Source organism: Lutjanus erythropterus, chromosome 17 (genome assembly GCF_056507025.1).
Source record: "Lutjanus erythropterus isolate fLutEry1 chromosome 17, fLutEry1.hap2, whole genome shotgun sequence".
NCBI lineage: Eukaryota > Metazoa > Chordata > Actinopteri > Lutjaniformes > Lutjanidae > Lutjanus > Lutjanus erythropterus.
This window is the reverse complement of record NC_139333.1, coordinates 28,515,533-28,620,724: the sequence shown is the minus strand read 5'-3', so window position 1 is coordinate 28,620,724 and position 105,192 is coordinate 28,515,533. Positions and strand designations below refer to the sequence as shown.

Genomic DNA, 105,192 nt, shown 5'->3' with positions numbered 1-105,192 from the left:
AGGATTTAGTGGCATCTAACCTGCAGACAGCAATCAAGTGAATACCTCATGCTTCTCCTTCCATTATACAGAGAACCTGCGGTGGCTGTGAAAAACTCAGAAGTCCACATCCAGATGCAGTGTTTGGTTTTTCTGTTCTTAAACATGGTGACCTCCATGGAAGAGGACGCTCGCCCTCTGTAGATATTAATGTCTCATTCTAAGGTAATGAAAACTCAATTCTTATTTTCAGGTGATTATACACTGAAGAAAACATACGTATGAAGATTATATTGTTTCTGATGATAAATCTTAAAAACTGAACCTTAAACTTTGAACCAAGGCCAGAAATATTAAAGTAAAAACTGTTGGAAAAAAGTACTCAGACCCTTTAGCTTAAGATGCATTCAAGAAAATCCGTTTAATATGAAATTATTTATTCAAAATATAAAACAAGTATGAAAAGGGCATATAAAACTAACAAACCCCATTATATTTTTCTTTTAAAATGTTGGAAAAATGTAAACTTAAGACTGACAATATTTGTGTCTATGCTGATATTTTAGCAGTTGGTCTTCATGATAAAATGCAAACAGTATAGTGCAAATATTCAAAGTAAAACATGTTTACACAATCACTGATGACAAAAAGGACAGAGACGCTTTATTTTACAGGCGTGTCATTAAGAAGTTACCCGGAAATAATGATGCAATTTGGTGTTAATTATAAGAAAAATAGTAAAGTAAATTTTTATTCTTTATTCATTTATAAGTGGAGACTTTTCTGCATCTATATCTGTAGCTTACATTAGGTCGAAATCACCAGGAAACTTCCTTATTAGGATGTTTTTTCCCCAAAAAGTACATACCTGTAAAATAAAGCGTTACCATAAAGTCTAAACTGGAGGTCAAGACACTCATTTTTTTTCCAGAGCTTTAACCACATCTTATGGTCTTCCTCTGCAGTTCAGTTCCTCTCAGTGAGCATCTGCATAAAAACATTTTTCATGTACCCTCATAAAATGTATTTATGTTAAGATATTTGGTTGTTTAAACATCAATGCAGTTCCCCTTCACCAATATTGTGCAAATATAGCAATGAAGAGCTGCTGTGGTTATAGTTTGTTCTGTATGTTAACATGTGATCATTTTTAAAGACACAAATAAGAAAATCATGAACAAAACATCAAACAGTCAGAGGAGTGAGAACTTAAATGCTACATGACTGCAACCTGGGCTATTTTCATGACTACAATTATGTTCAGAATGAATATCAAAATGTTCATTTCTTGCATCACAGACCTGCAGAAACCCTGTGAAGTCCTGTGCTGAGCTTTGACTCAGAGCGCCCTCTGGTGGCCACAATCGATCAGTTCTTCAGTGAAATCTGGTGAAGCCACAGTCAAACATCTCCTCCTGCTGCACGCCCTCCACCTCGCTGCGGCCGCATGGATCTGAATCAAAGTGCACGTTTTCCCAAAAGCGCTAAAAGTCTGTCCGACACGGCTAATTAAGCCGTCTCCACGGGGCCGGCAGCTCATTAATTAAAAATAAAAAAAGCGACCACTGTCTGGAGCTGCACATGCAGTCGAAATAATTAAAAATACTAAAGAGAGGAGGGGCGGACAATATGCTTCACGTCTGGCTCTCACTTCCCAGGAGCCCATGACTTTACAGGCCTGATAACTTTATCACACAGGCTGCACACCTTTGCTCTGCTCTGACACACAATCCAGGTGAGTAATTGGTCTTTATCAGGTGGGCCGAATAGATATCAATACAGTCAGGGTCACACTTTAGATCTGAGCTAAAGACTTGGGTCCTGGGCCAAGAGGACAGGTTCCATTAAAGGGATAGTTCAGATTATTTGACCTGTGTTACTTTCAGTAGGTGGCGGTTGACACGCCCTCAGAGAAGCAGACAGAGGCACCAGCTCAGCAGCTCAGCAGCTAACTGCTGTGTACAGGGTCAGCAACAAAAGGTTTTTACCTCACAGGACCAGGATCAGTTAGTTTGTTCGTGTTATTGTGTGACTTTGGGTGTTTTTTTAAAAGTTAGTTCAGATTCACCAAAGTGACACAGTTACACAAACAAACAGATCACGGCAGTGGTAGACCAGCAACTCCTGTGTTCTGCGAGGTAAAATGACTGATTTTATCTATGGAGTTTGGTTGGTTTGGAGAGAGCGACATTTGTCTTATATAGCCATGGTTAGAGTCCCGCACAATCAAAATTCACGGGTGCTGACATGGGTAGAAATAAACTAATTAGAGGCAGGCAGCAGATGAGAATAATATATCTCATGCAACACAATTATATGCTTTTGTCTCCTTGAGAAATAAGAAATGAAAATGACTGTGCAGTATTTTCAACATTTAAATCTGCCACTAAGATCTGACGAGGATTTGAGCTGCCAGCTAAAACTGATGACATAAAGGCAAAAACGGTTAGTGTTCAGTACTAAACTGTGGACAGTATATCAGTGAAGGCCAAGTCAGATGTTTGGGAGGATTTTGGTGCGTTCACAGACTGTGGGAATATTGTCAGTGACTCTGCTGCTTGTAAAAAGTTTCAAAAAGTATTAGCTTTTGATAGCTGCAAGCGAGGCACATCATCACTATGGAAACACATCGACAGCTGCAGGAGCACAACTGAGAAGTGAGTGGCTGTGTGTGTGTGTTTAATCACAGGTGCAGGGCTGATATTCATGGTGCAGATTTGACGTAGAGATAATTGCAGGTAGGTGCTGCAGGTAATACACTGACTGATAAACATCTCTTAGAACTACACTTCAGATAGTCTGAACTATCCCTTTAAAAGAAAACGGACTAACAGCGCAGAGGTCTGACAGGCTGAGAGTGACGGACTCATAGTGCTACACAGACGCAGGGGTGTTTGAGGCAGACGGGGAGGATGCCCTTGTTGATTTGGTGGAACTCCACCAGCTGCAGGAGGTCGATGAAGAGCGTCAGGCCGTCGTCCATGGTGAAGTACTTCCTGCCTCCCTCCTCGCACTGCAGAGATGAGGACAATCACAGTCAGGGCGGACAGCAAAGACACGTTTTTACCTGAGAGACTGAGGTTGTTATAGAGGATGAAGGGAACTCACGGGGATCACCAGGTAGTGTTTGGTCTTCAGTTTGTAGCACAGCGAGAGGACGAAGCACTGAGCGTGCTGCTGGCTCTCACGGATGAGGAACATCCTACAAACACACAGAAACAACTGGACATCATTAACTTGACAGACATTTTCTCAAGAAACACACTAATGATGCTCTGATTGATTGTTATCATCTGATATCAGTTCTAAAGTTTGAGAAAGGCCAATCAGAGGAGCTTTCCAGATTGAGCTGAATTTAAGAATCTGTATCTTAAACTAAGATTATTAGTTAATTTCTTAAAGACAGCTGGGGAGGAAAAACTGCTTAAATGAAAAAAATATTGACAATATTGAGTCCATCATTCAGGGATTGAACTCATAGTGAAACTCGGTGCTGTAAAGTTGCTGGATTTGTTGTTTTCTGGAAGCAATAACAGTATTTCATACCTGGTGATAATGATGATGCTGCAGGATGTATCTGCATCACTGAGCCAAATAAATCTCTGCACTGTGACTCATTAGTTTGTATTTAGATCTGAAAATCACTCTGAGTTCTGCTGTCTGTCACGTTAAACTATAACTTCTTCCTTAGACATGCAGTTTGTGTTCTGTGTTTTGTTGTGCAGACTGAACATGGTTCTCCTGATGATGTGAAATGAGAAGCAGCAGGTTCTGTTCTCCACAGTCTGATGCACTCACATTTCATGACAGTGAATTAAAATAGATTGATTCAAACTTTACTTTCATGAGATTCTTAAGTTGAGAAGATGTGGAAATGGTCTGACTCTTAAGAAAAATAATCTAATTCCTCTGCTGGGATATTTTTCAAACCAGTGTTGTAGCTTATTAGTGGTTAAATCCAGCTCAATATTAGCTGTTATATATTATTAAGACAAAGTTAAATATATTTTCTTAAAAATTAGATTACTTTCCTCGTACAAAACTTGCTTAAGATTATTTTTCTTTTTAGATAAAAAATAAAACTCATTTCCAAGAAACAACTTTTTTTTACTCTCTTGAAATTATTTTTTTTGCAATGTAGACTTACACTCAATATACAGTTATGTTACGAATAATTTCACAAATAAATAATGTTACATGATAAATAGATCAGCCTGAAAATCCTGATCAGAGCACTGGTCAGTATTGAAATTGTTAAATAATGAACTCAACCTGGGTTTTTGGACTCACTAAGGAACAAAGGAAAATGATCCACAGTTCTGTCCTTCAGACAGACACACAAACTGTGTCATAACAGCAATTTGACCAGTTCCCAGCGCGTCACACGGTGTCAGACGAGGTCTGTCACAACCTCACAGTCACAACCTGTGTCAGACTGTTCAGTATCAGTTCTTCAGTGTCACACTGAGTGATGAATTTCTGGTGAATCACACCACAAAACGTTGGCAGAGACACATCATCATCTGCTGCCCGGTCATGTTTTCTTTTTCTTTTTCCTTTTTTTTTTTGAAATGAACTCAAAAACTGTGCGAACAACATTGTGTCAGCCTGTTTATTCTGTGTCAGTTTAGAAGAGGAACAAGACCTGCTAAAAAAAGCAAACACACCAACAATTTCAAGGGTCTTTTCCTTGTCAAACCTGGAGCTGGTAGAGGTTAATGTAGAACGGTGGCACTGGACATAAATCATAAGGTTCAGTATCTTCCAATAAGGATGCAACTCCTCTGATTACTGGGCTGCAGGGACAGTTAAAACCACACTCTATGTACTGTAGTTCGTCCGCTCACCCGTCCACCATGCCCTGCTTCTCTATCAGTCTCTGTGCTTCCTTTCTGGACACACCACCATGAAACCACAGCTGCGACTTGTGGATGGCTACAAACAAACAGACAAAGACAGGAAGGTGAGGAAGAGGCCGAGCTGAGCGCACAGTGTGATGTGTTCAGATCTGATGAAAAAAGTCCCGGATCAGGACCCCGTCCTCTCTCGTGTGGACTTACAGGAAGGTCTCGCACCAGAGCTCAGGTTGGGCAGACTGCACCTCAGGGCTTCTCTCCTCTGCATCAGAGAAAAAAAAAGGTCACAGTCTGCGACATCTGTGGAGGCGTGTTGGACCAGTTTTACTCTTTAAAGAAAGTGCTAACATGCAGATATAAATATCAATATCTAAGCATAAAAAAACTCTAATGGCAGAATTTATTTAGCTGCAGCAGCTCTATAGGTCACTCAGTCGGTCCATTATTCTATTCTATCATTTACTTAATATGTTAAATATGTGTGTAACATGAAGAAATCAAAACTTCCATTTTGTCTGTGTTTTATAATGGCAAATAAATGATCTGATAAAACTGAAGCTCATAAGTTGTTCAAAAATATCTGAAGTGATACATAAAATAAATCAAGTAGTGTTTGTGCTGAGGGACAGCCAGCCTTTTTTTTTTTTTTTTTTTAATGAAAATGTAATATTTTCTTCTTCTTCCTGTGTATCCTTCATTTATCTGAACTCTTCAGGCATTTCTTGGTTCTATATTCATCAAACTGTGCTGAAATATTTTACATGACTTTTCTAAAACTTTTCACATTTTTTCCCAAAACTTTGAAGCAACTTTTATTTTTCCATTATTATTTTTCCAGGTTCTTCATGACTGTACGAACTCTAAAATAAACAGAAATGGTCCTTTAAGTGACTCCTCTGAGCTCAGTTAGACAGAGGTCTGGCCTCTATCGGTCTTCTTTATCACTCTTTTTTTTATCGCTCTCCCTCTTTTCTCCCTCTCAGCTCTGCAGCCTGGCCTTCCTCCCTCCCTCCCTCCTCTTCCTCCTCCTCACCCTCCAGGCTTGCCCCTCCTCCCTCTCTGCGCTCTGAGCCTCCGTCGGGTTCTGGATGACCCGACCACCAGCCTTCCCTGAGAAGTCCATGGCCACCAGGCTCGCCTCCGACTTTGACTGCACACACACACACACACACACACACACAGTTAAAGAAACAGCATTAATGTGCAATGACATCACAAAATAATTTCCCAGGCTCCTCTCTGTTGCATCATGTCTGATGATCTCACTTTGCCATCTGTGAATCTGGATCCCTCCAGACTTCGTGGGGTCGACTTGGATAATTGGTAGTTACACTGGAGCTGCTTCCCATACTAAACACACACACACACACACACACAAAGCAATTATTGATTTTACTTGACAATTTTTGTTTATAAAATTTTAAATAATGTAACCAGCTCTTTTTGCCAAATACTGATCAGTAAATATTAGCATGGAAAAATCTTTTAATTACAGATGATGATTATTTTATTCACCTTGAATAATCTAAAAGCAGAAGTCCAACAGGTTCGTGTCTGTTCGTTCTCAGCACATAAGATCTTCAGGTTCTGAGTACGAACGGGGTTCCTGGAAGGCTACAAACACAAACACACAAAATACAAAGTGACCACGTCACCACAGGTCGTCTCTGAGTTGTTGTTTTAAAATCAGTATTATAATTAAGCTGGTGATTTTCTATGTTCTTTTTATTGTCAACAGATTTCATGTAAAGATGAAACTAACAGTATTTTAATTCATCTCTAGATAGTTTTTATTTTGTTTTTATTATTTTTTAGAAAGAGCAAAAATAAGCACAGACATAAAACAAAAGTGGTCTAAAAGGTGCAGTTCAACATCACATACATTTATTATTTCTGGTTTTCTAAACCATTTTTGAGGAGAACTGGTGCACAGAGACAGCATACATCAATCTGTATCTTCTCATAGCTCCTTGTAAGAAAACCTGTCCATGTGTTAATAATGACAGTCAAAAAAAAAACAAAAAAACATCTCTGCTTGATGCTTCCTGACTGAACTTCCCTGTCTGTGGCTTAGTTCCTCACAAAGTTGTTGATCTTTATAAATAGCAGTGAGCTGCAGCAGCTGTGTGTCAGTTCTCTTCTATGTTTGAGTGTAACGTTGGCACTAGTGTCTCAGTAACTACAACTTAGTCAGATACCAGAATTGTTTACACGATGATTACGTGGGATTTAACCATAGAGAGCGTCATAAATGGTGGACGGAGTGTCTGTACCGTCACTGAGTTAAGTGTGGTGACTCCGCCTGTCGCCATCTTGGCACTGACTCGGCTAATAAGGTGGGTGTAGCTGACGCTGCTGAATTAAGTGGCTACCTGGTGGCTAGCTGCACCCACTAGCCGTGCCGCTGTGACCGCACCCACCTGTCAGTCAAGTCAAAGACAAATATTCACCTCCATACTGTTGTCATGAATTAAGATGAAGCTGTGTGGCAGAAAAACTGCTGTTTTACCATTAGTGAGTAGAATTCTGTGACATTTTATGATTTACATCGACACAGTAGGGACATATGTGACTATTCAGTTGCTACTTCTCCCTGTGGCGTCACCGCTTTCATGTTAGTAATCCATATATGTGACGTATAAATCAGAACGGCATGTTTTCCAGACTGCATAACAATATGTGATATAATTTTCTATTATGGGGACTACTGTAACATAAATCTACTCTGCAGCTTAATACTGTGTGTGATATGACTGTATGTTCCCCCGAGATACAGAAAGTCTGAGCTCCTCAATCATCGTCAATAATCCACAAGAATGACACGAATGCGAAACAGAGGGTGACGGGGACTGCACGCACAAACCCTCAGGTGGAACAGTTCTCTATCTGTTCTCTACACAATGTTCTGTCTGGTTTGAGGACATTTTTCTGTTACCTTGATGCAGAAGGTGAAGTCTGCAGGTGCTCCGTACAGTTTACGGCTGTTCACCACTGTGTACACGTTCAAATCGCCCAGATCGGCCACGTACTGCAGGTGACGAGGCTCCTGAAGTCCCCAAAACACACACGCATACATGTGCACAGATTTATCATTTAAAGAAAGCAGCATGAAAAAGTGTCATTTATCCATCTAAAAGGAAATTCTTCTGTGTTTGACTCGACTTGACTTGCTGACCTTGGAGGAGCCTTTTGTGGAGCAGTAGAGTCCGGAGCGGCGGAGGAAAAAGTAGACCTTCTTCCAGGCTTTTCGACTGGGGTCTTTTACATGCAGGAAGCCCTGAATCTCTGGACACGTCCCAGACCTCAGCAGGTTCTGCAAAGTACAAACAACTCATTATTCTTATCTTGCATTCTTCCCAAAATAATTGCAAAAATATTAAAGCAAATGTATGCTTTTGTCTGACAATTACAGCAACATGTAAGAACTGCAGGATTTCAGCCACCTGTTGAATTCATACTCTCACAAAAGGCGGCAGCGTATCACCAGAAGAAATGCTTACAGCTGCTAACTGTAGCCGCTGTTAGCTAGTTAGCTCAGACAGACGTGCAGCTAACCTTCCTATTAGTAGAGTCTGCTTAGACTGGAGCTGCCATAGGAGCTCTGGACTGCAGGGAGGAGGACGATGAAGACAGTTTGGGGTCAAGAAAGGTGTCACGCAGGAGAGGAGTGAGATGGAGGTCGAGCATCAGAGAAGCAGCGTCAGCGAGAATATTTTCACATCTAACTTGGTGATTTAAGAGTTTATTTTAACCAAACCAGAGCTGGTGATTGTTGGAACACTGGAAAGACAATCTAAGATGTTTGTTTGTGAGTCTTATTTTGTTTCTGTCAAGTATGACTGAAGAGTGTTTTATGATGAGCTAACCGTGCATTTAAACTCGTCTTAGTTTTGTAAAAGAGAAACGCGAATTCAGCAGGTATACAGTTGTGTTTCTGTTTAATAAAGAAAAAAGATTTAAGAATATTTCCTTTCTTGACACTCTGTGAGTTTATTTTATTTATTTATTAGACAATTAAACCTAAAAGAGCTCTTGAGGTTTTAAGTGTTGTTACGAGACAGGACGGGCCAAAGCTACCTGGTTAGCATGCTAACTTCAGTAGATATCTCTGCAACACAATATACAGACATCAAATATGTTATTTCTTCACAGTCTGTAGATAATTTTAGTTAATTTTTGAATGTTTTAGACTATAATTCTTCTAGAAGAAATGCTGCTTTTCTCCATTTTTTTTTATCTTTGTAAACTGAATATATTTTGGGTTTTGTCAGACAAAAACAAATCACAGACATCACTTTTGGCTCTGGTGAATGCTGCCTATAAAAATGGTAATAATAATAATAATAATAATAATAATAATAATAATAATAATAATAATAATAATTCCAGGTAGGTTTCAGTGAAAGTCTGATAAACCTGAATGCAGTTTGATAAGTAAGTGAAAATATAAATGGGAAATTCCACTTTCAAGTTAAGTCTGGTGATTCCCAGTGTTGCTCATATGTTCATGAATCATGTGACTGAGGCTCCTGATCTCAGCTGGTTTACCTGAATGAGCTCTGATGATGTCATCCCCCTGCTGACATCAGCGCTGTCGGAGATCATGCACTCCGGGAAGAAGAGCTGAAACAGGAAGAAGGAAGGCTATCATCAAAATCCTCTGAACAGGATTTCATTTACAAGACAAAGAAGCTGCTCCCGCTGGTCTTCATCCTCCAGCTGATCGGGAGTCTTTGGTCACGCACTCGTCCCCACGAAACGCTGGAATCGTGCTGCTTTGTTTGAGATGCATCGGAGGCAACATAATAACTTAATTGTTCAGACAAAAGCAAACGATCAGTCGCGTGAAGTCATGCAAAGCCACGCGTGCACAAAACCAACAGGTGTCCAATTTTCAGACGCAGGCAGAGATCCTGCTTAAGTTGTGGTATAATAACAACAGGTCAGTTTTTATATATATAAATATGCAGCTCTAGTATGTAAAAATGCTACTTTCTATTCTATTTTCCATATTCCATCACATTTTAAAATGTCCTGGTGACTGAATTTTGTGTTCTCCTTTACATAAATAAATACATTTCCATCATAAATTGGTGCAGAAAAGCTCCAAATTGGCGCATAAAAATTCACTGGAATGCAGGAAATGAAGTGTTTGACTCTCCGAGGACCACTGGACCCCCTGATTAACATGTGAACCTCTCCAATGTGGAAATGAAACCTGTGCCTTCGCAAAAATACACCGCCGACTCGGGAACAAGTGGCCTTCAGAGACACACTTGTAAAACAGGTGGTGGTGAAATGCAGCCGACTGGTGAAAAACTACTCAGCCTAAAAAAAACAGAAGAAAACAACATGGGAACAGGATTTGACAGGAGTTATTCTGCCTGGATTGGATGTTACTGTAGTATTTTTGTGGAAGTTGAATGAGAAACAATCGTCAGATTAATCATTAATGAAAACAATCATTAGATGCAGCCCTAAACTACTTTCCTGTTTCCATGAGGCATTGCTCCACAGTTATCACAATACCAGAATTTTAAACTTTGATACAGTACTAGTATTAAAACCATCACCCAGTAACTCTTTTAATACCATGTTAAGAAGAAAAAAAGTCAGAAACACACAAAATAGGACTTTTTTCCATTTCTTGTTTCATTAACACTATGCTGGTACAGAAAACCTCCACGAGTACTTTCTGGTTTTGCTGCAAACCAAATTTCAGGCAGGACAATAAAGACTGACCTGAACTGAGGTCTTACATAATACTTACTTAAAACAGCTCTGGTGCTTTTGATTTACACGTGGTGGAAGTGTAAACCTGTGGGTATTTATGTGGTAACTCAAAGTCACCGTTGAGCCTTCAGGAGGCAGTGTGGGCAAACTTTCCAGAGACACCAGTGGGAGTTTCATCAAAAACCAGTTTTCAATGTGAACTGTCACCTTTGTTTAACAGCACAGGTGACAGAGCAGATCTGATGTAATGAAATACCTGAGGCTGTAAGTAAGCGCGTCTGCACCGGCACGAAACCTGCCAATCATTCAGAATCACTAACCACCGTGACGTCAGGCCAACGTCTGCCGTGTCAACATGTTTAATGGAGAGCAGAAAACCCTAATTTTTCCTGCTTCAGGCGTTCTGTCGTCTAAAAACAGGGGATGGATATTAGGTTTGTTAAAAAGTTGATGAGCTTTAACAGCGGAGGCTGCGTACCATCGGTTTCCTGAAGAACTCGTACTTGGCGTAGTTTTTGCAGAAAACGAACCTCGTGTCACCTTTGAGAGACCAGGTCGCCTGAACCTCCAGCACGACCTCGTGGTCCTCCAGACACCTCTCTGAGGAGACAGGGGAACACGTGTGAAATTTAAACATTTTCTAAACCATTTTATACGTGTTTATGTTCATTTCAAACCACAGTCTCACCCAGGGCCAGAGTGGGATGGACTTCAAGCAGAGCCCAGTTCTCCTGATCGCTGCAGTGAGCTGTCTGGACCAACATGTGACAAACCTCTCTGGCTGTAGCTCCTGGAGAAACCCACACCGACCTGCTGTGGCTGTCCTCTCCGTACACCTTTATCAGCTGCAAGAACAGTGGAAGAAATATTCAGATCTTTAACCTGAGCAAAATGAACAACACCACAATGTAGAATCCTGTGTTTAATTAAGTGCAACAGATCACAATGTCCAGCCCACAGCATTATCTGATTGGTTACACGTCAAAAGTAAGAGCCAGTCAATGCTGAGGGCTGTGTGACAGACGGGCAGACACAGAGCTGCTCCGGCGAGCTGAGAAGACCTGTAGAAGTGGAGGCAGCACATATCGCTGAATTACAATAAACATCATAATCTTATGATCTATTTCTCTAACTGTCCAGATTCCCCATCACGCCTCTGATAATGCTCAAAGTCACGGTTGTGATTTCACTCAACGGAGGTAAAAGTTTGACCGCTTTCAAAACAGTTGTTCTTCCTGTTTTCTGTTTTGTATTTTTTTTGAACACTCCAGTGCCACCCAGAGCGCCTCAGAGGGAAACACAGCCAGCATCTGTCTTGTCTTTTCATCACAACTCTGCATTGAGATTTTGGGAATTATCACTTCATTAAAAAACTGCAGCAGTAAAACTGTGTTTCACACTATGATGGTTAAATTTAGTCCACAGATCACAAGTGGGCCAAACCTTGAGAGGTGATCCATGCAGACCGCAAGCTGATGACAATCTGTTACACCACTACTGTAACCCTGTGAGATTTTAATGAAATCAAACCCATTTTAATACAATTTATGGTGTGATTTTTTGTGCAATAACCCTTTAATGTATTTACATTCTCTGTATAGTAGCTTTTATCATTGGTGGCGGAGTCCGCCATTCCCACACTGGATTCAAGTTCATTGACATAAGGTACTGACAGATGATGATCTCATTCATAACAGTCACTGTTCACTGTTCACAACATACAAAGTTACTGCTGATGCACAACCTGCAAAACCAACTTTTCCTACTGCTGCTGCTTCACATAAAAAGCCTTCAACTGGCAAAACACCAAGTGGTCCTTCATCAAAAATGTGTGAAAACAAGACAGCTGTCTTTTTCAGCATTTTCTGACAGTGGGTCATTTTTAAATATTGCAGGATGTGATGCGTTAAGACAGAACAGCAGCAGTGAGCTGGTAGATGAGGAGCTGCAGGCGACAGGCTGCACACCTCCAACTCACCTCCTCAACAAGGAAAACAACTGCTTTGTTCAGATGGCGTCTTGAAAACTCGCCACATGGCGTGCAGCTTGAAATCAAACATGATTTGATGAATTATCCCTATAAAAATACAGGTGGCATCACATGTTTCTGTAGTACAAGTGTGACAATAAGCCTGTCAATATTTAAATAGGTGTTAAAATCAAAAAGTCTAACAATATATTTTACGTTATTTACATTTCTTTCACAAAACAAACATAAATTAAGAAAAAAATCAAATGCAAATATAATTAGTTTCTTTACACTGTCTACATGTACACAATTCTATATATTAATGTATTGTTATATATATTGTTTACATATATTTATAGTTTTACACATTTCTTATTTTGTATTTTTTTACACATTGTTGTATAATGCACTTATTTTTATATACTTATTACTTCTATTTCTATTTTCTAAGTAAAATCAGACACTAACTCTGATAATTGGTTAGTTAATATATGTAAATATAATGTGTTAATATTGTGAAGATCAGTTAGTCTTGCTGTTTATTTAGATAACTGAGATATTTTTATAATAAATCCCTCCATGGTGGCGGCTGCTTTCTCTGTCATTTGGTTTAAAACCAATGACATCAACAAGCTGTTATTTATGACAGCCAAATCACTACAATAGTCGAGTGAACACATCAATAACACATTTATATATTTTACATAAATTAAACAGCACATCTTTAATAACTAAAGGCAGAAAATATGACCTACATAAGAAGTTTGATACGACATACAGACAGATCTCATTTTAGCTTGTTCATACTATCTATTATTGCAGATTAACAGTTAATTTTTGGAACAAAAAGGACAGGATTCAGGACAACTGCTCAAAATTCGGGATTGTCCTGGTTTTTCCAGGACGTCCGGTCACTCTAATGCAGACCAGTTAAGCCTTGCTGGGCTGATACTGAACTGGTAATACTGGTCGACTGTCTGTCTAGCTTTATTAAAAAGAGCAGTGCAATAACATATCTCAGTAGTAAATTAAATATTCCACCACTCTGGAAATATTAATAGACAGCTCACTTGTGTGACACTATTCTCATGTAATCTGTGAATTTACAAGTTTCTGAATAAATTGGCCTAAAAAGTTTGAAAAAAAAAAAAACATTAAATCTGAGACTGAGTAACTAAACACACAACATGTTTTTCAGAACTTGTTTTGGCACAACGACAACATGGGTTCGCTCAAGAGAAGAAGCCAAAATGTGAAGCCAAGAACCTGTCGACTGAGCTGCGAAGGCAGACAGTGGTTGTATTTAATAGGTCGTGACAGTTCGAGACAGCCCTTTAAAATTCTTCCTAATTTTAGACCGACTCTGGGGAAACGTATGTTTTAACTTCCTCTCTTAACGAGGAGCTTACAACACGGGTTTCATATCTCATATTCATGTCATGAGCTGTTTAGTAAAGAAGGAAATCTGTGAAATATCTCTCCTGGTGTTTTCTGTGTCTGTTGAGGGAAAGATCAGATTGCAGAGGCAGCCAGGCGTGCAGACTCTCCGTGTCCCTGATGCTGCCGATGTGAACCGGGAGCAGGTTATCCAGGGGTCAGGACGTTTCTCAGAGCGCGCTGCTGTCTGACACGGCGTCTGGATCCGGCAGCACGCCGCGAACCAAAAAGACAACAAACCTGCCCGACCAGAAACCCGCGGCTGTCAATCAACAAGTCCCGACTGGTTGGACGAGTGCCGACGTCAGTCAGGGCAAATAATGGCTGGGTATCAACCGGGGAGGATTATGGGGGAGGAACATTCTTTCAGTGGAAACCTCACAGTTCAATATCACGTCCAGGGGAGGTGGAGGAAAATATGTTTCTCTTTACTCGGGACAGTTTCTGTTCAGTTGGGACATAAAGCTAACAGAGTGTGACAACAGCTGAGATTAGATCAGATATTCAAAAACATTTGAAACTCAAACACACTGAAGAAACATTTTGAGAAACCTGAAATGAAGAGAAGATATCTGACTGCAAATATTTTTACCGATACTGCATTTGTGACATGATTTTTGCAGCGATCTGCACAAAAAAAAGTGTAAAACTGCAATGACTTAAATTATTTGGCAACTGTTTTGATAATCAATTAATCACTTTGGGTCTTTTTCTCCAGATTCAGCTGCTCAAATGTGAATATTTTCTGGTTTCTTTGCTTCTCTCTGACAGTAAACTGAATATCTTTGAGTTGCAGACAAAACAAGACATTTGAGGACGTCATCTTGGACTCTGAGAAACACTGATCAACATTTTCTGACATTTTATGGACCAAACAACTAATCGATTAATCATAAAAGTAACTGAGAGATTAACTGATAATAAAAATAATCATTGGTTGCAGCTCTGCAGCACCAAAATCATTTTACAAACAAAGTTGGGCTTTTCAAATATTGCCCCTACTGCGGTTGAGATGGAGATGCAATGGAGAAGAGATGCTGATTTTCTGGTGTAAACTGAATTTTAATCTGTTAATCCATCCATGAAAACTGATTTAGCTGATATAGCTCTATCTGCTCTTAAACAGGATATCCTGGGGAAGAATTCATCTCTAATTCAAGAGATATGGTCCTTATTGCCCCCGTATGTGATAACTGAACCTGCCATTCTGACACCACGGGTATTAATCTGCTGCTATAACTGCTTCTGCTCTTTTGGAGTCAGACTTTCCATCACCTGCTGCAGGGATTTGCTGCGATTCAGCCACGAGAGCATCAGTGAGGTTCAACACTGATGCTGTGTGATGAGGTCTGGTTCATAGCTGATGTTCCAGTTCATCATGAAGGGATCAGTTTCCCAGCTTTCTTCTTTAAAGAGAGTCCCCTAAATAAGTGACTCTGAGTGAGTATTTTACAGACACTGCAGATTATATTCAATGCAATAATAGTAACAGTGTAGAACAACTGATGATCTGTACAATTAACCCACATATTGAACACAATAACTAAATAAAGTTTGTGTAAAACGATTGATTTGGATGAATTTTGAGCAGATTTCTTACTGTGAATATTGCATCAGAGATGAGTTTTCTTGATAGCTTAGGAACTTCTCCGTCTGTATTATTATCCTGCATTTTACATTTGTAACAATCATTCATGCTTAATCATCTTCTTCTTTGACAAATTCAGCGTTTTCTTCTCCCTGACCCTCGACACTGACACACATTGCTCTATTAACTCTTTAGTTGTTTTAGCTGTGTACTTTACAAATGCAGGACGAGGATGTTCAGCTGAGTGAATGATCCGTGTTCATGTCTTTTTCCTGTGAGATTTTTTAAAAGTAGTTGTCTTCACAGAAATGAGTGAAATCCTGAGATATAACATATTTTGTATTAATATTTTTTTCTTGCAGCCTCCCGTGAAACTTTATTGACCATTAGTGGGGGTCAAGACCCGCTGGTTGGGAACCAGTGGTCTCAAATGATATTTCATATTGTTACATTAAAAGCCCTGAAAAACAGATTTTCTCCATCAGCCTCTCACTATGACGGCTGGTCCCTACATGAAATTTTAAATTCCTTCCAGACCTGGTTCTCCTCCTGCTTCTCCAAACTGCGAGCTGACCACCATCGACTGCAGACCCCATAAAACCTCATTTCAAAAAATCTGAACTCTCCCTTTAAGCAGCTCCTAGTGGTACAAAGACACCACGTGCACATAATTTTTTCCGCTCCAACAGAATAACTGCGAGTCACACCTACTGAAACCTCCAACACAAAGACGGCCCCACAGCTGTGCAGATGTGGTTAAAATTAAATCAAACGAACAAAAAAAAACAAAAAACAATCAGCTGTTGGTTTCCACAAATGGCTCGCTCTCTTCCATCCCCGTACATGAATCACCCTGCGGTGAGCGCAGCACGGCGACACGCCGCTGTGATTACAGACGTGTTTGTTGTGCCGGTGTTTGAGAGTCAAAATAAGGCAGCGTTGCCGTGGCGACGCAGCTTTCCTGTCACTCACAATCATGACCAACCTTCACCTGCCCTGTTAGCAAACAAGTTAAGACACATCTAAAGGATCCACTGACTGATTCCACCTGTCAGACCCCACAGATCAGGCAGGTGTGAGGAGATTAACACAGAAGATGTGACATGTCCAAACAAATTCTTCACAGAGGACGAAGCTGCTGTTATTCTGGTTTTATTGCTGCGGCTAATTTCCACTCAGTATTTTCCCAAAGCAGGCGGACGCTGTAGTTACTCAAACAGGGGGACTGGGGACTATTTTCAGTAGCGGATAAATATGTATTTAGCTACACAGATCATAACTGTTAATATAAATTCATGGTTGGTTTTGGTTTTTTCATGGGATTTGTTGATAGTTAGCAAAATGCAGAACATTACGACGTTTAGACCTTCATTTGACGGGACTGATATTACCAGGGGACCTCATGTGATTTAGACATTACTCCCCCATATCTGTGTTTCATGTGGTGCATTCATGCAGGATAACTAAGTCTAAGCGCTGGCCCCCAAGTCCCTAATTCTTGGTGGCCCAAATGTAAATTTCTGAAATAAAAATTACAGAAAAGGTAATTTAACACATCCTTCCTCAACTGGGACACTTCTATTGTCCACTTTTCCCATGAGTTGTGATGCAGTGGTTCCTGAAGGCATCATTTATGATTAAAAAACGAGCTAGGTGAGAGAACTGGCAGCACACGTCACAGTACATTCCATCATCCTCCGGCCACGTAAACTCCTGCCTACGTTCACTCCTTCATTGTCGTTTTTTCATGGTTCATTGTGTTTCTGGTTCCACTGGCAGTTTCGGCTCAGTAAACCCAGACTTCAGACTGTTCACTGTTTTCATACAGTGTTGAAGTAAAAGCAGCAAAAGAATTGGGATGTTCTTGGAATTATAATACTGTATGTGAAGGCTCTCATGGGGATAAAACCACAGGTTTCTACCTATGCAGAACATTTGGTGGCCACAGACTAATTTTTGTGGCCACAGGACCAGGAGTTAATGTCGAACCCCTGCACCGCAAGCCTCTGCATAACATCTGCTTTTTGTACAACAAGTGCAAAGATGAGGCTCCTGAATTTACTCATTCATAACTGCCAATGCAACACAACGGGAAAGATGCAGAAAAAAGGCATGAAGGAAACAAAAAGTCTAAAAAAAAAATCTCAAGACGTGATTCACACGAGCTCTGTATTTGGTGAAATATGGGGGGAAATCTGGGGTACAGATATGGCAGATTTGCATGGGATTAAGATCGCAGACAGCATTCACAATTATTACAAATGAATAGAGGTCCCCAGGTAACAGCACTCTCATGCAAACATTGTTTTATCCTTTAAATGTCGATCCAAATTTTTATCTAAAATAAGGCTTGAATTCTGAGCTCTGACTGTTTCACAGGTTTCTGACACGAGCAAATCAAGTGGATAACGTCACACTGACACCTGTTCAGTGCCTCCAATTCATAATTTGATGAACGGTTTGTGATGTAAAAATGAAACTAAGGTGATGAAGTGAAAGTAAATGACACATGATGATTCAGACACAACAGACGTCTAAAGCTGCTGATTATTAACAAAGGTTTGAACTTACAAGTTTGTCACTTGACTGTGGTGGAAGAGAACTAATGAGCACTGGAGACTTCGAGGGGCTGCACAGCTCAGGAAACGGGTTGGGTATGGACGGGACAGAAGACGAGAAGGACTCGATGCTTTTCGACCTAGAAACAAAAGAATAAATTCAAAAAATAATCAGAACAAACTGTCAAATTAACTTATCACACAAACAATTTGCAATTAAATGCCATTAAAGGTTTTTGTTTTGTTTCTGCTGTCAGCATCAACTCATGACAGAATAACTAGCCGAAGTGAAAGAAATTCTTATTATTCTTATTCTTTTATCCTTTTTTTTTGTTTTTTCTTCTTTGGGGCAGTTTTATTGGCGGATGACAAACAGCTGGTTTTGTTCCTGGTTCTCGACCTCTGCTTCTTCTTCTCTGTTCATTACAGTCATTGTGTAACATCATCTATACCGCCAACTTCTGATGAAACTTTGTATTCTGTAGTTTCTTCGCTCCAGGTGATGAAAAAACACCTCATTCACACTCTTTTTTTTTCTTTTCTGCAAGTTTTCAAAAGTTTGCTCCAAATTCGCTTGACAATTAGATGGAAACATGGAAACTGCTGAAATTGTCTTTCCATGGGATTTGTTTAGGGAATTCTTTTAAGAGAAACACCAAATTATTTCAGCTTTATCCTTTAAGCTGTATCTGTTTTTCACAGTTGACATGTTTGCCAAGTCCAACCGAACAAAGTCCAAAATTTGATTAAAGCTCTTTTGGATATTTGGACTTTAAATAGACAGTTGCAAAATCCAACAAATTCTTGACACAATCTTTCTTACCTTCCTTTGTTTTTGCTAAAAACAAGTCAGGATTAATTACGAGGGAAGCGATGCTCATATTTTCTAGATTGTAACGTGTATTTAACAAGTTTGATTCTTTTTACAGGATTAATACTGAAAGAATGAAATTGCCGCATGAAGAAAAAAAACATTGCTTCTTTTGTCTTCAGGGTAAAAGAAACAAATAAAGTGTGTCTTTGAAACAGAACCACGCTGTGTCTCTAACAGCAGAACACACACTCCCAGCCCTCTGTACAATCAGTTTTATGATTTGTGTCTTTAAGGCGGGGAGCATCTGGAATAATAGCTGTCTTAACAGAGACTAGTCCCTTCTTTACACATCAGATGACTGATGACCCGACGTTGACTCACTGACTTGAATCAATACCCAGCACCTCCTTCAGAAGTCTGTTGACTCACGTCCACCGTGAGTGAGTAACGCCGTCTGCGCTGACGTTCCTGTTGGTCGTACCTGTTTGAGGTGATGAAGATGGGCTGGGAGCGGCGAATGGACGGAGAGTCTGTGACCAGAGGAGCCAGAGTCAGAGAGGAGCCGCCCAGCAGCGTCTCCGCTCTGTTAGATTTCTCCGTCATCTCCGAGGAGCCCTCGAACACTTCTGTCCAGGGACCTGCCACCTCCATCATGTTACCTGAGGAAGAGGAGGAGGAGGGAGGTCAGATTATTGTCCTCTAACCAGCAGGTTTCTCTGTGTCCTCATTTATCCCATCAGCTCTCTAGTGAAATGAAAATCCACATGCAAACTATGATCGGCCTTTATTTATCCAGAGGACAGCTGAGTGCTCAGTCTGCAGAAGGAGTGTCCTGATTACAGTAGAGGTAGTAGTTACATGATGCACATCATAAATCATTTCAACCAAGAGTCTAAATAAGTCATAATAAAGAAGAAAGATTTATCACTTCAAAACAGTCCTGTTCATGATTCAGGCAAGCTTTGAGAAACTTAACTTGGGTGTGAAAAGTCCAAGAGTTATTCTATTTTTAGGGTGAAAAGTAAATGAAAGCTGATTTCCCTCGGGCGGTCTTAATCCTGGGGATTTCTAAAAGATGATTGTAATTCACGAGGAGCAGATTCATCATTAAATCGTGTGCAAACCGGCTCCAAACAAAACCAATTTCACATCCTGGACTTTCAGGGCTGTGTGGTCTCTCGATCGAGGATTAAACCTGGACGAGTTCTGGTGTGAGGTGTGTGGAGGAGACGCCTGCTCAGTTCATTTTCCATAGAAACTGGTTGCAGTGTTTTTTTAATGTCAGCGTTAACTGTAGCGGCCACACGGCACCGTCCAGAGCAAAGAGAAAACACTCTGACAGGGAAAGACATCACATCCTGGCATCACTGTGGTCAACATTAGTTTGTTATTGGATGAACACAGAGCGACTCTCATGGCTGATTCAAAATCACACAGAGACCACAACCAAATATCATAAAATCAATCACATTAATGACGTTTTTCAGATTTAAGTATATACTAGATTAAATGTAGGTTCGTAATCACACTGATGTTCAATGCAAAGAGCATCATTAAAAAAGTTAATTTTTTCATCACATCAGACAAAACCTTAGTGTTCATTAAAGCTGCACAATTAATTGAAATATTACCAAAATGACATCAAAATCAAAGGAGCTGCGACTGTTTTGATACAAGAAAATGTTTGTTCAGTACAAACCTCAACAACTTAGAAACTTTTTTTCAGTGAGAATGAAAGTTGTGATGCAAAAATGATCATTCTCACTAATCATGAATCTTATCACAGGTGCAACATGTGTCAAAACAATCGCATGGATCATATCATGTAAATATTTATGACTTTAAATTATTAATTTACTGATTAATTTTTAAAAACGAAACTGTATGAAACTAAACTCTTTGAATATTCTTCCATCCTAAAACATTTCTCCCCATCAGAATTATTTCTGCTTATGCATAAATCTGTTGTATATATTGTTGTTTACATATTTTTAACACGTCTCTCATTTCTACTCTCTGTATTGTTGTATATAGTAGTATAATGTGCATTTTTACATATGCATATATAGATTTTTTTAATACTTTTTATTCTGTAATGAAAAAACGATTTCTCCCCGAGGATCAATAAGGTTTTTCTGATTCTGATTCATGATCTAAAACATGTCTGCTGGATATTCTGAATGAGATTTCAACCGTCATCCGCTGAACACAATTTTAAATGATTATTAAATGATTATATATTTTCATTTCCCTGCTGATGAACTCTAAATGTACAGCACACTGTCCTGGTGAAGCCTGTTGTCACTTGAAAGCAGGACGTTGCGTGCAGCACCGAGACGCACACAGTCTATTATTCTGTCATCATTCAGTGTATCTGAAACTGCCTGCAGCAGACGACACACACACACACACACACACACACACACACACACACACACACACACACAGACAGACACACACAGAGCAGCAGGTGTTGTCATGTGGTGTGTGTGGAAATTCAGGTTGTGTTATTATATTATATTTCTCTCTGGCTCTGCGCCACCAGAGTCTATTTTGAGTGAGGAAAGTATGACTAAACCGCGTTGTTCGTCTCGGAGCATTGTATGTTAATGAGCTGTAACCGTTCATTGAATCATGAAAATAACTGCAGTTATCACAAACAACCTGCTCTTTGTGTGCGTTTTGTTTTGCTGCTGAATAATAAAAGACTTTGAGCTGTTTTCTGTGCATGAAAGCTTCTATATGAAAACAAAGGTCATTACGTCGACTGAGGCGACAGCAACACAAATTAAACTGCTTCAGATCTAAAAGTGTCACTGTGATTAAAGTTTGACACCAAAAGTGATGAAAACTTTTTTTTTTAAAGTTAAAATACAACAAACATCCAGGACTTGTTTTCCAGAAAAATACTAATCTTAGTCTTAGTGGATGGTTTTACATGATCATCTTCATTAACACTCTGATTAACTGCTTAGAAATTAAATTTAGGGCTGTGACTAACAATTATTGTCAACCTATTTCATCATGTAATTGATTAATAGGTGTTTGTTTCAAAAATTAAGAGAAAGGTGAAAAATGTCAATCAAGACGTCGTCCTCAAATGTCTTGTTTTGTCCACAACTCACAGATATTCAGTTTACTATCAGAGAGGAGGAAAGAAACCAGAGAATATTCACATTTAAGAAGCTGAAATCAGAGAATTTAGATTTTTTTTCTTTAAAAAAATTACTCAACCGATTAATCAATTATCAAAATAGTTGGTGATTAATTAAATAATCGATTCATTGTTGTAGCTTTAATTAAATTGTCAAAAAACAAGATTAAAAAGTGGAGTTTTTCGGATTAGAATCAGACAGACGTATCTTGGTCCATCACATCGATCTGTATCTGTAAATGTTTTCCAAAATGTACCAATATGATTTTTTTTTTTGACAGAACATGTTGCAGATTTTTTTAAATCAGTTTTATAGTGAACATTTCATGTATATTTCAGAGTATTCTTCATTCAGGTTTACTATATATAAGTATACATTTCTCTTTGTGAGTTTTTTTTAATTTTTAGTCATTAAAATTATTAAGAAATGTTAAGAAATAAAACTTTAATTCAGTGTTGATGTGACTTTGGACAGTAAACTTTACTGTTAAACATTAAAGTATCCTGCTTACATGACATGTCTCTGTCATCTGTGGCATCAGTCCCAAAATCCCACGCTGGTCGTCTTCTAATACAAACACCAGTATTTGGAAACAGGGCTGCAACTAACGTTTCTTTTCATACTCGATAAATCGGTCGATTATTTCCTCAATTAGTCGATCAATAGTTTGTTTCAAAAGGTCAGAAAAAGATGAAAAATGTCGACCAGTGTTTCCCAAAGCTAAGATGACGTCCTCGAATGTCTCATTTTACTCACAACCCAAAGATATTCAATCGATTAAATTGAAGCTTCCTGATTGGAAATAGTTCAGACGCAGCTTAAAATGCTGGATTTTTAACACGAAGCAACAATGACAGCAATCAGATCAAACTCATACAGGCTTGGTAACATACAACTATTAAAAAATACTTACATTTTTCACAACACACGGGTTTTGTATCATTTCTCAGTAACAGTTGAATTGTTAAGTTCATGCATCAGAATCACATCGGAGAGGAAAAAACGGTACAGTAAATATTAAATCCTGTGGTCTAAATGAAGAAAATTACTTATTTAAGGTTTGGAAGAATTTTGTCTGATGTAAAGCAAGTTGAACAAATGTTCTTACTCATAATGTGATATTTAATTCAAGCATAATGACCCGGGCCTGTGCTGATGCTTGTTCCTAACAGAGTTTCCAGGAGACGGCGTTTGTTGTCTCACATTATTACCATGCAGATCATGCAGGGTGTGAGGAGAAGTGGTGGCAGCCTGCAGGTTTACAAACACACACAGAGCTTTGATCAGGCGAGGAGGCGGCGAGGGCTGTCTGGAATCCAAATATTTCCATTATTCTCCGCACACAGCAGCACACAGCGGTGCACGGACTGGATAACGTTACGTCTTTCAAACACAAAAACCCTGCATGCAGCAGTTAGTGGTTTAGACTCCCTCCACAGCAGGTGTGGATCCAATTTAAAAGTTTGTGTGAACAGGTGTAGATCTACGTGTGTGAAAGGACACGCAAACATCAGCGCACATCAGCACAAAAAGCAGCCAAACTACAGACAGTTCACTCACATGAGACCAGATGGGAATAAAAAGGTGAACGTCACATATGTGGGGCTGCAAAGAATAATATTTATCATCCATTATGTTTTTCTTTAATAATCTATCTATATATAAATGGTTGCAAATTAATTCTCTGTAGATTTACTAATTAATTGTTTTCAGCACTACTATTTAAACATCCTGAAATGCTTTTTTCCCTCTATAATATCCATATTTTCTGCCAACTAGAACTGCAACTACTGATTTAGTTTATAATGATTTTTTAAATTAATAAATTAATAATTTAGACTATAAATAAATAAAATTGCAAAAAACTGACATCTAAAAACACAAAATGTTGAGAAAATGAAATGTGGAAGTTTTGCTTGATTAAAGGAGGTAAACAATTAATAAACTAGTAGAACTATTTCCAATAATATCTCAGTTGATTGACTAATCAATTAATTATTTTACTACTTGTATAAATACTCCTTAAAGTGCTTTCTTCCCTATACTGCCACCATATTTTCCTCTAGTTTTGTACAGTCATCAGCAGCACTGATTTCTGTTACGAACAGTAAAAAGTGTTATAATCTCTTTATGGAGTCTTCAAATGTCTTCATCGGTCCAAAACACAAGGATATTCAAGTTAAGATGGTGTCAGTGAATATTTTGCTTGATTAAATGATTAAAAGTTGTTCATAATAATGTCCTGTTGACTGGTCCATTAATCAGACATTAGTTTCAGCATCAGAACAGCCTGATTACTCCTCAAACAAAGAACTGCAGTAATCTGAGTTTTTATTATTCTATACTACAGTATGAAGTAGGCCAGTGATAAGACTCCTGAGGGTTATATGGAGCAGCTGAGACATAATATTACACAGACTGGGGAAACAAAACACCTGTTATCAGAGCACCTGAGTTATTAACCCAGACCCTGTGTGCTGTTTGACCTGTGAAATCACAGAGGGCTGCTGGGAGGGAATACAGTTTCACAAGTCCACCTTAAATCCTTTAAGCTTTTGTTAAGAAATGTTAGATATTGTTTTGTATATTATCTATAAATATTGTCTGTGTAGAACTATGAACAAAAGGTTGTGATGTCCAGCTGTACAAACTAAACCCTGGTACTTGTGAGCGCCTAAAATCTCTAAGCTAACACAGGTGTACAGCACAGCGCCGAAACCTCCTACTGAAACGGAAGAAAAACACTCTCCTGTTCTCAATAAAGCTCAATTTACGAACACAAACTCAAATCAAGTGGATACTAAGATTATAAAACATTCGGCTAAGTTCGGCTAATTAAATCTTTTACATGAAGGTTATAATCGCAGTTAAAAGCAACCTGCACCTGTTTGAACTAGCTTGTTAGCATCTCAGAGTAGAAACAAACGTACCTGTAAACTCTGTGTGGTTCAGTCGGCAGGTTTCAGCTGTCAGCCATCGTGTTTATCCCACATGTGATGCTAATCTTTGGTTTTTTCTTGAGTGTGTCAAACAAAACAGGATGCCGTGACACCACTAAACTCCAACAACATTATCTGAACAGAGCAGGGAGCTGGGGGGTGAGGAGTCTGTCCGTCAGGTGTGCTCCGTAACCCCGCCCACCTCCCCGTTTGAACCCGCTGGAGCCGTTGGGAGGTTTAAAAATAGGTTCAAATATGTGTCAATACTTTCTGTTTTGTTTTTTGTTTTTTGTTTTTTTACACAAAGAAAATGCTGTGGTAGAAGAAATACTCAGACAATTTACTCCAATAAAAGAAATGTAGAAATACTCTGTTACAAGTAAACATCCTGCATACAGAACTTTACTTAAGTAAAAGTACAAAAGTATGAGGATAAAAATATACTTAAAGTACAATCCAGAGGCAAATATTGTACTTTTTGGTCCACTACAATTATTTAATCACTTTCTTACTTTGCAGATTCACAAACTACATTTTTTTTTAATATACCCAAACTTTTACTCTAGTCAAATGCAGTAATTTTACTTGTAATATTCTCATATACTGCCATTCTTCTTTGCAAATAAAAAAATACAGTAGTGGAAGAAGTACTCAGGTCAAATATTCATGTAAAAGTAATGTAGAAACACGTAGAAGTAAAACTCCTGCATTCAAAACTTTACTCAAGTGAAAGTACAAAAGTATGAGCATCAGAATGTACTTAAAGTACCAAAAGTAAAAGTACTCATTATGCAGAAAGGCTCATTTCTAAATAATATATATTATGGGCTTATAAACTAATGCATGTATGATTTTAATGTTATGATGGAGCTAAACTGTCGTGTAGCTTCATATATAATAGTAATAGTAATATTAATGATACTGCTACTACTACTACTACTACTACTACTACCAACTGCTGAGAAAATGTGATCAATTACTGAAATGTGTGGCAAAATATTGGCATGATAAAAACATGTCAATATATCTGTTATAATTCTGACGCACTTGTAGGTTTCTTTGAGTATTTCGCTACTTTATACCTAAATTTTAGATGATTAGTACATAATATTATGTCATAATATCAGAGGTTAAGTTACACAGCAGTGTTACACAAAATAATTAGAATTAGACCCACATTTACCAGCTGCAAAATTAATGATTTTTACACATGAATGCACCAGTTATCATACTAAAATATAATGTAGCAGTAAGTAGCAGTATATTAATCTGAAAGTGACGATTGTGCATAATGAGTATTTGAATTATATTATTATTTTATTTATTACAAGTCTTACATTCAGTGAACTTCAGTAAAACTAAAAGTAGATCTGAAACATGACAAGGGGCCACGAGGAAAAACAGCTGCTTTAAGTGTTTTTTTTTAGAGTATTTTATAAACTTTTCATGTTTTTTTAATGTAAAATCTTAATTTAAAAGGAACTGATAACCATTTCTATTAAATAAATATAATGTGCTGAAAAATAAAACATTTCCCTCCAAAATTTTGTATATTTTTAAGCAAATTTTTTGAAGCAAAAATATAAAACATTACATTCTCTGTTCTGTGAGGTCTGATGTCTTTAAATGCTTAAATTTAACATGTTTCTTTTCTTTTTTTTTTCACATTTTGTACCCAGTATTAACAATGACCATATCCTCAGTTGCACTTGTACTTTCTCTGCATGTTTATGATGTTGTGTACATGAATTTGATAAGACATGTGGGTTTATTCTATTTATAGGGAGCTATGTTTAACATCTGGGCATGGATGAAAATGAGTATCTGGCTCACCCTGTCTTATTTACAGCCTGTTCTCTGTTGCTCAGTTCTGTCCCTGTCAGATATAAAATATTAATAACATCAGTCTTCCTCTCACAGAGTACTATTTTCACCTTAATAATACTTGATACACAGCAGTATTCCTGTTTTTGAAAAGGCTAAATCTAATTAAATTTAAACCTTATAAATAGCTGTAATTATGGCTGTTTGTCTCCACCTGGTGGCTGAATCTGATTTTCTGTGACCAACTTGTTTTTTAAAGTTTAACCATCAGGGTTAAATATTTACTGAGCTGTGAACCTCGTGGCTGCAAGAAAAGTCACACATTTGCTGATGAAGTTAGTTAATATTTCTCACCTGGATGGCAGCGATGTTTCGGTTTCCCACAACTGCAGGTTTTTCAGGAACACAAACTTTCACAGACGATCTGCCAGATCTCAAAATAGAAACCTGATCAGCACTAATATCTGAGAAGCCCTTCAGCAAATCCTCAGAACACTGCTGTTGATTTTTTCTTTACTTCCTCAAAATTACTGCAGGACTTACTGTGGGATGCATAGTTGTTTATAATTGTTAAATTAATAAAAATGTTAATGGAGTTTGGCAGGCAGACACTGAACTCATCGTCCAGAGTGTTCTCAGAGCAGTGGCCTTTTGTTTTCAGGACAACAGGCTGAACATCATATTAACAGAAAAATGACACTTGAACAGCTGAGAAACTTACAGTAGAGGATTTATTTTTGCTTGTTATGGTCAGTTTATGAGGTTAATCAGATCCTGTGCTCCTGCAGCCTGCAGCCTGCTTGTCACTCCTGTGTTGTATATTTAACAGGATTTCAACCTTTTTAATATTCTGTCTGTGGCTCCAATGCGCTGTTTGGACTGCAGTACTCATTTTTGGACATGCGAGTGGCTACATATTTCTCCTTTAAAGTAAAGTTTAAATGAATTCACTAAAGTACCGGACAAATTAGAATTGTGACCTTCATGTGCAGCTTTAAAAACATTCATGCTGAATATGTGAAGCTGAAGAAAAGTCGAGCACCGGAGCACAAACTGTTGGATCAAATCATGTTTATTAATGTGTTCAGGAAATCCCCACGGAAACAGTTTACAGGGGAACTTACAGATTTACAATCATTCTTGACAGAAGTGCCAGCTTAACCCCCCATGGTTCGACACTGAGAACGCTTGCCGACTCTCCAGAACAGTTAACTGCACACCCATTCCCCCTTCAACAGGTCTACCACCAAGTCCTTCAGCTCACTGATGCCGTATTGACAGCGAGTGCTTTCTTGTGTTGGTCGTTTCACTTGTGAAAAATGCAGCGCTATAATGAGAAGTAGTATCTTGTCAACACACCCAGACATGTTGTACTAGGCTTCTTCATGTCTGGACCGTTCACAGTTTAACAGCCTTCATATTCGTATTTGGTGCCAATCCTTCATCCCAACCAGGAAAATTAGACAGCTTGATGCTTTCAGATTTTCAAAATAAAACTGCCAACCGTTGGTGAGAAAAAAAAACAAAACTCAAATCATATGCAGTTCAGGCCCTCGAGGATACTTTCATATACAGGATTTGTCATACTGCTCAAATGCATTTGGTTCAGCAGTCATAGTACAAATAGAAATGCTAAAACTAGTTACAGAAAAAAAAAAACACATGTAACATCTCTTAAAGGAATAACATGTGAAGCTTGTGAATGTATCAGGACACCTGTCTCAGTTAACCGGTTGAAGTTTGTGAATGCCCAACACCTTGTTTTTGGACCTACGTGACGTAGGAACACTGTCAGAATGATTAATTGTACTGAGGTCATCTCGAAAAATCCAATTTAATCCAGGGAATTAAACGCCAGCTACCAAAATATTCGAAAAAGACAAGAATTGCATAATAATCGCAGATTCTCCTTTTAAAGTAGATTTAATTTTTTTTTTAAAGATTGTTGGCTTGCCTTGTGCTTCACGGTCTCGCTTAGTGGGGGAGAAAGGTAGTGTTCATTGGAGAACCATTGCTAAGAATAATATGTTATATTCCAATATAATAATAATAAAACAAACAGCATGATTTTCAAATGACACCAGAATGATCGAGGATGGGCATTTTTTTTTTCCTTTTCTATTTTTGATTTGCTTCGACCTGATACAGGTTAAGATGCAATTTACTGAATCTCTTACTGGTGGGTTTGAGGTTTCAAAATCAAAAAGAGGTTAAAATGAACATTTAGCATTCAGTCTACATCAGGTTTCTAGTCAACATAGATATATACTACAGGGAGGGGGGGAGGAGAGCTTGCACCCTTGCTCTTTCTTTGCCGTATGAAAACCATGCTTCCTCTGGAGAGTAAGGGTGGGGGAGAAGGGGGCCGTGCAAGACTTGGAGTGGGGGTAGGCTGAGTGGGGCAGAGGCTGAGTTTGGTGGATGGAGAAAGGGGCTTGAAAACCAGACTGCTGATTCCACAGGAGGTGTGTAAAAGGCACGCCAGGGTTACTCCCAATCCCAGCCAACATACACAGAGACGCCTTCACACCCACGCACACTCGCTGAACACACAAGGTACACGCGCACACACGCACACACACGCACGCCCAGACACGCACACACAAGCAGCACAGGCTAGAGCCCCAAGAGTACTGACAAGGGACGAGGGGAGAAAGCAGGAGGGGGGGAATGAAGGAAGTTCTTGAAAGAAAGAGCTGGGGTTGAAAACTGGGTTAGATGGGAGCGAAGGGGCCTGGGTCCGGTGCTGCCGCTGTGTTGAAACAGAAAAAATAAACAACAAACAAAAATCAAAACTGGTGGAATGGATCATTTCTGGTTCTTCAGCTGGTTGGACAGCCAGTCCAGGCCCTCGTACAAGCCGTCCCCGCTGGTGGCGCAGGTGGCCTGGATGTACCAGCTGCGCTGGCGCAGGGCATGCAAGCCCAGCTTGTCTGTGATCTCTGCAGCATTCATAGCGTTGGGGAGATCCTGGAGGAGGAGAAGAAGAAACCGTCATGATGCAGGTTTCATGTTTGGCAGGTTGCAAGACAGTTACCTCGACATTTATCCATAATCAAAAGTAAAGGAGCACTGCAGCAATTTAAGACATGACACATTCTCAATCTTAGTTTTACAGGGTGTCTACACGCCAAAAGTCTGACAGATATAGCAGCCCAACATCAGTCTATCAAAGCTATATCAGTCTGTATCGCTATCAACATGTATTGTTCGATATGTGCAGATATAAACATGTTTTCTAACGGAACATAATCCAGGTTTTCTATTTTTTAGCTTTTTGGGCAGCATTTTACATAAATTTGATTCAATACTTTTTCTTCATTCAAGTTTAATAAATATATATATATATATATACACACACCTTTTCAAACTCACTCTAAGGCCATTCAATAATGAAGAAACTGAAATGTGAGCTCACCTGTTTATTTGCAAAAACGAGCAGCACAGCGTCTCTGAGTTCGTCCTCAGCGAGCATTCTGGACAACTCCTCTCTTGCCTCGTTCACTCTCTCCCTGTCATTGCTGTCCACCACGAAGATAAGCCCTGCAGACGAGAATACGGTTCACTGTTAGGACCAATAAACCGCCATAACTGCTCTATTCCACACGTTTTGTGCTGGAGCTGTATTATTATTAACACACAGGCGTTATCTTGTGGTTCCAAAGCATTTCCTTCCGACAGATCAAAAGCTACGGCTCTGTTCAATTAATAATTAATTTGGTGCACATTGTTCCTGCTGCTCCATGAATCTCTCTGACCCCACAAATACCACATATTTAAACTGTGTAGTAGAAGAGTGCAGCCCAGAATGCTGTGGATCTAACGTGGCTGTTATCTAAATAAATAACCTCCAAACATGTGAGGATTATACTGATAAACTGGAACATGAACTGCAAGGAGTCAAGTGCACAGCTCAGCTACTGAGCTGCCCACGTTACTGTCAAGTGTAGAAAAAAATTCCAAAAATAAACTCAAAATGTGTCACTTGGTAACTGCAGGTCTGAAGAGTGTGAACACTTGAATCATCATGTCTAACAACTTTAGATGCAGTTGAATCTATTAGTGCTGTCAGATCATTTGAGACTTGCTCCTATAAATGATTCAAATGGAACATTTTGAGAAAGCAGACACTTTATCAGGGAGACTCAAAGTAAAAGATCAAATCAAACTACAAAGAAACCTTCATGTTTTAAAACTTGCATGTTGCTCCGGCCTCACAGTGAGAGTTTAGTCTCTGAAAGCTGATGGAAGAAACTTGCACTGACAGCAGTGACTGGCAGTGTAACTATACAGAATCTTGTGTTGATTTTTGATAGAGCAGATATGAATTCTTCATGGCTGAAGACTAGAACTACGAGGCTGTTCAGACTCTTCTGTCAATCCAGTCAGTGTTCGTACACTTCCTGATTTATGAGCCAGTGCGCTTGATAAATGTTTTATCATCCTAGCAGCTTACTTAACATGGAAACGTATAGACAACACTGGCCTGTCAAGAGCTGACACTTGCTTGGGTTACTGCTCCAGCATCTGTACGCAGCACCACTGACTTGTTGTCTATTAAATTACAGACTCGCTGTGAACAAAACATCCCAAAAACAAAAGGCATCTGCATCCACTGCAAAGATGATGTCTAATACCACAGTGTTTGTTTCCTTTAACCAAACAGTGTGATTCTTATTTTCAAGATTTTAACTCTCTAAACTGTGAACTTCTGCCAGTGAATACAAAAGCATCCAACTTATTCTGCACTCTATCTTTAAAGGGAGTTGGAAGACTGGCAGAATTGTGCCATTTGGAAAGGTCATCCCTTAAAATGAAAGCCAAATACTGTTTGAGGAATCCAACATTTGAATTGAATAGAAAAAAGGGCAATACCCTGTTATCCGACGGCAGGTTTGCATGCTTTCAATGATTTTCGATGGAGATGTTTAGGCATAATTTTTCTCATAGTAGATTTGAGCAGCAGGTCTCAAGCTTTTTGGCTTGTGGCCCTTATTACAAAAGAGCATTTGCTTCTGAACAGGTCATTAAGTGTTTAGTATGGACATGAATTAGCAGTTCAACTTAAGTTATTTTCTCAAATAAACTGGACAATGTCTGTAGTTGCTATTTACACATGTGGCACACAACAAGAGGCTGTCTGTGCCAGACACGTTCTCACCTACTGCAAACACTGTTTGGTTTAGGCGGGGTTTGACACCTGGGTAAAGCGTGCAAGATGACATTGCAGTGTTTTAATTTTGTTGTTTGCACCCTTGCGGTCTAGTTGTACGAAAGAAACATGGGCTCAATTTGACATTACACATACTTTGTTCTGGAGAGAAGGCAGGGTTAAGTCTGTTAAATGTCCAGTCCAACTGATTCAGACATTTGCATTCTGACATACAGCTCCTCTGAGTGATATCTAGATAAGTGTTTTTTTTTTTTTTGTTTTTTTTTGCATTTGTAAAAGGGACATTCGAGTGATTTTCCCTGCTCAGATTATTGTATTTGAACATTCTGTAGCTAGAAGTTGTTAAAGTATTAAGTATTTCTCAAGAAAACTTACAGAGGTTCCCTTTAATCAACTTGGGATGACTCAGTTTTACTTGGGGGCCTCTTAAATGGTCCCAAAATCCCCAGGTTGGGCAACCTGGTGGCAGAGGTTGTGATATTTTCCAGACAGCAAGTCAGTCTGTGTATGTATGCTGGGCCAAACATCAGCGTCTTTACATTCTGGAGTAAACACCAATATATTAGTACGACATGCTGTTTCTGGAGCACTGCTCTTTTAATTAATGATGCTGTAACTAATTGTCTCTAAAGGATTCACACGTTCAATTTCACACTTGGGTGGTCAGTGTGTGGATGATGATGTTTGCTGAGGCTAGATGTTTGTCTGGTACATGAAAGGGAAACAAAAAGGAGCTAAAGCAGGAGCAAAGCGGTCTCTGTGGGGCTGCTCAATCAGCTGAAATCACAATAGATTTCTGTAGGCAACAACTATAACAAGAAACACAAGTTTAATTGAGAATTTACCTGCAGGTTGCATCATTAGTAGGAAACCCTAAGCAGTATTAGCCCACCATGGCTTCACATATTCTAATGAATTTCAGGAAACAGTGACACAATAAGCCCTTTGAGATGTGAACAATAGTGTATGAGTCACTGGTTGACTAGTTTTAAGATCATCTTTTATGCACCAATGAGGCCACCTATAGGCAGTTAACGTTCACTGTCACTACTGACAGCTCAGATACAGTCCCCCTCACCTTGAGTGTTCTGGAAGTAGTGGCGCCACAGCGGCCTGATTTTGTCCTGACCGCCCACATCCCACACTGTGAAGCTGATGTTCTTGTATTCTACAGTTTCAACATTAAAACCTGGACAGAAAAGGAGAGAAATGGATGAAACACAAAAAATAAATAATTTCAGTTTTGAATGCTGACAGTCAACCTGCCAGACAAAACAAGGCTCAATATCCAACAACACATCCAGTTTAACATTTCCATAAATCAAAAAGAAATAAATTAATTTAACCTCCAGCTCAGTGTATAAGATAAAGGGCACTCATCAGGGCTGTTCATCTTTTTATGTGTCCATGACACAAAAACTATAAAACACTGAAAGCTAGTATCAAATCTCTGTGCAGATACCTAATCTTGTGTATTTATGTTTTTTATCAGATAGTTCCTGTCTTATGTCACAAGCTCTAGCACAGACAATTGTGTTTAGACAGTATCTAAAATGTAAGAACTGTGTCTTTTTTTAAAAGAATAACAGGTTTTACAAAAATCATTTACATATTTAATATTAGTCCAAACTCCAGAGTTCATACAGATTTTCAAGAATGAAATTCAGGCACTGTCAAGGTACCTAAAACCAAGAACTTCCAGAGTCTGGAAGCCTTCATCATCACATCTAAACTGTTACTATAAATACATTTGCAAATTCCTTTATACCCACAGCAATCAATGTATTTTACCACTTTATTTTACCAGCTATTAAATTTAACTCTGATTGTACATCTTGATCAAGATTATTTAGCCTAATGCTTTCTAATTTCCAGTGTTAGGGAGCAATAGAAAACCTCACTAGCTGTGAATGACAAACATTGCAAATTGATCATTTCATTTCAAATATTAAAGTGTCTTGGTTTGCATGAGTGGTTGTGTAGATGAAACACTGGATTAAGTTAAAAATCAAGTATTTTTCCAAGGAGCATATAATCAAATTCAAGCATATTCCCCAATCTTGAAAACACAATGGTTGAATTCAGGAATTTTCCAAACTTTGACTTTATTTTTTAGTTCATTTTTATTTTATGTAACAATTTTACCCATTTTGGACTGTATTTGCTTTAGGCATAATTCTAGTATAGCTCATAAGTTAAGACAACATTTAATATTTTAAAAAGGTATCTTCTTTTGTTAAATGAATAACAGGTTATAGAGAAAAACATTTACATATTTGGTACCAGTCCAAAACCTAGATATTGTATTGACACTACTATCAAAAACATTCAGATGATACCTTTCATAACAAAAACTGGTAAACATAAAAAAAGTGAACAAAATGGATTAATACATAGATCTCCATACATACCAATGGTAGGAATGGTGGTGACTATCTCTCCAAGTTTCAGTTTATATAGGATGGTTGTTTTTCCAGCAGCATCGAGCCCGACCATAAGAATCCTCATCTCTTTTTTGCCAAACAGGCCCTTGAATAAGCTCGCAAATACATTCCCCATGGTGACAAAGCTGTCAAAAGCAGAGACAGAAACACAGTTAGGATGAAAGTAACATCTGTTGTGTTTCAGTTTCAGGCAGAAAAGTCTACCAACAAGATAACTGCCAGTTAGTGAGGCTGATGTACAGGTGTAAGGCTGGAACTAATAATTCATTTCATTATCGATTCATGTCAATCATTTTCATGATTAACAGATTAGTTGTTTGATGCATAAAAAGTCAGAAAATGGTGCAAAATTATGGTTTCCTAAAGTCAAGGTCCTCAAATGTGTTGTTTTGTCCACAACAGGAAGTTCAGTTTATTGTCAGAACAATTCTCTCATTTTATTACAGAATCACTTCTAGCCATTTATTTTTGAGTTTTAAGATTAAGTCTCCAGATCGACAATCAAACTAGGATCACTCTAAACTGACATTAAGAAAAGCAGACAAACCGATTTCTTCCCTCATAGTTCAAACTTCCCCAAAATTTGTTTTAAGTTCAAATATAATACTTTTTCTTTTGCTGGGAACCTCCTGCACCCACTCAAGGACTACTGTTGGTCCCCAGACCCTAGTTTGAAAACCACTGTAATAGAGGACCAAAGACAGCAAATAATATTTCTATTTCTGACGCTAAAAATCAGAGAATCTTGACATTTTTACTTACAAGTGACTCAAAATAATTATTTTACTTTCCATTTTTTTTAAGTTATTTTTATACTGATACCGCTTTTCTACTTGTTTGTTGTTGCTTTTATGTTGATGTTGCCTTTGCTGTTTTTATTTTGTCTTTTGTTTCTGCAATGTTAAGTTTCCTTTTATAGTGCTGTACTAATAAAATGTATTACTAATTGATTATCAAAATAGTTGATTATTTACTCATTAACAATAGAGCTGCAACAATTAAATGACTGCTTGTCAACTATTAAATTAATTGCCGGCTATTTTGATAGTCATTTAAATCAGTGTGAGTATTAAAAATAAAAATCAAATTTCAAATTGGAGTCAAAGACACATGCTTCTTAAATGTGAATATGTTCTTGCGTCTGTATTTTGTAACTTCTAATCGAGAAAATAATCGACAAATTAATCGAAATAATCCTAAATTGCAGCTCCACACAGGTGGTAAATAAGTTTTATCATTACTGGGAAGTTCAGTTCACAAAACATGTTGATGGCAGCTGTGTACTTGAGCCAGAGGAGGCACAATGAAGGTAACATGGAAGGAAAACAAGTTAGATGTTTACTTAAGCTAATGGTTAAACGTTTAGGTTACATTTTATGGCTATACGTTACCAGCCAGCTCGAGCCGTCAACAGCCATTCCCTAACGTTTCCTTTCATTAACTTCACAACACAGCTGTTAATTTATCATTGATTAGCAGATAAAATTCAAAAAAATCCAGGGGCAGCTACGTTGTTACCCCGGATAAACTGGGAAGCTAACTGATCAGCAGATAAGAAAGGCCTGTTCCAGCTGGCAGACTCTGTCCCTGTGCAATAGCAGCAGGGATAATGTTACTGTATGTGTGAGCCGTCACAAGACGCTAACAGCTAGCTAACAACACCTCGACCTTAGCGAGAGGCCGACAATCCAGCAAACGGTGAATTTAGTATCCATGCGGGTAAAATGTTAAATAAAAGCCGCGATTGTATGGAGAATCATTAATTGACTTAAATGAGGGAGGAGACGATGTTATGAGCTGTTAGCTGGTTGGTACCATTCGAAGCAGATTACCGTTAGCCTTACTAAGGGCGGATGCTTCACTTAGTTAGCCTGCTAGCTTATGTTAGCTTGCTGCTAGCGGGCGACAGAATTTCGCAAACGGTCGGAAGAAGACCGCTGTTTGTCACACACGACGACAAACCAGTAACAAATCCAACACAGACACGTAATGTGAACCGTGGGTGAAAATTAACTTCGATATTTAGCTAAACCCACAGTGACAGCTCCTTCATCGGTTCATTGCCGGAGCTAGCTAACGGGGCTAGCCGCCGTTAGCTAAATGCCGCGTCACAGTAAAGACAGAACACCGTGACGTCATGTTAAACGGCAAATAAATCGCGTCGTTCGCACAGAGCAACACTTAGTTCACAATACATGACATTTTAGGACGAAAAACAGCCCGTTTGTGCGGATTATTACCTTTAGAAAGACAGCTTCTCGATCTTTCCGTTATCTTTCACTGTCACTCCAAAATGGCGTCTTGCGCAACCAGGGAGACACCGGCGTACGGCCACTTCCCACTATCACAGCTGCTCCAATCACAGTAGAAATGGTGTAACTAATGACCCGCCTCCGATATCCTGCTGTCCAATCACAGCGTCAGCAGATCCCTGTGTGCACAGTGCACAAAATGTCGAGGAAGTGAACCGCACACAAGTTTATTCAAGTTTCAGCCACAGTGGACGACAGGACAGGCTGGACTTCGTGTGTTTTCTCTTGTTATGATAGCATGTGAAGTCCAGCTTAACTAAATGCTGCAGCTAACATTTGAAAATATGTTACTGATACCGGATCGGGCCAAAGTATGGGGACAGACGTGTTCTGTGGCTGTAGTTTCAGGATTTGGGTTAGGGCCCTTAATTCAATAATACAATAGAACAAGGGTGTCAAAGATAAAGGTTGACTTCTTAATTTTATTTCAGGTCAAATGTCTGGAATGATTGATGATAACAAAATAACATTTAATCAAGTCATAGAACTTTTAAGCAACAAACATTAAAGTTCAAATCTTTAGGGTGACCAGATGAGAATGGGTGAAATTCAGGACAGGAAGTTGGAGGTGGGTGTGTCCAGTCAAAAGGACTAAAATTAAATAATTCAGAGCAACATCATTCGTTATCAAGAACAGATTCTGATGATAATATGAAGCACAGGTACACTCATTTTAAATGTCTGCTGTAGCAGCTGTGATTGACATGAAGCTGCAGACGTTAACATACACATTCATTCATTTTCAAAGGTATTTTTTAATCGTCAGTCACTCCTGCAGTGACAGCTGCACCCTCAGTCATCTGGTTTAACTGGCTGAATGACAGTCTTGTTCCTGAAAGTACAATCAGTGTAACAGACAATATTGCAATGGTGAAAATACATCAATAATACTCTTACATATTTTACAAAAACATTTTTAATAACTAAAAGCAGGAATGGTAGCCAACATAACTGATTTAATCAGAATATTTTCACAAATCCATAAGTTGTTCATAATACCTATTACTATAAAGGCTCATTTTCAGGACAAAAGGACAGAAATCGGGACCATTGATTCTTATTTGGGACTGATCTCAGGACGTCTGGTCACCCTTTCTACAACTTTTTAAACCTTTTACTATTACTTCTTCTACCATAAATCCTTGAATATTAAAATAACTGATAAATGTAAATGTTATAGTGTTTTTTATCCAGAAAAAAACACAGCTCCCCTGTTTACATGTATTAGTTCACAGGACATTCTTGTCCTCTCCAATATGGCAGTGACACTGACACACAATCCAAAGACCAATGTGGCGTCTAACATATATTTCTATGGTCAAGATACTCAAAATATAGTACGGTGATTTAGATGCTGATGCATGAACTCAGCAACAACACACATAAATATATAACCTTTCACTGCTTCTATATTTATTGTTTCTTTATTTTGTCTCAGTACTGAGTATTTTATTTATTATTGTATATTTTATGTTGTAAATGCACATTCTATCTTATATATATATATATATATATATATATATATATTCTATCTTATATATATATATATATATATATATATATATATATATATATATATATATCTTATTATTATTGTTATTTTACTAGCCTACTTTATTATTTTTACATTTTTCACACAATTGTACTTGTATAACCAGTGTGACATTAACCATCTGAGCCTTGAATCTTGACAACAGTCCTCCAGCAGTTAATGTTTCCATGACAGTGATTTCAGCAACAGGGAAATAAGCCAATTTATTGAACAACAGAACATTTATTACAAAATAGAAAACGTTACACTTCATAAAATGTTTTATTAATAACACAAGTCATTGTGAGCTTCCAACTTTGTGGTGGCAGTTTATCCTTTTCTTGTTTCCACATGACAGCACCCCCGTGCACAAAGCCAGCTCCATGAAGAAGAACTTGACTGGCCTGCAGAGAACCCTGACCTCAACCACATCCAGCTCTTCTGGGATCAACTAGATCAACCACCCAGCATCAGTGTTGGGCTTCACTAATGCTCTTGTGGCTGAATGGGAGCGAACAAGTTCAGGATGTGAAACCAGAAGTGTAGAAAGTGATTTGTGGCTTTAAAGCAGCAGATGGTTTTTGACCAGAGGTGGCAGAACTTCACAAATTCTTTATTCAAGTGGAGGTACACATACTTGTGTAAAAAAAAAAGACTCTAAAACTTCTTTACTGCAGTAAAAGTGAAAAAGTTTAGGCTCTGAAATCTTCTCAAAGTATAAAAGTAAAAAGTCGTCCTCTGAAGGACATTTCTACTGACTGATTCTGAGTAAAATGAACCGAACCTCACCTTTTCTTTATGGTCGAATCTCCCTCTCTGTTTCCTCTTGTTACGTAATTTTCATCTAATTATGTCTTTTACGTTATTTTCATCTTCTTACATTGTTTTTATCTTGTTACGTCTTTTATGTTGTTTACACCATTTTATTTAGTCTTGTTACATCTTTTACATTGTTTGTTTTTCCTTGTTATGTCGTTTATGTATTTTTTTTCTTTTAGTCCTGTTACATAGTTAGTTATGTCTTTTTTTGGTTACATCTTTTACATGGATTCTGTCTTGTCACCTTTTATTAAAACTAAAGTAATGAGTCTGTTTTTAAAATGTAATGAGTAGAAAGTTCAGATGGTTGTGTTAAAATGTAAGGAGTAAAAGTAAAAAGTTGTCAGAAAAATAAAAAAAAAAACAAGTAAAGAACAGATACCATAAAAAATCTACTTAAATACTGTAATTATTTGTACTTAGTTACTTCCAATCTCTGTTTTTCACATATTATTTTGGTCATATAATGAAGTGGATTCTTAACAGTTTTAATATAAAACTAAATTTCTCTTCTTTTGCTGATTGGATTTTTATTCAATCAGTTGTTTCAAGGCAACAAACAGTCCTTTAGCTTCTTCTGTGTTGACATTTTGCAGCTTATGAGCTCCTGAACACCTGCTGAAAGTCAACAAAGATCTCTTTATAGACTCTGCAGGAGGCCTCAGTTCACTGAGGGCTGTTAGATTATGATCCTTTGTGAATTTTCTTTGAGGCCAGACGGATCCTCACACAAAGAATCACATTATTAGAGTTAGAGGAGTGTCTGTTGTGATGCTGTGTCCAAAAAAAAAGGAAATTAGAGTAAAACATTTGCTGCTGGGCTGTGAGAAGGTGGTTGGCTGTGTTTAAATATTGACTTTAGGAGGAGCTGCTTGAGTGACCCTACATTCCTCAAACACATCACGCCTCATTTAAATAAAAAAATAAAACTTACCTGACCAGAAAACCAGAAATAAAGTCTTGTTTTTTTGACATTTTAACCATTTTATTAACTGTTTAACTCAATTTTCTGTAAATATTACATCAACATGAATGTTTGTTTCAAGTTTTCTGGTGAGGAGATTCTGAATTATTATAAAGGGTCAAAGAATTTAAATATGTAGATGGAATCAGCCTCATCAAATATCCACCCAATGTTTTCAACTGTTGAAATATCCTCCAGTTTTTCTAAATATAAAACAATAAATTCCCAGACACGACCTCAGTGACCTCACTGTCCACACTGGCCCACTTTCATATCTATATTTGTTTTAATTCACAGTCACATCTAAATGAAAACATCTCACAGTGGACTATGTGTAATGTGAGTTTATATGAAATGTCTGGGAAACCATGTGTTTAAATCATGTGGTTTGATCACATGTCACAGTCACATGAACTTTTCTCTGAAAGGGCAAAGGCTTGTTTCTTTATTAGTGCTGTAAATGTTTCCTAAAGGCTTTCAGTGCATGGAATATGTATGGAAGACCATTTCTGCCACTGTAATGGGTAAAATGATCCTATAAGTCACTATAATGAAAATCCATCTTGAAATAATATCTTAATAATGACTTCATACAGCAAAATAATGAGTACTTTTAGTTATTTTGTCAAAGTTACTCATTGTTTTGCCATATTAAGTCATTATTATGTGATATAAAGTCATTATTTTGCTCCCATTTTCATTGTCCTCTCCCTATTTTCTCCCTGGATAACAATTCTCCTCTATTTCTTCTGATTTCTGACAGTTTTTACACCTTTTTTCTTAATGTCCCTGAACTGCTCGTGGAGTTAACCACTGTCCTCCTGTGTGGACTGAAGCTGGAGGACACAATGAAAGGAGGCATTCACCTGGTAGGTAATTTTTTTTTTATTTATTAAGATATAAAAGGTCTGTAACGTTCAAGTATTAAAGTCTTAGGGCTCATATTGTATTATGACACTTATTTGTTGTTTTAAAGGTGCAACATGTAAGAACTGACCACCTGTTGACTTCCTTTTCCAAATAAATAGCAGGCAGCATATCACCTGAGTAACTGCAAACTGCTGCTAACTGTAGCTGCCTTTAGCTCAGTTAGCTCAGTTAGCCATGCAGCTAGCTGTCTGGAGCATCACTAGCACAGGAGCTTTGTTGGCTAGGAGGAGGAGATTTGCAGGTATGGGGGGATTCTGGCGAGGGCCAGCACTAGAATGGGCACCAGAACCAGAGCCAGGAGAGCAGGCAACAGATCTGGGCTCAGCAGCCTCCCAGTGAACCTGGCCGGACCGGGACTGAACACAGCCTCCGAGACAGACGGAGGCCAGTTTGATGAGTGGGGATACAGTACAGAGGTGATTTATAGCAGCTCTGACCAGGACACGACAAAGACACTCAGGAGAAGTAGGAAGAGAGGGAGGTGAGGCGTCAGTCCTCTCCACAACGCTCAGCACTGGAGGAGGGCCTGGCTTCACACATGCACATTCTGCTACAAGGAGAAAAACGTCCTGCCTTGTTTGCATTTCTTTAAAACAATCACAAACATCTTGGGTGGCGCAAAGCCCAGGGTGCAGCAACGGTGCACATGTCCGGAGGCGAGCTCTGGCAGTAACATGGCTAAGTCACCCTAAAAACAGCTGCTAGCTTGTTATGTTTTTTACTGTTAGCGTCCCAGACACTAATTTTGCAGCATGTAAGTTGCAGCTTGGAGGTTGTTTTTGTTTCCTGGTGACTTTGAAGAGGCAGACAGCGGATGTCACGATGCCGACTGAGACCAGGCAACCAGTGGCAGTCTTCTACCTGCAGTGTGCGTCCGGTGAGTCAGATGAGAGCGAGGTCAGCCCTGAGGTGCCCGGAGATTTACCCGGTGAGAAAACCACCTCAGTGATATTGGCAAACTGGATGCTACTGCAGCTCACTATCACCTCTTGAGGTACAAAGTGGTATGACAAGACAGGATGGGCTGAAGCTAGCTGGTTAGCATGCTAACTTCAGTAGATATATCTGTGACACAATACATAGACATCTTTGACACAATGTTAAAACTGTTCTTTCTTCACATTCAGTTGAGAATTTAGTTAATTTTTGAATATTTCAAACTAAAATTCTTACATATTGCACCTTCAAGCAGCTTCGTTCACTCTAAAGCTTAAAAGGCAACAAGGAACATGACAAACTAGTTTTCACATCACAGAAAAAACTAAGAAATATACTGAAACTGTCCATATAGGGCAACGTTAAAAAAAACAACAGTCAATAATACACTGAAGAACTGATAAAAGCAAAATAAATCACAGGTTATCTGACTTTCACCCACGAAAATCAGTTATACCGAGAACACAACATGTACAGGTACATATATCTTTAAGTTAGTGCAAACAACAACAAAATTACATGTGTGTCATTCTCGTAGTTCGAGTTTGCCGTCTCTGACTCTCCACCTCCAGCGCTGACATCTGTCAGGAGCGGGAACGCAGCGGAGCCACAGACATGACTCTTTGATCTCTTGGTCAAAGGACACCGTCTTCCTGTCCAGCGTCTCCAAGGTGAAGGCCTTCCCTGAGATCTGGATGACAGAGGAGATAAATCATGAGGATTTTCATCAAACCTCAAACACTGACTGAACTGTGTCACCAGCATCAGGTGATGAAAAGTGGGTTGAACGTCCGGTCAGATTCATAATCTTGTTTACTGACGATCGTTACAGATTTGAATCCAAATTTTGCCAGTTTTTTGACGATTTTATCTGACATTCTCATTCTCGTCGACATTTAGCATTTGAGAACTTTGACATCATCAGTGTTCCTGACCAGCCTTCACCGCCAGGTCATTAACAGGCCATCTCATTGTCTTTTTTTTAATTTCCTCTCAGAAAAACAATAGAGGACATGTTAGCTCCCTCACAAATGAGAAAGAATAAGTGGATTTTGGCAGAATTAACAGGCTCTCTTTTTGTTCCCTCCTCTGTAAAACAATACACACATTTTAAGTGCTTTATAAAAGGTGTACTGCAGATAAACTTGCAAAATTTCTTCAACAGTCTTTTTTCTATTTGGCAACGGAAATAAAACATCCTGTGACCCGCCTGTGGGTCACAACCCAATCTGCACTGAAATCAGGTTTCATTTCTCTTAATTCTAGTGCAGCGACATGCCTCATACTTCTTGTTCCAACGTGTAATTTGTTTTTAGACATTTTCCAAGTAAAACTATTCTTAGATTGTTTCACTTGCTTTAAGAAAATAAAGTTTTCAGAAGCCATTTACAGGCAGAATTGTCTTCCTAACGTTGGGCTTCTGCACTGCTAGAGACTGAACTTCCCAACAGAATATAAAATAACATTAGCCTCATATTGACCAGCTACAACTGTAAAAAAAAAAATCTGCTTACACACTGATGCATCAGTAACATTAATCCAATAATATAATCTACATGCAGTTAAAAAAATTAAACAATATGGTACATTTGTCATCAAGTCCAACACATATTGTTGTTGTGTTTTTGGAGCCTTAACTCCTGAATTCAGCCCTGAATGAAAAATACACAAATAAAAGTCACAATCCCAAACATTTAAAGAAGAAACTTCAACAAATCGACCGTTTCTTACCTGGTCACTGATTCCTATCGCAACATGACCCACTTTGACCTGCCGGCGTTCACGAATCCTCAGACACTCGCCCTGCACGTTCTCAATCCAGATGTCAACACCTGCAGCGACGGAGCAGAAAATAAATAGCAACGAAAACAGAAGTCATCCGGTGTGTGACGCGGTGATGCAGTCCCGCCATCTTACCTTCGAAGCAGTACGAGGACGGCTGATTGGCTGAAGCCAACCACTCCAAGTGTCCATCTGTGTGACTGTTGCAGGAAGAGAAAACTCCAGAGCTCAGATCGTCAGACGAATGGTCAGAGTCCTTAAAAACAGAGAAAAGGTTAGTTTTTTAGGGAATAATTCTACATGTAGTGCTCACATACACCTGAATCTACAGATACACACCTTCTCTGAGGCGTCTATCTGCGATGTGTCCGAGCAGCTGAAACAGGACGGAGGATCATCTCGAGGTTCAGGAGATGGGGTCTGGATTGTGGTGCCTAAAGCCACTTCTAATAACAGACAACAACAAAACATGTTTTTCTTCCCTCTAAAGGACAATACCAGTGTTTTTTTTTGTTTGGGTGCATCTACATTAAATCAGGTGAACGTTTCAAATCTTCCTATGCTTTAATGTGTTGATCACCTCAATAAATTTGTTGGTGTTTATACTATTAGATCATAAATGTCTAAATAACCAGGCCCCTCAGGTGCTCTGTGGAAAAGTGAAACCTCTTGGGGTGTATGGCTCATTAATCCAGATACCCGTCATCACACCAAGAAGATTGGGTTGTGGAATAAGAACAAGTCAGAGACCTGAAACAGTTTTTAACTAGTCAGTAATGTAGGATTTTCTTTTCTAAATCTGCCTTGTTATCTGATGTGTCAGCAAAAGCTGCTGTGTGAGTAATGGGTGTGTCCAAGTTGAGCAGCTCAGTGACCTTTTCACTACATACAGCTCTACCAGGATATGTGACGGGCCTTTCACACACAGTGTGACAACGGCACCTCTGCACCGATTGTTTCAAATGATTAACACCCCACTGTGATACCTCTGAAACTCTGCAACTCACACCAAAACTGTCTGGATGGAGAAATAGGACTACGGGCCAGGGAAAAAGTGAACTGTCCCTTTACAACAGACTGGGAAAAAAATCTGAACTAATCCTTTAAAATGCTCCTTTAAATATGAGGAAAAACTCTGTATCAGCTGCTCTTCATTACAGCCTCTTCGTACTGAAATGTAGCTCCAGCAAATGAAATAAATTTATTCTGGACATGTATCCAGTCAACAAACTGGTAAACAAAGTGTGTTCCCCTCGCTGAGCTGTCGTCATGACGCAGAGTTGTTCTGACTCACCGTCTCTGAGGTATTCCAGCTCTGGCTCTGATCCCCAGGAAGTGTCATTTGTCTGATGGCCTTTCTGCAGCAAAGGGAAAAGACCTCGGAGAGCATGGAGGTACTCTGTGGAAATTGAAGAGTCCCACTCTTCCTCCTCCTCCTCTTCGTCTCCTTCCTCCTCCCAGTCCCCCTCATAGTCCCTGTCAGTCTTCAGCCACTTCTCCTGAATATACTCCTCCTCTCCCATGTAAATATCGACCTCTGAATCAGACCAGGTGTCCCAGTCTTTTTCATCGGCAGTATAATCATCCTGTAGGGATTTTGGACAGGACTCCCATTCTCTATCCAAGCAGTCTGTTTCCACTTCAGAGTCGTGGTCTGAGTCACCGTCTTTCCAGTTGTTGCTGTCCTCGTCCACTGCTGTCGTCCTCCAGGGGCTCACCCAGTACATCGTGGGCGCTGAGCCGGCAGCTGATGGTTCAGCTGGGGAGGTGACGGGGATCCCAGGTGACAAAGAGCAGGGGGCGTCGTCATCCTGGCTCTGGCCATGATACAGCTTCTCACAGGCGCTTCTGAGGGACCAGGGACTCAGACCTCCAACTGTGTGTGGAGAAAATGTTTGTGTTTAGAGTCCTCAGTTATGCAGATAATGTCACAACAACAGTAAGGTTTGTTTTCCTTCCTGAAAAACAAAAAAATATCTCTGTCTCTATGGACAATTACTTCTCTTCAATGGCCAAAGCTAGGTTTGGAGCACCTCAGGGGTCAATCCTGGGTCCTATTTTATTTCTCCTACACTTGCTTTCTCTCATATTCTTTGCTGCCAAGACTTCTACTACAATTTTTATGCAGATGTCACACAGCTATACCTTCCATTAAAGCCCAGGGACATTGGTATATTGCACTCATATGTCTCCTTGATGTCAAAAACTGAATGCCACTGGACGAACAAGTGAACAAACATCAGATTGTTTCAGTTTTTCTCAGAGAAGATGTCTTAATATGCTCTGTGCAGCAAACATGCTAAGCAAACAAAGAACAAACACACATGCATTGCCCAACCACACACATTGTGCACATCTCCATTTTTTTGAGCACTGGCACCAAAACAACAACCAGGTCCTGCGCTGAGGACGTATTTTAAGGAAGCATCAGGATGCATCAACATTTACACGACAAAAGATATGAAGTCAAATGCGTCCAAGACAGAGAGACCATTTTTAAAAGCAAGTATACGAGGGTCTAAAAGTTTCAGATGCTTTTATTTTGTCACGTCCTGTCTCAATCAAAAAGAGTAGACAGGCGACAGACTGCACAAAACCAACTAGAACAAAGAGACGGGATCACATTGTACCTATTTCAGCCTCTCTACACCGGCTGCCTGCTCGCTTTAGAATTGATTTTACTGTTAACTTTTAAAGCATTGCATGAGCAGACACCTGGGTCTAACACTGAACAAACCTTTACATAACGTGTGATCCTCAAGCGGTGGCCTTGTAGCAGAGTCACGTATGTGTAAGACCAGGGAAGATTGAGCCATGATTGAGTCACTGTTGTGGTTTCCTGCCTTTTGTCATTTTTTGTTTTGTATGTAAATCACTTCCTAATTTTTGGTTCAGCACTGCATAAAAGTGCTTTTTTCATAATTAGATGATTCTGAAATAGATAAGTCATGGACCTGCTCTGAGGGCCTTGGTGGTTTTCCTCCTCAGCTCCTTTGCCGATGCCCGTCTGTCGGGGTCCTTCTGGAGTCCGGCTCTGAACACTTTGGCTGTGAAGTTGTTGCAGTTGGATGGCACCTCCCAGAGAGGTGGAGGCTCGTTGACAATCTGACAAACGGATGATGAGAAATGTGTGAAAACCTCTCTGTCCACTCCTGCGTGAAAATATCACGCTTTCCTCTGATGACACAGACTCTCACCTGGAGACACAGGGGATGGGAGTAGTAGCGTATCCATGGGTGGCGTCCGTTGAGCATGTGCAGTAACATACAGCAGCTGCTCCACACGTCTGCCTTGGCACACAGTCGGTCCCCTCGTGCCACCTCAGGGGCCATGTGGGTCTCTGTGCCGGGGAAGGCAGCTCCTTCAACAGACAAACAGGGAATTAATTTTCATCTCTTTGTCTTTTCTCTCTGAATTACCTCGTCTTCTCCCCTGACTGGTTTCCACATGATCATGTTCCTGTTGTTTAGACATCCTGACAAGTCTTACACTGTTCCACCTTCAGGATCGCTTTAGGCTTACAGCAACGATAAATGAAAATTAAAATGTAAAAAAACAAAAACAAAACGGGGCAAAAGAGCGGCACATGGTTCCAGACCCACAGGTTGCTGAGTCCTGGCCTACATGGTTGCCATACTGGTGAGGTCTGCCAGTAAACAATTATAATGTGTACTGAGAGACACAGAATTCATTACAAAATCTACTGTAACTCACGTAATTCTGAACCAATTTTCATGATTTTCTTTTGTTAGAAATGTGACAGATCAAACATAATAACAGCTGCTTGTTGGAATAAACAGGATCATCAAGTGTAAATTATTCAGAATTTCAGCTTTTGTGAGTTTCTCCAAAAACGATTTCTGCATCTATTATATTGTTGTAAAGCTGCCTCATTGCTGTAATGTTAAAAAAAACCATACAAACCCAGGAAGCTCGGTTATAATACCATTACATTGTTACATGCATCTTAAAGAAAACTGAGACTTTACTACACAAAACATTATAAACTTTGCATACATCTAGATAAGACAATTTACACTATATTATATTACAAAGAAAGTTCAAAACTTTGCAAATCTCTGCTGGTTGCATCTGACAGTCACAGTGGCACTGCAGCAGGTGCTTCACCACCTGTTGTCTGACAGAGATCTGCACTCTCCTGAGGGACCTTGTCTTGTTTTGTCTTCTCATTTTTTGTGATTTTAACCCGTGGGTTTTTCAGCATTGTTTGCATGTTTTCAGCAGACTTTGCGGATATCATTTCCTGTCCTCCGTCAGCGTTTCATCTTTAGCTTTCTGTTATTGACTTGGTAAAGAGCAAGACAACACAAAGCCCACCAGTCAGACTGACCTTTAGAAGAACCATGTAGCAAAAAAAGACCTTTTAAGCATAATTAACCCTTTGAATAACAGGTTTTTCTTTCTCTTAGTAAAAAAAAGTAGAATTATAGTGAAATTTGGTCAATGACAAATGTATAAAGGTTTTAAATTATTCTTTCTCCTTTATTGTATTTGCTTAAAGTTAATTTGTGTGATGAAATGGAGCTATCAAATGAATGATTATGTTTGAATGTAACTTTTTATTGCTGACTTTACTCACCCCTGAAGGCCTTGGTGCTCCATCCATTCTCATCTAAAGTCTCTGAGAGACCAAAGTCACAGAGGAATGTGTCTCTGCAGTCTGCAGACAGCAGCACATTGTCAACTGGAATAAAATCAACACACAGGATTCAGTGAGACAGCTTGTTTTCATTTGGAGCTCATTATGAAACAGTTGACTGAGAAATCAGGAGGCTGTCAGAGGCTGTCAGACTGACGGGAACACGGGGAGGGGGCTGCAGCGTCTGCAGCCTCTGCAGCGGCTCCCGAACAGCCGTCTGGAGGCAGCACAAGATAACATCTTCAAAAATAAAACGTACATTTCTTCATGAAGACCTGAGAAGATGAGACTGGTTAATGTGGCGTTTGTCGGCCGAGTGAAGCTGCTCACAGCGAGGACAATAGAGGGGCCTAATTTGAGCGACCCCCTTCCCACTCAATCCTCTCAGCAGAGATTACTGAGGGTTTAGGGGTGAGGTGTCACTTTAGGATTACGCACCAAGACTGAGGATGATAGCTGACAGAGAAGCAGCAGATAGGAGCTTTACTCGGCTCAGTGTGGGCAGGTGTGGTTTTACACCAAAATTAGTGCAAATAGGTTTTTTTTTTTATATAAATGTGGATAAACCCACCATAAATAGGGGATTAATTCTTTTCCCATTACTGTTAGATGAGCCTTTCTGTCTTTCTTCCTGATGTGTAACGTTTAAGGACGCAAACACGCTGGAAATCAGGGTTGTTAAACAGTAAGCTATAAAGGTGGTCACTTTTTCATACCACTGCTAAATGGACAGTCCTTAAAACTAGGAATGTTATTTTGGAGCTGTTTTTCTACAAAACCAATATTTACTGTGTTGTAGCTCTGTTTTGGTCTCCACCAACTCCTGGGAAAAAATGTTTGTCTCTTTATCTGCTAAATGCTCCACAATGTTCATCAGCTTGTTGTTAACTTTGTAGAGTACAGTGAGTTTATCTGAGTTTTATTACTGAAAACAGCTGCCTGCTTCTGGAAACGACGCCATGAGCTGTGAAGCAGTGAGACTGAACCAAACATCAGTAAAGACTGTTAGAGTATAACTTGTTTAGGACTTGAAATTCAAAGTTTAGTACTTGAAACTTGCCTTTCCTGACTTTAACTTGAGTGCAAAGACTTGAGACTTGCTTTGAACTTGCAAAACAATGACTTGGTCCCACCTCTGCTGATTAGTGCAGCTTAAAGCACAAGACTTGAGTTACCTTCCACCACTAACAACATACTGTATATCCCATGCAGGTGTGACTCAGCTCACCTGAATTATTCAGGTGCTGTAAACTCCACTAATCAGGTGCACAAAACAAGTGAAAATAAACACCCAGTCTCATGACGTCTAAAAGAAGAACACACCTTTGACATCCAGGTGAAGGACCTGTCTGTGGTGCAGGTGTTCTAGCGCCCCCAGTGTCTGATGAAGGTAGTGCAGGGCCAAATCCTCAGGCAGGGAGTTCATCTCTTTTAGAAGCTGAGCCAAGCATGCTGAAGAGGTTTGGACACATCTTTAATTTACTTTTAACTCTGTGATTCATTGTCTCTAAGTGGGCAATAATACTGCAGATAAAACATGAATATTATGACTGCTGGTGCTGGAGAAAGATTACCTGGCTTCAAGTCCATGAAGAGCACAATGTTGAGGCCCTCCCTCACAGTCCCGAAGAGCTCGACGACACGAGGAGAGTCGAGAGCGCTCCACGTGCTCACCTCCTCGCTGCTGAAGTGACTCAGTGGAATCTGAGATCAGTGGATGACAATAAGCTGAATAACATCCCAGTAACTTTAACTGAATCATCAGTTCGGTGCTCAGCAGAAAAGCTCTGGGTGGTGCATAATATGTGCACTTTAAAAGATGACTCACTGTTTCTTGGCTTACGTACCCTCTTGGCAGCACATTTGAATCCAGTCTTCTTGTCCCGGACACAGAACACATCGCCGTACGAGCCGTTCTGGATGTGATGGAGGATGCGGTACTGCTCTCCCTCCCTGTACTGAGAGCTGCTGGGCTGAAGTTGCTGCAGGGTACAGAAATAAACAGTGAAAATAATCTAATTACGAACAGGCTGAGATAAAAGGCAGAGCAGTTAAAGGGTAAATACACACAAATCAGAGATATCGCTGTGGCTGTTTGAAGGGTGTAATTCTGAGATATTTGTACTTTAATCAAAATCTCATATAGATAATTGATGAAATGGTGATGTGTGATGTGAAAGAGGTTGTTCAGAGTGTCAAACCCAAAGGAAGTTCTGTACTTTAGCTTTATTTGAGCTCTGTATTTTTGAGCTTTACTGTTTTAGTTCAATCTCACTGTTTCCGGTAGCTGTTTTTAGCGAAAAAAAAAAAAAAAAAAAAAAGGTGATAAACCCCCTGTACACTACCTGCTCAGCACCAACCAGAAGACAAACAAAGTTAGCGACTAGCTGGAGAAGAAAGTGGAGCATTAAGCTGCAACAGAGCAGAAATTCACCTCCACATGCAACCCTATCTCCTTAAAAACATGTTTATATATTATTAAATCATTTTCCAAATTAGATTGTGCTGACAAATGTAGAAGCTGGATGGATTACATTGACATTAAAATAATGTTTAGGGTTTTTTTTTTATCTTTAATAACGGGACAAACTGAAGAGTGTGGCAGGAAAGAGGGAACGGCATGGGATCAAACCAGGGCCTCTGTGATAAGGACGCAGCCTTTTCCACGTGGGACATGTGGACTGAAAGGAGAGCTACCAGGGCGCCACGGCAATGTTTGTTTTGACTGAATGAAGCGCGTCATTTATCTCCCACACCGTAGTCAGAATGCAGTCCAGTCTCATGCCAAAACATGTAATAGACCCACAGATCCACTACATGATACCATGTCAGTGTCATGTTTTGGCTCGCCTTGGAATGAAAAGTACACACATGTATGATGGTGCAGTATCTGTGGGGGGTGATAATGATGGGAGTAAAGGATGAACATTATATAAAGAGCAAGGAAGAGGCTGGGGTGGAGACATGAGTCAGACACAGGACTTTCACATGGGAGTTTGAGGTTTGGTTCATGTTTTAATTTTACCCCAAAGCATCATGTGTTACCTAACCTTAACCAAACTTTGAAAATGTTGGTCAGCTAGCTTTATTTTGAAAGTCTGAGTAGACATTATGTGTGACACTGTCATGGTGGACCGGCAGGTCTTGTTGCATGCTTTGGCGTGATACCAGGTTGCCAAAAGCAGGTGGTTGGGGTGAACGGCGGGAACACAAAGCCGAGGACTTTGATTCCAGAGATCAGGTTAAGATTAAGGAAGCGTTGCGGCTGCTGATGGCCTGGTAGCTCAGATGGTAGAGCGTCTGCTCCATGTACTCCATGTATCAACTCTCGCTCCCCCTTTCCTGTCATATCTTAAGCTTTCCTATCAATAAAACCATTAAAGCACCCAGAAAATATTTATAAAAAAGATTTTAGTTGCTGTTAAATTCTCATGAACACTTTCTTTAAAAGTCTTTGCTGACTTTTCCTGCAAGATCAAAATCTTTCCTTTGCTTCTCATCATCTTCTCCTCTTGCAAGAACTGATGTTTTGTTGAAATCAGTTTGTAATTTCACTGATTCAGGAGCAGAGTTTGGCGTTCATAACTTGGGGTTTAAAACACATGTAGGCATATTAATATGCAGAAAATAGTGTAATCTGGATATAAATGTCTTACATGATGAAATATGAGTCCTTCATTGAGAGGTTTGCTGCTCTTCCAGTCATTCAGGGTTTGTTTTATGAGATCAGTTGAAACCGACAGCTTTGGCATTTGTATCACTCTTCCTCTCAGGATGTCCAAAACTGCCTCAGTATCTCTCATGTCATCAAAACCAAACCCACACTGAGGAGTGTCCACAGTGCTGGGGGTGTAGCTGGAGTCTGAAATTCCCAGTATGCTTTGAACACACCCTGTGGAGTCTGAATCCCACTCAGCCTGAGAGGACGAGTTAAAACCGGACACATGCATCAGGTCAAAGGTCAGATTTGACATCCTGGCTTCGACTCCACAGTTATCTGGGACTTGTGTGTCGTCCTCTGCATGACAAGACGAGTCCGACTCGCTCTCATGAGTGCGGATAGATTCAGAGTCCGAGTCTGAGCCTCCTCTGTCTTCGGTGCTGGACGTGTCCTCTGTGTGTCCTGATCTGTCCCGGTCCTCTAATCCTGTGACACACTCACACACATCTGTGCAGCTGCAGGACTGCAGGTCTCCACAGCTGCAGGCCTGCGAGTCTGTAAACTGAGGAGGAGGCGGTATGATCTCAGCAGATGATGTCATCTCTTTCTCCACTGATTTCAGCCAATCAATCTCCTGCACCCACAGGCCTTGGATGATTGGAGGCTCCTCCCCTCCCTCCTGGCTCTGTCTGCTGGTTTTCCTGCGATGTTTCCTCTGGAGGTGGTGGTGCACCACCTCGAAGGCCTCGTCCTCTGTGTCACTTGTCAGTGCAGCTTCCTTGTTGAGCAACCTGCAAAGATATACATCATGTTTAGTGTCCTGAAGCGTTACAGATTCACAGATCAATACACACTTAAGTTGATTAATTCTTAGACAACTTAAAGCCCCTATGTGCAGAAATTTTAAGGCCATTATAGATTCTTTTGCCAAGTATTCTGAAGGCACAAGTTTTTGTAAAATAAAGACTGGTACAGTGTACGTGTTGCTTTCAGTCCTTCCCATAGGGCCTTTAAAATATCTGCTCTTAGCAGTATTTAGTTTGAGACGTGCTGATGATGATAGTGTCTGCTGTGTATTGTGACGTACCTGAGCTTTTTGAGCAGCTGAGATCTTGAGTAAGGACACTGTGTGTTGGTGGGGCTGAACTCCTGAAAGTCTTCCCCTGGGACAGAGAACCAGAAACAGGTGACAACACATTGAAAACTCATTATTTAACATGTTATATTTTGTTTGTTTAATCTGGTCAAAAAAGCCAGTTCGCCCTGCTTCCAGTCTTCACGCTAAGCTAGGTAACGTCAGCTGCAGACAGGAACACTTTGGTCCATCGCTGCAATATGTCAGTGTCACCGCAGACAGGAGTCTGTCATGTTATATTCATGGGTTCACAATCAACATGGAGTAGGAACAAAGTGTTCTTTTTCTAACATAGGTAGCTTATGAACCTTTGAATATAAAAACGACCATCCATCAACATTTACTTGTACGGGTCAGTCTAATATGGCAGCGATGTTGATGTACAATCCAAAGGCCAATGCAGCGTCATGTCTGTGATCAGCTGCATGTTTAACTGACAGATATGAGACTCATCAATGTTGTCATCCAAAGAAATATCCCTTCAACATCAGTGCTTTCGATTTTGATTTACGGAACTGTCTTAGTTCTGATGCTCAGCTAAAAGCCCAAACTGGCAGCAAAAGCTGAAATGTCCTGACGTTCAGCCTCTGGTATGAGCGCCAACATCCAGGGTTGCCAGGTCTGTGTGACAAAACCAGCCAAATGTCAAATCATAACCAGCCCAAGGGCCGATAAAGCTGGTGCTGATGGACAAAGAGCATTAGGCACGTTTTGTGTGTGCGTGATGCATCTACCCAACCAGCAGACAAAAAAATTAAACCCCTGGTAACACTTCAAAAGTAGCTGATGTCCATGAGAAAACCACAGACCTGGCAACCCTGCATAATGCAGCTCAATAGAATTTCTGCATGGTAGATGTGCACTTGGGTAGACTGTGTTTAAATTTGTCAAACTTTCCCACCGACTCCTATTTAAAAGTTTCAGTGCACTAAAGATAATCACACTATTAGTGTGAGCACATCATGCCAAAAACTAGAAATACAGTTTTCATCTGGTAAACATGACATACTAAACAAACAGGAGGGTTTATCCAAATAAATCCATCCTACATAACTTAGTATCAGTGTAAACTAACCCTGTTTCAATTACAGAAAAGAATCTGAGCCTCATTGATCACTGATTGATCCACACACTGTAGCCCTGTTCTCTTACTCTCTGCCTGTGCCACTATGGAGACACAGGGATTGTCTTCGGACACATCGCGGCCCTCTGTGACAACGTGTTTGGCAGTGCCACGCTGCATCACCCGGCTCAGATGGGGGGCGATGGCCTGGACCAGCGAGTCCTTTTCCTCCTCGTGCCCCTGGCTGTCGTCCTCTTTGCCAAGAAACGAGAGCTCAGAGCCTCCGGTCACGATGACGAACGGCGTGTTGGAGTTAAACATGCGGGGTATGGCCATATCTCTGTCCCTGTCGGTGTGCATCGACGCTGCGAGAACTGCAAGAGAGGATAAACAAAACACGGTCAGATTTTTTTAACCTTCTGAAAGTGGAAAAAGGTCATGGAGGCAAGAATTTGCCTCATCAATGATTTTCTACACGGAATTAAGAGACATATAAGGTAAGGAAGCATGTTTCACTGAGAAACTGCGGGTTATATTACTCCAGTAACCAGTACATGCATCACAACAGTGTCTACTTCAATGTGATGGTCATATATTGCTCAGTAAATGTTGTTATTGTCATTAAATATTGCTCCCTCAAAAGTCACCAGACTCCATTGCCAAAAACATAAATTTTGCCTGGTAGCAAACGGGAATTGTTGGTCTACCACTGCCTCAATCAGATAGTTTAAAAGATCGAGGCAGCCGTAGTCCAGCAGCTCCTGTGTTTTGCAAAGTAAAATTCATGTTTTTCCTTAAGGAGTTTGGTTGCCTTGGAGAGAGATTTGGATTTTGGATGGCTGACTTTAGCTGTGTCAAAGAACCGCTGTGCATATGTCAAAAAAAGTTCTCTTCTATTTAAATGCTTTGGTGCACATAAACACACCTCTTATCGGATCACTCTATTTAGCGTCCATGTAAACAGATAAGCTGTGATCTCTAATCAGAGTGAGTTCAAGTGGATTGATCAAATATTGTGTTTGAGATATTGCAGCTATTGTTGTAGATTAAAAGTCCTGCTGGTGCTCAGAGAAGCTTTTCTTTGGACCTGTGGGGCTTTGAGCTAAATGCTAATCTCGACATGCTAACTGGCTCACAATGACAGTGCTAACATGGTGATGTTTAGTAGCAGGTATAATGTTTACCATATTCAAAATCTTAGTTTAGTGTGCTAACATTTGTTAATTGGAGCTAAACACAAAGCACAGATGAGGCTGATGTGAATTTTATTTTGTGGTTTGGTCATAAATTTAGGACAAATTCTGATTCTACAGACAGATGTCTGCAAATGAATGCAGAATTTGTCAGCAAGGGGCAAGATTTTATTATTGGATGCATTCTGGTTTCTGTTTGTAGTCCGTTTGTAGTCCAAGCCACATTAACCAATCCCGTTTGAGCGGGCTTTGGTTGCATGGAGGTAAACAGTCTGTGAGGAGAGCAAAAGAGGAAGAATGCTTTGGCAGAAATGCATCCAGCGCCATCAGCTGGACAAGTGTTTTCTGAATATCCAGTGAAATATTTCGACATCTACTTCACTGACTGGCAACAAACTTTGTACAGACATTAGAGGTTCTGAGGTGACGAGTCTGACTTGATGACTTTTGTGATCCTCCAGTCTTGCTATCGTCTGACGACGTTTGTCCGATTATCTGGATAGCAGATAATGGATATCCTGGCCAAGATGTCCTCTTCCTCTGTGCACTGGTCAGTGTTCACCGTCTGCTTAGCAACTTGAGACATGAGAGTGGAACTGGGGGATAATCTCTGTAAACAGATGTTTGCATTTGAATGCAGATAAATTTTAAAAAAGCTAATAAAAAGCTAATCATCATCAGACAATAATTGATTGGAGGATCACTGAAGTCATCAGGACTCATCACCTTGGAACCGCGAATGTCCGTACAAAATTTGGCGCCAATGAATCAAGCAGATGTTTAAATATTTCACTTAATATTTAGTATAAACTTTGATCAGCTGATGTTGCTTGATGAAAAGTCAGAGGATCACCAAAGTCATTAGGATTCATCCTCTGGAGATCATGAATATCTGTACCAGTCTGGACTGATGTGGTAGACCAACAAGTACAGTATGAGCCAGAAACATCCTCATCTAATTATTCTGATATGTATTTTATTAATGTATTTTGTCATTGTCACTTTTTTGGATAGTTTCCCAGAGCAAACATTACTGTAGTGTGTAAAACTGCAACACACCCAAACTGCGGAATATTTTAGCTCTGTGTCATTTGATAATATATATATATTTTTTTAACTTCTGAGCAAAAAAATCCCCTCATATTATATATATTCAAGTCATGTCAAATCAGCTACAGTAGAAACAGTAAATGTGTAATTGGCGTTCTGATGCGGTGGCATTTGCCGTGGCCGGGCGTGAATGAACAGACACCAGTAGTGAGCCTGGCAAGGTGAGTATAAATAGCATTGAGAGATTTGGCACGCGGAGAAGCAGCCGCATGCCTTCCACTGAGGGCGGCCAGCTGTCGAAGTCTCTCTTCCTCAACACTCGCCATGTTGACAGCGAATACTCGGGGATCAAAACACACACACTTCCCACACACATAAAGACCACACTTGTCCTGAAGTCCTCGCACAGGGTCTGAGGGTGGATGTGATATCAGACCTGAAGCACTTCGGTTTGATAACGTGAGGATGTGAAACTGGAAATCACAAACTGAAACTACAACTGAAAAGATCCACAGCTGAACTGTGAACATTAACATGTGATAATCAATATATCACCTACAGTAGATGGTGATCAGCAGCAGAAAAACATATTTTAGGCCTTGAAAAAATTATCAACCAATCATTATAAGTGTACACTACATTTAGAATATTTTCACCACTCTTTACCATCAGACAGCCATTTCTGGCTGGAAACAGCTGTTATGTAAGCCAATTATCGCTCTCTCAAAAGCCACCAGACTCCATTGTCAAAAATGTTAATTTTACCTGGTAGGAAACGGGAGACGCTGGTCTACCGCTGCCTCAATAAGATAGTATGTTTTTATTATTTTTGGCTTTGGTGTTTAAAAATGTTAGTTCAGATTTACCAAAGTCACACAACAACACGAACAAACAAAAAGATTGAGGCAGCGGTAGTCCAGCAACTCCCGTGTTCTTTAAGGTAAAATTCACGTTTTTCCTTAAGGAGTTTGGTTGCCTTGGAGAGAGGGCTGTTTAGCTTATATAACGGCGGTTTCTCCTTCAAAAAGGCTGATGGCAAAGCGATAAGAATAGTTCCTGATATACAACAAATGCCTCTCTTCCCATGGTGCACTGCTGTTCACTTCCCTCTACACTCTGTGACCTGAGTACATTTACTCAAGTACTGTGCTAAAGTACAATAAGTTCAACAAAATTCATGTATTAGGTTGCACAGGGGCAGAGACTTCTCTGGAAAGAATAAGTAACGATAACCAACCGAGATTACTTTTGAAAAAAGTGTAATTAGATTATAGTTACATTGTCACGGGTTACTTGATTACTTTTTGATTATGTCAAAATTTTGAAACATTTTTCCGTGATAACTGAAAAGTCTATTACTCCAAATTCACCAGTTTTGTTCATGACTTAAATAGTATTTAGTTTTACTTTTAATGATGATTTATGGATAATTAAGTTTTTATTCCTTTTTATTTACATTGAAAATTTATAAGTGCTCCTCACATGTTACATGAGCAAAGTCCTGCATGTGGCCTTTGATTTAAAAAACGGCAGCAACAAAAAGTAAAAAAAAAAAAACACACACACAAAAACAGCGTCCAACATGTTGTAGAATATTAACAGTTTGTTTCACAAATGATGTGACCGACTGTGAATACTGAATTTGCAAAATATATTTTATTTGCATTGAAAATGTTTTTAATGTTTTAATAAGAAATAAATAACATTTGTGGAGGTCAGATTGTTGTGTTTGCATTCATTTTTAGGTGCTTATAAGAGGCAATGTTTTAAATATTTGATTTTGAAGTAATCCAAAAAGTAATCCAAATGTATTCAGATTAGATTGCACTTTTTGCAGTCAAGTAGATTACATTATAATCATCAATATTGCTATGTAATTTATATTCTTTAACTGATGACATTTACAAAATAATCTGACACGTTCAAGTCAAAATGCTTCAAGTCAAAGCAACTCTTTTTTTTTTTTATTATTCAATTATAATTTAAATGTATTAAAACATAGATATTTATGTTAAGATAATGAGAAAATATGAGTTGCAGTATGTAGAAATGGCCTCACATTCATGAACCTCATGCTCTTAACATGTTTGTTAGATATAAAAACAGAATAATATATTTTACTACGCAGTGAAAGGAGCCAGTCTACATACCTTTTGATACTTCAGGTAGATTTTAAGGACTTTTATTTGTAGCAGAGTACTTTTAGATTATGGTATAACTACTTTTACTTAGATAAAGGACCCTGCCTGAGGGTGAGAACTCCTCCAGTAAAACAAAATCAGCCTGTCAGGGAGGTTTAAAGTGTCAGCAGGGTGAAACTCAGCACCAGCAGAGCAGATTACCTCAGAGGGACGATCAGTGGCTCGTCTCCTGTCTCAGGTTCAGGTGAAATCGCTCCAGTGATTCTGAAGAAAGAGAAGAAGAAGAAGAAGAAGAAGAAGAAGAAGAAAAGTTCCCTGTCTCTCTGCTCGTCCTGCGTGTCATGTGTGAATTCAGAGTCCAAGTGTAACCTACCGGCTTTCTGCCCCTGCAGGCTCTGCTGATTGGTCGACCACGTGTGTGAATTATGAGCTCCTACACCTCAGTCACCCCCCCCTCACCCAACAACACCCAGAACACCCTCCACCCACACACTGCAGCCTCCACACACTCTGGATGAATACTGTAGATGCCCTCACTGACACTTGGAGCTTGTCTGTCAGCCTCTTTTAGTCTCCTGAATGTTTCTTTTGGTGCAACATAAAAGTCATAAAACAACAATTTCCCCGGACTAAATTAAGACACGGTGAACTTAGAATGAAATGTACTTAATGAAGAAGTACTCTTAAGTAAAAGTACCAGTATTATAATGAAATACACTGTAATATAATAAGGTAATGAAGAACAAAAATCTGTCACAAGTAAAAGTCCTGCATTCAAACTCTTACTTAAGTAAAAGTACAAGTGAAAGCATCAAGTACCAAAAGTAATAGTACTTATTATTATATATCAGATCTTAGGGATGTTTGTGGAATGTGCAGGATCCTGGTGCAGGGTCTCTGTAATATTGTTGGGATGTGTGTTTTGGTGTGTATGGATCTGGATGTGACTCTGGATCGTAGATGTGCTTGGCTGTGTCGCCTGTGTTCTCTCAAGTATCTGAGACAACTTCCTCCTCAGGGAGACAATAAGGGCTAATGTAAATCTAAAATATAAGATCATATTTTGGGTGAAAATGAAGCAGGTCCGGGGTTACCATCTAGACACAACCCTGTTCCGCAGAGGTCGCTACATTTCATCGCCATGTTACTACAGAAGCCCAGAACAAACAAACCAAACACTGGGTCTAGATACAGCCTTATGCATTTGCAAGTTTTGTAAACACCATAGGTTCTCCTACACACTTGGAAGGGGAGGGTGAGGGCAGTTGGTTGCAATCTGCAAACTCACTTCTAGATGCCACTAAATCCAACACAGGTCCTTTAAGTGCACAAAACTGGGCTTTTTTTGACAGTTTATTGCAGTGAGCTTGCAGATTGAAAGCATGTTGTTTCACTCTCAACATGTAGAAGAACCTACAGTGGTGGAAAAATACGCAAAATGTGAAAGGCCATATCTAGAGCCAGTGTTTGGTTTGTCCATACTGGATGGATTCTGTGGAAGAAAAGCTGCTGCCTCTGTAGAGATAAAGAGTTCATTGTAAGGTAAAGTAAATACAACAACTCTTATTTTCAGGTGATAATACACTAATGAAAACATTCTCATAAATATATATCCCCCTAAATCTCTCACACCATGCACCTTTAAATTCAAGCAAAATAATCCTGGTTTTTCACTTTATGGACGCAATTTATGTGTAAATTAAATTCTCACAGGTTTTAACCAGAGGTTAATCAGTTAATCTTGGTCCGGGAGAATGAACTAGAAATGAAGTCATTTCTAGACTGAATTTGATTAATAAATATATTCAAAGAACATTATATAAGGGTAAGAAAACAGTAACGCGCTAACATTGCTGTTGTTTTTCAGTCCATCAGTTGAGCTTCCTCTCCTCCTACACATTTGCTGTCCCAAATAGAGATGACTAGAATCTATGCATTCCTATGGGAATTAGCTAAATACCAGAGGAGGGAGTGTAAACACGCTGTGTGTGTGTGTGTGTGTGTGTGTGTGTGTGTGTGTGTGTGTGTGTCTTTCCCTGGCAACATCTGAATGGGATCAGTGACGGACCAATAGTGAGGCTGAGGAGAAAGTTTGCTCCCACGTCAAAGGGTTTTTGTCACTTTAGTCCTCTGTGCTGTTGGTGGGTCAAGTCTGCTAAACATAGAACTGAAAAGCCTCTCTGAGGTCACACAGCTTCTTAGGGTCTCACTGAGGCCAAATAACAGAAATTGATTAATTACAGTAGCTAACTTAATTGATTAATTAATGTGGATGAGTATGTTTGACAGCTTAAACGTGCCACACTAAAACCAAACTGTGCATCTTCTCTTATTCTGTGTTTAATTGTTTGACATTTTGGGAAATACAAGCCGAGAGTTAGATGAGGAGCTCAGTTCCAGTCTGTTTGTTAAATATGAGGAGCAGTCAGTTAGTTTAATTTAGGATAAAGACTGGAAGTCGGGGGAAGAAATGATGCAATGCCACTGACCAACAGTCTGAAAAATGTCCTACTGGATTAAGAGCCCATTTTCCAACAGCTTGTTATCCCGAAAACAAACGTCCACCGCTCCAAAAATACACACTCTCCTTTGAGTTGCTAACCCTGACCAAGCCGAGGACTTCAGAAAACTCAGGATTTGTCACAGCAGCTCACTGTGACAAATCCTGAGTTTTTCTGATTTCTGATTAACCCTGATTAAATAGTTTTAAGTGAAAATATTAAAATATTAGCGTTTACTGTCACGCCAATTAATCCACTCAGTATATATTTTTTAAATACAATGTTTTGAGTTTCTAAAATTCAAAACCACTTAAAAGTTTATCTAAAGAAGAAAAGTAAAGTATCTCAACAAAAGATCAGCGGTTGATAAAACTTTTTCAAAACTTAATCATCTGAGTTGTAAACTGAAATCTATTTGGCTTCAAATCTGGGGTTTTCTCAACTTTTTCATTTTTACATTGTAGTACTTTTACTTTTTATACCTGATGCTAACACTTATTTCTATTATTGTTAAGTAAGATTTTGAATGCTGTATATTGTACACACTGGAATGTTAATAATTTGTTTTAACATTTTTAATACACCATTTTAATCTAAACAACATGAATTATATTATTAAACCAAAACAATTCACACCACTATTAACAAAAATGTTGAACTTTAACATCTAAAAGTGTGTTTTTTTTTCCAGGTTTTTCAAATGGAAACTCTCACTCCGCTGTTAACAAAAGTAGTGATGTAGATTACAGCAATGATGCAACGTTGTCACGCAGAAACCTTCATCAGGCCGTGTGGGAAAACATTTGGAGAAGGGCAGGGAATTCTGACGCCCAAAACATTTGTACTTTGGCCAAAGTTTGAACATCTGGTTTTGAACACATACTGGGAAGATGCAGGATGATATGAAAACCTACAAAAAAAAAAAAATAAAAGTAATGGAGCCAACCTTAAAACTTTAAAAACTCAAATGAACTGTTTTTATTTATAAATTTGCATTCCCCACATTAACCCTTACGGGGCGAATAACGTACTTTAAATTGAACTGAAGTCTCTAAGTTAATCTAAAGTGAAAGCAGGCGTCTCTGTCCTCACGAAGACATCAGTCTGTGTTAAAGGACATCCACATAAGTAACTGTCCTGTAGATCGTCAACAATGGGGGCCTCACAGGAGGCGAGTATCTGACCTCATTTAGAGCTGAAACAGCATGTGTTGCCTTTTGTTTTCAACTCAAGCAGAAGAGCCAGCGTGTCTGTTTCTGACCACCAGAGGGCAGATGAGTTAAAATAAAGCTCCTCCAGCAGCCTGGCAACACCGCTGCCCTGCCAAGCTGACAGTAAAGTGGGACACCACCCCCCACAGTTGTGTCTCCGCTCGTCTGTCTCGTATTTACTCGGGTCGTCATAACAACTTTCTGATGACTGGGTCGAGGGAGGTGGGGCGGGCGGGGTGTGTGTGTGGGGATGTGGGGGTGGGGGTAAGAGGATATGGAGGGGAAAAGGCCAGAGGAAGTGTGTGGGCTCGCTGTGTGAGCGACTGCACATCCTGCCAACCGATAAACTTCAAGGATGACCTCAACGAATTTAATTATCACATCGAGCAAACTAATATTTTCAAGAACTTTATTTCACTCTGGAGCCTTCACCCGCCCCCTTCCTCCTCCTCCTCCTCCTCCTCCTCAAAGTACAATCTTCCTTGAAAGGCCAGAGGAGGAGGAGGAGGCAGGAAAAAAAGAAAACACATTAATGAACCAAGACGAGAATCTAAAAGTAGCAGTGACAACATGATGTGGATGTGAGCACATGTTTGGACATTTTATTCCAGGATGGATCTCATCTTTAGTCAAAAATAGTGGATTTAATAAAATTACAATTTCCTCATGACCTGTAAAGACTCTGACTTTGGGTTGTTTCTACGCTCCGATCCAATAAGATGAAATGTATTTGCCCCAGAATGGGACCCAGCAGCGTCCTGTATGGCAACAAAATACAGCTGCTAAAAATAATAACAAAATTAATTAATTCATTCATTCATTTTCTGTAACCGCTTATTCCGTAAGGGTATAATCACAACAATAATATATATTTTTAACGGACTGGTATCTGATCTGTGGTCGGTATCGGCCATTGGGAAGGAAAAGTTGGTAAGGGAACATCTCGAGAAGAACTCATTTAGTGTTTGGAAACTCTCCAGAAGCAAGAAACCAAAAAACAAAGACTTGATGACAACATGTGAGACAACATGTGAGACCGCTGTTCAAACACAGAAGCTGAGAAATACAAGTTTATCGTCTCTGTTTTTTGTTCTCTGCTGATGGAGCAGTTCCTGGATTTTGACATGACGATGTACTTGCCTCCTGTCTCTTGGCTGAGTTTAGAGAAATCTACCCTCGTGTCCAAAACACAAAATAAAATCATGTTTGTTCTATTTCAATGACGGACTAATTTTTTCCTGACCGACCAGTCCCTCTTTAGAGTGAAATTACAGAAGGCACATGCTCTTCGTCTGGTCAGTCAGTGACTATGTTCACATGCACATTCATTTTCTGCTATTATTGTGAATATGACAACATTCAGAACTTGATACGAGTCGTGTAAACAACATATTCCCTCTGGATATTCTGAATTAGGCCTCACACTGGTTAATAGCAAACAGGATGAATTTAGTGGACGAGAGCAGGACGAAAATATTTTAACCTCTTTGACAGAATTTACAACTGTTGTAATGCAGCTCCCTGAGACAAGGAGACGACTATTGCTGCGAGAATTATTACATAAAAATTAATACACAGAATAATGTTATTTGATATATTTCAATTCATTCTTTGTAAACAGTATGATGTCACTATAGGAATTTATTGTCAAACGTGTTTTATGTTTTGTGGATGTGAATGCAGCATCTTCCAATGAAGACATGAGAGATATACCAACATTATTCACGTTTTAGGAGCATTCTTTGCACGTGTATGCAGCGTATTTGGAATATGCATCTCAGTAAAGCCTTAAGGACGCACATCATTACATTAATCAGAGTATACACTGCTGCATGTAGATGGGAATTCATTTTCCTAAGCCATGTAAACAGGACTGTTCTGCCTCTGATACAGATTAAAATACTGGATCAGGTACTGGTGAGTACACACGTCTATGCATCCAAATGATACAACGTCAGAATCTGTATCAGAAGCAAAATAATGGCATTGGAAAACCTCTACATGCAAACAGAATTCATTAGTAGTTTTTCAGAATAAGAGCAAAAATCTGAATCTTTTGTGCATGTAAACGCAGTCATTGTTCATGCTGCTTTAACCAAATGTATGATAACTAAACATCCAAATTGTAATAAACTATTTAAATCACTTTACATGAAATTAATCTGCACTGTTTGTTCGTTCCATGTTCCCAGGACCTCTCAGTAAATCACAGACAAAATAAAGATCAAATAAAATGAACCACTACATGAAATTGCTTCAAGAAAACACCGGCAGTTTAACGGAAACGACTTGTGCCTGCGGAGCATCAAACAAAAAAAACGCAGCTTCCTCAAAGTGTGGACGTGAAGTAACAGACAACCACTCCTAGAAACACCTGTCAAGTATGAGGAGTTGATGAAATGTTGCCCACAGCGAGGCGGCAGAAACGTTTATGTTTCTCTTTTTAATAGAGAAATGAAACAGCTCAGGGCAATCACTGACTTTCAACTGTCATAATCAGAAAACACAAAAACAAAGAAGCCGGTTGGTAATATTCTGTATTTTTCTTATCGGTGACAATAAGAAAAATACAGAATAACAGCAGGAGACGTTCCCTCTCATGGCTGTATCGCTGTCATGCTAATTTCATAGACGTGAGCGTGATGATGATGATAAATATTTTCTGCCTGGTGCAAAACATTAAAAGACTCCTGCACAGCATTTTTCACTTCACATGCTGAAATAATTCCTTCCTACCACCAAAGTGCCTCTACTTCATTACAACGAGAGACGGCTGTAGTTTTTTTTTTTTCCTGTCTTGCACAAAGTCTCCACCAAAAATACTCAGGAGGGCAGAAACTTGTTAAATCCACTTCCGTGAATGACTAAACACACAGGAAGTGATAGAAAGCTCTTATCGAGCTGCAGATGGAGGGTGTGGATCCAGGCTGACTGCACCTCGGTGGGATTAAAGCCCATGTTGGACAAAGTCTTTCTTTCTTTCCCCGAACAAAGTGTCCCAGGTCAGCTGGTTCTGCTGAGCGCAGCCTCCAGACTGGTAATCACAGGAGTATCCTGCAGGACAGCAGTGCTTTGAGTCGGAGCAGCAGACGGCCTGTCAGGAGAAAGAAACACAGCAGTTAGAAAAAGATGCTCCGGAGTTTGATTCCTGCTGGTCAACGTAACGCTGGCTCGACATCAGAGGATAACTGGACACATTTTGGATCTGATTCGCCCTTCCTGACAGTCGCAGGGTGTTCCTGATTCGAGGATGCTCTGAACAGATTATCTGTCCAAATGATGCCGTACAGACACAATCTTAATGTTAATGGATCAGTGATTTAAAAATCCTAAAAGTCAAACATGTCTGATATTCACAAGTTGAAATTCTGCAGTGTGAAAGGAACCGAAATGCAATATGGAACAGAAACCTGCAATATTCAGTGGCAGTGAGCTGACTGGGAAGCATCATAAAGCTGTTGAATACATTATACATCGCAGCTTGTGATACAAAATGTACAAACCAGGCAGATTACATCCATTTTATTCTCTTTTTTTTGTTTTTCAGTGCAAAACACAGCATACATAAGTGCAACCAGCCTGATCACAACAGTCAGCCTGCGTATTTGTCTTTTTCTGAAGTCACTTTTAATCACTCAAGTGTCAGTGACCCAGGAATCAACACTCTGAAATCATTTAGTACAAACACCAAGTGTGTGGGTCCAAGCAAGGAGCCATTTTTGGCCCAAAAAAGAAAAAAAAAATGGTCTGGAGCTTTTAAATTATCAATATTCCTCAGAAACATTTATTTTATTTCTGGATTTGGTATGCATGGCTAGCCAAGAGACTCAAAACTAACCACCAGTAAAATTTAGAGGAAATGGTGCTCAGCCCTCGAGGTGTAGGCTGACACACATTTAAATTGGCAGAATATTAAAACTTTAACTATTTAATTTGGTGTACAGGCTACAGATTTTTACAACTGGGGGTTAAAGAATCACTTTAGACTTCAACAATGATAAATAAAAAGTTAAAATGTTGAATAAAGAACCATTATTCAGTTAATTTAAATATAATTCTTAATATAATTCTTGTTCTTTATTTTTTTTAATTTTTTTCTTCAGGCAGTTGAAGATTTGAACTTCACATCTTCCAGGACAAATGTAATTCCTCAACCTGCAGGTTTCTACCACAACAGCTGCAATAATCAATTACAAGATTTATTAATCATAAGGACAACTTGATAAAGAAATAATCAATGCCCTGTCAGGAGGCGACCCGAGAGTTCTCTCTGCAAAATGCAAACAAGAAAGTTGGTTACAGGGAGGAATCAGAGTCTGCAGGGCGACTGTAGTTACTGTAAAATCTGTGAGGAATGCAGCATGTCAGTCATCAGTGTATCAGTGTAACTACATGCTGATCACTGACTTGATTTCTGTGTTGGATGCTCATTTAAACTGAGTTTAATGGAAACACTTTTCTCCAAATATGTTCTGCTGTAGAACAATGAAAGAATAATTACAACCTGCCAAATTGAAAGTAATTCTCAAAGTCCTCTTTCCACAGGTTTGTTTCTTCTTCTCTGAGGTTTACTGGCTGTTGGCAGACGACTGGTTTTGTTTCCAGTTTGTGACCTCAGCTTCCCCTGTTAGTTACAGACGTGTGCTGCAGCCCAGACCGCCAACTTCTGACCAAACTATGCTTTGTGTAGCCCAGTTTATTCCCTCCAAACCAGCTGATTTTTTTTGCTCTTTCTTGCAACAGTTCAGTTTGTTTCAAAGTTGCCGGATGGAAACTTTGCTTTCTTTTTGTTTTCCGTTCACTGTTGACGTTTTATGATGTGATTTTGTCTTTTATGTGCTGCAGAACAGGAACCTGCTGCAAACCAGTTTTAACTGAGTCAGACCCGTTTAACTGTAATTGATTTTATTATGTTACTTTTAAACTTTTCCTGTATAATAATAAATAAAAGAAAAGAAAACCAAGCTACTGTGAATGTGTCTGAATTTTTTTCAAATTGATCAAATGTTCAGTGATGGAAAATGATTTATTCAGACATCAAGAGGCTACTTTCAGTTTCACTCAGACTTGAGTTATTTTAAAATACTACATGTAATGGAGTCTTTACTTTAATCCTTCCACTCTTCTGTCACAGTGAGACTTTCTCTGAAGTCTTTCTCATGACCAGCCTCACATGTAACGGGCTGAATCAGAAACCAGATTATGTGTATTTATGGTCAAGAAATCATTGTTCTCCAGGAGAAATCTGGTTTCTGTAACTGGGGCAGAAGATTATAGAAACCTGAAGTCACGGGCGAAACATGTGGTTGACTCTTAATAAAGTCACAGTAAAGTCGGCTCAGTGCGCTGTGGTTTAATTTGAGATTTTACCAAAAATGTTCCTGTGAACGATCAGCACCTGATCCCCTGACTTTTTGTTAACATGTTTAAGAAATCTGATTACTGCAGAAAGCTGAGTGTAACCTGGAGTTTTAGTCATACACATCAAGACAAACAAAATTAGATTTTACATCTGGAAATAAATGTTTTGAATTATTTCTGTGACTAAAGTCAAAGTAACAACTTATTGTAAGTCTATAAATTTGTTTGATGAAGTTGGTTTAACTAACACTGATTATCATTTTTATTTCCAAGTTTCTGTCCAACCATAAAACAGATTACTGGAAGAGTAAAACAGTAAAAGGGACCTCAGTGTGACTCAGCGTGTTCAGTGAGGCAGAAAATAGGGACACTCTGGATCATGTGACACAAATGTTCACTGGTCACATTATCCACATTCCTCAGTATCCAGCTGAAGAGGAACCATTTATAATCACATCACCAATTCTCTCTTTCCTGTAAGTTTGATCCAACATGAAGCGCTGATGTGAGCGAGCGGGGTGTGAACGTACCCTGGGCGAGGGGCAGCAGGCCCACTCTGTGGCTGAGATCTTACAGCACGTGTCCCGCTCGGGGCAGTGGAACTCCCCCGTGCTGTCACATGGTATGTCTTTGTCGCTTTTGGTGAGCGTGAGCTCGGGCCGTACCACTCTGCTCTGAGGGAGGGTGTGGATGATGTGGCTCTTCTTCTCGCACGTTCCCGTCTGCATGTTGCAGGTGTAGCCCTGAGGACAGCAGTGCTCGTGATCTGCACAGCAAACCGCCTGCAGAGAGACGCAACAAGAATCTATGATCTGATATGATTCACTCACAGCTGAACAGTGCTGGAGGTCAGTCCTCTGTGTGTGTGCACCCTGAACATGTTGGAAGTATGGACTAAACCACAATGTCTCTGCAAGATTTAGTGACAAAAAACTGCTAAAGTCAAATTTATTACATGTTATAATAACACCAGACATACATGTGAGAGTTGGAATGGTTTGTCTGAACAGCAGCTCACTGGAAAGGTCTTTAAAAATGGGACATTTTACACGGACGTCCCTGGACGTCTTTGTTTGGAATGATTCAATCATATTTAATTCAGGCTACAGTGTGATAAGTGTCCCACGTAAACTAAATTCCTAACATTTTAGGCACGTTTTTGTCTAAATGTAGTGCAAATTTCTGACTGCATTTAAAGAAAACAATAAACAGTTGGTGGTGTTAATTCTCCAGTCAGGTGCCAGTAAATAACTGCAGAAGAAGAGTTAAAAAGAAAAGGAAAACGCAGGAAACAAGATGGAAACAAAACATTCCTGTCTGTTTCATGTATTAATGTGAGGATGATGAAATGTATTTTCTCCTCCTCCTTACACTTGTATTTTGAGTCTAATTAATTTGCCAAAAAAGAGACAAAACACACAACAGACAAAGATCTTTAAATTTTCTATAGATATCGCAATAATAATGTTATAATAAATCCATTTTGTTACAATAATCGTGTAGTGAAAATCTTATTTTATGACAAACCTCTTTCAAACAACTTTTCAACCTCAGCCAAACTTTTTTTTTAAGGAATGTGCATAAAAACAGACTGATGGAAACACATTTATTGTCTCATAAAAATGTTTTATGTGAAGCAGACTTTAATTAAAAGTGTAAGATCTGTGAGCACAGTTATACTCACAGATACAGGCGGGTTTAACAGTGAAGAGGAAAGACTGTTTACGATGTGATTCAAGTGTTTATTAACTCATTATATGATGATTTAAAGGGTGGGTCCATTATTATTTATTCTTTGAGGGGTTTTATATCACTGTGTAGCTTCCCAGTAGTGTTCTTTTTGTATTCAAATCCAAACAATCTAATTTTGGTCCAAATATGTCTGATCTGAATGCTACATTTTCTGCATGATGATGCTGCTACATATAAGAGGAAGGAAAGAACTGTGACCTTCGTCACTGTCTTTCACTAACAGCTGAGTCACACTTTAAGAAACATACTTTTCAGTCAAGTATTCCTCTGGCTGAAGGACCATAAAAGATTTGAGTTGTGTTGGCAGATTTTATTTGTAGCTCTCAGGAGAAGAAAGCTTTTTGTTTACAATATAATTTTTTTGTAAGAAGCTTTTTTTATTTCTAACAGTGATGTATTTGGTGTCCTGTATGTTGACGTGGATTCAGCACCAGCATGATTTGCATTTATTTATTTTTTCTGGTATTAGGAAGTAAGATTTGGCACCAACCTATTGTCAAAGATGATTCTATGACTTCTATGACTGGAACCATGACTCATTTCCTTCAACAACAGTAAGAGTTAAATTAATCCATGTTGTGAAGGTCACTGTTGTTCATTTTTAACACAAACTGACTTGCAGTTTATTCCTAAAATGAAAACCCACAACTAACGTCTGTCCAAAGTGTTTTAAATGAATTAAAAGGTTTACTTACTGCTGCTGCTGCTGCTGCATTTACTGATCCATTTCCAAACCCGTCAAAGCTTTTCTCACAGTTACTAAAACATGATCTCACATGACATTAGCTGACAACTAATCGACTGATCAACTTATCAGTGCAGCTCTACAGGACATGAAGTGAAGTCGGTGCTGTACAGACCTTGACCAGCGGGCAGCAGCCCCACTCTCCTGTCTGCAGTTTGCAGCAGGTCGTCCCTGAAGCACAGCTGCTTTTGTCGTCACATTTAACGTCCGTTACGGCGCCCGGCTCGGTCTCAGCGCTCACTTTGGTGAACCAGGGGATCACATGGAGGCCCTTTGAGCAGGAGGAGCGGTGAGGTTCACAGGTGTGACCGCTGGGGCAGCAGTGGTTTCCATCGGTGCAACAGACTGCCTGAGGAGGAATAGCAAAGGTAACTCTGAACTCTGAAAAACTCAAACACAGTTTAATCAGTGTGTGAGGCTGTTTAAATGATCACTCACCTGTGGCAGAGGACAGCAGCCCCACTTCTTGGTCTTGTCCATGAAGCAGCAGGTCGTGTCTTTGGGGCAGCTGGTTTGAGCATCACACATGTTCTTGGTCGACTGAGCTGGAGCAGAAACAGGCTCACTCTGCAGCGCCGGGATCTTCTGCAGCCAGGGCAGGCTGAGGCTACCAGGTCGGTCACAAGCCTGTTCAGCCACATTACATTTGTAGCCTTTGGGGCAGCAGTGCTCGTGATCATTACAGCACACAGCCTGCAGAGAAGGAGAGCGACTGGCTCTTTAATAACACCTTAAATCCCTGTAAATGTTCTCAGTTTAACAGACGGAAGAGATTTTATTCAATAAAGGACATAAAAGTCAAAGAATGTCATGTAGTGCTGAAATGTTCCTGCTACTCTCTCATCTACAACATCAACACAATTAAAAACAACATGTGACAAAGTTAAAACTGAAAACAGCTGTTGGTCTTTTAAATTCTCAGTTTTTTGTCAAAGATTTCCCAGAAGTTCCTCAACACAGAAACACACGAGTCTCTTCAGTTTGTATTTTGTTTCTGAGAAAACCATCTTGTTTCACAGAGTTTACTATAAATAAGAATTACAACCAGAGGCTTCAGTCACCATCATTATAGGAAAGACGCCAGTCAGAGGACTGACTGCAGTGGGATTCACGCCTCTGACTGGATCCTTTACATCAGTAGAATCAGTAAAAGAGGAAGAAACATACATTATTCCAACTTGGAAACATTCACACATTATTCTAAGATGAATTAAGCCTAAATGAGACATTTTTAAACTGTAACATGAAGCATCTGAGCAGCTGACAGTTTGGTAACAAGTAAAATCAGAGAAACAGTGCAAAGCCTCCTTTAATTAGCTGAATCTGTGTATATTAAAGCTCACGATAATGATGCATTTCAGTTTCATGTCCACCAAAGGTTTGATAGAATTTTTCTGACATTGTCCAGTGTTTGACGTTAACCACAGCCACAAAAAATTACCCTGTGGAAGCCAAATATTCCAGGCAGCTTCGTCAAATCATTCCAAGAGACATACATGAGGAGGTCCCTTTTATATTTTCTGTTATACCTAGCTGCAGATTTGTCGGGGCTGCTGAAGTCTGGGTTTACATGAAAAAAAAAACAGTAAAGAAAATTTAGGAGTGACCGGAAGCAGGAGTTTAAGTGGCTAGAATCTGACACACCTTGATTTACTGCAGCGTGTGCCGCCAGTTTCATCAACTAGCTGAGAAGTCTGACTTTTTTCTCTTCGGAAACGATGCCTTCAGGAAACATCGAGATTCATGGGAAGAGCGGACAACAAAAGTGTCATGATTAAGGAAGTGCAGTGTTAAGTTGTTGTACTCTGGTCACCAAATCTAGAGGCTTGTTTGGAGCCGGTGCTTAAAAATATTAACATCTATCTGGAGTTTTACATGCTGCAAGCCTGTAATAACACCCCCAACTTCATAGCTCTATTAAAGTTGACACTCTACAAGAACAAACACACCCTCAGCCATCAGTATGTCCAAACACACGGCGTCACCCGGACCTGAACATCCCCTCACACACACTCAACAAGCCCTTAAACTGTGCAGGAGACACTGACCTGAGGTAAGGGGCAGCAGGCCCACAGTCCAGAGTCTTTCTTACAGCAGGTGGTTCCTCCCGGACACATCGTCTGCTTGTCACATTTCTCATCCTTCATTTCTGAGGTCAGGGCCGGCACCTTCTCCAGCCAGCGGAGGGATGGCAGGAAACCCGACGGGTCGTCACAGCTCTCAGCCTCCAGGTTGCAGACGGTACCGTGAGGGCAGCAGTGGACGTGATCTTCACAGCACACGGCCTGAAGAAACACAGAACAAACATTTACCACCAAACAATTTCACTGTTTCAAAGGAGTGGTTTGGGTTGGCTTCGGCAGTATCTTTGCCTTGACATTTTGAGTTGTCTCAACTTTTTCACAGACCTACAACAATTATAAATGAATATTAAAAAGTTAAAGAAATAAATTTATTCATTTCCATATAATTTTTTTTTACCACTGGAGCAGAGCTAAAGAGGCCGTAGACTGCAGACTCCTGCACTGCATGATCATGAAATGACAAAGGCAGAGTGGTTGATCACTGATTTGTTTATTTTAGTATGTAATTTTAGTAAGTGTCATTTATTATGCACAACAAATGTGAAACCATGTGCAGAACATTTAATGAAACATGAGTTTTTTGACCAATTCAACACTTTGTCAAGTAGTGGGAGCCCATTACATCTGACATAATGAAGATGGGATGCTGTGATCGGCTCATAATTAAAGACCAGAGACCCTGAATTCAAACCGTCTCTTCCATTCACACTGACTTCAGTTTTCACAAAGGCATCGCTGTCTCAGAAGCAGCAGTGCTGTCGGAGCTGATCGAACAAACTGACTGTAACAGGCTGACTAATATCTGAAATTTACTACATTAACTGAAAGCACTAACAGGTCCATGATGAAACCAGAAAGCTCAGAGTGAAACTGGGAATAGACATTTCGTCACTTCATTAGAACCAAAGAAAGAATCAGAGGTGTGGGGGCGGTGATTCAGAGGTCTGGGACCAGGCTGGAGCTGGACATCACCGACAGCTGGAGAGCTGTGTGATCTGAACGGCCGTCTACAGAGATCACTCTTCACTACCGCAGAAAAATGCAGCGTGAAAGGAGTGAAACTGTAAAGAAAAAGTGGGGCATTCATGTCTGGACATTACTCTCAACGTCAATGGGGATCAAGATATGCTAAGATTTATTTGTTATATATTTGTATTTTCATTATGTGCAGTGAAATGAGAGGACAGCTCTTTGAATAAGAGTAAAAGTTAAAATGTGGTCTGTATCTGGACACATTATCCAGATAAGTAAAAACTTGGTAGGTTTAAACACAATCTGTGCAAAGTGCTGCTGTACACAACACAGCATTGATATTTGTTTTAACATAACATAAAATACATTTAATTCAGGTTTAGAGAGCGAGCAACAGAGAAGCCTGACAGAAACACGGCTTTTTTCTGATTATACGTCTATTCTGCAACATAAAAGTGCCAAAAGATGTGTTATTCAACAGAAATGTGTGAAAAATGGAGAGAAAAACCACTGTGTGTGCAACAGAACTGGAACTTGTCTGTGCAGCTGTGCTGATAACAAAGCATACAATTCATTATACATGCTGGTGCTGCAACACACCAGGACAAACATTATTTTTTTAGACTAAGAAAGGAACAACTTATATTACAGTTGCCAGATTTACAAGAGGTTGTAGACAGTGTTTTGAGGTTTACCTCTTTTCTACAAAAATGGAGAGCAGTACTTATCGCTGGCTAGCTACCAATATGTTGGGGCTACTGATGTGTTCCTGAGTCTCTCTGTGTTGTACAGAGAATTGTGTATCTGACAAATATCAAAAAACATCCCAGAAACTCATCATAAAAAGCTGCTGATCTGAACAGCATCATCATCACTCCGGTCCTGTATGTATGTTACCTGAGGCAGAGGACAGCAGGCCCAGTCTCCGCTCGCTGTCTTACAGCAGGTGGATTTTCCTGGACACGATGTAGATTTGTCACACTTGCTGTTATCGTTGAGTAAAGGGAAGACGGGTACTTTGCTCAGCCAGGGCATGACGGCGCCGCCTGTGGGATCGTCACATGTGGAGGCTGCCAGGTTACAAATTGTGCCGTGGGGACAGCAGTGCAGGTGGTCCTCACAACACACGGCCTACAGGGAGGACAAACAATGACGCACAATCCATGAGTAATCTCTATTATATATTTATTATTTAGCAACTAACAATATTAAACCAAAATATAAAGTCTGTCTGTGCAGGAAAATCCTCCTCCTCCTCCTCCTCCTCCTCCTCCCTCCTCCTCCTCCCTCCTCCTCCTCCCTCCTCCTCCCTCCTCCTCCCTCCTCCTCCTCCCTCCTCCTCCCTCCTCCTCCCTCCTCCTCCCTCCTCCTCCTCCTCCTCCTCCTCCTCCTCCTCCTCCTCCTCCTCCTCCTCCTCCATACTGACCTTCTGAAACTGGAATACGTGCCAAGACTAAATACAAGTTTGCATGAATCATATTGACTTATATTTCTACATGAGTGTTGCAACAAAACAAATTTGATGAGAGATTAGACGGTCCATGTGTCGAGATCACTGACACATAAAAAACTAAACTCTGCAGACAGGAGGTGAATCATGAAACGAGGCGGTCAGTAATTCGGTGCAGCTGGACGGAGAGTCAAACGCTGTGTGACTCATACACATCAGTATGTTGGTACCTTTGGTAGTGGACAACAGGCCCATTCTCCCTCTGACGATTTACAGCAGGTGCTTCCATCTGCGCAGGCCACAGAGTCATTGCAGGGAACAGAACCAACTGAAAGATAATAGAAATGTTTTGTATCAGTGTGCATGAATGCAAACTTTATTTAAAGTCACAGTGAAATTAAAAATGTCTTTTTAACCCTTTTAGATCACAGCACCAGTCATATTTTGCAGCTATTTAACAATATGCCCCCTAAAATACAAAAGTGCTTTGTGTTCTTACATCAAAATCTAATCATGATGAACTTATTAAGGTGTTTGTAGTAAAATGAAGAGGATCACAGATAACTTTCGTTTGAACTTCATGAATCAGCCGTTCCTTGGTCATGATGCAGCACTTTCAACATGACAGGAATGTTCCAGTAGAAAACTGTGCAACTGAACTGATTTTGTTGTTGCATTCAGTTAGGACACAGTCGTAGGACTCTTAACAGTCCCAAACAGAGGCGTATACAGACAACCGCAGACTCCACGGACGACTATTAGTTCTGTTTACATCGCTTTCTAGAGCCATTAGATAAAAATGCTGGAGATGATGATTCAATGCCAATTAAATATTTAGAGTTTGACTAAGAGGGTCTTGGACAGTCTTTCCTCCCTCCACATGCATAAAGTTGCTTTAACGCTGTGGTAGGCAAACATTTCTCGAAAACGAAACCTAACTCGCATCCTGGAGATGAGACTCAAAAATCAACCAATTTTATGGTTTCTACCTACTGTAGCTTTCAGACTGTCTGACCTTTGCTCTGCACTGTCACCAGCTCCGTCTCAGCAGCAGGGATCTTAATGGCCATGCCGGTTTCTCCTTGATTGGACATACAGGTGCTGCGGGACAGGTCACACTGGGTGCCTGCAGGACAACAGTGGATGTGATCTGAACAACAGACGGCCTGGAAGACAAGAAGAAAACAGGGTTCAATGCTCAAGATTTTTCTCTTCAAAGTCAGCCAAATGGATCAGAAATCTACTTTCCCAAAGTCAGTTTTTACTTGCCTCTATACAAATTGTTTTACATATTAGCGTTAGCAAATAATGACGAAGACTGAAGTTAACTGTCATGTTTAATCTTTGTTTAAGTAAATTAAACAGAAGAAAGATGTCACAGATGAAAAGCTACACACATTCTGGTATATTGGATATCTTAAAACAATCTCCCCCTCTTTCTCATTGAAATGAGGTGTTTAATTCTTTTTGAAGACTTTCAGCTTGGCAAGTCAGTTGCTAGATTTACTAGCCTGATGTGGCATTAAACATGCCTCAAGCAATCGTTATTGTTGAGTCCCAGAAAGTCTCTCAATCAGTGTCGGTATAAAGTATAGAAATGCTGAATTTAACAGAACTGACGAAGGATCAGGACTCAGTTCTGAACAATCTGGACTGGTTTGTTAGTTCAGGTTTCTCACATCAGGCATCGGACAGCAGCCGTATGAGCCGTTGGTCATCTGGCAGCAGGTGGTCTGGTCGGGACATGCTGTCTTCTTGTCTGGACACACAACTGACAGGACAGACACATGATCAATGCTTGTTTCTTGTCTGACACTTTATACTTTATACACTTTGACGTCTTACCATCATTGGGTACAGCTGCGATCTTCTTCAGCAGCGGCAGACGTGTCTCTCCTGACTTGCAGACACCATGCTCCAGGTCACATATTGTGTTGCTAGGGCAACAGTGGAGATGATCGCTGCAGCACACGGCCTGCACAGGATTAAAGTAGCAAACACAGTGAAAAGTAAAAGAATTAAAGTTTGCTGTTTCAGTACAGTGTGCACACAGTATTAGAGCCTTTGCTGTGTGTCGGCTATAAACTCTGACAGCTTCAATCTCATGACATGAACCTTTATAACACTCTAATGAAGGTCATATATATATATATATATATATATATATATATATATATATATATATATATATGTATATAGATACATACATACATACATACATACATACATATATATATATATGTGTTTACATATATATATAAAAAACCAAGTCTGATTTTTAAATGGTACAGTAATACTGTTAAAGGGGTGAGGCTCTGTTAAAGCAGAAACATGAGAGAGTTTATCGTTTCTATCCAACTATATCTGTGATTTATTGAATTTTGTATGACTTTAAATACCAATAAAAAGACTTTGGCCAAAAAGAAAACCTAGAATAATTATATAAAACAGAGAAAAGCAGCAAATCCTGACATTTGTGAAGCCGAAGCAGTGAATATTTGGCATTGCTTTAACTAATAACTGAATAACAAAATTGTAGGTGATCAATATATTTGCAGCAGTCATACGTACCTCTGGGTATGGGCAGCAGCCGTAGTCTCCACTGCTCAGCAGGCAACATGTATAACTTTCTGGGCAGCTGCTTTTCCCACCAGGACAAGACACTGAACTGGCTGTAAGAGCTACGAAAATAAACACATAAATATTCATAATAAGCACAGTATCATCAGCATAGGGTTTTAGATAGATGTCAGACATCTGTTTGCCAGTTAAAATATTTCTATTCAAGTAGACATTTGGTCTGACGTGAGTACATGAGGATCAAACTGGATGGGGGTTTGTTTGAAGGTGTTTATTTACATGATGAATGTCCCACCTGGTTTGTTCTCCCTCCTTCTGGCAGGAAGTTTCTCCAGCATGGGGAAGGACTGCAGCGAGGCAGTCACACATCGTGAGTGAGGAATATCACACTTTGATCCCTCGGGGCAACAGTGGAGCTTATCCTCACAACACACTGCCTGTGGAGAGGAGAAAATATTTCAGTCAGGAACACTCCTCAGTTAAGGACACGGTGTCCTGCAGATGATGTAAAAGTACAGATGCTCAATTACCAGATATCATGCCACGGTCTTGATTCTGATTGGCTGCAGGGAGTCCGTTAAATCCTGATAGTGGACACTAAGTAGTTCCAGTGAAAATGTCTGCTCGCCAGTCTAAATTAATGTGCTGGAATGAGTAACCATAGCAACAGGGATGCAGTCAAAGTCAAAGCGCGTCATCCTCTGAACGCCACAGGATGGCGACTCACACACAAGCTGCGTGAAGTAAACTGCCCCTCATCACATAAGCAACCGTCTCACATCTCGTTTGCCACGCAACTCGTTACTTCAGGCAGCGGCTAGTCTTGCACAGTCAGACCTAGTGTTGTCATGATGCCAAAGTTTTGACTGTGATACTAATACCAAGTTTAGTATCACAATGGACTGTTTTTTTTGACTTGTCAGAGCAGGAACAACACAGGTGCACTTAATAACAGTAATTAAGGTTCAGTTCCTTGAAGTGTCCCTGTAACAGTGACAGTGAACCAGCATGCACAATAGAAGAACCTCCCCTAAGTAGAATGCAGCAGCCATTAATACACCTGTGAGTTTTCTATTATGACATGTCAAAATGCCTGCTGAGCAACTAGTCCATACTGAGTATCACAACAATAAGTGAGACTGAAATGATACTAGTTTGATGCTCGATGCAGATCTGAAACAGAACGCACAAAAGGGAAATAAACCCTGGACATACAGCATGCTGTCGCAAAACCATGAGACCAACAGAGTGTACGAATACATTTACAATGAAATATGAACTATTTCATTTTATTTTGTTACACATGAGGGCAAACTTCTAATCTATGTAATCTATCTAATCTCATGTATTATTCTAGGAATAGCACCAAAACTATAAACAACTTTACCAACAGGCCGTTTCCACTGAAACATTATTCCAACAAACCAATCTTCACAAATGTTCAGACCCATAGAAAGGAGAGGAGAGAAGAAAGAGAGACTGGAGGGAAATAACAGAAAGTAGTGGACTCTTTTAAGTGTGGAGTAAAGTCAGAGGCTGAGGTGAGCACCAGCACACGCCCTCGGTGCTGCGTGAAGTGAAAATTTGCCTCAGTGTCTGTGCAAACACACCTTTATCAACCCACAACAACAACTGATTTCTGAATACTGAAATTCTAATACCTGACCATTTTTAATTAAAAATCAATTATTATTTATTAATTATTTAAGTGAAAATGAAACAAAAAATTCTTTATTGCATAAGGACCTTATCGGATGATAATTATTGTTCCAGGTATTAGTCAAAGCCTCAGGCGTTACCATGGAAAGGAAGTTATGGCTTGTGATAAATGCATGAACATGTAAATTAATGAATCGTCTTAATTTATTTTTCTTTGGCTGGTGATCAGGGTGTAAGCGAGATAATGCGCTTCAAGGTGTCCATAATCAGGAATTAATGGACTCGGGGGCCTCCATGTCATACATTAATTCCTGATAACGGACACCTCATTGGGCATTATCCCTCACTTAAAACTTCTGTAAAAAATATATAATTTTTTTACAGATAAATAGCTGTCAAGTTTGGACATAAATCTGTGTTACTATCAAATCAAACGTCTTTCTTCAGCATAAGCACTGTGACCAATAATGCTGCTGAGTGTGGAACAAGCAAACACCATTTTATCCCTGTGACTGGAACAGATTGAGCTGAAAATCTTGCTGGCGGTCTTGGCAACATTTTTAATCAAGGAAATATATATTTAATTTTAGCATGACTAGAGCTTGACCAACACTGGATTTTTTAATGTTTTTTTTATCTGTGCACATGAAACAAAAACACATGATTTTGATAAGACTCTATTATTTCACCCTTTTAAAGATCAGTGACCAAGATATTTACTGAGTATCTTTGCTGAAAGGTCCAAAAAAAACAGAAATATTTTAATTTGCAACAGAAAAGTTATTCTGAAACCTGACCATCAGAGCATGTAACATGTTGCTTGGTGTGAAGTGCTCGGGGTTTATGCTTTAAGGCGACAGTGTTTTAGCATGTGAGCTCGTGTACGTCACCTTGGCTAATGGACAGCAGCCCCAAGAGCCATCGAGAAGCTGGCAGCAAGTGGTGTCATCCGGACACTCAGACGCCTGGTCCGGACAAATGACTGCTTTTACTCTCTCCTCGAGCTGGAGCCATCGCACATCGCAGCCGAGGAATACCAATGACACCAACACACAAGGAAAAAAAACAAAACAAAAAAACAACATGTCAGTGACAGGATTGGTTTGTATTTACTTGTGGAAAAGGAAATTCATACAAAATTAAAAAGGAAAATGGAAATGTATTTACTGGAGATTGCAATGTTCATTTCACTGCATGCTAAAACAACAAATCAACAAGATTATTAGCTAATTGTTTAAGTCAGCTTTTAAGCAAAAAGTCAGTCCAAACTTCTCAAACTTTTCTGCTTATCTTTGTCTTATGTCTTATTATATAACTTAATATTTTTGTGTTTTGGATATGAAAATCATGAATTGATGTTTAATAAAAAAGTATTTTTAAAACAAAGTAGTGGTGTTTGAACATGTTTTCCTGATATATCATGAGCTGTGATGTCAGTGCTGTTTCTTTTCGTTTTCTACTGCTGTGTTCAGACAGTTTGTTTCATTTGCACTTTGCACTAATCCTTTACTTCTAAAAGTACACATCAATAAAATGGTTGACTGTGTGCTCTTTGTAATGGATAACAGTTACGAGAGGTAAGATCAACAAAGTGCAAATGCAGCATATCTGCTGTTTGACCTACATTCTTCAAAGAATAACACTGTGACATATGACAGGATGAAGTCAAGAAAACAACAAATGGTTGCAAGAACGTTATGCTCCATTGATTCCAGTCCAAAGGTCGACAAACAGCCCAGACGTCGAATGAGTTCAGAGGAAACAGTGAACAAAATAACAACATGAGAAGACAACAATACGTCGTCGACCTGACAAATTACCTGAGGGATGAGGGGCGGGGCCTGTTTGGCAGGAAGTCGTCTCACCCAGGGCAGAGAAACGGTCTTATTAACACATTTGGCATGGATGAGGTCACACACCGTCCCCTCGAAGCAGCAGTGGAGGTGGTCTGAACAACACTCAGCCTACACAAAAAAGAGGTGGTGTGAGGCGACAAAAGGTTTACTGAACTGTACTACAAACAGCTGAAAAGAGGACGTGTAGAACGATTACTGTGTACACACCTGAAATTCTCTGTACTAGCTTATATAGACTCCTCCAAACATATTTAATCTTTTCTGAGTGGATTCTCAGTCATCCAGGTCAATCCTTGTATATCTACAAGTGACTGTTGCTCAGACATCAGAAAATTTAGAAGAAAAAAGGGCAAAAAAAACCCCTGCAGCTGACGTCATCTGCTGTCAAGTGTCATCCTGTCTGAAACAGATGTTACAGTTGACTCGTCCTGCTTCTGAGCGTCAGCTGAGGAGAAGAACAATTTTAAAACCTAAACATGAAGATTACACTGCAGAATCTTTTGACGTCTGTTCAAGCTTCTACAGCCATTTCAATTTCAAAACTAAATGACATGAAATGAATTAGGCCCAGCTGAAAAACCTATCATGATAGAGAAGTTTCATATGTGTCGATATCGATAATTACTGATCAGAAAAATAATAATAAAATAAGTGTGTTGTATTATAGATATGGCCACTGGTGCAAAATCTTAAGACAAGGGTTGCAACTTTTGTTCATTTTCCTTAACCGATGGTTGAAAATGCTAACAATCAATTAATCATTAATAATTAATAAGAGTGCAAGTTTTCTCATTTTAAGTTTCCTTATTCAACAATTGCCTCTGCCAGACAAATCGATATCAAATTAGGCACAATTAATGCCTTTTCTAGACTACCGATTAATTATTGATTCATACATTTTTAGTCAGATAAATTCTTAACAGCGATTAATCGATCATGTAAATCAGTCATCTGTCATGTAAATATAAAGACTATAAAGACAACGGTCGTGTGATATAATTTTATCAAAAATCTAAGATATCTCATATCACGATGTATAATAAAATATCAATATATTGCCCACTCCTACCTCTGAACCTGGTCAAATTGGTAATAAGTCACTAGAATGTGACACATAACTGAATTTTGACTCACATGTGGCAGTGGACAGCATCCGTATCCTCCCACAGTGTTCTTGCAGCAGGTGTTTTTGTCCTCACACATGCCTCCGTCAGGACAGACCAGCGCTGCGCTCAGGCCCAGCAGAGCCAGACACAGGATCCCCATCTGCAGCGTCTGAACAGAAGCAGAGGAAAGGAGAGGAGACAGCCGTCAGCAATGTAGTATGATTTAATCTGCTCCGCCGAAACACAAAGACCCGGAAACACTGCCAACAAACTCTAATCTTCTTGGTTTCTGTGTTTCTTTCGGGTGTGAGAAAACACCGAGGACACAGATAACAAAGGTAACAAAAAGGTCCAGCAGCTCAGCAGCATTCCAACTGATAAACTAGATTTCAACACTGAACAAACCCACATCCTCGCTGTAAAGGTCAGGTCCCCTTCATACTTATCTTTTGCATTTCACTTCCAAAACAACTGCTATTTAGTGTTGTTCCTCCTGCACTCATTTAATCAGCTGTAGATTTTAGGCAGGGCTGCACAATTTGATAAAATGCAATTATTTTGACTGAAATTGCAATTGTGATATGAAATACGATTAGTGGAAATTATCAGTTTTGCATTAAAGTTTTATGCTGACTGAAAAAAAAACTAAAATCATGATGATGCAAGATTTATTGAGGTCTGTACCAAACAAACATGTTTTCTTTCATGTGGAGAACAAGATTTTTGGGCTGGGTCATCGCTGCAGCACCTCACTATAATGCTGTTTTCTCATATGTTTATCCTTTTTCAACAAAACTGCAATTTGGTTCTGCGATTGAGATGCTGCACTTGACCATATTGCGATTTTATTGTGATTAATTTTGCAGTCCTAGGGAGCAGGATGCCTTGATGGTTATCACCTCCTCTTGACATTCTGTTAACTGAAACCAGCTATAAAGTGTTATGGAGCCATGATAATGAATTTCTCACAGCATCAGGGGTGTTGCCTTGTTGCTGACTCTGTGGAAAACTTCCCTGTACAATATCAACTCTTACACAGCAGCTTAAACAATAAAAATGAGTAAAAACGTTCACATATTTGGCTGACAGTGAGTGTTTACCATTATGAGCAGATGACTTGGAGGAGGCAGGCAGAATGAGTTCAGCTGTTATGAACAAAGAGCACCGAGCTGCATACTCCTCTTATTACAACCTGAACAACAACAGAAACACCATTAGTCACCATGATATTGAAAGAAAACACTGAGCAGAATTATAATAAATACATCACTGATTTAATGAAAACTTGACACGCGACAAAACTAACTTTTCTCTAACGATATAACTGGACTTATCGTGGAAGCTAACGTCATTTCTCAGATGAGCTAATCCACAGAAAAACAAGTGCAGTTAGCTTAGCATGCTAGGTGGCTAACAGTGAGGCTAGCCGGTTTGAATGAATTTTAGCGGAGACATTTTTCTCTGCGTTTTAAAACAAACTTATTTTTGTTACCTGGTGGTTTTGGTTCAATAAGTCCGGCCTGTCACATATATGTGGTGTTTTCTGCGGCTTCACAAACACTCAGAGCACAAAGCATAGACTGTCTGAGGCTGTTTTTTTTTTTTTTTTTGTTCACTCACTCTTCAATAATCACATGACACACTCACGCACGTGACTCTGCAGCTTCCACTTAAAGGGACATTACACAGTTTACACCGCAGCCAACAACACAGGACAAACACAGTATTATATATTCACGCGCTGTGGTGTAATGTAACTAAATATATTTACTATATGTACATATATGTCTATATGTACTATACTTAAATGTGATGTTGAGGTACTTGCTGTATTTAAATTATCTGCCACTTTATCCCATTAGATTTAAGAAGCAAATACTGTAATACTCCACTATATTTATCTAATAACTTCAGGTAGTGAGATTAAGAATACGAAATATAATCAATAAATAAATTATGACACTTTTAGATCAAAAATGATAAAGGCGAGGATTTATTAAATCTGACGGTAGCGTTGCTGTGGCAACAAGAAAACAGCAATCACATGTATTATGTATTATCACATATAAACGTATGATGAGTCTTATGTGCATATTAGATTGCTTTTTGGAGCATATTCCTAATAAATGTATGTATCTGTTTGCTTTTCTTTCATGCTGATGATAAAATATATATCAAAAGACACCCTACAAGTTGGGATGTAGATTGCAAAAATTAATTCTATGCCACCAGTTCTGTTAAAAAGTGCCATAAAATAAACTTCCCATCGAATATAAACAGTCAGATTCCCCATGGGTGGCTCCATCAGAACTTATGAGCTGTTGTACTACTGTCAGTTATATGTTTCTAAAGCCTCTTACATTGAAGGGTTTTTCTGATACCAATGCCAGTATCAGAAAGGCCTCCGATACAGACTTAAAATCTGGGTCAGGCATCGTACCGTTCTGATATCACGTAACGTATCGTAACCTGCTACTTCCCTGCAGCGTCTCATGCACAAATTTTTTAAAATCAGTACGCCATATTGCAATTTTGATAAACGTTTTTTCAAAAGAAAACTCAGGTACCAGGAAGGAAAAATGTTTTTACATCAAGATATGTAAGCTGGTTTATACTTTTCTTCAAAATAAAATGACAGACACTGACTGACCGTGGGAACAAATTTATTTCTATTTTGTCTCATGTACAGAAAGAATCAATTTACAGTTTACAAACAACTGACCAGGTTTATGAAGCAAATGATGTACTGCACAGGATGAAGGCCTACAGTCCAATCCTCCTCATCCTCACACGTATTGTACGAGCAAAATCCAACAAAGTGGTTTTACCAGGTTTAATGTGTCCTCAAAGGGATTCAGTTCAGCTGCGGTTGAATACTCTCTGTCCAAACACAAGTTCACAAAATCTAACGAGAAAAAAATCTGATTTTCTCATGTAAAACAAAAACGAGCAAGGAAAGCCACGATTGCACAACTCATAATAATTCCATATCTGGTCCAAAAAACGTACATTTACAGCAGAGGACACGACAGTTCAGTAGGAATCGTTTCATGGCTGTGTTACTCTTCAGACTCTGAATTACATCACATTTTCAGTTTGTACTGTAGGCTACTGACACAGGCTTATGAACAGCAAGCAAATGGTGAAAAGGACCAACAAGTCAGCATGATTTTTTTGTACAGCCTTCAGGATTTTTCACTTCATAATCAACCTTTTACTCTGCAAAAACAAACAAACAAACAAAAAAAGACCTCTTCAAGTTTTCTAAACCGGAATCTGCGAGATGACGTAATCAAGTTCACAGTTGTTGATGCGTCGTAGGCAGTGGTGATGCTAGTAACAGCGGGAGCGTGTTGGTCAGTATGTTATTGTTGTAAACATTTACGACCGGAAGTGAATTTTGTTAGAACTGGATTAAGGGAGAAAAGTCAGTGTATCTTCATATAATAACCAAGTTCATTTGGCAACACAACTCAATGCGTCTCAGTGCATCACATTTAGTGCCAAACGTCCTGGATCAGTTCAAAAAAGATTTCATTAAAAACACCCTATTCTACATGTTACATGCACATCGTATACACATAAAATCTCATATAGTTCATCATACCATTTACAAGTTTGGTGAAAAAAGAGGATAGATACAAGAAAGTAAGATATTCAAGGACGTAATAGCCACAAGAAAAGTTGTCAGTTTTGGCAGGCATGCTCCCCAGAGTGACGCGTGTCGTTGTTACCACAATGCAGTGTGCTTATTAGTTAGTGCCTGCCGAGCTCGACAGCGTGGAGCCTGTTCACACCTGGTATTAACATGCGTGTTGGGTGATCCGATCACAGCTGGACAGAGATGATGTGTTGGTTTACACCGAGCACGACGACGGATCGGATTCACTTCCTTGCTCTACACGCAAATCAACACGTAGCTACTTCATTTTCATTCGCAAAGACGAACTGATGCGAAAAACATTTTTACAAAAAGAAAGTTAAAAACTTTTAATGTATAACATTTGATAAACTTACAAGAAGGCCCAAATAATTAGAATTTGTCATAAACAGCATTTCACAAAGTTTATGAAGTTTCTCCAAACTCAAAAATTGCCCAATTTTGTAAGGAAGTCTAGGAATGGTAGTGGCCAATACACTGGGACAAACGGACACAATGTCTGTTACATAAATAACTTAAATAAATAAATGTATAACATTTTCCAAATTTACACAAATGCACAAACGATTAAGAATTTGTCACAGACAGCTTTTCACAAACTTTATAAAGTTTCTCCTGACAAAAACTCACAAAAATGCGCAATTTTTATGGAAGTCCGGGAACTTTTTAAATTAAAAAAGGAGCCTAAATTGGTCACTTTACTGTATTTAATGCCAGATTTACAAGAAGGCACGAATGATTAAGTAATTGTTGTCAACAGCGTTCTGGGAACTTTCTGCATGGACGAAGTAGTAGTAGACGAAGAAGTAACCTATATTGGTTATTGTTTACTCTATTTGGAAAGTTTGACGTGTTTCCCGTTGCTCAGCAACTTTCAAAACTGTGCAGTTTTTTTAAGGGAGGGTGTGCAAATGAATTTCCTTTTGGGGATAATAACATCTAAGTCTTAGTCTTAGTTTTGCATTGACTTACAGGACGCCAGTTGAGTTAGCGGTTCTTCAATCTGATTCAGTCCTCTGGCCACATTTGGAGGTGGTCTGAGAGACTGGATCTCAATGCGTTCAATGTGTGTTAGGTGCATTCACACCTGTACTTGCAGCTGTCTACGTGTGATTGGATCATCCAGGACTCATGTTAATAGCAGGTGTAAACGGGCCCTTAGTTTGGGTGACGACTAACTGCATGTTGAAAAGGGACCTGCATGCCTATCACTCGATCCTATGTGAAAGAAGGCACTTACAGGAGAGAAGTGGTACAGGTCCTGTCTACAAACAACCCCGGCAGATCTCAGTAGAATACTAAACAGGTAAGTCTTCAAGTAAAGTGATGTTTTTGCTCAGCCGTGTCTGTCTAGACTTACCCACGTTTCTTGGCAATTAGGGGGTTGTCTATGCAGGAGCCCAAAGAACTGTGGGGGGCTTTTGGTGCCTTCGGTTTATTTCATACATTCATGTTGTATGCATGCAACCTTTCTATACCAAATGGTCTTTCAAATGTCTGGGAATCTATTTACACAAATCGCAAAGAAGTCGGCCGAAAAACTCTCAACATCGGGAGAGGAGAAAGGCAAAAATGTAAAATTTTGGCAGAATTGTAAGATCACCGCGATAAATCAGTGACAGAAAGGATGACACAAAGATGATGCTCAACATTTCAAATCATTACTATCTGAATAAGTAATCTGAACACATGAACACAGTACAGGAGGAAGAGGAAATCAAGTACATCCCTGAAGGAGCAAAATGCAAGTCGCACGTTGGACTTTAGAGATTGCATTATCCGTTCACAGGGGCTCAAGAAAAACTCCTACATATTCAAGCTTTGGGAAGTCGTTTCCTTCAAAGAAAACTTATCTAGTTACAGTTTAGGGCAGGGGAGTAGTCAAGGAAACACATTTTCTACCATCAATATCAGCCTTTGTGTAGCACAAGTCCATTAAGGAAATCTAACTCACCTAAACATCCATCAACCCATAAAAAATCCACTTCCAAATACCTGGTAAGTATCAATCAATTATCAAATGATTAGTAAGTGCTTTCATCTTATATTTTGCTCTATAAAATGGCTATTTCCACAGTCAGTATATGCAATGGCTCAGACGATGTTTCAATGATGTGATAGGTGACAGAATTCACAATTAAACTGGATAGGTTTCAGTATACAATAAATCATCTCAGTGGGAACCAGTAAGACTGACTGACAGTGAGACTACGAGAGTGATCAGAAAGTGCAAAAGCACCTCACCAGGAACACAAAGGTCAACAACAACCTGAAAATGGACCAGTGAAGCATGGTTGTGCTTATTGTGATCTCTCTCTCGGTGAAAACATCGCTCTTCTTCTTCCATGTTCGATGTGGAAAGATTCCCCCTTTTCAAAGGATTGTTAAAAGGTCCAGTGTGCAGTTAGTTCACAAAGCTCACTTCCTTGGGTGGAAGACCATCAGAGGCCTGTCTTCGATCTTCTGCCACGGGCTCTTCTTGTTCTCTTCTTTGTCGTCGGGGTCGTCCTCGGGGCTTGTCATGGAGTCGCGGCGGTTCTCGCTGTTGCTGCTGCGGCTGCTGTTCACTCGGCTGCGGCCTCTCCTGGGGATGGTGGACCCTCGGGAGGACGGACCTTCGTCGAGAAGAGGGGTGAGGGAGTTCTCCTCGGGGGAGACTGGGCGTCCCTCGCTGCTGCTGGGCTCGCTGTGGTCGGGGTAGGCCAGCTTGGAGTAACTCTTCCCGCCACCGCTGACACCATGGCCCTTTCGTCCTCCTGTCCCCCAGCGCTCATCTTTTCCCTTCCGGTTGGCCGCTGACTTGCGTTCCTGGGACTCCAGAGGTGGTTCGAGGTTGATGTCTCGGGCAGAGCTGCTGGAACCACCTAAGAATCCACCACCGCCGCCTCCACCACCGCTGAGGTCATTCCCGACATCTATGTAGGAGTGGCGCACATGAGCGTTGGCGCGTCCATCCAGGGAGATGAACCATGCCCTCGGGTGCTGTTTGACACCCAGCTCCAGGAGCTTCTTCTCCGTCAAAGCCTGCAGTTCCCCGTTCATCTGAGCCATGGTGGAGTCGTTGAAGAGCACGGGGATGGTCACAGGTCCACCGGAGGAGTCTGACGCCCAGCTCGGCTCCTCTGAGTCGTCACCTTGGGAACCACCTTGCTGCTGCTGCTGTTGGCCTTGTTTCTGCAGGTGGTGGTGATGATGCTGCTGGCCTCCACCCATTTGTGCACCATCTTTGTCTTGATCCTTCGGGTCTTTGCCATCTTTACCAGAAAACTCAGAGGGCAGGCGCATGTAGTGCGCTGGGATGACAAGGGTTGGCACCATGCTGCGGTACATGTTCTCCTTCATCTGGTCAATGGAGCTGCAGAAGATGATCTGACCCGGTTGGGTATTGAGGGAAGTCGGTCTGGCGAGTGGGTCTGCAGCTGCTGCTGAGTATTCAGGAGGTTTGTCGGACTGACTCGGCACGTAGCCTTGGAAGCGAGGTGGGGACGGAGGATCAGAGGAGTATCCTCGATTGTCGTTGGCATTGTGGTGTCGGTGGTATTCAGACTCTTTGCCCTCCATTGGGCTGTAGCTCCGGTTGTAGTCTTCGTGCAGCAAAGGGTTGTCCAGGTTGTTGGTCTCTGTGGCACGTGTGACCTTCATGGGGAAGCTTTCACCCCGCTGTGGACCTGAATTATTTTTTCCCTTTGCATGTCGTAGCATGTGAGCTGGAACATGTTTGGTTAAGTCCTCTCTTGAACTCTGGTAGTCTCGAGATGGGGACATTTCAGATTTTTCGTTAGAGGGTCCAGACTCCACATGGCCTCCACAGATCAGATTCAGGCGTGAGGTGGAGGTACCCTGGTCTCTCTTAGCGCCGTTTAGATTGGACGAGTGGGGTTTCCCTTGCTGTCGGCGAGGTTTTAAACACTTTCGTCTGAAAGGTAAACAGACACAGAGGGTCAGAGATGAAAGAAACATCTGTTATCTGCCTGGAGCTTACAAGAAGAGTCTAATCTACTGAGAGTCTAAAATTAAACCCACATTCACACAGAGAGTTGTTTGCAATTCTCACAGAAATCACTGTCGCAATTTTTGCTATTAATAGAAACCTAAAGCTGAGACCTGCGTCTACGCTCCCCACACCTGCAGTAGTAGAGCAGCACACAGAGCAGGATGAGCACCAGCAGGGCCAGCGAGCCCAGGATGGAGAGCAGGAACAGGGTGTGGTAGGTGGTGATGTCCCTCAAGCCTGGATGAGACAGACCCAATCCTGCACAAAAACAAAAAAACCCAAACTTTGTGTTAGACTTTCTCCCAAGACTTTTGAACTTCCCTACCCTGTCCGTCAGCCAATCTTTAGAAATAAGCCATAAGCAGCAATTATTGAATTCAAGCCCCTTTGCACTTGTTGCACCGTTTAAAGAAGAAGTCAGACCAATCACAATCTGCCATCTGCCCCCCCCGATGATCAGATTTTAACTAAAGTCACTGTGCATGTTCAGAAGATGGTGCAGGATCTCTTGTGAGTTCAGTCAGTACTCTTGAGTTGTGAGAGGCCACAGATTGGTGGTATTTGTGATGCCCCCTACAGGTCAGGCTCAAAATGAAAACCCATTCCAAAACATGGCCTGAAGGTATCTACCATGTTTTATGATGACTGGACAAATCGTCAATGAGTTATGGCCACCCACTACCTGAGGAAACATGTATCTGAGACCCAAAAATCAAAACAACAGTCAGTTTTCTGTTTTTCCAGTTCATGCAAATTAAAAAAAGAAAGCTCACACACTTTTATTGTCCTGGAGGATTTTTCACAGAGCACACTGATTGTGTGTCCAATTTCAGATCAATCAGACTTTAGGTGTGAGGCACATGGCCTTTCCAAAATTGCACTTTTGGGCCTTAACTACAGCAGCACCATCAGGCCGGTTCAGATTATATTTCTTGGGAGGCATTTGCACATCAGTTTTTGGTTCATATTTCATGTTTGTAGCTCATTCCAGCTCACAGCAATTTGAGCCACGCCATAATAATAAACCCGCACAAACACACTGGGGTTCAGTCAACCCTAAATATATAGTTTAGTTTTTTAAAAGCAGCTGGTCACTGGGGTTTTTAACAAATGTTAGTCAGACTAGGGGAAAAATGCATCTGTTGGGGACTATTTTAAGCTGTGGATTAATCTAAATTTGGTGTTCTAGTGAGAATTTGGCGCAGCAGGACAGAGTTTGTGGGACTGTGTTAAATGTGCTTTCACTGCTTTTCAATATTTTTTGGATAACAATGGAGTACTGTGGCACAGAGGAAGATAATATATAAGGCTTTAAGACACAAAATACTTGTTAGGATCAATTTATCCTTTTTTTGTATTTTCATGGCATTAGTTAACAATAAGAAAAATAAAGAAAAGTACCAAATAAAATCTCTCCATGTACCAATTTCAATATGCTGTCTTATGCAACAACACCTGGCCTTCAGCACCACTCAGAGCACTACACTGTTTTTCTCATGAGACAAACAGGAGCATCTGCTTGCACAGCAGCAACACTGAAGATGAGAAACAGCACAAGCAGCAGAGCAGAGGGTGAGATGAGTTACAGTACCTGAAGACGAAGGGAAGGCAGCCAACCAGTATCCCATCTGAGGAACCACGACGTTCCACACAAACTGCTGGCCGTCCTTTTTGATGTACCCTGTTCCATTCCTGACCCACAGACCTGCAGAAATATTTATTTCCGTCATTACATGATGCATTCAGTTTAAACGGAGGCAGAATACACTCACAAGACAATCGAATCGTAGAAAATCAGATAATGATCGCCGTGTTTCCCTTACCCGTCTTAGGCTGATACAGCCAAGCGGGGACGCTTGTGGCCATCCTGTTGCGTGTGTCGGACGGCAGCGGCACAGAGATGTGGATCGGATCGGAGACCTGGATCGCGCTGCCGTCTTTGTCGAAGAGCTGGATGCTGACCACGGCCAGAGCTGTCAGGTCTGTCCATCCTGTTTCTGCACCTGAAGAGAGAAAAAAATCAATGAGCTTCAACACTTGTGTCCTGTCATATCTCCTCCATCCTCTGTCTGACATCACTCCTCTCTTCAGTATTTCATCAAACACTCGCTGACACTCACTCCTGAGCAGCTGAGTCTCAGGAGGCAGAGCAAGAACTAATCAGAAGTGTCCTTGGGCAAAACACTGAACCCCAAATTGCTCTTGACATTTGTTCCATCAGTGTGTGAGTGGAAACAGAAAACACTATGTGGCTCCTGATGAGCAGGTTGACACCGTGTACAGCAGCCTCTGCCAACAGAGTATGAATGTGTGTGTGAGTGGGTGAATGTTGACATGCAGTGTAAAGAGCTTCGAGTGGTCGGTAGACCAGAGAAGTGCTATAAATGCAGCCCATTCACCATTTCTATTTTGTATTTTACTCTTTTGTGAGCAGAAAATTGAGATTTCTGACACTTTTTATGTAACTGACTCTGATTATAGACAGAATCACACTATGATGTTAAATAAAATGCTCAATCAAAAAATATTAGAAATATGCATAAAATGCAGCCTGATATAATCAAGTCAGGTATTTCTATTATTTATATCAACAAGGACAGGCTAAATAACAGAAACACTTTTCTGTGTAATGTCATACAGTTCAACAGCACTACAAACTAAATCCTCCATAATTATCATACAGTTGAATCAACACCTCTTTAAGACAATTTGAAGATAAACTGAACTGAGGCCACTGTATCAGCCTCCACTTCTGTGGTTTCAGTCTTTCCACTGGATGTGTTACCTTGCTAGAGCTGCAATGATTAATCAACTATTTTGATAATCGATTAACTGGTTTGAGTTATTTTTATTAAGAAAATAAGTCCAAATTCTCTGATATCAGCTTCTCAAATGTGAATATTTTCTGATTTCTTTGCTCCTCTGACAGTAAACTGAATATCTTTGGGTTGGGCTCAATATTTTTCACTATTTTCTGATATTTTATCAACCAAAGTCCTAATTGATTAATCGAGAAAATCATAGACAGATTAATCAAAGATGAAAATAATCGTTAGTTGCTGCCCTAAACCTTGCTTCCATGAGGCCTTTTCCACCAACAAGGAACCGGCCTGGTCAAGTTCAACCACCTAATTTCAAACCGTTCTGAACCTGACAAGTTGTTTCCCAGCTGGAACCAAAAAATAGCAAGTTTTCCTAGAGAACTAAAGTGAACAGGTCGTTGTTCATTATGCAGCGCCTTCCTCTGACATCCTTGATTACAATGGTTCCACTCAAAAATGGTGGAAACGCAGACTGGTTCACTGGAACCAGTTCAAGAACCAGAGCGTATCTGGTTGAAAAGGTCCAACACTGATGCTCTTGTAGTTTAATGGAGAGAAAGTTACACTGTGGGGAGAAAACTGATGCTTTCATCATTCATTCTGGACATCGATCTCTGACACCGACCTGAGCTGTTGGTCTCTTGGCCCAGGAGAAACGGGAACCCTCCGATCTCGTACTGAGTCCTGGCGGTGGTCAGCGCGGCGGACAGCGCCGTGTAGTTGGAGTTGGACGGCAGCTGGAGGGACTTCCTCTGGAGCTGCACCAGCGGCTGGTTACGAGCTCCTGAAAACAAACAGTCGCACCTCCAGTCAGCGAATTCCCACAAACGCCTCGTGCATCCTGTCCTAATATCTCTTAAAAGGTGTAAACATACTGTGCTGGTGTTTCAGCGTTTGACGAGGAGGCGGCGACGACTGAGCTGTTTTTGTAGAAACTATACCAAAGTACTCTGCTGCAGCTGTTGCTATGGTGATAGCAGCAGCAGCAGCAGCAAATAACACAGGGTCATATGAATGTTAAGAAATCTACGGAGGCCTGAATAGACTTGGGATGGGAGAGGAGGAGACGGGTGTGAATCTGTCTTCACTCTCTGCTGGAGACACACTAATTTAAGAGGTGATGACAGAATCACTGTTGACGGGTCAAACTCACTTTCCCCAAAATAAAACCGTCGCCATCTAACAGGTCCGAATCCCGTTCCTTGATGTGATTCATCATTTTTAAACACTGTAATGATGAACAGTGACTCAGCTCCTTGGAGGAAGTTCATAATCCTTCATAAATTCAACAGAATAAGTGAGCGCGCGTGGTTTATCATGAAATATCTCCAGGAAAACTGTTGTTTCCTTTACCTGGTGACCCAGACAGCACCTGCAGGACGTCATCGTACAGAATGAGTGTTCCTGGCCTCTGGACCAGGAGGTACAGGCTGACTGAAGCATACACTGCAAACAAAAAAACAAAACAGAAAAAAGACAGAAGAGAAATTAAAGTTACCGCAGCAGATTTCCAGGTGTAACAACAATGCTGAGAGCAGGTTTCTGCACCGACAGGGTTCATACAAAATAAAATTCAAACACTTTTCAAGGTAATTACAGCAAAAATTCCCAGACTCTTTAAGCCTTTACCATCACATTTAAATTGTTACTATAAATGAAAGTGTAAATTACTTTCACTAGGGCTGAACTGTTTAAAAAAGAATCTAATTGCCATTATTTTAACTGATATCGCAATTTATAAAAGATTAAACTACAGAAAACATTGTGTTTAGAGATGCTAACTGGTTCATTAGTTTTACGTTCAAACATGATGAACTGTATGTTTTACAGACTGATGTTTTTTTTCTTTTCAGCTGCCTCTGCTCAGTCACTCTAACTTAAAATACTGAGCAGAATAGCCCGGCACAAAGTGGACTTACAGCACAAATAATTTGGCTTTTATTGAATTGAACTTAAATTGTTACTTACAGTCTATTAGAATTTAGATCAAATAAGTTTCTCTCTCTGTTATCAGTTACACAAACTCTTTAATGCCTTATTTTTTTTTTAAGTAAAGTCAACTTGTCTGGTGTCAGATGTAAAACCAGTCGGGTCTTGTTTTTTCAGCAGTTCCCAGCAGTATATAACAATAATTACTAATGATATAATTAATTAAATTCATGTGACCTGGACCAGAATAAGCAGCACAATCTAATTAAAATGATTTAAGTTAATTAATTCTTTGCTAAAATCAACAGTTGTGAGATGATGAGCTGCAGCAGCGACGGTGTTTGCTGCAGGTCTGTTGGTGCCGACTGGACCTTTAGTTTAACGTCTCCTGACAGGTACTTCTGTAACTGAATTTTAACACTTTTAATGCCGTAAAAGTCAGATTTTATGTCTCGATAGAGTTGACGCAGGACTGTGAAAGTGCTCTTCATGCTTAATAAAGTGCAGTTTTCCTCGTCTGTGACTTACGGGGGATGCGGCTGGAGTGCCAGGGCACGGAGTTGGTGACGTAGTCCTGTTTGGAGGCTGTGATGATGACCCATGTTCCTGTGCGGTAAAGGAAGCTGACTCTCAGGACGCCGTCCCTGCCGGCCCGGCTCGACGCCAAGACGGTCTGATTGCCGTGGACTTCCACCTGAGCGTCTGCCAACGGTGACAGGTCGCTGTTGTCGAACACCTGGACTTTGATTTGCACCTCTGAAAGAACACAATGAGAGAGAGTGGTCCTATAATTTACCATACAGCTGAAATGATTGATTTTTTAATGCCAAAATATCTGGATATAGATTCTTAAATGTCAATATTTGCTACTACTGTTGATGAAAATACAACAAATTGGAATAATTCAACTTGGGCTTGAGGAAACTGTAATTTTTCTTTATTTTCTGACATTCTGTTGACTGAATGACTCATCAGTAAATCATAGAAATAATCAGATAATCTGTTACAACAGCAGTTAATCAGTAATGACAGTGATCATCAGTTGCAGGCCTTTTGGCTATGATTTATCTGTGTCGCATTTTTTCTTTCATAAAATGGAAACAAGCTTAAGAGCTTGAGACTAATTTGCCTCAAGAACAAAAAAATTAATAAAAATAATTTTGAGAATCTATTTATGTTTTATATCACTGTTAACTGAATGGGCTGTGAGCAGTGATTCCTTTTAATATTGATCAAATTGATCAAATGAAATAATACTTTAATTTTCCTGTAACTTCATGCAAATCCAAGGAAGCTTCCTGGAAAACTTCTCTGTATTTGGTATTAATTATAGTGAAAATGGAGTCAGTATTACTTCGTCTTTCTGCTGCAGGTCATCTGAACATCCACAAATGTGAAATTTGTCTACAAGCTACAATTCATCACACAGTACATGGACAAGTTTAGTTTCCAATAATAGATGAATCAATATTTGCTTGGAGCTTTTCTTTTCTTTCCAGGAAATTCACACTGGAAACACTCGTGTTGTTTTCTATTTGTGCTCTGCTGCATGACCAGCTGCCCTCCAGGGACAAAAATAAAGCTGAAGCTGGAAATCAATGATTAAGACAAGAAGCTAAACTCAGTTCAACTTCGTCTCATTTAGTTAATTATCTGTAAGTACTATTCATTTCAACATGATAATGAACAAACTAAACATTTTCTTCAGGGAAATCGTCCGCTGTAAACATTAATTATTGCAGTTCTATCAGATTTCTTATTCCACTCAATCAAAAGTGGTTTATGAGTCTCGTGTCGTCAGATTATACTGTAATATTAAAGCAGTAATTAACTCTGAGTATGACTCAATTCATCAAGTCACCTCCGGCTGTCGTACAAGGTCGACATTATCATGCAACAGTGTAATGATCAGGTCTAAAATGACCTTCATTACATTATGGTTCATGCCTTACATTTTTTTAGCCTATATTATTTATTACATTCTGTCAAACTGGCACCATTAAAAGCATGCCGAATTAACCATCAGTACTTCCTGTTTCCAGGGTTCTCATGAATGTGCGGACAACTATAACTGGGTTACTGTGATACTGAAGAAAATTTAAAAACGTGATAATTCTCAGGCAAGTTCTGACATTATAGGGAGCGCCTTTTTTTTTAAATCAGATTTGCGGATTTATTCAGGATGGATGTAATATCCTTGGAAAGTGTAAGGCACACTGAATCTAAAAATGTGAGTGTCATGTCTGTTGATCCATATTTGACTGAGTCATGACAAATCCCAAGTTACTGTGGTGAGAATCACGCAAGTCAAGTCCTACAAAATTTTGATGATCTCCACTGGTTTCCACATTTAAATCAGTTAAAAAATCGGTGGTCATGAACAAGAGGATGAACGTAGCTGTGTTAGCTAGTTATGTGTCTGCAAAGATTTAACAATCACTTGTGCACTGAAAGTCATTTTTATACATAATTTCCGACATGTATGCGTCTATTTATTAAAACGACAGAAAAATACAGTGTATTCCCTGCGGGACAGACAGAAAATCATTCAAACTCTGTTATTGTGTGGGAGTGAACGGTCACAATGTTTGCAGGAGAAATCAAACGGCAGCAGGATTAAGAAAACAGTTCAGCACCAGTTTCTGCATCACACTTTCTTCCAGAACTCCTGGTGCAGACGAATCATTTCCTGTTGTGGTGGATTATGATGATGATGATGATGATGATGTTTGTAGTCATCATCACAGACACACCCATCACAAAATCCATCGTGTGGCTCTTCCTGCCCTTCATCCTCGGATGTTTTTCAGCCCCAGAACATTTTGTTTCTCATCTTGCCTCTTGGACGGTGTGGATGTGGGTCACGCTGGGGATGTTTCCATGGTTACACGCTGACTCTCCAAAAGCTGGCTGGCTTGTTGTTGCTTCCTCAGTCGGCTCAGCTCAGCTCCCTGTAGCACCACGAGCTGTCGTCCTGTAAAACCCTCCAGGCCTCGAGTGACAGCCTTGCTAATGGCTGCACCCACATTAATACGCATGTATGTATATGTGCGTGTGTGTGTGTGTGTGTGTGTGTGTGTATGTTTGTGTGTCCATATCCATTGTGAGTGTGTGTAAACGTTGTCAGCCATTACCATAATTGGTCCAATAAAGGCTCCCTTGTGTGAGTGTGGAGAGGATTTCCTCCATCTGTAGCTTGAAGCGGCTCTATTGACAGAAACACTGAGAGTCACAGTGTCACATCAAGGGTCTGGGAATCTTCACTCACTCCAAAGGCTTCAATATGAGTGCAACTGAGATTCAGCGGAGCGGAAACCCTCCTAAAACTCACTGAAACCACTTCTTTAGGCCAGGACACGTCCATACAGCTTAAATTCAGACTGTTCGAGGGATAAAACTGAGATTTTGTGGCACTTCTAGCTCTGTGCATGGCCTCAGTTTGGAGAAGCAGAGAGGAATACCAGCACAGAGGCTGTGTGATGTACTGCTGTGGACAACGTTAAAAAAAAAAGTTAAACCAAAAAAAATCAACATCAGTTTAAGTGTATGCTATATTTAGAATATTTTCACTGCTTTAAATTGCCACCAGAGAGCCAATTCTGCTGAGAAACTGCCTTTACAAAAGTCAAATATGGCTCTCACCAAACCAACCAAACTCCATACGAAAAATCAGCAATTTTACCTCACACAACACATAAGTTGCTGGCATTCTTCTGCCTCAAACTGTTAGTTTGTTTGTGTTATTCTGTGATATTGGTGAATCCAAACTATCATGTAAAAACACAGAAATCACACATTAACACAAACAAACTAACCTCTTGAGGCAGCGGCACACCAGGAACACCTGTGTTCTGCGAGGTAGAATTACTGATTTCTTCTATGGAGTTTGGTTGGTTTGGAGAGACCGATCTCTGGCTTATGTGATGGCAGTTTCCCATCAAATAAGGCTGTCTGATGGCAAGGTTAAGTGATGAAAATATTCTAAATACAGTGCACACTCAATAGCATATTGATTTTTTTAGGTGTGGTTAGCTTCCTGCACCAGTAATCCTGCTGCTTCTCCAAACTGGGGGCCTGTCAGCAGCCATCTACTCAAACATTATTATCAAACAATAAAACATAAAATATAATCAACTGTTAAAATACCTTTTCCTACTAGAATATGATAATCTGAGGATTATTTTAATTGTAAAAGTAAACCCCCAAAATTCAGATTATTATCAAAGACACACTGTGAAAATCAACAATTATTCACCTCTGACAGTCCTGAAATGTTAGCATGTGCTGCTGGTTTAATAAAAATCTGTTATTTATTGATTATCAGAACAGCTGCAGATTGATTTTCTTACGCCTGACTAATCCATTTATCAGCTCTAAAACTCTAAAACTTCCTCCTCCACATCCCGTCGCCGTGCAGATTTCTTTAGACGGTTAATTGCTTCTTGTGAATAAGTGCGGGTCGGGAGAAGTGCTGAGCTGTTCCAAAACACACCTGAGGTATCAATTAATTGACAATTTAATCAGTCAAGCAGCAGCTGGGGAGCGAAATCGATTACAATTTAATTCAAATTAGGTTCAGTTTAGAGGCTCTGTAGCCAGCGGAGGAGGAGGAAGGATTACAATCATTTACTTAAGTAAAGGAACAATACACCACAATATAGAAATACTCCATTACCATCACAAGGCTGGCACTATATATTATTATTATTATACCATATTATTTATTATTATTTATATTATATTTTTATATTATTAGAAGTATTAGCAGCATAAAGTAGTTTAAGTATCAAAAGTGGAAGTATTCGTACCAAAACTAACAACACTGTTACTGTTGCAGCTGCTCAGGGTGGATCTCATTTTAATGACTTTATATCAGGGCTGAATGATTTTTGAAAATATATCTATGTGATTATTTGAACAACAGATTTTTTTAAGCCTGTAGAATATGACAGGACATTTCTGCAGCACAACAGTATTTAATTTAAACTTTGAACTTTATTGATCACCCCAGGGAACAATAAAGTTTACTTGTTTGTTTATTATGTTTTGCATTATTGATCTTAATTTACAAAGTAACTAAAGTACAATAATTCTCTCAGAGATGTGGTGGAGCAGAAGTAGAAAGTAACAGAGAGTGAAAATTTTACTTAAGTAGGCCACAGTACTTAAGTTAATTTACTTAGTTACTTTCCACCAGGGCTGCAAATAATGATTATTTTCACTGTTGATTGATATGTCGATTATTTTCTCGATTAAATGATTTTGTTTGTTTCAGAAAATGTCTCAAAATGGTCAAAAATGTTGATTCCGAGTCCATGGTGATGTCCTCAAATGTCACAAATCAAAGATATTCAGTTTACTGTCAGAAAATTGTCAGAAAAACAGAAAATATTCATATTTAAGAAGCTGAAATCAGAGAATTTTGACTTTTTTTCTTTAAAAAATGACTGAAAGTGATTAATTGACTATCAAAATAGTTATCAATTTATTATTGTAACTGTACTTTTTTTTGTTGGTATGTTTTGTTTGTTTGTTTGTAAAATGTTAACCTGCAAAGCAACTGTAACTGTCGAAAAAATGTAGTGGAGTAAAAAGTATAATATTGTAGGGCTGCAACTAATGATTATTTTCATCATTGATTTATCTATTGATTATTTTCTTGATAAATGTCATAAAACGCCTTGTTTTGTCCACAACCCAAAAATATTGTTACTGCCAGAAAATTGACAGAAAAACAAGAAATATTCAAATGTAAGCAGCTGAAATCAGAAAATTTTGACTTTTTGTCTTTAAAAAATTACTCAAAGTGATTAATCGACTATCAAAATAGTTGGTGAATAATTTAATAATTGATTATTAATTGATTAATCTTTGTTGCAGCTCTAAAATATTCACCTGCAAAGTAACTATAGCTGTTGAATTAGTGTAGTAGAGTAAAAAGTACAATATTCACCTTTGACATGTTGTGCAGTGCAACTACAAACCAGCATAAAACATTAAAGTACAAGTACTTGAGTAAATGTACTTAGTTACAATCCCCCCCTCAGTCTGCAACCATCCATGCAGCCTAAAATAGCTTGAAGCTGAAGCATGCATAATGCAAGGTAATTACATAATGTCCTTCAAAATGCACAACATAATATAAACAATGGTGTTTTTAAAGCTGCTGCTGCTTCATTATTCCACACAAAGCGTTGTTTTTCAGTCATGCAGATGGATTCTGGGCGTTTTTAAGACACAGATGTGTGTGTTGTGTTAGTGAGTGACAGTTAAATTGTGGACCCGAGGCCTCCTGCTCTCTCTGTCATTATTGTGCATGAAATAACACATGCAGGCCCGGTTGGTTTACAGCAGGTCAGGCCTGATGTTACAGCAGCAGACTCTCTTTAAGGCCTGGTTCCATCAGCAGCTTCTCTAACCACACATCTGTACTGTACCAGAGCACAATAACACGAGCCTGGCCCTGTGTGTCACATCTCCTCCTGGATATTAACCGATCTTCACCATCAAACTGACATTTTAACGCGGATACAAGAAGAAAATCATCCTCTAAAACCCATCTCCTCCCTGCCTGGATGATGTGAGAGCGCAGCGCAGCGCAGATCGACGGTTTGTCGACAAAAGCCATAAAAAAGCAACCACTCCCATCTCCTCATTGTGCTGCATCCCCCGTATGGCGAGCTGAGCTTACCCAGTGCTCCTTGATCTGGAAGAGATTTGGCCAGCGCCTCCCAAAGCGCGCAGGTCCACACCACCAGGAGCAAACGAGAGATGTAGCTGGTCTGCATCTCTGCGCCTACATCTCTAGTCCCAGCTCGGCGGCCATGTGTCCATACTCCTCCCGGCCGTGTGAGAGCTCTTCCCCCTCCGCAGACGGAGCTCGGTGCCGGGCTTTGAATGGAGGAGATGCTGCTGCTGCCGCTGCTGCCGTGTGTGTGTGTGCGGGCTTCGCCTTGTTTTTATTGTCTGAGGTGGAGAGAAAAAGGAGTCCAACGTTTCCCTCTGCTGATGTCAGGAGGAACAGCGACTCAGCTGCTGCTCAGTCTGCAGAGAACACCACACGCTGCATGGCAAAATAAATTAGATTAACACATACTGAGGTGGAAGAAACTTTAATGTGCGTTTCATTTACATTCTGGCCCAGTAATTATATCAGGGCTGCACAATTAATCGAGGTAAAACCGCGATATGGCCGAGTGCAATATCCAAATCACAGAACCAGAACTGAAGCACGATTTTTTTCAAAAAAGAAAAATGTTTGAGGAAAATAGGTTAAGATTTTTAGAGCTCCAACAATTAATAGATTACTCAATTAATAATCCATTATTAAATTAATCGCCAGCTATTTTGATAGTTGATCAATTAAAGTTAGTTATTTCAAATTAATCAAGAAAATAATCAACAGATAAATCGATGATGAAAATAATCATCAGTTGTGGCCCTAAAATATTGTACTTTTTACTCCCCTTTGACAGTTACAGTTACTTTGCAGTTTCACATTGTACAAAAAAACATATCAACAAATAAAATAGAGCTGCAATGGTTAATCAATTATTAATCAACTATTAAATTAAAGGGCAACTACTTTGACAGTTGATAAATCATTTTGAGTAATTTCTTTGAAGAAATAAAGTATAATTTCTCTGATTTCAGGTTCTTAAATGTAGATATTTTCTGTTTTTCTAACAATTTTAGGTGAGTAAACTGAACATTTTCAGGTTGTGGACAAAACAAGACATTTGAGGACGTCAACTTGAGTTAAAATAAAAATAAAAATAATGTAATTTTATTACTGCTTAACCCACAAAGTCCAAAATGATGTCCTCAAATGTTTTGTTTCATCCACAACTCTAAAGCATTCAGTTTATTCACATTTAAGGAGCTGAAATAAGAGAATTTTCACTTTTCTATTTAAAAAAAATGACTCAAAATGATAAATTGATTATCATAACACATGCAGATTAATTAAATAGTCGATTAATTAACCGATTAATCATCACAGCTCTGTGTGTTTTGTGTTCACTGTTAGGTTCGTTAGTTTGTCCAGCTGATCCTTCCTTTGAGAAATTTATTGATTGACTGATTTGATTTAAAGACAAAAAATGGTGAAATTTCCAGTCAGTGAATCATTTTTTCATCAGAGGACATGATAATGAATTGTGCCTGGTGGTATGTCATTCTTCATTTAAAGTTCTAATCCTACTAATAATCCCTTTTTACTTACTGTATCTGTAATCTGATTACATCTGTTGATTGCTCTACTTGAAATCATGGTTGCTTCTTGTCATATGCAGACTATTCTGCTGCACAGGGCCCCAAATCCACCACGATGATGTAAGTCCAGAGATCAGTGAGGAAGCTCTTCACATCAGTGATGGAAAAGTCAGACAGTTTAACAAAATACTCCATTACAAAAAGTCCTGCATTCAAAATGATGTTAAAGTATGAATATATTATCAGGAAAATGTAATAATATATTGTTGGATTATTATTATTATTGCTGAACAGTGAGGTAATGTTGCAGCTATTTTTTTCCTCTGAATGTGGGTTTAAGATCAATCGACACAAAATGAGAAGAACACATGGCATGCTGGGTATTTTATATGGGCTTGTCACTGTATTTTTATACTCATAATATTTCAATTTGACTACTGTGAGCTCAGAAAACAAATAAGTTAAATAAGTTTAATTTTTTTTTCCTGGCAGTGTATATTTAGACCTTTATATGAGGAACTACAACTTACAGACAATATTTAACATTTAACTGCATAAATAACATCTGAAATATTTTGTACCAGAGGTTTTATTTTTTTGATTTATCTTGACTTGGTCTCATGACTTCAGTATTTCTAAAATCCTGTCTTCTGTCTGTACTTCAGTTGTTTCTGTTTTACATTTCAGAGGGACATTTTGTACCTGACAGCTGCACAGACTTTACTGTATAGATTCTTATTTTATATACAAAAATAAGATCAAAATAATGCTTTGATAATACTTTAATAAATCAAACAACCCAACAGTGTATAAAGAAGTCCAAATTATCTCCATCTCAAGCAGCTACAACATTAAAATGCTTCTAATGTGTCTGCAACATTATTCCAATATTATTATATAATCAGTCGTATTTGTACTTTTATTTAAGAAACACTGCAGTGCAAAAATACTTCACTACAAGTGGCAGCCGGCATATAAATCACAGCCTTTTTTAGTTTTGCATTTAATTTAATTTAATTTAATTTTATCCAGTATTCAGGGGTAAAGTCAGGTCTGTTTAATACTTTGAGTAAATTTTTAATCACTTTATATACTGTTGGGTAGTTTAATCTATCATAAAGTATCATATTTTATGTTATGATTACATTTTAATCTGCAAAGTAATTCATAACAATAATAATCAGATAAATGTATTGATGGATTACTGAGCAGATACTGCACAGACAGCTGCACACAAACAACTATGAGGTGACACGCCAGAACCACCAAGAGACAGAAAACAAGAACAGAGACACAAAAGTATAACAAAGAGATGCAAAACTACCGCAAAGATACAAAACAATGGTGAGGAGACAGATAGAAAGGACTATGAAAAGACACAAGAGCACCACCAAGAGACATACAACAACAACAGAGACACAGATGTACAACAAAGGGACCTAAAACATCCACAGAAACTCAAAATTTCCACAAAGACACAAAGCAACGACGAGGAGACACACAAAGGCACAAAAGTACCATAAAGAAATGCAAAACAAGCACAAAGAGACAGAAATATCAATACAAAACAACGAGGAAAATCACTGCGAAGAGACATGAAACAACAACAGAGACACAGAAGTTCCATAGAGAGACACTCTTACTCTGACAATACATCAGATCATGATGTTAGTAAAACTAAATATAAATGCATTTAAAATATTCTGTCTTGGTTTGTTTAGACAGAAAACTCTCCTTGGTTTTGTTCTGGTGTGTGAAGAAGAGCAGTTGCTCAGTGGATCAAACCTCCCGCTGTGGTCTGTTACTCACATCAGACCTGAAACTTATGAGTTGAGAAATTCTGGACTGCGTTCTGATTTTCCCATCGATCCACATCTCTCTCTCTCTGCCCACTTTCACCGCTCCACAGCAGCAGCTGGTAGTCATATTTATCACTTTTATTATTTAATTAAAAATTCATATTGCACAAGTATTTCACTCTTGGCAATGTGGGGAGGTGTTTGTAGATTTATAGTTTAAAAAAAAGTTATGCACTTAGCTTTCTGGTACTTCATATTCATTACAGAAACTCAATCTCCTGCCTGTGTGGCTGTAAATAGCTTCCCATGTTGAGTTCTTTTCAAGATGACTAAAAGCAAAGGTTTGAAAACCTCTTGCTCAAATACAAAGCAACTGAAAGGCAAAAATAAACAGAAAACATACAGTGACAATTTCAACCTGCCTATTTAGCATTTAGCAGGTAAAAATGTTTAATTGGCCTGATTGTTTTTAACAAAATATATGAAATATATCAGCATGCTAGCTAGTATGGTATTGCTGTTTGCCAGGTTGCCAGATCTGTGCGACAAAACCAGCCCAACGGCCAATAACACTGGTGACAACAGGCGGAAAGCCTTTTTTTATGTGTTTATGTGGATGTCTGTGCGTTGTGTGCCAGGTCTGCATGTGTATATGTGCTATTCTGGAGTCAGTTTTGTAGGGTTTAGGTAGAATTTTTTGTTTTTATTCCAAATATGGATGTGTATTTATAGGTATTATTAATTTAATTTGCTTCCAAAATAGGTCGACCCAACCAGCAGACAAAAAATTCATCTCATGAAAAAAACCCACAGACCTGGCAACCCTGATGCAAACTTGCCGATGCTTATT

At 39.6% G+C, this 105,192-nt stretch overlaps 5 protein-coding genes across 7 annotated transcripts; all 5 read right to left on the bottom strand.

The window, feature by feature from the left end:
* Positions 1-375: 375 nt before the first annotated feature.
* On the bottom strand, positions 376-25,177 carry grb7 (growth factor receptor bound protein 7). Its single transcript, XM_084741187.1, has 15 exons — positions 25,020-25,177; positions 19,416-19,593; positions 18,134-18,260; positions 11,257-11,413; positions 11,047-11,168; positions 9,384-9,458; positions 8,011-8,148; positions 7,771-7,881; positions 6,351-6,449; positions 6,102-6,185; positions 5,869-5,985; positions 5,040-5,097; positions 4,827-4,914; positions 3,088-3,181; positions 376-2,992 (listed from the first exon to the last, which is right to left on the bottom strand). The coding sequence occupies exons 2-15, from the start codon at positions 19,586-19,588 to the stop codon at positions 2,846-2,848; spliced, it is 1,590 nt and encodes a 529-aa protein (XP_084597313.1). The 5' UTR covers positions 19,589-19,593; positions 25,020-25,177; the 3' UTR covers positions 376-2,845.
* Positions 25,178-27,906: 2,729 nt separating this feature from the next.
* arf2b (ARF GTPase 2b) lies at positions 27,907-36,861 on the bottom strand. Its single transcript, XM_084741533.1, has 5 exons — positions 36,710-36,861; positions 34,437-34,594; positions 33,104-33,214; positions 30,271-30,395; positions 27,907-29,822 (listed from the first exon to the last, which is right to left on the bottom strand). The coding sequence occupies exons 2-5, from the start codon at positions 34,582-34,584 to the stop codon at positions 29,661-29,663; spliced, it is 546 nt and encodes a 181-aa protein (XP_084597659.1). The 5' UTR covers positions 34,585-34,594; positions 36,710-36,861; the 3' UTR covers positions 27,907-29,660.
* A 4,605-nt stretch (positions 36,862-41,466) lies between these two features.
* Positions 41,467-59,099, bottom strand: map3k14b (mitogen-activated protein kinase kinase kinase 14b). Its single transcript, XM_084741224.1, has 16 exons — positions 59,020-59,099; positions 58,848-58,910; positions 54,352-54,636; positions 53,152-53,227; positions 52,060-52,855; positions 50,251-50,385; positions 49,978-50,107; positions 49,727-49,855; positions 48,344-48,448; positions 46,941-47,104; positions 46,698-46,848; positions 45,038-45,619; positions 44,083-44,189; positions 43,879-43,999; positions 43,693-43,793; positions 41,467-42,652 (listed from the first exon to the last, which is right to left on the bottom strand). The coding sequence occupies exons 3-16, from the start codon at positions 54,620-54,622 to the stop codon at positions 42,488-42,490; spliced, it is 3,033 nt and encodes a 1,010-aa protein (XP_084597350.1). The 5' UTR covers positions 54,623-54,636; positions 58,848-58,910; positions 59,020-59,099; the 3' UTR covers positions 41,467-42,487.
* Positions 59,100-64,609: 5,510 nt separating this feature from the next.
* grnb (granulin b) lies at positions 64,610-83,568 on the bottom strand. 2 transcript variants are annotated; one of them, XM_084741671.1, is made up of 17 exons: positions 83,416-83,568; positions 83,024-83,115; positions 81,952-82,092; positions 80,782-80,925; positions 79,852-79,965; positions 77,598-77,739; positions 77,294-77,403; positions 76,568-76,697; positions 76,402-76,493; positions 75,738-75,888; positions 74,953-75,050; positions 74,170-74,403; positions 72,265-72,501; positions 70,655-70,909; positions 70,332-70,565; positions 68,250-68,501; positions 64,610-65,452 (listed from the first exon to the last, which is right to left on the bottom strand). In XM_084741671.1, exons 2-17 carry the CDS (start codon positions 83,024-83,026, stop codon positions 65,306-65,308), a joined length of 2,484 nt encoding a protein of 827 aa, XP_084597797.1. In that variant the 5' UTR covers positions 83,027-83,115; positions 83,416-83,568; the 3' UTR covers positions 64,610-65,305. The 2 variants fall into 2 exon arrangements, with proteins under 2 accessions (XP_084597797.1, XP_084597798.1); XM_084741672.1 differs by lacking the exon at positions 83,024-83,115 and having other exon boundaries at positions 83,416-83,560.
* Positions 83,569-87,605: 4,037 nt separating this feature from the next.
* Positions 87,606-101,276, bottom strand: fam171a2b (family with sequence similarity 171 member A2b). Of its 2 annotated transcripts, none has more exons than XM_084741669.1 (8): positions 101,021-101,276; positions 94,858-95,085; positions 93,754-93,846; positions 93,026-93,184; positions 91,402-91,581; positions 91,170-91,283; positions 89,689-89,836; positions 87,606-89,500 (listed from the first exon to the last, which is right to left on the bottom strand). In XM_084741669.1, the coding sequence occupies exons 1-8, from the start codon at positions 101,115-101,117 to the stop codon at positions 88,003-88,005; spliced, it is 2,517 nt and encodes an 838-aa protein (XP_084597795.1). In that variant the 5' UTR covers positions 101,118-101,276; the 3' UTR covers positions 87,606-88,002. The 2 variants fall into 2 exon arrangements, with proteins under 2 accessions (XP_084597795.1, XP_084597796.1); XM_084741670.1 differs by having other exon boundaries at positions 89,710-89,836.
* Positions 101,277-105,192: the final 3,916 nt, after the last annotated feature.

Coding starts and splice junctions, on each gene's coding strand:
- grb7 (XM_084741187.1), bottom strand. CDS start 19,588: ATGATGGAGGTGGCAGGTCCCTGGACAGAAGTGTTCGAGGGCTCCTCG. Junction 8,149..9,383: donor CATCATCAGAGCTCATTCAG/GTAAACCAGCTG, acceptor TGTACTTTGCAG/AACCTGCTGAGGTCTGGGAC. Junction 6,186..6,350: donor CTGCTTTTAGATTATTCAAG/GTGAATAAAATA, acceptor GTGTGTGTTTAG/TATGGGAAGCAGCTCCAGTG.
- arf2b (XM_084741533.1), bottom strand. CDS start 34,584: ATGGGGAATGTATTTGCGAGCTTATTCAAGGGCCTGTTTGGCAAAAAA. Junction 33,215..34,436: donor CACCACCATTCCTACCATTG/GTATGTATGGAG, acceptor TTTTCTGTCCAG/GTTTTAATGTTGAAACTGTA. Junction 30,396..33,103: donor CTACTTCCAGAACACTCAAG/GTGAGGGGGACT, acceptor TCTCGTCTGCAG/GGCTTATCTTCGTGGTGGAC.
- map3k14b (XM_084741224.1), bottom strand. CDS start 54,622: ATGCACACCGACAGGGACAGAGATATGGCCATACCCCGCATGTTTAAC. Junction 50,386..52,059: donor AAGGACTCATATTTCATCAT/GTAAGACATTTA, acceptor TGTACCCTGCAG/CAACTTCAGCCCAGCAGCTC. Junction 44,000..44,082: donor AGATAGACGCCTCAGAGAAG/GTGTGTATCTGT, acceptor TCTGTTTTTAAG/GACTCTGACCATTCGTCTGA.
- grnb (XM_084741671.1), bottom strand. Junction 79,966..80,781: donor CCCCGCCCCTCATCCCTCAG/GTAATTTGTCAG, acceptor CGATGGCTCCAG/CTCGAGGAGAGAGTAAAAGC. Junction 76,698..77,293: donor GCTGCTGCCCATACCCAGAG/GTACGTATGACT, acceptor AATCCTGTGCAG/GCCGTGTGCTGCAGCGATCA.
- fam171a2b (XM_084741669.1), bottom strand. CDS start 101,117: ATGCAGACCAGCTACATCTCTCGTTTGCTCCTGGTGGTGTGGACCTGC. Junction 91,582..93,025: donor CCAAGAGACCAACAGCTCAG/GTCGGTGTCAGA, acceptor TTCTCTCTTCAG/GTGCAGAAACAGGATGGACA. Junction 89,501..89,688: donor TGTGGGGAGCGTAGACGCAG/GTCTCAGCTTTA, acceptor TTTACCTTTCAG/ACGAAAGTGTTTAAAACCTC.